The following is a 112055-nucleotide window of genomic DNA, read 5'->3' on the forward strand; positions in this document are numbered from 1 at the left end:
AAGTGGATCAGAGATCTAAAAATCTAAAATTCTTAGATGAAAGCACAAGAGTAAATCTTCATGATTTTAGACTATGACTTCTTATATACTTCTTATATAAAATAAGAAGTATATAGACTATGACTTCTTATATAAAATAAAAATTTTGATAAATTGGACTTTATCAAAATTAAAGAATTCTGAGTTTCAAGTGATAACACCAAAAAAGTGAAAAGACAACCCATAGACTGCAAGAAAACATTTGAAAGTCATATATCTGGAAAGGGACTTGTACCCAGAATATATAAAGAGCTCTTACAACTCAATAATATAAAAATAAATAACTCAATTAAAATTGGGCACATGATTTGAATAGACATTTCTCTAGTAAAGATATACAAATGGTCAGTAAGTGTATGAAAAGATTCTTAACATCATTAGTCATTAGGGAAATCAAATTATTTGCAAATCAAAATGATGAGATGCCACTGTGCATCCACTAAGATGGCTATAGTAATAAAAGAATAATAATAACAAGTGTTGGTGAAGATGTGGAGAAATTGTAACCCTCATTAATGGCTGGTAAATCAGAAAATGATGCAACCACTTTAGAAAACAGCTTAATGTCAAATATGGAGTTACCAGTTACCATAGGACCAAGCAATTCTGCTTCTAGATATATATCCAAGAGAAATGAAAACGTTTGTCCACACAAATATTGGTACACAAATATTCATAGCGGCATTATTCATAACAGACAAAAAAAGGAAACAATCCAAATGTCCATCAACTGGTGAATGGATAAACAAAATGTGGCACATCCATACAATAGAATACTTTTCAGCAATAAATAAAGCAGAATAAAGTACTGATGTATGCTACAATATAGATGAATCTCAAAAACATGCTAAGTGAAAGAAGCCAGTCATAAAAGACCAAATATTGTATAATTCTATTTATATGAAAGAATAGGAAAATCCATGGAGACAAAAAGCAGATTACTTGTTCCCTAGGGCTGGAGGATGGAGGAATGGGGAATGATTGCTTAATGGGCACAGGGTTATTTATTTATTTTTTTTTGGTGGTACGAGGGCCTCTCACTGTTGTGGCCTCTCCCGCTGCAGAGCACAGACTCCGGACGTGCAGGCTCAGCGGCCATGGCTCACGGGCCCAGCCGCTCCGCGGCATGAGGGATCTTCCTGGACCGGGGCACGAACCCGTGTCCCCTGCATTGGCAGGTGGACTCTCAACCACTGTGCCACCAGGGAAGCCCAGCACAGGGTTATTTTTGAGGGTGATAAAAAATTTTTAAGATTAGATTATGGTGAGGACTATGTAACTCTGTAAATATGATAAAAACCATTTAATTGTGCACTTTGAATGAGTGAACTTTATGGTATGTAAATATGATTGCATTTTGAAAAATTAAATAAGATGAGATAAATGCAATGTGCTATCCTGGATTGGATCCTGAAACAGAATCCTGGAACAGAAAAGGAACACAATGAAAAAATTGGTAAAGTCTGAGTAATCTTTGTACTAACATTAGGGATGATGGGTGATAATAATACAGGAATTCCGTATTAACTTTGCAACTTTCCGATAAATCTGAAATTATTCCAAAACGAAAGTAAAACAGAACCATGGCAAACCTTTAGTGCGCTTGATCTAGAGATACGGGGCAGGGAGCCAGTAGAGGAGGCACAAATAAATAGTTAGGAGTGACACATAGGATATAAACTATAAACAGTGGAGGTGTAAACCTAATACTAAGAACTATTGTGTACTACTGCTGTGCAAGGTAGGTTCCTTCACTGTCACCACCTGAAAGTTCTCTGGGCTCAGGATGACTTCCACAACGTAACACAGTTTGAGATAAGGAACAGGCCCTATTGGGGGAAACCTACAACACAAGGGTCAGCAGAAGAGACGAGAAATGTGGTTCACTGTCTTCCATTCACTGCATGGAGAGTCATGTCAGGACCTAAGCGTGTATCAGTGGGAGGCAAACGACTGCTTGGCAGAGTGATCTGGGTTCAAGTGCTTGATGTTTATAGCAGCTGCTGAGAAAGCCAGTTGCCCAGCACCTGGAAACCTGGGGTTGGGGGTGTGGGCTGTGGGAAGCTGCAGGTGCTCCTGCCAAAGGAAGGGAGCTACTGATCCAGTGGGAAGCTGATTTTGGGTGTGATCCCTCCCTCTAGGAGAAGGTGGTACAGGCATAGCCTGCTTCTTGTCCAGTCTACCCAGAGTAAGCTCTCAGGGTTACTTTTGCATGGTTGTACTTGACATGCATAACCAGTAAATTGAAAATATACACAAAATGCATGGTTTCTTAGAAAAATACAACTTAATAAAACCACTCAAGAAGAAATATAATTTTGTCTTAGATTTATAACTTGAACCAGGAGTTTTAAAATCCACCTTCCTCTCTTAACAAGAAAGAAAAGGAAGAAAGAAAGAATAAAACAGCCCATTAAGCCCAGAAGACTTTACCAGACACAAACTTCAAAGAACAGATCATTGTTTTCTGAAACAAACTGTTCCAGTGAATACAAAATGAGGGAACACTGCTCACCTCATTCTATGAAGTAAAATAATTCTGATGGCAAAATCAGATAAGGAAGGTATGAGAAAGTAATAATTAAAGGCTAATCTCACTTCCAAATATAGATGCAAAAATCCTAAATAAAATGTAGTCACATCAATCCAGAAATGCCTATTAAAAATATATCATTACCAAGTTGGAGTCATCTTAGGAATGCAAAGATGATTAAAATTAGAAAGTCTATTAAGAAGATTTATTATATTAACTGGTTAAAGCAGAGAACCATATGATCATCTCAATAAATGCAGGAAAACTTTTGACAATATTCAACCTTGTTTCACAAATATCCATAGCAAACTAGAGTAGAAAGCAAATTCCTTAGCCTGGTAAATGGTAGCTACAAAAATTATAGCAATTTTCAAAATTACACAGCAAAAATTATACATAATGGTGAAATGCTGAAGGCATTCCCTTTCAGATCAGGAACAATGGAGGTTTGTTCTATCACCACTTCTATTCAGCATTGTACTGGGGTTTTTCACTAGTGTGATAATACAAGAAAAAGAAATAAAAATTATAAAGATTGAAAAGGAAAAACTAAGAAATACAAAAGAAACTACAGACTACTAGAAATAAGGGTTTATCAAGGTTATTGAAGGCAAAACAGATATGTAAAATCAGTAACACTGCTGTTCACCAGCAACAAAAATTATAAAATGTAATTTTTAAAAAAGATAGATTTTCAAAGGCAACTCTAAAATATAAGGTACTAGGAATAAATACAACAAAAAATGCACAAGATTTTTATCACTAAAATTATAAAACTTTATTTATTAAAAAAATTTTTTTAAACTTTATTGAAGAAAATAGTAGAACACCTAAATAGATGGAAATATAAACCATATTTATTGATGGGAAGATATAATTTTGTAGCAATGGCAGTTTCTCTCCAAATCAGTCTGTTAGTATGATTATAATAAAAATTCTAACAAGATATTTTTCAGAACTTGAGAAGATGATCCTTAAATTCTTACAGAAGATTAAAGGATGAAGAATAGCCAAAACTCTTTTTTTTTTTTTGCGGTACACGGGCCTCTCACTGTTGTGGCCTCTCCCGTTGTGGAGCACAGGCTCCAGACGCGCAGGCTCGGCGGCCATGGCTCACGAGCCCAGCCGCTCTGCGGCATGTGGGATCTAATCGCACCGGGGCACGAACCCGTGTCCCCTAGCATTGGCAGGCGGACTCTCAACCACTGCGCCACCAGGGAAGCCCCAAAACTCTTTTTAAGAGGAAACACAAGAGGTGTGTGTGTGTGTGTGTGTGTGTGTAGTGGAGGAAACTCATCACTTTCTTTAAAGAACACTGTGGTATTGGTCCAGAGAGAGACAATCAAACAAATGGAATAGAACAGAATCTAGTATTAAACTCATGTATATATGATAGTGGTGGCATTTAAATTACAGGAAAAGGATAGCTCCAGTGGTGCTAAGACTAGTGACTATCCATAAGGAAAAGCTAACATTAATCCAAACCACACCTCATACACAATCTCTGGATGATTTTAAAAGCCTAAAGGTGAAAAATTATAAAATTATTGGGAAAAATATCAATGATGTTCTGGTGATATTTGTATATGGAATTATTTTCTAAACCAAACACAACAAGCACTAATCATAAAGGAAAAATGATAATTTGATTATATTAAAATTAAAAACTTGTTTTATAACAAAGCCATGAGATACAAAGTGAAAAGACAAGCCACCAACCAAGAGAAGATATTTGCTACTCATATGACCAATATAACCAGAATTTAAAAAACAAGATAAACAACCTAAGAGAAAAATGACAAAAAGTATGAATAAGCAGTATCAGGAGGAAGAACCCTGAATGTCCAGTAAATATACGAAACCATGCTCACCAACCCCTTTTTTTTAGCCATTTTTATTTCTTCATTTGTGAATTATCTAGTCATAGCCTTTGTAACTTTTTCTATTGTGTTTTGCGTATTTTCTAACTGATTTGAGGGAATTCATGTTTTTGAACTTACCATTTTGGTCTGGCTCTTCTGACCTTGTAACGTTGGCCCTGCTGTTTTAACACTGTTGTTCCTTAGAACATGTTTGTTTGTTTGTTTTTAATAACTTTTAAGATTTAAATATGATTTACATACGTTTGAAACTTTGCTCCAAATTCACAAAGATAGTGCCCTAAGTTTCCTCATAGAACCTTTAGACTTTAAAAATTTTTACATTCAGTTGTGTGATCTTGATTTATTTTTTGTGTGGTGTAAGGAATGGATTGAGGTTCATTATTTTCCCCGTATAGATAGGCAGGTGTTCCAGCACATTTTGTTGAAAAGATCTGCCATTCATCATTGAACTTCTTTGATATTTTGACCAAAATTAATTTGACTATATAAATGTGGGTTTATTTCTGAACTCTCTCTTGTTCCTTGATTCTTTATACCATACCATCTTAATTACTACAGCTTTATAGAATGTCTTGTAATTAGCTAATGTAAGTCCTCCAACTTTGTTAACTTTCGAGATTCCTCTGGTTATTCTAGGCCCTGTACATTTTCACATAAATTTTAGAATTAGTTCATCAATTTCTGCAAAATCCTACTGGTATTTTTTAGACAGGTTTATTGGGATATAACCCATATACCACACAATTCACCCATTTAAAGTTTACAAGTCAAGAGTAAAATTCAAGGATGCAATTCAAAGTATAGAATTCATGCAATGAGTTTTGGCATATTGCTTTATTAAGTTAAAAAATTGTGAAAAATATATGTAATATAAAAGTTGCCATTTTAATCACGTTTAAGTAAGCATTAAGTACATTCACAATGTAGTACAAACATCACCAATATCTAGTTCTGAAACATTTTCATCATCCCAAACAGAAATCCTGTAACCAGTGTGCGATAACTCCCCATTACCCTTCCTCCCAGCCCCTGGTAATCTCTACTTTCTGTCTCTATTAAATTTGCTTACTCTTGATATTTCATGTAAATGTAATTGTACAATGTTTGTTCTTTTGTGTTTGGCTTACTTCATTTAGTATAATGTTTCCAAGATTTGTCCATGTTATAGCATGTATCAGAACATCATTCCTTTTTTTTTTTATGGCTGAATAATCCATTGTTTGTACAGACGACATTTTGTTTACCAATTCATGTACTGATAGACATTTGGGTTATTTCCACTTTTGGTTATTGTGAATAATGCTGCAATGAATATTGGCATACAAGCGTCTGTTCAATTCCCTGCTTTCAATTCCTTTGCGTCTATGCTTGGGAGTGGAATGCTGGGTCTTATGGTAATTCTATGTTCAGTTTTCTTTTAGAAGCTGCCAAACTGTTTCCACAGCACCGGCACCATTTTACATTCCCACCAGTAATGTACAAGGGTTTCAATTTCTCCATATTCTCTCCAATCCTTGCTATGTTTTTTTTTGTTTGTTTTTCATTATAGCCGTCCTAATAGGTGTGAAGTGATATCTCATTGTTGCTTTCATTACATTTCTGTAATGACTAATGACGTTGGGTATCTTTTCACATTCTCAATGGCCATTTATATATCTTCTTTGGAGAAACGGCTATTTCTCTTTTGCCTATTTTTAAATCAGGTTGTCTGTCTTTTTGTTATTGAGTTATGCCTTCTATTTATAGTCTGGATACAAGTCCCTTATCGGGTATACGGTTTGCCAATATTTTCTCCTATTTTGTAGTTCAGCTTTTCACTTTCTTGACAATGTCTCTGATGAACAAAAGTTTTTTACTTTGATGAAGTTCAATTTATTTATTTGTTATTGGTGTTGCTGCTCATGCTTTTGGTATCATATCTACATGCTAGTATTTTTACTGGGATTACATTGAATCTTTAGATCAATTTTGGAAGAAATGACATTGTGATACTGTGATTTATAATAAGAAATATATCACATTTCTTCCATCCGGCTGTTCCTGTGGTATATCCTTTTATAATAAACTGGTAAGTGTAAGTAAAATGTTTCTCTGAGTTCTGTGAACTAATTTAGCAAGTTAATTGAACCCAAGAATGGGGTTGCAGTCAGTGAGAGGCATGGGTAACAATCTGGACTTGTGATTGGCATCTGAAGTCAGGGGAGGGTAGTCTTGCAAGACTGAGCCCTTAACCTGTGGAATTTGACGTTTTCTCTAGGTAGATAATGGCAGAATTGAATTGAATTGAGTTGAATTGTAGGAAACCCAGCTGATATGAAAGAATTGCTTTGTGCCGTGATAAACACACACGTACACACACACACACACACACACACACACACACACACACACACACACGTCGGAGGCATCCTGTCAGATCTTCTAACCCATAAACATGGTATAACTTTAAAAATTTACTTTAGGTCTTCTGTATCTTGTCTCAGACATATCTTACAGTTTTCCGTGTAGAGGGTTTATACATATTTTATTAAATTTATTCTTGATTTTTTATGCTATTTTAAATGGCACTGCTTTTCAAATTTTGTTTTCTAATTGTTTTTTGCTAGTATGTAGAAATACAACTTATTTTTCTATACTGATCTTGTCTCCTGCAAACATCCTATATTCAGCTATTAGCTCTAGTTGTCTTTGTAGAGTTCTTAGGGTTTTCTGCTGCAGACATACATCCTTTGCAAATAAAAGGTTTTACTTCTTTCTTTTCAATCTGTATACTTTTACTTCTTTTGTTGCCTTACTGCACTGGCTAGAACCTCAACTTCAATAACGAATGGAAGTGGTGTGGTTAGAACAAACATCCTTACCTGTTCCTGATCTTTGGCGGGGTGGGGGGGGGGGGCGGGGGAAACATTCATTCATACTGTTAGGTATAATGCCACCCAGTGTTACAGGCTGAATTGTGTCCCTCCAAAAGATATGTTTAAATCCTAATTCCTGGCAGCTGTGAATCTGACCTTATTTGGAAACAGGGTCTTTGCAGATATAATCAAGTTAAGATGAGGTTATACAGAGTTAGGGTGGGCCCTAAATCCAATGACTGGTATTATAATAAGGAGAGAGAGATTTGGAGACACAAGGGGAAGACAGCCACTTAAAGATAAAGGCAGACATTGGAGGGATGCTGCCATAAGCCAAGGAACACAAGGATTGCTGACAAACGTCAGAAGCTAAGAAGAGGGGGCACAACCCTGCCAGCACTTTCATTTTGGACTTCTAGCCTCCAGAACTGAGAGAATACATTTCTGTTGTTTTAAGCCAACTAGTTTGTGGTAATTTGCTACTGCCCTAGCAAACTAAAATACCTAGTTTTGTAGTAAAAGATGTTCATGAAGTTTTGGTTTTGCTTTCTTGTTGTTCTGTCTGTTTTTATGCGGAAATTCAGAGACTGAAAAATTATACTGTTGCCATTCCCATCTTCCCAGAATCTTTCTTCAAGTCAATGATTTTGTTTTATGGTTAGCACATGGTTTAGCTTGGTGAATGTTCCACGTGTACTTGCAAAGAACTTGTATTTTGTAAATGGATGTAGTTTTCTACAAATGTCAACGAGGCTGAGTTGGTTGATAGTGTTTGTTAGGTCTTTGGTCACTTGCAACCAGAAGAGTGCTAACTGGTACAATGTTCTTTATGCTCCCACTTCATTGCCACTCCCTCTAGGAAGCCTTTGTGCTATGCTCTCAACTAAAAGGACACACTCTCCCCTCTGGGATCCTGAAGCATTTTGTTTACACTTTTTGTAGAGCTTGTATTACATTCTGTTTTATAAGAAAGTAATTCAAGAACATGTCTTATCTCCATTCCTAGACTGACAATTCCTGGAGAGCAGGGTGTGTATGATTCATTCCTATGTCTGCAAGGCACCTGTCACGGTGCCTTGCACACCATAGGTACTCGCTTGTTTGCAGTGTTTTACTTCCTGCCTGGTTGTGGAGATTTTTGTCAATAGAACTCAGTTTTACAATGCAGGGACCAGCACGGGGCTATATTAGATAGATTTCACTTTTGGTGTGTGATTAAACATCTTATTTTCTAAAACATAAGATATTTTAAATAATTTTCTTTTAAAAGAAACTTCCACTCCTACCAATTCTGAATATTTAGCAGATTAAAACAAATAACTATAAGAAACTTAAAAGAAAAAGCCTTAAGTATAAGTGATGACATTTATGAACAGTCTAAAGATGTCCTTCCTGAGAATGTAATTTCCTTTCTGTCTACGTGCAATTAGAGTGAGCTGAGGAGGAATTAACTACATGTCAGAAGCAGGTACCTCTTTAACCACTCCACCACCACAACTTAACTAGTACTTGCCATGTGCCACGCACAGTGCTATGTGCTATAGATATGTTCATCTCACATACTCCTCACAACAACGCCATCTCAGTCTTAAAGACAAGGAAATAAAGATTCAAGGGGTTAAATGATTTGCCCAAGATGACCCAGAGTGTAAATTACAAGGGCAGAACTAGAATCCAGACCTGTCCATTCCAGTCCCATGCAGTTTCTACCCTCTCGCTCAGGAAGATAAGAAGGGTATGGATGGATCTGAACAAAATGTGAGCTCCCACTACGTGTCCAGGAGATTCGAACGTGCGCCATGATGAAAATACCTACAGGCTGTGCCTGTCCAGGTGAGTAAGGCAACACGCCAGGGGATTTTCATACGCTGCCACATTTAATCCCTGCAAGGAAATCAAGAGCAGGGAGTGTCACCTCATTCTCTCGGTTTACAGAGGAGAAAGTGAAGCTCAGAGAAAGTAACTAGCTTGCACAGAGCCCAGCAGGCAGGGATGGCAGAGCTAGGATCCGACTCCAGGTGTCTGCTCTCCTGCATCAGTCACTTAGTGGTAAGGACGTGGGCTCTGGAGTCAGCCTGTCTGGGCTCACGGCTCAGTTCCACCTCTCACATGCATGCTCCTTGGGCGGACAGAGCAGCATCTCTAAGCCTCAGTTTCTTCATATGTAAATGTAGTTAATAATAATAGCATATACTTCCGGGTTATTCTGAGGGTTAAATAAGATACTTTGTATGAAGTTCTTCACACAGTTCTGGGTGGTACATGAAGATTCATTCATTGTAATTTAGGAAAGAGGTAAAGACTAACGGAAAGCAAAGACTCAGCCCAGTGTCCTGGTGCTGCTGCAGAGTCAAGCAGTTATGACTTAACTGGACCCCCAGCTGGCCCTCGTTTAGGCACGTTGCTCCTTTTCCTTCTATTAACCACAGAAGATTGTGTCCACATATCGTGTAGAGGCAGAAAGCATTGAGAGAGAAGGTGATAATAGTGCCAAAGGCAAATGTCTTGGACTCATTTGAAAACTGCTCAGGCTTCTTTCAGTTACAAGTGCAAGAAGCAGGGGGAAGTGTTGGTTTGTACCACTGGGAGGGGCGGGCGTGGACCCGCCCCAGACACGGTCTGACACAGCACTCAGCAGCGTCTATCCACATCCTCTCGCTCTCTGCCCTCCGTGCTGCCGTTCCTCAGCTCTCTGCTGCCCCCATCTACCCCCTCCTATCTCAGACCTCCACACGCAGCCAAGGGAGGCAGGCTGCCCACGAGTCACTCTTATGCCACCGCAGGTTGGTAACCCTAGAGAAAAGGGATGTCTTAGTCAGCTGGAGCTGCTATTCCAAAATACCATAGCCTGGGTGGGTTACACAACAGATGTTTATTTCTCCCAGTTCTGGAGGCTGCAAGTCCAAGATCAGCAGGCAGGCTGGCTGGTTCTTGGTGGGGGTCCTCTTCCTGGTTATGTCCTCACGTGGGCTTTCTTGGTCACGGCAGAGACCCCTTGCCTTCCTTTTACAAGAGCACTGATCCTATCAGGAAGGTCTCACCCTCATGACCTAACCTAACCCTAATTACCTCCAGAAGACCCCACCTCCTAATACCATCCCACAGAGGGTAGGGTTTCAACATATGAATTTTGGGGGGACACAAACATGCAGTTCATAACATGGATACTCTCTCTCAGTGTCCAAATGTATGATCCTGGAGGAGTCCCAGGGTGGGCCCATTCTGGATCCCATGCCCACTGCTGTGGCCAGAGGGCTGGGCACTGTGACTCGGGGCCCAACCAGAACTCAGAGCAGTGAAGGGGCTGTCACTCAAAGGAATAAGAGTGTGTTCCAGAACAAGGGGAGAGGAGATTAGGGCAGAAAAATGTATTAGATGTTCTCTGGAGTGAGGGGGAATGTCCTATAGGAAGTGTCAGGTCCACCCTAATGCCCTGTGAGCTCTTCTTCTGGAATCCTCCAACTGGGACACAGCTATGAGGCATCACAGCTGGCTCTAGAACTCAGGCAAGGAAGAGGAAATGCCGCGGTCTCCGTGGAAACGGGATTAGGCGAAGGTTTCCTTTTTGAAGGTGGCATGACATTCAGTGCGGGGAGGGGACCTGCCCTAGAGGCAGCACTGGATCCTCTGTGAGAGCAGGGACAAGTGGCCAAATTAAGAAAAGGCTTATTCAGCTAGGAAAACTCCAGGCATGATGGCCTTTAAAGTTTGACCTCCTGTTAAAACAGTAATAATAACAACAACTATTACCATCACCACCACCGTTTTCGGAGCTCTTACCTTGAGCTCGACACTGTGCTGCACACATTATGTACAATTCCTGATTGGATCCTGATAACCTTCTGGGATACTGATTATGCACCACAGATGAAGGAGTCTTCCAGTTCTGCAATCCTGTGATCGTCTTTCTATACCAATCAAGTCAAAGATTCGGGATTTTATAAAACTGTGTGACAAGAGAGAGGGTCCTGAGTTGCTCTCACGCATGCCGCAATAGAATATAGGGCTCCTGTGGGTTTGCACCAACATAATGTTGAATGGTCCTGAAAACAGATGCTTACTAAAGACAGGTTACTGCTGCACTCTTGCATCTGCCATCCCTGGAAGCTGAATTTGATCAGCACAAGCTAATACCGAAGTGCAGTTCTATTGACCAGCAATTTCACCTGGGCAGGGGAGGGGTTGATGTTTCATTTCCAAGCTCCCAGAAGCACAAAGAAAGAAATCTTTCAGCATCTCCAGTGGACTGCAGCCAATTCATGTGCAAAATTCCCAAGTTGCTGAGTCTTTTTGGCTTCCTCTTGTAAGATGACTGTCAGCTACTCCAAATGGCTTCTTTTTCTATTTTTTTCATGTTTCAGATGCACTGGGCAAGTCAGCAGGTCTCATAATGGGTGTTCCATTTTTTCCTCCTTAGCCCCAAAGAATATAACACTCATGAGCTGTATAAGATGGGATATTTAGATGAATAATATATGAGTAAAGAAATAGCAGCTTATGAGTGAAAAATAACCAGGGGGAAAAGGGAAGTGTGGTGAGATTAAGTTAAAATTTTAAGGTATCTTGCTAGAAGTTATAAAGCAAATGTCACTATAAGGGGCAGCATATGTCAGAGGTCCACTCACACTATACGATGATTTTAAACCTTGTTTTAGGCGGGGCCTCCTGCCCTAATTTTAAAATAAAAAGATAGCATAGTTGGGCTTCCCTGGTGGCGCAGTGGTTGAGAATCTGCCTGCCAATGCAGGGGACACAGGTTCGAGCCCTGGTCTGGGAGGATCCCACATGCCGCGGAGCAACTAGGTCTGTGAGCCACAACTACTGAGCCTGCGCATCTGGAGCTTGTGCTCCACAACAAGAGAGGCCGCGGCAGTGAGAGGCCCGCGCACAGCGATGAAGACTGGCCTCCGCTCACTGCAACTGGAGAAAGACCTCGCACAGAAACGAAGACCCAACACAGCCAAAAATAAATAAATAAAATTTTTTAAAAAAGAAGATAGCATAGTTATCAAACAAAAGTCAAGCAATATAATAAATGACAAAGAAAAAAGTAAAACTACATCAATACACACTTAAAAATAACCATCATTGGGCTTCCCTGGTGGCGCAGTGGTTGAGAATCTGCCTGCCAATGCAGGGGACATGGGTTCGTGCCCCGGTCTGGGAAGATCCCACATGCCGCGGAGCGGCTAGGCCCGTGAACCATGGCCGCTGAGCCTGCGCGTCCGGAGTCTGTGCTCCGCAACAGCAGAGGCCACAACAGTGAGAGGCCCGCGTACCGCAAAAAAACCCCCCCAAAAAACCCCCATCATTAACTTTAAATATCATTCCTGACTTTCTTTTACACAGATACAGATTAAAAAGAATAGAGGATATTTTTATAAACATAGATGTATACTTATTTTTTCAAATTTATTTCTAATCATATTAAGTTTTTAAAAAAGCATTCAGGTAGTTTGCTTGTATTTAGGATAAGAAACTAAACTGAAGCCATTACTAAACTTTAAATATTTCTTTATCCCAAGAGGTATTTCTTTCAAGATCCATTCAAGCTTATTAAAAAAAATACCATTATATATATACTTTATAACTTTTTATTTTAGACAATATCAGTTCTCTGCTATGAAAATAAGAGATTGGCACTCTTATACCTCCCTTTCCCCACTTTCAACTTATTAGTTATATTATAAAGGTTTATAATATTTGCAATCTGTATCTACAATACAACTACAATTCCCAGTTTGGTCTTGGTTCTTTATATAAATTCAATGCTCACCACCAGTCCTTTTATTTGATTAATTTCTCCTATCAAATGGTTTCTTTAAGAAGGGCTCTCTGAGTTCTTGCATGTTTAAGAGTACTTGACATTATATTTGACAACTCGGTTGGCAATAGTATACTAATCTTCAGAAAACTAAAAATAGAATTACCATATGATCCAGCAATCCCACTCCTGGGCATATATCCAGACAAAACTATAATTCAAAAAGATACACACACCCCTATGTTCATAGCAGCACTATTCACAACAGCCAAGACATGGAAGCCACCTAAATGTCCATTGACAGATGAACGGATAAAGAAATGTGGTATATATATGCAATGGAATATTACTCAGCCATAAAAAAGAACAAAATAATGCCTTTTGCAGCAACATGGATACAACTAGAGATCATCATACTAAGTGAAGTTAGTCAGAAAGAGAAAGACAAATACCATATGATATCACTGATATGTGGAATTTAAAATACGGCACAAATGAACCTGTCTACAAAACAGAAACAGACTCACAGACACAGAGCACGGACTTGTGGTTGCCAAAGGGGAGGGAGTGTTAGGGAGGGATGGATTGGGAGTTTGGGGTTAGTAGATGCAAACTATTACATATAGAATGGATAAACAAGGTCCTACTGTATAGCACATGGAACTATATTCAATATCCTGGGATAAACCACAATATAAAAAAGAATGTATATAGGTGTATAACTGAGCCACTTTGTTGTATAGCAGAAATTAACAAAACATTGTAAATCAGCTATACGTCAATAAAAAAATAAATTAAAAAAATATACTTAAGGCACTCTTTTTTCCCACTCAGAACTTTGGAAACGTTCCTCCATTGCCTTCTGTCACTGAATCTCTGAATCTGGTGGTAAAGAAGTTTGAGACCCCTTGGTGTTTCTTCCTAACCACTGAGGAATTCTTTCTTCATTCTTTAAGTTCATTAACTTCATCAGGATACGTTTTGGTGTCAAGTGCTTTCTCTAAGATTCCGTACAACATAGTGTACTTTTTCAATCTGAAGACTCATTCCTTCATTCCAGGAAAACATTTCTGTATTATATCTTTTAGTACGTTTTTAGTTCCTTTTTTTTTTGGATACAAATTAATGTTAGAATACCTTTTTCTTTCTAAAATTGTCCTCTCAAGAATTAATCTTGGCTTTTTAAATTCTTCATTCACTTGCAGTCATCTCAAGCCTTTTCTTCTATGTTACCAATTCAGTTTTCAACCATGTTTCTTGCTATTTCTAATTCATTGACTTGTTCTGTAATAGTGTTATTTTGGCCAAGTTGTTTCCTTAGCTCTGCAATCTGCCCTTTTATCTCATTTTGTTTAATCAGCTCACATGTGAGCTCTTGTTTTACTGAATTCTTGTTCTTTTGATGCTCTTTGAGAACACAATATACCTGTAGGAACTTTTGTTTCTTAGGTTAGCTTTTCTTCCCTATTGGTCTCCTCTGTTCCCCACTCTGCTCCCTTTGCTGCCTGTAGCATATTTATGCGGTTACCAGGCCATTTAATTGAAATTTGCTCATGCTTAAGGTGGGCAAGTCTGTTCAGACCATTTATCTGCCTTGATATGGCGTTGGTATATTCTCCTTGGCGTATTTCCCATCTTATTTGACAGCTGTTTCTCTTCCTCTGTGAGCTTGTGTTCTATATACTTTCCTGCATGGATGATATTAAAAATATTTAATAACTAGCATGACACAGACACTGAATAAGCAGAAAACAAGTTGACCACAGCTCTGGGGCAGGGGTCCGAAGGCTCCTCGTTAGGCCACAGGTTATCCTTTTGGGTACCGGATTGTGGGTGGTCTGGAGTTGGGTGGTTCTCGTGAGAGGGGCTGGGGTCAAAGCAGCATGAGTCACTTCAGAGAGTGATTATTTACTGCCTGGTATAGAAGCATTTAGATATTTTAATAACCCGCACAGTCATACCAGTGCGTACCAGCCAAACCTGAGCCCTGCTTGTCTGCGTGGGGGAAGGAGGAACAGTTGTGTATACAGGCTCTTATTGGAGGGACTGGACTCTGCTCTGCCTTCTGATAGTTATGTTAAGTCCTGCACCAGTGTGAACTCCGAACGGAGAGGAGAGATTATCTACTATAGCATGGGGGAGAATACCCTCGGGATGTGGCTTTTTCTCTTAAATCAGGAATGCGCTGGTTGTTCCTGTTCCTTATTCACCCATCTCTTCCCAGCAAAATCCCCTTCCACCTACACACACACACACACACACACACACACACACACGCACCAGCCCCACTCAGAGGAAGAAAGAGATGTCTACTCATCCTGTCCAACTCTCCAATCTTCTTTCCAAAATCTGAGATTTTAATGAGAATTCTAGATTTTTCAAATTCCCTCAATAAGGGCAGGATTAGGAACTCTTCTCATTCTTGCCAGAAAAACGTGGTCTTTTTCTTTGGTGATCATCTTTTGAAGTTTAGGGCACAATGAGAAGGTCAGGCTCCTTCTTTTGTTTCATCTCTGGTGAAACTGTTTTTACTGGTTTTTAATTTAAAAATGTTTACTTTTTATTTATTTATTTATTTATGGCTGCTTTGGGTTTTCATTGCTGCGCACAAGTTTTCTCTAGTTGCGATGAGTGGGGGCTACTCTTCGTTGCGCTGCGCAGGCTTCTCATTGCAGTGGCTTCTCTTGTTGCGGAGCACGGGCTCCAGGCACGCGCGCTTCAGTAGTTGTAGCACGTGGGCTCAGTAGTTGTAGCACACGGGCGCAGTAGTTGCAGCAGGCCAGCCCTAGAGCGTGCGGGCTTCAGTAGTTGTGGCTTGTGGGCTGAGTAGTCGTGGCATGCGGGCTCCACAGCACATGGGCTTCAGTAGTTATGGTGCGCGGGCTCAGCAGTTGTGGCTCGTGGGCTCGAGTGCAGGCTCAGTAGTTGTGGCGCACGGGCTTAGTTGCTCCACAGCATGCAGGATCTTCCCAGCCCAGGGATCAAACCCGTGTTCCCTGCATTGGCAGGTGGATTCTTAACTACTGCGCCACCAGGGAAGTCCCTCCATCAGTGTTTTTGTTTGCTTGTTTTTTAAGTCCTTCTATTAATTCTAATGTACAAATGGGGCTGAGAACCATGAGCTGGACTTTGCCTTCTAATTGTTCATAATTTGATACACATAAGCACCATTAAAAAAACATTTTATTACCTGCATTAACGAAGGCAAAATACAAAAAAACCCATAAATTATTTACAATCTGAGTGTTCGGTCAGTAATTCTTGAGAAGCCAAGGAAGCAGGAAGGACTAGAAGAGATGTGTATGGCTTTGCTTCAAAATATTTTTATCTAGCTAGATAACAGTAGTAACACACCTGAAGGAACCAGGGAACACCATCAGAGGTAATGCCCAACTTCTAAGATAGTCCTGGAAACCTCCCATGGACAGGAAGGCACTGTTGGGTGCTGGGCACACTAAAGTGAAGTTTATGGTTTAGTGAGGGAGGTGGCTACACTGATAACCAAAACATGCACCAAAGAATGAGTCCAGTTCTCATGTAGTCACACTTCCCAACATCAAGTTCTAATTTACATGGTATTGTTTAGAAGTGCAGGAAGTGTTCAGAGGTGAAATTGATGGCTGGGATTTACTGCATCTGGGCAGTTTCTGAAGAGACTCAACCTGGGTTTTCAGGAAGGGGAAAGGGCAATGCAAGTCTGTAAAGCAACCTGAACCATGGCATGGAGTCATCAAGGATTTTCAGAAAGACAGTGACAGGCTGAAAACGCAGAGAATTCAGAGATCAAGGCTGCAGCCACTGGGAGTGTGCAGGCCAAGACAGGCCTTCATGACAAACTGGGAAAAGAGTGTAGAAGTGAGGGAGTTTAGGGTGTCTGAATTTCTTGCCTGAGAGATGAGAATAATGGTGATGCCACTGACTTAGAAGGCAAAGCTTAAGGGGCAACCATGTTTGGAATTCGGGTTTCAGACGCAGGTAGGACATCTAAGGATCAATGATCAGGAGGCAGATGGGTCTGGATTGGAGCTCCAAGACCACAACCCAGGTGAATGACCTGGTTATCCACACTCCATATTCCAGGTGTATCCACATTCTTGTAGAATAGTAATAAAACAGAAAACGTACCAGTATTCTCAGGTTCTGGAAGAATAGGAAGCAGTAGACATTGCCTCTCCTCAGCTGACCCCTCATTAACACAAGGCAACTTTGCTCTCCTGCCCACCAGAAATGAGGACAGATGTCCAAACATGGTCTCTTTTGAACCCACCTTGGTTCCTCCTCCAGGAAGCTTATCTTTTCACGGTTTCCAACTACTGCAGAGGGCGGAGCTGAGGGACAGCGATTGAGTCTTCACACACGCATATCTGAGCACACTGCTCCAGGTAGGTATGGGGGAAGGCAGGAGATGGCCAGCTAGTCCTTATACCGTCATCTCTGGGAGAACTGATGCTTACAATTTGCAAGAACAAAGCCATTACAAAAAGGCCCCTGGGGTTTTCTGGGGGAATTGAACCTAAGTTAGAATAAGCAGAGCCCATACAGACTGACTTCAGGTCCGGAGAGGCATTTCCATTTTACACAGTGAGAATGATGGTGGTGGTGGTTCTTCGACATATATCACTTGGGTGTTTCTGGACTTGCCCATATTCAGTGTGGAATAAAGACACACATGCTTGTCACAGGGATTATTTCAAGGAATAGAAGCCCGCTAAAAGCAGCGTAAGCAAAAAAGGTTAGGGTCTTACCGTAAAGGTACAGGGTTCTCAAGGGGAGGAATTCTAGGGCAGGAGCTAGAAGTGGGAAAGGGAAAGCCAGCCTTCAAGGAAAGTTTGCTGGTGTGTGGCAACTACACAATTCCTCGTCCTTGCTTCTCGGTGTGCCTGCACCATCCTTTCCTTTCCCACCGGCTTTCTCTTCTTCCTTCTCTTGCACGTGGCCCAACATGGCCACCCCAGCTCAGACTCCACAGGACCCTTTTGCTTAAACACCTACCACACTTCACTGGTTTCTCTCTCTTCCTTCAACCCTCCCTGTCCCAGTTCTAACTGGCCTAGCTCATGTATTTAAAGAGGTGGCTGGAGAGGAGGCCGTGTGGGCAGGGTTGCACCCCATCGCCAGCCACACGTACTATCTATCTGCAGGCATCTTAACATCCACCAACAAGTATCAGAGAGTGAAAACCTAACAAGTCCAACCCTACTTCGGCACCAAGTGATTTAGGCAAAAAAGTATCTGCTTTGAATGTAACCAAACAGCAACTCAGACGTTAAGCACAGCAAATTCATCTCTTTGTTCTGCGTTTGTGGTTTCTCTGAAAACAGAATTAAACCAGGCCAAAGAACACAGCCACCTGTGACAGGAGCTAGTCTTTCTAGTGTGCTTAGAACACCCAGGGGCAATGCCATTACAGTGGTCATTTGATGTTTCAAAATTATGTTTTGTTTAGGTTTAAATAGTTTGTTATAAAGATTCTGGAACTAGGCTGCCTCAGTTTGTAGCCTGGCTCTACTCCTCATCAGCTGCGGGACCTTAGACCAGGGGCTTCCCCAATCTGTGCCTCAGTTTTCTCATCGTAACTTGGGGTTAATAACAGTACCGGCCCCATAGAGTGATTAGGAGGACTAAGTGTATTAATATTTGTAAAGAGCTTGGAATGATGCCCAGCAAATAGTATGTGTTCCATAAATGATACTTATTACTGGCATATTCATTAAGCAAAAACCCACACAATCTTTAAGAGAAGCACTTGATAAAATACTTTAAAAATAAGTTTATTATAACTAATGAATATAAAATCTGACAGATGTTTTCAAATATTTTTGCAAAAAAAGTAAATCCCTCCCTTGCTCCCCCTCCCCACAAGATAGAGTTAGAACTTGGACAGAGTTTTACATGAAACCTAAACATGAAATTCTCATTTATCAGTTGATCCTTAAAGGCTCCAACACATTATATTCTAAGTAAAGGTCCATTAAAATTAAGGAATCAACAAACCACTGGACACTTGCTTTCTACTGTTGCTTTCTACTGTCATTATGATGCTCATTCAAAATGCTGAAGGACAAGAACAGGTAACATAGGATTGCATGTGACAGATATTCAAAGTGCATGGATCTATGAGATCACAAACAATGGAGATGAGAATACTGGGGGTAGAATTAAACACTGACTTAAAAAAGCAACCCAAGGAAATCTATGTACATTGTAGCCTTTGGCATCTGGTCTAACATCTTTCTTCTTTATAGAGACATCATTTTGTCCAATCTATTAACCAGATTAAATCAACCTTAACACATGTCTCATCTGACACAGATTGTCCACAGCCAATTTCATATGAGGTAGTTGGGCTGTTTACTGACATTCTAGTGAAAATTGTCATGACACAAAGGGATTCATGCATCAAACATGCCACAGGAGACTGGCTCATTAGCCTTCTGGGAAGCAACAGAATTACTTCTAGATCACCTGTCTTGTCACCACTGACTCCATATACACCTATAAACAGACACAGATACGCAGGAGTCTGTGGATGAGATCAGCTTTGCAAGGGGTATCAACCATTTCAGGGTGGTTTCTGTTTATAAAGTACAGGGAAGAAATACTGATCACACTTTAAAATATATAAAATAGAATGGACAGTGCTTAAAACAAGCAAGATCTGTCGTGTTCTCACATAGCTTAGCTGAAAACATTTGTTCACGCTCAAAGAGAAGTGATTGAAAAGGGTAACCGAAGAATTTTGAAAACTTTTGCTTTGCAGAGTAGTGGTATGTTTTTTCCTTTTAATTTAAAGCTATATAGAAACAGTGGAGAAGAAAGATCAATGCCTGTGTCAACCGTACCGCTGAGGATCGCTTCCAAGTGCCCTGATGCAGCAGCGCAACAAGAAATCATGCAAATGGCTTCTGTACACAGGCTACTGCCTGCGCCAGGAAAGGACTGGGGGCATTTCCAGAGGAGGTCTACTGAACAGTATGTTCATGGAATTGCTGAAAGGACCCTAACACCCTTGTAATAGATAAGCAGTCTTAAAATACTATTAGACAGCTAGTGGGTATTTTTGTCATTCTTATGAACCCCTGAGTAAGCAACTGCAGACCACAAAGGGCCGCCCAGAAGCAGAGTGTGTTTCTAAGTAAAGCACTCTATGTGCATGTCACAGGGACACGGGCTGCTGTAGACACTGAAGCTCATGTACAGAGTCCACCAGATCACAAACGGCATGGAAGTCAGCCCCTCCAAGACCAAACATGTTAGCTCAGCTAACAGAACAATGGCTTAAAATGTACTGTACTTATAAATTCTAAATCTAAAAAAATTTTTAAAGGTTGATAGTTCACCTTAAAAAAAGAAATGAAACACAAGGGCAGGGAAGCTGAAGAGTTATAAAACCCATGACTAATTATCAGAAGCAACTGATTTTAATCGATGATTCAGAAATGCACCATCATGTAACCAACTTCTTATAGGACATAGTCGTTTAGTAGAGAAAAACATAAAAAGTGTTGTTTCAGGAAGTTTCCAAAATCACATCGTCTTGTATCGCTCATGACCCTTTGACTCTTCCTACTGACTTAAATGATATTTCTTCATACATATGACTTTCACAATCAGATTAAGTTTCCTTAATAAGACACCTCTTCCTTCAGCTCTTTTACTTACTTCAAATTTAATAAAGAAGAGTATAATTTATTTATTGGTCCCTACCACATATTTTTCTTAATTAAAAACACTTTTCCGAAAATATAAAGTTGAAAGCATTAACTTTTGATTAATTAATAATCAAAAACAGGAGACTGCAAACCTTTCCAGCAGCCCTCATCTAATAACAGATCACCTTTCCTAGATGCTACACACCATGTGGTCACCTGCTTTACAGCTACACATGGGAACAGGGGTTCTTTAAGAAGCTCTTGCAGTCTGGGAGGGGAAGAGAATGCCCACTGACTGGGCACCTGACCCTGGCTAGGTCTGTGCCAGATGCTCCACATATGTGCTCGAAGCTGCTGCTGAGGAACGGAGCAGAACAGCTAAGAAAGGGGATGGATTTGGTGCTCTGATGGGGGCACTGTTCGCAATCATTAGTAACAGAAGAGGAGAGAGAAGCAGCAGGGCTCAACTATGGAGTTCAGATATCCCTCATCGTGGAATATGACATTTGGGGAGCATTTATTTTCAGAATGACACACAAATAATGATGACAAGGCACCTGAAGCCACTACTTACACATCCTAACAAACGCTGCCTTTCAAAGTCAATGCCCTGGGGACTGATGTGCTCAACATTCCAAGAGCCCCAGTTCTAGAACTACCTGAGGGGCTGGATCAAGAGGTGATGAGAAAATCATTTCTACCTCAGAGTCACAAGTTGGTTCTTCCCCAAAAGGTATCCCTCTAACTTAACATTTTTGTCAAGATTAAGTATAATGAATCAAATCTGCTTTCAAGGACAAAAAAAATTTGCCATCATTGAAAGGATTTTGTTCAGTTAGACAAATATATATTAATCCCTCCTAAGTGTAAGGGCTGGCTTCTGCTGTGGGGAGAAGTGCAGACATGATGAAATTATGTGTATGGAAGTGCCTTATAGGAGGTCGTCCAAATGCTACTTATTAGTTAGAAGACACATTACCTTTTCTTTTCCTTCAGGATCTCTCTAAAGGTTACTCTAGAAAGGGAATCCTAAAAAACGTTTGAGCAACGAACAAACATACTAGCCTTTTCCCATCTCCTCTCATTGTCAGAGAAAGAAAGCTTAGAGGTCCCAGGAATCTTAGAGGATTATGGAGAGAAAGCCTTATCTTTTCTCTTTGTCCTCGTCTTAGATAGTAAATGTCAATTAGCACACATTATGCCTTTAAATAAAATGGAGAAGCAAATACTGCAGGTCCAGGAGGAAGCTCTGACCGTGCCAAGCATCAGGCCAAGTTGAATTTGTCATCTAAGATGAAGTTCAATTTCCAGAGCTTTACGCATCTTAGGTAAACTTAGTATGCTCCAGTGAGGAAAAGACCTATCAGAAAACATTACCCCTTTCTGTAGGGTTGGAAAAGTGTTGAGTAGGTAATGCAACTTATTCAAGTTATTCAAGCTACTCTGATCTGGGTTCCCAAAGATCCCAGATAATATGAAACCCTTCTTTCCCAGAAAACTGGGTCACATACACCAAGGCAGTACCTACAGAACCGCGAAATGGCCGTGCCGAGCCGCTTTCTTTCTGTGTGTATTCAAAGCCTCGGTGGAAAATCTGAGGTATTTTCAGTGCGCCCACCTCTCTCCCAGAGACCAGACCAGCTCTCCTGAGGTGTCGGGGAGCACCACCACTTGCTCCGAACGGTCGTGCTTCACAACACTTACAATCTCCTGGCAGCATCCCCACCCAATGGCGCAATGTCTAATGTGCATTCATTCAAGGTAAAGCAAAGGCTGGTGGCTTTTTCTTTTTCCCTTTTAGGAGGCTCTGTAAGGGCAGGAAGTCTAACTTATTCCCTAGTCCTGCCATCCTGTTCACACTAGCCAGAGAAGGAGGTCCGCACTAATTACTCGTGGGAATGGGAGAAGACAACATACACACCTTAGCAGCTGCTAACAGCAAGCGCTAAGATACAAAAGAATCAACATCACTTTAGCACCCTTTTTCTCCCTAGCCTTAAAATATTTGATGTTGCTTTTCTAAAGGTTAAGCATTTTCCAGAAGTCCTTACTGAGCACAGTATCTGCTTCATTAATTTGAGCTACATAAATGCCCATTTGTTTAAAGACAGACAAAAAAAATCAATACCCCTCCCTACATTAATCTCTCACCTAAGGAGAGGGTTCTCTTTGCCCTCGGGACAGCATCACCTGTGCCCCTCAAAGGAACTCACCTTCTACCCGGGGAGCTTCCCTTCCAGCTACTTAAAGCGAGTAGCCCCTGACAGGGAAGGCAGCCATGGCCTCTCCCCGCTGCCTGCTCTTGGCAGCCTGGCCCACTGAGAGACTAGGGCCACAGTCCTGGCGTCACACTCTTCGGGAGACCGCCTACACAAGGTTGTTTTGTGAAAGGCTTAAATCCCACCTTTAAACTGTGACACAGTCCCAGAGCTTCTGAGATAAGATAAGCAGGTGCATTTAGCTTACTCTGCACCACTGGTGATAAAGCCAAGACTGATCAGAGAGCACATTCAGAACCGTGGTCCCTGAAGGCCTGCTGGCTCAATTAAGAAACCTGCTGAGTAAACTTGCTCCATTTCTCATTCTCCCTTTAACTACTTCATTTCAACGATAGCCTCTTCCTCTTTGAAAAAAAAAGGACACATCATTTAGTTCATGCAGAAGACTGGGAATTCGGTAAACTAGAATTTAATCTCGTAGCTCTTCGACCCTGTGTGCACAAGAATAACTTGGGAAGTTTATTCAAATTCAAGGTTTATTATCCTGAGTCCCAATCCCACAATTCTGGTTCTTCAGGTCAAGGTAAGGCCTGGGAATTTGCTTTTCAAACAAGCACGCCATGTGATTCTGATGCAGAGGTGGTCCAGATCACACATGGAAATCACGCGGCTCTTCTATTCAGTGGCTGTGTGACTGAGCAAATCCCTCGACCTATACACCTTACTTTTGAAGTTTAATAATAATCCCTGAATGTCACGGTTTTGCTCTGATGTCCAACTGAGATGATGCCGAGGAAAGCAGGCTGGCCAAGGGTGTGCACTGCACAGGGGTCACCTCAGGTGACCTGTCCCACCCCTCCCATACTGTCCTCCAGCTCGGGTCTGGGACATACCACTCATCTCTTCAGAGCCAGTCTCCTGGCCCATAAACAGGGATGGCACTGCTCGGTCACACCAACGTCCCGGACACACTGACTACACAGGCTCTTCTGGCCCACAGAGCCACAGAGGAGAGGATTCTTTGCAGGACGTCTAGGAATAGCAAACTCTACATTTCAATAGCTTCAACAAAGGGGCTGAGCTCCCTCTAAATTTTTAGTCTAATTCTAAATTGATTGAAACACTGGCTATGAGTTACAGTCCTTGATAAAAAAATTGCTCATTTTCAGCTTGGGTTTGGGTGGCCCATTAAAACTAAAAGCAAAACACAATACTAACAAATTCATTTGTCAAATCTGCTCTTATAACTCGCTGTTCACGTCTGTGTAACAGCTATGATTTGGTTTCCAGGAGGCCCTTTGAACTGAATATATAGCACCTTGATTTTTAAACACACAAAACATATATGCATTTAAAAAATTATACATAAAAGCACTAGGCTTTGCCTCCTCCTCTCCATCCCCCCAAGTAAGGGATTGGAGAGGACTGAAGCTGCTGCTGGAAATTAAGTAGGGCAACGAAACACTTTAGCGAACTTTATTCCCTGAAGTTAGGAGGCGGCGCTGCCCTGCAGACATCATACCACCTCGTCAGACTCCAGTCCGTGGACCTCATATAAAGTGTCCAGTATCGCCAGCTGCTTTTCCATGGCGGGGAGGTAAAGGCTGAGGTCCCTCTGCATCCCAACACTGAAAGCTGCTTTCTGGTGGTCGCCTTCCTTAATGGTTAATGCAGCCACAAAATCTTCATAGGATGGAGCTGCCCTCAGAGCTAACTGCAAAAGAATTGCCCGTGAGAAGCTGCACCACGGCTCGCTCTCTTGCACATTATACTCATGCACAAGCGCATGCGTGCACACACACTCACACACATACAGAGCTGAGGGGAGCAAGAGTGAAAAAAAAAGGCATACAGCCTTTCCGCTCATGGACTCTAAAATTACGTTTCAAGCACCAAATCACTTTAAGGCTAGAAGAAGCAAGTATGTTCTTGGGCCATCTTCAGGATGCATAATCCCATCAAGTCAGGGAATGCTGAGAGAAACAGTTTGAAAAAAGCTCCCTTCTCATTCACAGTGATCCAGCCTCTTCCGGTTGAGTGCTCAGGATGACCTGCATGCGTGCTGCTACCATAGTCTTTGTCGGCACGTGGCCAGCCTGGCAGGGCGTCTCAGCATCCTATTTGTATCTCATCTCCACGTACTTTCTTTGCGTGTCTCCTATTTCCCCCTACATGGATATTTCCTTTGTAGTTTTGAATATTTTCTAAAAAGGAAGGGGGTTAACATTTGTTGTCTGCTTGTACACTGATGCTTTAATGTATTTTATCCCAGTTAATCTTTGTAAGAACCCTGTACAATTTACATTCCTATTTGACAGAGAGACATCACACAGCTAGTGAGCGCCAGGGCCAGGATCTGAACTTAGATTCGTCTCTATGCTTTTTCAACTACACCACCAACCACACTGCTTCCCTGATGGAAGATTTCCTAAGCTCCTTATAGCTCCCCTCCCTTTGCAGGCCAACTGTTCCCTAAGCTTGCTAAAATCTATCTGGCACCTACTGGTTTGGCTCCGCTGAGTTCTCTGGAAACTTTCTGGAATCTTGAATAATCATTCTGCAGTGGCTTCCTTGAGCTTCCTTATATTGAAAGTCTTTTGAGAATCAACCCTCTCCTTTTTTGCAACTGGAAAGTGACTGGCATTATGCAGTGGTTAAAGCACAGGCGTGGGTGAGGAGACCTGGACTTGAATCCCCAATCTTTTACATATTAGCTTGAGGAATTTAAGCAAGGTGATTAAACTCCTAGAACCTCAGTTTCCTCATCTATAGAAGATGACTGATAGCACTTTCCCTATTTGAGGGATTAATGGGACATGTAGGATGTGTTTATTCCACTGCCTGGCACACAATGAATACTCAAATAATGATAGGGGTACAGGGAGAGCAGAGAATGAAGGGAAGGCAACTGTCCAAAAATATAATGTGAGAAAGTCTCCCAGAACTGAAGGATATGAGTCTCCAGATTTAAAGACCTATCCAAGTGCTCAGCAGAATGAATGATGAAGACCAAAAGGAGAACACAGTGAAACTTTAGAATGTGGGCATAAAGAACAGATCCTAAAAGCATCTAGAAGGAGGCGAGGAACAGTTTATACACAGTGGCACATTGGATTTTACAACAGTAACACTGGAAGCTGGAGGACATCAGAGGAATGCCTTCAGACTACTGAGAGAAAATTACTATTAACCTAGAATTCTACACCAGCCAAAGCAACACTCCAGGAAAAAAGGGGCAGAATAAAGATAGTTCCAGGAACTCAAAAATTGACCTCCCTTGCACCCTTTCTTAGGAAGTTACTAGAGTTTGGATACCATCAAAAAAAGGGATGGATCAAGAAATAGGAAGTCATAGGACTTGGGAAATGGAATTAGGGTGAGGTGGGGATGCAATATAGGAAAACCTGTGAAGAAAAGTCCTAGGGCAATAGCAGTACAACAAGTTAGACTGGAAGAAGAGTTTAGAAAGTACTGGAAGGGCACACTCCAAGAAAAAACATACAGGTAATCTGATACATTCGTGAGTTCAGAATGATGGTGATCTGAGATATCTGATGGTACGGGGAAAAATGTAAACCTCGTGTAAGAAAGAACGAAAAAAATCACAGAATTCTGGCTCATCATCGTAATGTTACCTTGTGATATAATTATATATAATTATATAGGGAAGGTGGAAGCAGGGGAGGTGAGGTAGTGACAGTAAGGTCTAAGAGAGCTAATTTCTAACCTATAACAGAAATCAACAGTGATTAACACTGATAAGTCCACAAAGAACAGTAAATAGTTTTAGAACTACAGAGGTATTGGAAGAAATAGTCAAAGCAGTTGAAAGTGGTAGCCTCTTTTAGTGAGTCTGAGAAGTATGGAACAAACTGCTATTTTTTGTTATAACCTTTTTGGACTCTGTGATAAAAAACAAAACAAAACTCTGTGTATATATATTTAAGTAAAAGAAAAAATTTTTAAAGTTTCTCCAGAGTGGAACCCAGGACTACAGATTTCTTAAAGACTCCTAGTGGACTGTGATGCAGCCGAGTCTATCTGGGAAACGATGACAGAACTCAACTGAAGATGAAAGCAAAACGCAGCCACAGAAAGAGGCAGAGCCTAGACTGGCCATCAGTTCCACAGACGGTAACTGTTTGAAGATAAAAGTTCACTGTTTGTCTGGTAAATAAGTCAAATTCCTTGAGTGTAAAAGCCATTTCCCTGAGCAACCAGGATTAGTTAAATGAATTTGCTCCTGATAATTTTAATTAGCACATTAGAAAACTCAATAAGCTTTCCAAAGTAGGGAAGACTTAGAGAATAACAGGAGAGACACTGAAAGGTAGCTCCTCTACTGAAAAGGCTGTTGCCAAATGCTTAACATAATCTATTTTCTTAAAAACCAGCAACTTGAAAAACTATTGGCAATAATATCAAGTCTTCAAAATGTTCTTTCTCTATAACTTTGGGTGTATTACCTCACCTCTATGTGTTTCAGGTTTCTTTGTCTATGAGCAGGGAAAATAAGAGAACCTACCTCAGAGTTATGAGATTAATAACTTTATGTAAGTAAAGCACTTAAAACAACATCTAGTGCATGGTAAGTGCTCCAATTCTAAGTTGTGGCTGTAGTTTCTTGGTATTAGACATAGCAATTCTACTTCTAGGAACCTATTTTGAGGAAATAACAGTTTTAGTCAAAAATGCATAAAAACAGATGCTGTTCTGTCTGTAAAAACAAATTTAGAAGCAGCTGAAATTTCCAACACAGAGATTTGGGCAAATACATTACGGTACCTCCATACTAGGGAAATATTATGCAGTCCCTAAAAATAAGTGGGGAAGACTACGGCTAACACTGCTGTTGGATACACAGCAAACTTGTTCCAAGAGTAAGTTCTAAGAGTTCACATCACAAGGAGAAAAATTTTTTCCTTTCTTTTTTTTGAATTGTATCTATATGAGAAGATGGATGTTAGCTGAAGCTACTGTGGTAAGCATTTCACAATGCATGTAAATCAAACCACCATGCTGTGCACCTTAAACATACAGTAATGTCTGTCAATTATTTCTCAATAAAACTAGAAAATATAAAAAAATTAAAAAGTGGAGAAAAAGAATACAAAATTATACAACCAGCTAAATGTCAAAAAAATTTATATGCATATACAGAGTAGGTATACAAAATAAAGGTAATTATACACATAAAATAAACATGTAAATATAAAAATATAAGTATCTATAAGTAGATATTTATATAAATATATGAAATGAAATAGAACCATATTGAAGAGAATATGTAAAAGTATATGAAAATAAGAGCTAAGAAGGTAAAACACAAAAATGTTAAAAATCCTTATTGTAGAGTGGTGAGATTATGGACAATTTTAATTTTTACCCTTTCTATTCTTCCATAATTAAAAAAATTATTTTACAATGAGTCTAAATTACTATATATTGGGAAAAATCCTGTAAGTTAAAATGTTCTTTTAAAGACTCATGCTTATGATAAATTTTGTGCTATAGCTTCATTCTTGTTGGCAACATCTCGGATCATCAATAATATTTCAGGATTAAACTCTGCCCTCTATTCTGAAAAAAAACAACCACCCCAAACCACATTTATGTTTCTTATAAATGGTGCAACTCAGTGTTTTCATGCTCTGTCACCTCACCAAGGGAACGCGGGTGTGAGGCACCTGTAGGCAATCACAGTATTTACTCAGGGAGACTGATGAATGCAGCAGCACCCTTTGCCTCATTTCTCACTAGCAGTTTCTCAGTTATTCTGTCTTCACTGTGGAGAGCTGTGATGTGTGGGATGGGCACCAGCCTCGGAGACAGCAGATCTGGGTTTAGACCTGGACTCTGCCACTGCCTCACTCTGGGACTGGAACAAACAGTTCTGAACTTGTACAATAGTGGGAGTTAATCCTGAGGATTACCAAAGAGAGTGAACACAGAAGTACCTGGCACAGTGCCTGATGCACAGTAAGCGTCCAACAGCCAAATGGCAACTATTATTATGTTATTAAACATGCACTGAAGGTAAGTGTGAGCAGTCAGTGGCTGCAACTGGTCTGGCTCCTATTCCAGTGAACAGTAGGACACAGAGCTAGTCATCTCTATGCTTTCCAAAATGTTTCATTTTTACTAAAATTTGATTTCTTCCACGGTAAATTCTTCCCACTTTCTTTACCTGCCTCCTAGTAAATCATGACCTGAACGGTTCTTACCTTAGGCAAATGATGTCTCCCACGCTTTAAATTAGTAAAAGACCATCATCTGCAAGGCTCTTTTTAATCCCCCGACCTTCCAAACAACACTCATACTCTATGACATTTCCTACTGTACCCCTACATGAGACTCCGCCTTGTCATGGCTGCACCTGACTAAGGCTGACCTCTCCCCAGATGAGAGAATAACAGAGTATTACTGCTGACATAAAGGGGCCATCTTCTCCTTCTATTTCACAAAGCAGGCTAAGTGATTTGTCCGGGGGACTATGATTCTCAGGTGTGTGCTCTTCCTAGGTCACGCAAGGAAGGAAGGAGCGGTAGCTAACAGGAGCCCAAACATATGAATACCAACACGTCCATAAAGAAAATAACTGGGTAAGAAGATATTTCTAGTCCTAGCCACTGGCAATCCAGGTCAGTTAATATTCAAGACAAAATTCAATTTAGGGGAAAAAAACCTGACTAAAATCTGAGAATTAACAGGATTGACTTTAACAGGCAGCAGAGGGAGCTATGGGCTTGAAACCACCACTGGTTTCCCCTCAATGGTGAGCATGTGACAGCTTCCTGCCTATCTCTACACTGACACTCTTTACTACCACATCAGAAGGCAACCACTTCTGAGACAAATCTTCTCAGGGTCACTGGAACTAGATAAGGTGAAGCACATTCTAACAGTCTTTTCTTACTTTTTATTGCCAACATTTCCATACAACAAAGACCTATAGACTTAAATGAAATAAGCAATATTTCGTTCTTATTCTCAAAAACAAACAGAAACACCACACACACAAAGCAAAACAAAACACCTTGCTGTGACCATCAGAACATTAGGAGGCAGAAGGATTACTTACCGCAAAAACCCCTCGAACTACCCAGCCATGGTGTTGCCGTAATGTTTTACCATATGCATTATCTTGAAAAGAAGAAAAACTCCATGAGGAACAATTTCATCAGAATTTGATGTGCTATTTGTATCATGTCCTTTCTAATGTATGTAGTAGCACATTCCTATTGGTATTAGAAACTGATAAAAAAAAGCTGAATTATGAGATTATGTACCCCAAAAGTCTTGAGTAGGAAAAAAGCCTACAGAGATTTTTTTTTAAAGAAAAATTGGTATTTCCACTCTTACCCTGTGTCATATCTCAACTTCAGCTTATTATCATGGTTGGAAAATTCAATACATATAAGGAAGTAAAGAGGGAGGAAAAGATACTGTAATATAGAGACTAAATACAATTTAAAATACACTATAAAAATATAAAAATGCAGTTCTTTGAAATGTTGTGTGATCCTGAGCCAGTCCCTTAGCTGACCTCTCTAACCATCTGTTTCCCCCTTTGTAAAATGAACTCTAAGGTTCTCTTCAATTCTAACATTCTATTCTGGGATGTCAAATGCTTGTCCTAGATGTCCCTATGACCCTGGATATACAGTTTTAAAGCGAGAAACCTTTAAAACTATTATGGAAAGAACAGCTTGAAGTTATTAAGGTAGATATAAAGTATATGGTGAGGCCTATTGATAAAAGTCATTCACATTCTAGACTTTAAAGATAAAAACCTATTATTTTTGTCCCAGTGAGTTTTTTAAAAGGAGATTTAAAAACTGCTATATAATAATTTTAATTACCAAAAAAAAATCTCGAGAACAAGATGACTGTATTTTATGCAAGGGATGTGTTCCTGAAGGCTTTGAATAATTCAATACATGCAAAATTCAAAACTGATTTTTCCACAGGAATAAATGTGCTCTCAGGAGGGCACAGCTCTACATCACCACAGTGCATTTTTATTTCAATGCTCCATTTTATTTTCTCAGCATCATCTCCAGTGGTCTACAGAGTCCTCACACTCCTAAATTACAGCACAGAGTATCATAGGGGTTGTTCGACCTTCTTTATCATGTTTTACCACATCTAAATTTTATTCCAAACTTATTTATTTTCATGGGCTAGTTTCAACACTAGTACAAGCACCACCATCAACCATTTAATCAATGCTTGGGCGACACTGTAATAGGATATAAAGACATTTTAAATTATAACAAGAGCAGATGTTAAAATAACAAAAAAAAAGGACACCAAATCCACAACCACAGGCTCCTATGCAGTAAAAAGCAGTGCGGTTCACAGAATACTGCCAAAGAACATCAGGTATCTGCATTTTACTGGGCAAAACAGCACTGCCATGTGGCTGTAGCTTGAACACTTTACAATTTATTCAAGCTCTCTAGCTTTGAAATGATGTAATTCTTGTCAATTTCTATTTTTAAAATTTGGGTGAGGCTTTATTAATACTTTTAGCATACCATGTATCAATTTTACATAATTCAAGTTTGCATAAAATACATTATATTCTGTATAAAAGAAGACTGTACGTTTGAATTCTAACAGCAGATTTCGCTGGCTATCTAAAGTTTTAGGAATGGGTTGAAATGCCAGCATCCAGTGTGGTGAAGCTAAAGCAGAAATTATAAAAATCAATAAATTCAAGGGCACAAGGGACTCTAGAAATAGCCTAAAGGAGAACTCGAGATTAAATTCAATCTTTTTCTTAGGAGAACAGTCTGTAGGCTAAGACAGTGTCAAAGATACAAGTCTTCAATGTAAGCCAAACTTAAAACCTATCTGATTCTCTAAGGGGACAGATGTTATCAGGGACATTTCAGATGGTATCTAAGACCTTAGTGAAGAAAGGGTTGCTAGCATACAGGTGCAGACGGGCAGGAAATACTAGGCACAGCCCCCGCAGTAAATCAGTAAGACGGTCAAATTTCTAACCGTTTAAGGAGCCATCTGGGCTGGTAAGAAGGTGTACAGTCCATGGAAAACATCCTGAGGTGAGTCACAGACGTATAGTGGGAACACTTTCTTTCTTGTGATCCGAATCCATGTAAGGTATTAAATGCCATTAGAAATCAGTAGATGATATTTAGTGCCATTACAATCTGCTCGTAGACATCTGTGATGGGAACAGCTGCTCCATTCAGCAAGAACTTAGTGCGAGTCTACCACTGCCCCTTACTAAGTGCAAGGCAGCAGGGATCACTGGGTGCTTTAAACTCAGTCCCTTGCGCTCAGGAAGTTCATGGGTTTATAAGAGAGCCAGCCTTTAACAAATCATCGTTATGCAAATTGCCGACTGCTATAACAGAGATCTCTATCCAGTGCTACAGGAAAAGAGAGATGAATCCAGCCTGGGAGCAAGTGCACAGAAAGAATTCTCCAAAGGAGTCTCAAAGGCTGGGTAGGGCAGAGAGTAGGGTGGTACCTGGGGCTGCAGACAGAGAAAGCTACATGCAGTTGTGAGAGATGGTGGCATGAAGGGGGAACAGTCCAGTAGGGCTGCAGATCACTGGGGCTGGGGCCAAACTGTGAGGACCTTTTTTATGCCGTGTCAAGGATTCTAAACTTCCCACCTGAGGCACAGTGGTAGTTTAAAATAACACTTACTGCTATTTTTCTGATTTCACAAGTAATGTTCAGGAAAATGCAAAAAGGGAAGAACTAAAGAAACCTATAATCATGCCTCCCAGAGGTAACCACAGAGGGCATTCTGGAGGTATATTCTCTTAAGTCTTTTCTCCTATACAGACAGTATTATTTTCTTCTACTAACAGTCACGATCATTCTGATTTGGAATTGTGGTAGGGAAGTAAAAGGAGATCAGTATTTCTTTACGGTATGCAGCAAACGCAGCTGACCGCTGTCCTGGTCCCTGAGCCTTCGGCTCCAGAGTTCACCTGGCAGACAAACTGCCTGTTTATAAGGGCTCTGGATCCAGTGCTACCCCAACCTCAGGGGCCTTATACCTTTCCTACACTTTGCCTGTGAAGTCAACCACTCGAAAAAGCCCAGAAACCCTTCTCCATGCTCCCTTCTATGGGACAGCAAGAAAACAAGGATGCTGTGAGTCCAAGTAAGAGGGGCAGGCTGGTCTAAGGAAGGGAGGGTGTTTGTACAGCAACACGATCTGTGTCTCCCCCCAGCCCTTCTAGAGAAGGCAGTTGTTCCCTGCTGTGCCTGCATCTTGCCAGAGAAGAGTCCCACTGGGCAAAATGTGGGCCAGTAAGTCTAATGGGAGAAGAGGGAGGCAGAGAATTTAGGCTAGGTCCTGACTCAGGCCTAGGAAGACCACCTCCACAATTGAATACCAACAAATAAAATAAAACTCATAAATGAAAAGGACTTGCCCCAAGTCTTTAGCTGACTTCTAGGGCTGCAAATATCCCTGCCATGTGAGGCTGCATTAAATTAGGATGAAGTCTAAGCATTGACCTATTTTGGTTACCCAGAGAAGATTAGATAATGAAATACATTAATCTTCACTATAATACCCATTCATTATCATAATGCATGTTCTATAATCTGGAAGTATTTTTGGCCTCTGAAAGACATAAATGATTCCCTTCTCCCAGTTCTCTGAAATCTGTCAGTTCCTTAGAAACTGAGGCAAAATTTCTAAGTAGGAAGTGTTGACAATCACCTTGCCCAATTCTCTTCCTCTTACAGATGAAAAAATAGAAGACCCAGAGAGATAGTTACCTGCCCAAGGTCACAAAGCTAAAAGCAATGAGAACTTGGGGCATTCTTGTCACATTAAACCATTTTGACAAAACTAATGTTTATTCTTTGTGATAAAACAAAATAATGAAAATGAAAAACGTGCCTTTTCCCAGCCACATCTTGAAAAAATTGGAACCTTATTCTATTCATAAAGATGCAGATTTGACTTCTTTAATGGTTAGTCAAAAACTTTCTATGAGGTATTTAGAGATTATGCCTCAACCTATCATAGCATCTGAACAAGAACTACCTTTCCATTACTGTTGGTGGATAGCTATTCTGTCCAGGAACAGAATATATGAGAGTGTTTCTCTATTGTGAATCTATAATTAGTGAGAATTTGCAAAGTTACTTTGGGTTGTAGAGAGGGCAAAGGAGAAATGCAAATCTAAGTCTTAGGAGACAGCTTGAGAAGTAGACAAGCAAAGCCAGAAAAGGTGAAATCAATCATTCACTGAGCTCAGGAAGTGACAATCATCTCAGTTCTGCAAATGAGCTAAACTAGGAAGTCCTTAGGCAAGAATCACGAACAAAGAAAGGTTTGAAAGTGAATAAGCAGTGAATAAATCTGAAAATACTGAGTGAAAAAGGAAGAATGTGTATAATGTGACACCATGTACATGAGTTTAAAACATGCAATACATTACTAGATACTGTTTGTGGACACATAAATATATAGTAGAAGTATAAAAACATTCATTATATGATGATAAACTACAAATTCTGGATGAAGATCTTCTCTGGAAGTAATGGGGTTATGAGGTAGTAGATGGTACTGTATTTACATATTTGGTCAAATGATAAATATTTGATATAATTTAAAAAAACCTACTACTAGGAAAGTACCCCCAAGTTCTTTACAGTGACTAAGCTTTGGGCAAAATGAATTGTATGGAGAAAAGCCAACTCAATAACCAGTTGACAGAGATGGAACAAGTACCCAGAGACATCCTTTGTTACCTTCAGGCACCATCGAGAAGAAAACTTGTACTGTAAGCCAATTCTGCCATTAGAAGCACATGCTGTTAAGAGTTCTGGAAAGGGCATGACTTGATTCACATTCCCTGGTACTTTCAGAATAATTAGTCAAGTAATGATTTGATGTCAAATATCTGATTATGAGTTCTAACTTCATCTCTCTCATATAGCTCTCCTTGTTTGTGAAAGCCTTTCATATTAAATGCATAAGTGAGCCTCCTCTACCTTTTTTTCCCCTCCTATTCTGTGCTACAGATCTTGGTTAGGTTAATGTTTACCTGACATTTACGGAATCATTCCGAGGTGAGGGATGTGGCAATATGCTATCCCACTGAGGGAATAGTGCAGAACACATAATATTTAGTACAATGGTGCATGAAATGGCAGAGCAACTTTTCTTCATTTCACTTACAAAGATGCTTTCCAAAGCCTCTTCTTGATGTGGCATCTGTGAATGGAGGGGCTCAGCTACAGGGTGGGCCATTAAACACATTTGCCTTGTGTACCCAACTCTTTCCTTAGAGTGATCTCTAGAGAATGTCAGAGGACACTAGAGTTCAGAGCAGCTCTTGGCATGAGACCACCCAAAATATTCCACTCTGATCATCATTATGGGGAATTCAGGTGATGGCTCAAATGCAAAAGGGGGCAGTATAAAGCCCAAGGCCTCCTTCCGATTGCTGAAAACTCATTCTAGGTCACAGAACTGCAGCAATACAATGACTATACATGCATTTTCCAGAGAGTTAATAGATGTCAAGGCTTCCGTTGTGTCATTTAGGACTGTTACATATCATCTCCCATTTTCAAAGCCACTAAGACTATCCAAAATTATGAGCAGTTACCTCAAAACCTTTCTTAAGCAGTGTTTTCAAATTTGGGAGTGTCCTTATTTTATCCCTACTAATTGTCTTGCTGTTCCTAGGTTAAGAAAAGTTTTCAGCCATTGGGTAACCAGCCAATTATCATGAAAAGGAGGCAAAATTAACTGATGCTATGGGTAACTAATTTCAGTACTTTTATTCCTGCTTATTTAATAATCACTTAGATGCAGTCAAAATTACCAAATAACCAAATGTAGCCTAGTGACAGGTGAGCTTCAACATCCCAGCTCTAGATGAACGGGTCTCACACTTGAGCATGGATTAGAATCACTTGCATGACTTGTGAACACACGCATTTGCTGGGCCCCACCTCGGGAGTTTCTGAGTCAGCAGGTGTCCGGTGGGACCCAGTAGTCTGCATTTCTAATAAGTCTCCAGGTGATGAAGATGTTGCTGTCCTTGGACCACTTTGAGAACCACTGATCTAGATCTGAGACCCTAGGGAAAGTACTTATCCTCTCTAAACCTCAGTTTACTTGCTGTAAAAGGGGAGTACTCAGAAGATTAAATAAAATGTTTATGGAGAACCTAGTGTTATGCCAACACTGGGTGCTCTATAAATGGTAGCTGTTATTACAATAACTCAAATTCAATTTCAGAATAAAAAATGCAAGCTAATTTGCCTATATGTGGCATATAAATTGCACATACCCACACTTTTACTTACATACCTAAACTATCTCATTTTAGACAAAATATCAGTTCTGCTAATAAAGCCTGTGATTTCAAAATGAGAAAAAAGCCAGCAATCCAGAAGAAATAGGCAACAAGCAGCCTGTGGGTTCTGCAGAGTTAACGTGTAAACATTTCTCATAAATCTCTCTTATTTGCTTGCACAGAACTTGTGTCTGTGTTTAGAGGGAAGGGGGCTGGTTAGGGGAGCTTCATCTCTCCACATTGCACAGCAGCAGGAAACTAGGGATCCCGGTAAGCAAAGATGATTTAAATCATGAAGACCTCTGAAATAATCCTGAGCATCAAGGATGAAAATCTCAAATTTATGGTCCCTTTTCCTTTCCACTGAAAACAGTCCAGCAGGGAAGAAAAGGAAGGAAAAGCTGAGATTGGCTGTGATTATTTCAGTTTTGAAGCAGCATTTGCCCTTCAAGTCTCCTCTCTCTTCATAAAGTCAACATCTCTAGGCCCAGCTTTCAAATCAAGTAAAAGATAGGGGAGGAAAGGGGGCAGAATTAGGGATGGGGGCAGGGCAGAAAGGGTATATCCTCAACTGTCTCTCCACCTCCAAGGGGCAAAGCTTTTCTTTTCACTTTCTGTGTCTGGTAAACAGCTGGGTTCTCCTCTATCCCAGCTCCAGCAGAGGGGTAATGAGATTAGCATTCCCCACTTGCCCTCACACAGCCAGCCATCAGAAAACAGTAGCATCCTGTGATGTGTGGAGTCCACCACGCACACAGTGCTGAATCCCATATCTTCTGCATTTCCTGCAGGTGGTGGAGTCTTCCTACCAGTGTGAAGCTTCCATACTAAGAAGTCAGCCTGGAGAGAAATTTCAGGCTTGGCAGCTGAGCTTGGTAACTTTCCATTTGTGATTTGGGACAAATAAGTCTCATTTTCTGGTAGGTTATCAACTTTGTATATGTCATGATGATGAGAATATAAACAACAATAGAAGCTAACCTCTATTAAGTGCTTATTATGTACCAAATTTCTAATCTTTTCACATGCATAAACCTATTTAATTTTTACAACAATCTTATTAGGGAAATCAAGTCATCATTCCCATTTTACAGATGAGGAAACTGAGGCACACAAAGGTTAAGTAAATTGCCTAAGGGCACCTATCCAGAAAGCCCATGATCTTAATCACGCCACAAAGTCATCAAGTTTGATAGAGACTGGTTAGGGAGTCCTAATAGTCATGGTGAATATATTTTTAATACTGAAATCAGGACACTTAGGGGAGGATATAACCGAGACAGTCCTGGAAATTCAAGGATGTATGAGAAACCCCAAAATGCAGGTAGCTCAGGGACGGTGGAGAAGACCTTCTGTGGGAGAAATGAGGACCTTACAGCTGAGGATCCCAAAATGACCCTGCTTCAGATCCTTTGTGGTCTTAGCGTGTCTTTTGATCTTTCAGAATTTCAGTTACCTAACCTGTAAAAATGGACTGATGTGAGGACTAGGTTGTCTAAATTTTTTATACCGTGTTACAGAATATCAGCTTTTATTGCTTCACGGCACATCAGCAAGTTTCTATACAGGGAGGCCTGGGAAAATCACACAGGGGCAGGATCCCTCAAGACTCATGACCCAAAGGGAGGACTAACAAAAGGAAGAACTCACCCCTGACATTGATAAAATGCTGTGTGAACACTGGCTCCTCCTCCCCAGCAGAAGTATCTAACTCATTCATTTCATTATTTATAATCATGACTGCCTAGAGCCTGACCATGTGCTTGTCTACATCATAATAATACAGGGCTTCAAAGTAATATGGAAATCTCACTCCCATCTGCTCACCTCAATGCCCATCCTGGAAGGATTTCCTAGAGACCAAGATTGAGAGTTTAGCCAGTCTGTTAGAGGCACTATGAGGATGCTTCCAAGTCTTCAATGTTTTCCAAAAGTGGTCCGATAGGTGCATTGATCCATCCATCTATCCACCCACCCACCCAATGTTTATTAAGTACCTACAATGTTCCAGTCACTGCATTAAGATGCTGGAGATGTCGGACGATCTCCTTTGACCAAGGCCTTCATCCGAATCTCAACTACCACCACAAAAATGGGGCACATAGGGCACTTGAGGAATACAAGATGATGACCAGCCCTTCATCTTACTTCAGAGCAAATCCTAGGGTTCCCCATACCCTCCCTTTTATGGTCTCCAAAACTAGCTTCCCTCTGGATATGGATTTTAGGAAACTACACAGTTATCTCAAGATTCATTTAGGAAGAACTGGCTTCTTAAAAATATTAGGTTTTCCTATTAAGATTAAAAGATGGCTCTCTATTAATTTAGCTCTTCTTTAAGATATACTGATTTTTAATAAGTTAGATCTAGACTACCAGGTCACTATCTCGAGTTCTTTTTTAACAAAGCATATAAGAAACAAACAATTAATAATAATGAAATAGAAAAATACCAAAATCAGATCTTGAAAAGCACACCCTACCTCCTCCTCCAGGAGTCTCCATTCCACATCCTATTCAATTAATCAACCAAAATGTAAATAACACTTACTCAGGGCTGTCTGGATGTCCTTTTCTCCATTTTTCACTTCTGTCAAAAATCCCTTCAAAAATTTGAGACCTCTAAAACAAAAAAGAGGAAGAAATATTATTTTCAAAGTTCACTTATGTTGAACGGGTATGAATAAATGGCAGACATCAGCTTCTTTTTCAGTAGTATCTTGGGCACAGCAATAAACAAGTCAAGTCACATGGCAGTCCTTTCTAAGTTTCTTCCCTGTGATTTCCCTTTAGCTTGCTCTAGACGCTTCTTATCTGAAATACCTACACAGTGGTTTTCAAAATGTGGTCCCAGGACCAGCAGTTTCAGCATCACCTGGGAACTTGTTAGAAATGCAAATTCTGGAGCTCCCCTCCAGACTTGCTGAATCAGAAATTGGGTTTTGGGTGGAGCAATCTGTGTTTTTTAATAAGCCCTCCAGGTGAATCTGATGCCATTACAGTTTGTGATCCACTGACTTAAAGACAAACCAATCGGCTTTACTGTCCTTTATCATTCCTATCTTATATATTCTATTAATATTAACAATGTTTATCACTATCAAGACAGAGGCAAAAAAAAGTCAATATTCTATTCTTCAGGCCTTCTAGAAAAGGCTATACATGGGTTACAGCTTTCACTCAGAAGTAGCCTCTTTTGCATAACAATTTTTTTTGGTAGGGGTAACATTTCAACTAAGCTGGATTTCAACTGCTGCCCCACCCCAGTTGCCTCACCTCTTCAGCCACAGGAGGGCTTCTGTAGCTGAGTTCCTAACCTGGGCTACATCGGCCTCCACTTCGTGCAGCACTATCTTCTGGAGTGTGGTAAACTCTTCTTTGTTGGTTATATACTTCTGATTTACTTTCTGCAGGAGAAGCAGGGAAATAACCTAAGTTAAAAGTGCTAAAGCTATCAAGCAAGTCAGTTTACTGTTGAGACCTAAGTTTGTCAACCAGGCCTCTAAGAAATTAAAATGAATTAAGGCTCTCTTACCTTTGTCCTTATGCTTTCCAAGTAATCTGTTTTATTTGTTTGAGGATTCTTATTAGGCTTAAGCTAGAATTAAATAGTTTCAGGGTTTTAAAGTACTGTTTTTAAAGTATTTTTTCCTCTGAGAAAGGTTCTTACAGCTGGCCTATACTTTTCATCCCGAGTATAAAACTCAACAATCATTTGCTTCTGAATGAGATTTCATGCAACTACTCCCTCCAAATATACAGTCTCCACGGAGACAAGCCAGTATATTCACCTTAATATTTCCAACTAGATCCATTTTAACAGGAGCAAACACTGTAGGGCCAAGTTTGTCTAGAAGAAAAGATTGAAAACATCTTTGAAAAAGCAATTTTTTCAAGTGGAAAATATTTTTTATAGTAGCAATGAATTTAACAGGCCCCCCCACCCCCCCGCCAAACTTTTATTTTTTGCTTTTAAATCATTTTCTAAACATAAGCTTCAAAGGTTCCTGGCACACTGTCATTGCTTTTTTCTACTTCACTGCTCTGAAGTGAGTAACTATAATAAGGGCCTAAGGGCAGGTGAGGATAACCTTATAAGTTTAGAATGCGCATTGTAATCCTTAGGGCTGCACTGTTCCAATACGGTAGCCAGCGGATGTGTGGCTATTGAGCTCTTGGAATGTACCGATTCCAAACTGAAATATGCCATAAGTATAAATATATACCAGATTTCAAAGACTTAGTACCAAAAAAAGAATGCCAAATATCTCAATAATGATTCTTTTATATTGATTCCATGTTCAGATGATATATTGTATATACCAAGTTAGATACAATACATTATTAAAATTAGTTTTATCTGTTTTGCTTTACAATTTTAATATTCTTGCCAGAAAATATAAAATTATATATGTAGTCTGAATATTTTTGTTGGATAAGAGCAACTAAAAATAGTAACACAAAGGGGTATAGCCAAAAAGCCAAAAGAGAAAATATAATAAAATTCTAAAAAATACTTGACTCATCCAAAAGAAAGGCAGGAACAAAGATAGGTAGCTAAAAAGCTAAAAGAGGAAATAAAACAGAATACAAAAAAATAATTGATTAATTGGGTGGAAATCAAGAAAGGAGTAAACAAGGAAGAACACATGAGACAAACAGACAATAAGTAGCAAGATGGTAGAAACAGACAGCAAGATAGCAGGCTTAAATTCATCCAAACAATGTAATTTATTACACTGAGTACAAGAAAAAAACATGATAATTTCAATAAACACAGAAAAATATATTTTATAAATTAACTCACTCATGATTGTAAAAAACAACTCAATGTACAAGTCAATTGTATCTATATGCTATTAATAAACAACTGGAAAATGAAATACTTTTCATGATAGCATAAAAAAACATAAAATTCTAAAAGTTATTCCTAACAAAAGATGTGTAAGACCTTTACACGATACAAAACGTTGTGAAAATAAAGACCTAAGTAAATGAGAGATACAGCACATTCATGGATTAGAAGACTCAATGTTGTTTAAGATGCCAATTTCCTACTAATTGGTTTACAGTTTCAATGTAATCCTAATCAAAATCCCAACAGGATTTTTTTTTTTTAGAGAAATAGTAAGAAAATCACATATGTTTATTGAAAGGTTTTCAAGATTCATTACTTCAAAAAAAAAAATCACAATGGGACACATAGAACAAGCTCTCTTTTGTGTCTTATATAATACAGTATGTCTTATTCAGAAATGCCTCTATCTATTCAAAACAATCAGTTGGTAGTACTTATGTTTTACTTACTCTCACTAAGTTTTGAGTGGTTTACTGGCTTAGTACAGAAAACCAGTACATTTATCAGAATACTGCATTTTACTATCTTACTCCTTTTTTTATTCCTAAACCATAGTCGTTTTCTGTTTCTGTGTATGTTTGGGATATATGTAATGAGATTTATTTTCATTTATACAGAGAAATATTTATGATTTCTCTGATTTTAAGGTTTAAGACTTAAGACTCCTGGCATCTTCATGATAAGAGGGATAACTTGTATTATTGGCCATAACTACTGGGTAGGATGGAATTGGAGTTACCTTGTAGCTCTTCCATCAGACTGCTATTCTATCCTGCCTCCTACTGTCATACATGCTTATCAAAGAATGTATGGTCCCAGGAATCCTACAGGAAAAAAAAATCCCCTTCAACCTCTAGTCCCAGTGTGTATATAGACTCTCCTTTCTTTGGCCAACTGGACCACGTGGAAGCCACCTGCATGCCCCCCTACTCTGTGGGCTCCATTTTGTCCTTGCTTATCCTATCCAGGAGAGTGAAGAGGAGTCATGGAAGGAGGATGGGAACTTTGATACCCTCCACACATCTTTGGAAAGGTCCACTCTAGTACACTGACCCCTGGATACGGTCTTAGTTTTTCTCTTTGATCTGTATCAGGGCTCTTCTTCCTCTCTGGGGTTGAATTAGTGGGATGGGCAGCTTTGCTTTTTCCCTTAAGGTAATGGGAAGCATGCATGGCCCATGATTCTCCCCCCCCCAACCCCGTCACACATTGTATTTTATTTTTACAAGAGATAAATAAACTGACACCAAGCATTGTAAATGGATGACCACAACAAAAGCAACAATGATTGCAATTACCAAACATGAAACACACTCATACTATGTCATAATATTGACATTCATTTTAACAGCTAAAATTTATATGGACATGCAAAGGACCTAGAATTGCCAAAACATCTTGAAAAAGAAGAACAAAACTGGAAGAATACATTATCTGATTTCAAGCCTTACACAGTAATTAAGATACTATAATACTAGGATGAGGAAAAAAAACAGATGGTTGAAACAAAAGAGAGTCCAGAAATAGACCCACACTTATAGGGTCAACTGGTTTTCAAAGTGCTGCCAAGGTAATATAAAAGGGTAAAAAGATACTTTTTCAACAAATGGTTCTTGAACAACCAGATAAGGGAAAAAAAAAAAAAAAGAAGGAATCTCAACCCTTACCTCACACCACATAAAAAACTGATTCCAAGATGGATCACAGATGTAAACTTAAAATCAAAAATAAAAAGTGTAGAAGACAACACAGAAGACTATCTTCATGACCTTGGGGATAAGCAAAGATCTTTTAGGATACTGAAAGCACTAACTATAAAAGAAGAAAACACAGATAAATTGGATTTAATGAAAATTAAAAACCCTGCTCTTCAAAAGGCATCATTAAGAAAAGAAATGAACAAGTCATAGTCTGGGGGAAAATATTCATAATGAGTACGTCTAAAATGAAATGTTATTCAGAACATACAAAGAACTCTTTCAATTCAATAATAAAAAGAAAATTAACCAACTTTTAAAAATAGGTTAAAGATTTGAACAGACTTCACAATGGAAGAGATAGCAATGGTCGATAACCATATGAAAAAGTGCTCAACATCATTAGTCACCAGAGAAATACAAATTAAAGCCACCAAACACTCACAGAAATGGCTAAAACCAAAAATACTGACACCACCAAGTGCTAGTGAGGATGTGAAGCAACCAGAATATTCATATTTTGCTATTGGAAGTACACAATGGTACAACCACTCTTCATGAAATTACATGTATAAACCCTATGAATCAGCAATTCCACCCCTAGGTGTTTACTCAATAATGAAAACATGTGCCCACAGACACAAAAACGTTCAGAGCAATTTCACTTATAATAGCCCCAAACAAGAAACTACCCAAATGTTTATCAGTAGGAGAATGAATAAACAAAATGGGGTAGAGTCACTTAATAGAATACTATTCAGCAATAGAAAGGAATGAGCGACTAATACATGTAACAACAAAGGTGAAAACATTATACTATCAAGAGTATAATAATGCAAGAGTACGTAACATGATTCCACTTATGTAAAATTTTAGAACATGCAAAACTAATCTATGGTGACAGAAATCAGTATGGTTGCCTTGGGCTGGGTGACAGGTTGTGGACTGACTGGCATAGGGAACATTCTGGGGTGATGAAAACATTCTCTGCCTTGATAGAGATGTGGATTACATAGGTAGATGCATTTGTCAAAACTCACTGAATTATAACAGTTAAGTTCTATGCAAGATATACCTTGATTTAAAAAAGAGATACAGAGTTAAGTGGATTATATAGCAAATTTCAACACATTAGCAATTCCTGGTACTACTGGCTCTATAAAAAGTAAATGTAATTTAAACTTAAATAAAGTTATATATATATCTTTTTTTAATCTGAAAAAAGTTTTAGCTGGTAAAATGTTTTTTCATAGTACCAACAGATTTGAAGATCTGTTCCTCAACGACTTTCACTTTTGCTCTTAAGTAAGATTTCTAGAAAACAGAATTCCCTTTTTTCATTACACAACTCTAAGATCAATATTAATCATAATTAGAAATGAAATGGAAATATGTAATAATGCTTAAGGTCACACAGTTTTAACTATATGTGCCTAGTGATATGAAGAGGTAGATAAGAAGGGTCATCTCACTGTACACATAGTTCAGCATATTTCTACTACAAAATAACTGCAGTGAAACAGATTCTAGAGACTATGAATTTAAGGCAAATCCAGCAATCTTACCTAATACTGGAACCACAGCATAACATGATGCTAAGAATGCTTCTGTGGGAATGCCACTGTCTTCCAGAAGTTCAATGTCACTAAAGCTAAACAATTTGGTGATACAGAGGAGGAAAGATTGAAAACACAACATTAGCATGCTCTGCAGTTCAGAGGCAGTCATGAAAACAGCTGCCCCTCTGTAGGTCAAATCATTTAACTTCATCTCACAAATATGCCCCAGTGACTGTTCTTCTATTATAACACAGTCTAATAAAATCATTTTCCAAAGACAATCCACCAAAGCAAGCTAAAACTTGTTGACAGAGTATACTCTCACAATCCAGTTCCTTCTCATCCACTGCTTCAGGCAAGGTGAACAGTAAAGCAGATGCTTGGTATGCCACATTCTCTATTCTGTTAGGATACGCCATCCCCTGAAAGGAACACCAACATTGACTTTCCAGAAGGAAAGCTCGTATCCAACTGTCAGTGATGTTAGAGAGTACAGAATACCTGGTGTTCATGGTACTAAAGAAAGTTGGGATGACTTCTTGGCCTTCTTCCCAGTGGGCTTCTGGAGAGCTGCTTGAGGAGTGGGATTCAGACTGTGCCAAGTGGCTGTCATGATTTCCCAGGTTTTCCTCTCCATCTTCCTTTATCATTTCACGTTGGACTGTAAAGCAGGAGATACCTATTACTAACCTTTTATTTATGTATTATAAGATTACTATATATATTCATTGTTGAACATTTTTAACACAGAAAAGTATACAGAAAGAAAAATCAGTGAAATACTATACATATACACACAAACAAAATTGAGTATAAATACATGTAGATTTTCATCCAGCCTGTTTTCACTGAACGGTATATCATGAATATTTTCATTATCATTCAATACTCTTCAAAACATGGTTTTAATGACCATGTAATATTGAATCATGTTTATGTGGCGGGCATTGAGGTAGTTTCTAAAATTTCAGTATTATAAATAGAGTTGAGCCTCAATATTAGTGTATTCTGTCTTTGTGGATTTGCCTACTTGCTGAAGTTTATTTGTAATACTAAAATCAACGCTCATGGCACTCTTGCAGTCATTTTGGATATGTGCAGAGTGGTGAAAAAATTTGAGTTACCTGACACGCATGTTCCCAGCTGAGGTCGAACAAGGTGACACTCTGCCTTCTTGTTTCACCTTTCATACTGTACGCAAATGTGTTTATTTAGTGCCATTTTTTTTTTTGCATTCTTGTGCATTTTGTTGTTGATTTTGCTGTTTAAAAGGACCCCCAAGTGTAGTGCTGCCTAGTGTTCCTAAGCACAAGAAGGCTGTGATGTGCCTTATGGAAAAACACGTGTTATATAAGCTTATATAAGATAAGCTTCGTGGGCTTCCCTGGTGGCGCAGTGGTTGAGAGTCCGCCTGCCGATGCAGCGGATCTGGGTTTGTGCCCCGGTCCGGGAGGATTCCACGTGCCGCGGAGCGGCTGGGCCTGTGAGCCATGGCCGCTGGGCCTAGGCCACAGCAGTGAGAGGCCCGTGTACCGCAAAAAAAAAAAAAAAAAAGAGATAAGCTTCGTTCAGGCATGAGTTATAGTGCTGTTGGCCATGGGTTCAATGTTAATGAGTCAACAATATATATAAACAAGGTATCTTTTTTTTTTTCCTTTAGGAGGAGGGACTCTTTTCTTTTTAATTTTTATTGGAGTATAGTTGATTTACAATGTTGTGTTAGTTTCAGGTGTACAGCAAAGTGAATCAGTTATACATATACATATATCCACTCTTTTTTAGATTCTTTTCCCATAGGCCATTACAGAGTACTGAGTAGAGTCCCCTGTGCTATACAGTAGTTCCTTATTAGTTACCTATTTTATATATAGTAGTATGTATATGTCAATCCCAATCTTCCAATTTATCCCTCTCCCCAACAAGGTGTCTTTAAACAGAAACACACAAAACAACAATATGTTCTGATCAGTTGATGAAAATGTGAAAAGAGGCTTGCGGGAACCTAACCATGTATTTCCCCTAGGAGCAACGGTTCAGTATTTTCTAATTCAGTGTTTGCAGTGACTTTATAGAACAAAACTACCATGAGTAATGAGAATTAACTGTAATGTCATAAAGGACATCCCTGTCCATATATATTTGTCTTTAAATCTGACTATTCCCTGAGGACAAATTCCTAGAAAAAAATTATTGGGTCAAATAAATAATAGTACTGTTTTAACAGAAATTCTCCTGTCTATTATTTACTCAAGGGATAAGACTTCAGTGATGTATGGATTGCTTGCTGCAGGTTAACAGCTATGAAAATGCATCTTTTCTTCCCCCCACTCACCAGAGGAGATGAGGAGGAAACTTTAAAAAAATTTTTATTTTCAAACTATTTAATACACACTTATAACACAATTAAAAACTCTAAGATGATTGTCATGGACTGATCTGAAGTTGGTTTTAGTAGTTAGAGCCAATGAGATTAGTAAATCGAAAAGGGCAGCACTTTCAACTACAGGTTATTACCTAAAACTTGGGAATTTGGCTTGATGAACACAGAGACGGCCAGGCGAAAGTCTGATGGTGGTTGGTGAACTCGGACATCCTCAGGCCTCACCAGAAACCAGGAGGATGGAAAACTGAACTGCCATAACTCTGCAGACTCTTAAGTCTCACATCATAGTCTATGTTCAATGGACTTTGAAATTCTGAGCAGAAGGCCCTAATACTCATACTCTCTAAAAAGTCAGCACAGACAGCTACAGCTCACTGAAGCCCATGGACATCACAGCTAAGAACAGTGAGTGGAAAACTCCTCTTCATTCTGCCTTTTCAATAGGGGGGTCAGGTGGAATGGCAGAACGTTTTCAAGTGAACTCTGTTATCTTACGAACAGCTGCCTCGGGAGCTACCTAGCACGCTGTCTTGAGGTCAGTCCCTATTAAGTGTCGCATCATGGATAATGAATCAAAGCCCCATGATCCTTTTATTCAATGGTTTGCCTCACATCTTTTTTGTTTTTACCTGTTATATTATCATCTGTATTTTCTTCACTTGATATGCTGCGATCTGTCTCTGCAGGTTTCAAACATAAGGAGCTCTTGTTTTTCATTAGGATTTCTTCATCATCATTTATTTCCATATGTAAAGATCCATTCTCACAACTGTTTAACTCTGTTTGCCTAAAATTTTTTTAAAAGGAAAAAAGCCAAGAAGTCCAATTATTTGGTCACAAATAGACTGCACAGATAGATCCTATTCTGAGGGATGGGGAAGGGTCCACAACCACAATTACCAACTCCTTTTAACACTGATTGAAAAACAGAACTGTTAAATCAAGCCAAATCTGTCACCCCACCCTCCTGCCTCAAAGGCGGGTATCCTCCTGTCCTGGGAGCAGGCCTGTCTCCAGGCTGAAGTTCAGAGACCAAAGAGCCATTCATGGCTCTTCATGCACCCTCAGCTGACTCCAACTTCCTGCTCCCCACCAGCAACAGGAAATATTCACTGAGAGCACCTGGGTTTTCAATCAGCTTTTCTACAGGTACCACATTCAACACTTTTTCTCACTTGCCTCAGCTTCTCCCTGGAAGGTTTTTTCCTCTCTCCTCACCTCTCAAATCACTGGCCACTTCCATTTGTTTGCCTAGCAGTTAACTGTCTAGAAGCCACAGCTGTGGTCAAGGAAGACAAAAAAAAAAAAAAAAAAAAAACCCAGGAGGACACAATACATCCTGAGTATCTGTTGCTCTTTAAGGTAACATAAAAGGCTATTTAACATGCAAGTGAAATAACTGATTCTGTTAAAGGGACAATCATAACATCTTATTATAAATAACTAGACTCAGCCAAATTAGAACAAAACCATTTTCTTCTAATACGAATAAAGGGAAAAGGTCCAAGCTACATGTGGACTCCAGGAAAAGCATTTGTTTTTCTAAAAAAATACCGTATTTCAACTTGGCAATTAAAAATATAGGAGTATATTGATGAAATACCTCAAAAGAAAAAAAAATCTACAAAGATGTTCCTAGTAGAAATATTTAGATCAGGAGAAAATTATTAACCAAATTGGGGAACAATCCTTGTACTAAAGAAACAAACAACTGTATATAAAGAGATGAAAATATTAAATAACAACTTGAAAGGACAAATACATGGACAATGTCAAAATACAGGAATGCTTATATGAAATAATAACTGAATAAAGACCCTAAATAATAGGAACACAACTGTGTAAACGTGTACTTTTTTTCAGTAGTTCAGATTTTGATATTATGTTCTTTTTCCAGCCTGTAAAGCTACCTAGGATTTTTATTTTTCAATGAAACAAAATAGCACTGTCTTTTCTGATAAAACCACATTTAAATCAATGCTCGGCTCCTTCACAAGAGAGGAGGTTCCAATACTCAGTACAACAGAGAAATGAAAAGTTATTAGCTGTGGTGGGTGAGATCCATATCCTGGGGAAATGCAAACATCTTCCCTAGTAGTCAGTGCTGAATGAAAGATTTGCAGTGCTTCAGGGTCACCTCTGGTATCATCTCAAACCATGAGAAAAACCACCACATGATTTCTTTTCTTTTCTTTTTAAAATTTATTTATTATTTTTGGCTGTGTTGGGTCATTGTTGCTGCACATGGGCTTTCTCTAGTTGCAGTGAGCAGGGGCTACTCTTTGTAGCTGTGCATGGGCTTCTCAATGCGGTGGCTTCTCTTGTTGCGGAGCACGGGCTCTAGAGCACGTGGGCTTCAGTAGATGCGGCGCGTGGGCTCTAGAGCACAGGCTCAGTAGTTGTGGCACACGGGCTTAGTTGCTCCGCGGCAAGTGGGATCTTCCCGGACTAGGGCTCGAACCCGTGTCCCCTGCATTGGCGGGCGGATTCTCAACCACTGCACCACCAGGGAAGCCCACCATGTAATTTCTTAAAAAAAAAAAAAACAAGGAATACCAATATCCTTATTTTTATATTTTTAGAAAGAAGAAAAAACAAAAAATGTTACTGTACCTTTCCAATGAATTATGAATTGGTACAATAGGATGTTTCATCTTTAAAAGAAGCAAAGAAAAGAAAATTCACATGTTAAACTCCCAACAGAATATATTTAGAGTTTTATCACATATGAAAGTGGTAAATATGATCATAACACACACTGCCCCACTCAAGAGGAATAATTTTAGGTCTTCCCAAAAGAAAGGAGTCATTGATCCCAACCAGTCTCAAATAAGGATACCCAAATTTCTAAGAAAAAGGAAGATGGTCTTTTGAAGGGCCTAATTACCATATTTATACCCTTGGTGGTTAGCTTTCCTGTAATTACTATTACACTCATTAAATATTATTAAATACCAAACTATGATACAGCATTGTATCAAACACTGGAAGCATAAAGGTAAACAGTATGGGGTTCTTGCCCTTAAGGTACTTTCAATATAGAATAAGGCTAAAATAGGGGTATGCGTAGAGGAGGAACTCTTAGCCCAACTAAGGGATTCAGGGAAAGAGAGATTAAATTTTAAAGGATGAATAAGAGCTAAGCAGGGAAAGACAGGTGAGAAGGGCATTCTTGGTACTGGGAAATGGCCCAAAGAAGTGGGGGAGCTTACAAGCAGTTAATACGTTCAAGCCAGGTTATGAAAAAGAAAGAGGTTGGTGATGTGGGAAGGGGCTAAGACGTTTTGACTTTAAGCTGTAGGCAATGAGGGAGCCACTAAAAGTTTTAGGTGAAGTGGCCCAATTTACACTGCATGAACAGAAACACTGTAGGCTGCCTGGAAGAGTCGAGTTGAAGGCAACTAGTTAGAAGGCTATCACCAATCTCAACAAGACTCCCTGGACAAGGAGGCTGGAGACAAGAAACTAGCTACATCAGAGAGAGACATGTTCAGGTGGTAAAACTGCCAACACTAACTGACTGGATACGAGGGACTAAGGGCATATATAATAGTGGACATAAAAGAAAGTCCACTACAAAAATGTCTTTATCAAGTTGCCAAAGGGTGATGGAGAACTTATCTCAGTATATCACTTTCTTAGCTTTTCATCATGCCCTACTGCAGCCAAGCTGACCTGGTCTGTTACCTTGTTGGACTTGAGCATGGCCAGCTGGGGTGATCCTGGGGGAGTGCGATAGAGCAGCTCAGAAGTGAAGGCTGCGTTTGCGATCTGCATGCATTCTTCCAACGTCTTCAGAAAAGTATTGCAGGTTGATTTCAGCAGAGTTCCCACATCAATTCCCTCCTACAAAACAACCAGGGTGAAGACTCCTTTACCTTGCCAAAAAGGAAAAAGCCCAGTTGTGGAATGTCCTTAGAGGTTTTATCCAGCTAATGACGGGTGATAACAATAATCGTGTACCCGTCTATTTTGCTGGACAAATATGGGTATCAGTTATAAAAGAAAAAGACTGAGCAAGTCCAACTTACCTATTAATCATACTCAAGCCTAACCCTCCATCTGCCCTTCATGCTCACCCACCACTCCAACTGAAGGCAACGACTTCTCTCAACTCAACAACACTATATGACAGCAGTATGTCAGGTGCTAGGCGCTGAGCCCTTGTGGAGTTTGCGGTCTCTAAGGGGTGGCAGACACCAAACAGAATTACATGGACTGAAGACCAGGGGAATCAATGGAAAAATGTCTCCCACTGTCTGAGTAAAAATGAAGTTCTAGAATAGAAGCATTAGAAACCACAAATCACAGTACAGATGAGTCTTTCAGTACAGATGAGTCTAAGAGGTTTCAGCAACTGGAATTATTCTGAATATCTAATCATTTTTTTCTCCAAGTTATTTCACTTGCTCAGGTTGTTTTTCCTCTGGATATTGATATTGATAAGTTGTTCAGGAAACGGAGGCTACCCCCTGACTAGAGAGTTTGGTAACCACATCTTAGTGGCATTAGAGTTACCAGATTGGGCCCAAGATGGAGTCACTCATGCTAAGTCTCACAACAGCAAACCAAAAACTTATCCAAGTTTCTATGCTGGGCTCACCCAGAAAAGGCAGGCCTAGGTCAACCAATCAGTGCTTGCCTGCTCAGCACAAGTTAGTGTACTGACCTGGCTCTAAGACTTCCCTTTGCTCCATATAAGAAAAGTAACCCTGCTTTAACCATTCAGCGAATGCCCAGTATAACTTCCTTGTTCCTGCTCACTTTGGTCCATAAAGATCTCTAGCCTGGTATAGCTCTTCACAGCTCCTTTCTACCTGCTAGACTGGACGCTGCCCGATTTATGAATTGCTGAATAAAGCTAATAAGATCTTTAAATTTTACTCAGTTGAATTTTGTTCTTTCGCCATAGCCTCTGTATTTTCCTCAATTTTGTATTTCTAACAAGCTAGATGTTACTGGTCGTGAACCACTATTTTTCAGACACCAATTACAATGTGTGGTTTTTTTCCACACTACCAAGAAATTCCTGGACACCAGCCGGGTGTCTTACAATTCTGACACAATTTACCTGGAAATAGTGTCAGATCTCACAGGTTAAGCGCTCAGTCCTACAAGATTGCTCCCCACCCCCACTTCAGACACCAATGGCAAGTTCAGGGTGTCACTTGTGCTACTGACTGACCCACTCTAGACTGAAGATTCCAACAACCCCCTCCTTGTGTTTAATTACTTTGCCAGAGCAGCTCACAGAACTAAAAGAAACATTTAACTTATTAGACTGCCAGCATATTATAAAAGCATATAACTCAGGAACAGCCAGATGGAAGAGATGCATAGGGCAAGGCATGTGGGAAGGGGCTTGGCGCTTCCATGCTCCCTGAGTATGCCACTCTCCCCAGTCAACACATATTCACCAACTCGGGAGCTCTCCAAACCCCATGCTGTGGGTTATGGAAGCTTCGTTAAATGGGCACGATTGATTAAATCATTGGCCAAGGGTGACTGAAGTCAATCTTCAGTCCCTCTCCCCTCCCAGGAGGGGAGGGGGTAGGAATGAAAGTTCCAACCCTCTAATCACTTGCTTGGGTCTACAGTCAACCAGAGCCTCTATCCTTAGTATTTTCCAATTAACATAACAAAGACACTTTTTATCACCTGGAAATTCCAAGGGTTATTTTTTGGAGCTCTGTGCCAAAAACTAGACAAAGACCAAACATATATTTCTTATTATAAATCACAATATCATAACCACAGTTTCATAAGCAAGTTCCCAAGTCACTTACTATAAACACTTCCTAGAATTAAACATTGCTGTGTTCATTTTTTCCCTTCCTACTAGAACAGGGCTTCTCTACCTTGGCATCACTGGCATTTGGGGCTGGCTTACTGGAGCAGGGGATATAGGGGGAGTGGCTCTCCTATCCATTGCAGATATTAAGCAGCGTCCGGCCTCTACCCCTTAGATGCCAACAGCACTCCCCCAGTAGTGACAACCAAAAGTGTCTCAGACGTTGCCCAATGTCTCCTGAGGAGCAAAACTGCTCTGGGTTGAGAATCAATGCTCTAGTCTCTAACATCCCAAAAGCAGGACTGAAGTGTTTTGGTACCCCTCTCGTCTCCCTCCCGCAGCACATTATCTTGTACACGATAGGCAGTTGCTGAATGAGTAAGAGAGACCCCCAAAAAGTGAGTGAAAGTGAGTTAAACCACCTTTATTAGAAAAACTTAGAGCACATATATTACTAGTAGCATAGTGATACACTACCTAAGAAAAGTAATTTAAAATCATTAATTATAATCTACAGATTCTTCATTTTGTGGGCACTGTTTTTCAGATAACTTCTCTGAGAGCAGAGCAGAGACCCCTCTCTGGTTAATGTGAACCATTCAATACATAGCTTAACACCAGATAGATCTTTTAATATATGTTTTAGAATGAGTAAATAACAATTTCATTAATAAATGATAAAAATCGCAATCCTTGCTGATGATGGAGAGAAATAAAGCTGTGTCTCTATCTTTGAAAGCACTAGTCTCTACTCAAGCAGAACATCTATTACAGTGAAATAAAATCCTGTTACAGTCTCATCAGAGGTGACAGACACATATTACTGACAGACATGATGCTGTCACCTTAGGAGCCACATGCGTAGTATAGAAATGGCTCTGCCAGACAGCTAAGGCTATATTTTAGAAAGTTATGCAAACTGGGGAGACACATATTTTAGTACATCAGTACTAAAGTTAAAAGTTCCAAAATTATCAATTAATTAATCCTGAATTCATCCCAGGAAGGAAAACTATATGCTTCCATATGCTGAAATGCACACACTTCTTCTCTTTGTTGAAGTCTGTCACTTTTTTTCTCTGAAAAACAGTAAATTCCAAGGTAGGGATTATGTGAGAATAAGCAGCACCTGTAAGCAACATCTGGGGCTACTTGTCACGTGGCTAAGAAGAATGGTATTTTACCTCAGAATTGGACACACCAGTTGCGGTCACTTCTTTTGTTTTATCTACTTGCTGAACAAGAAGATCACAGTAGAGTCTTAGTTCCGACATTTTAGTTTTCAAGTTATCAGTGTTTTCAGCAAACTCTAAATAACAAAATGATGAAAACGTAATTTAATTCCCAGAATAAATAACTGATATACTAGTTAGCATACTATACAGATAAGTGAAATATAATCTATGCCTAAAGTCAGACGTTTATAGTATGGGTTACAGATATGACATATTTGAAGTTATGGGAGCAAGAAAAAGAGAAAAAGGAGATTTCTAGTCTTCTGAAGTAATCTACATTATTTCTTGAGCCAACATATTTAATGATCACCAGTACAGGAAGAAGGAGACAGTATACCTCTGATCCACTTGTGTCAGAACTGGGAACAGTCAAGGGTTCAGGGTTTTGGTCTCAGTTCTGCCACAGTTTTCCTATCTGTAAAATGGGGTCACAGCTATCTATCCAGTGCTCAAAACTGGGAAACAGTGTTCTGTAACATGCAATTACCACTAATAAGACAGCTTGTGAATTCAGAGGACTGGTCCAGCATGCTGCCTGGCAAGGCGAACGGCACCCTCTGCACACCTGCTGCTCCTTCATTAGCACGGCACTCCAGCCATCCTGGCGCAGAGGGCTCGGCTACAATCGTAACTGCCTCTGCTTGCTTCTCCGTGAAAAAGCTGCACATTACCACCTGATCTGAGTCAGAGCTGACAGTGTCTAGCATTTGCTCTCGACTTAGCATTGAAAAACAACCAACAAATAGGTCATTTTACTGTGTCTACTTGAAGAGTTAAGCACATCTGCCATATGTGTCATGAGAAAGGTCCCCTGAAACACTTGTTCCCAGAGGCCCCTCTCTCCCACCAATCTTTTCAGGTGTACATTCGAGGCTGGGGGGCTGGGAAGGCAGAGCTCAGGCAGTAAGCCCTGGCACTCGTGACCCAGGCAAAATAGAAAGTTATGCCGTGGTTCTCAGGAGACCTAATGATGTTGAGTCAACGAGCATTAAGCAGCAGCAACCTGACAATTAAGTATCCATCTACCCCAGGAACAGGGCGGGGAAAGCGGGCTGTTACTGCAGGAAATACCAGATCCAAGGCTTCTCTGGCTCAGCTACTCTTTACCAAAAGTCAACTTTGTGCCAGACGAGGTACCTCATGGTAATCCTTCTAAGATAGGTAATTACCTCTTTTCAAAATATAAGGAAACTGAAGATTAGAGAGGTTAAGTGACCTATGTCAAGGTCACAAAGCCATGATTTGAACCCAGTTGTATCTGGCTCTAAAACCTGCATTCTTTCTACTATGACATGCTAAGAAAGAAGAGTCAGGTATAGACTGTTTAAGGTCCACTGAGATATACAGCACTTGCATGATATAAAAAGCTGGCTATGGGGGCTTCCCTGGGGGCGCAGTGGTTGAGAATCTGCCTGCCAAAGCAGGGGACACTGGTTCGAGCCCTGGTCTGGGAAGATCCCACATGCCGCGGAGCAACTAGGCCCGTGAGCCATGGCCGCTGGAGCCTGCGCGTCCAGAGCCTGTGCTCCGCAACAAGAGAGGCAGCGATAGTGAGAGGCCGGCACACCGCGATGAAGAGTGGCCGCAACTAGAGAAAGCCCTCACACAGAAACGAAGACCCAACACAGCCAAAAATAAATAAATAAAATACTGAATACATAACTACTTTAAAAAAAAGAAAAAAACCTGGCTATGGCTAGGTGGTCAGAAGCAAGATAACAAATATGGGAACCCAGAGATGCCACTAGGTGATTCCCAGGGTTCCCAGTCCAGAGGACAATCAATACTTGCCTTTTTCTTTCTGGGTCCTACTGTCTGTCAGGCAAGCCTTGGCTGACCCCAAGGCTACCAGCCACCGTTGTCTCTCAGCCACACTTCTGGCCTTCAGGTAGAAATATTGTTCCCCAGGGATTATCAGGTCCATGCGTGTGTTATCTACAGAATGAACTGGGAGCAAGACATAGAGAGGTCAGAAACCCAGAAAAGCCCTATCTGGGTAGCCTCCACTCCACCCAAATTCTTGAGCTTAACTGGCGTGCCAGTCACTGAGAGCTTCTTCCAAGAGAGGATGTCAGCCCTTACTACTTCTCCTGGTTTATTTATCTCTTCCTAGAGGTCTCTGCTAATGGAGAGGGAAAACTCTGCAATTGGCTCCAAGGTCTCACCAGGACTTTGGCCTAAAAAAGAATCACTTAAATCTCCTTAGGATCATTTATAAGAGGAGAGAGGAAAAATCTCTCTTCTGGTGTGTGTGTGTGTAAAGTATGCTGCTCTGCGGCCAAAAAGGCTTGATGCAAACAAGTAAGGATGTGCTCTTTATCTCCTTGGGTTATTGAAAAGCAATCAAGAACACAATAGTTTTCCTTTCTACTTTCCTTCACGAGTCTTATCAAAAATGTGAGAATTCCCTTAGAACACTTTAGGAGAAGAAACAAGCAAGCCACACTCTCCTTCACCCCCCAAGCCCCATGCCCCAAATTCCCTTCTAGTCGGTTTCTGAGCCACATCCTCTCAGCATGTCTCAAGATTCTCAAAACCAAGAAGAAAAGGCTATTTGTAGGTCTGTCAGGTGTTTGCTTGTTTAGTTTTGAGCATGGTGGTGGTGGTGAGAAGGTGTGTATGCGTCGTGATTTAAACACAGAAGTGTTTGATGTTGCAATAAAAAGACAAATAAGCTTAGCAAACTGCCACAAGCCCGAGGTGAGCAGGTGACCAAGGAATGAGCACTACATGTGTGGTTACTAAGCACATTGCTCTCATTTATTCTGACTACCTCTAAACCAAGCTCCTTGTAAAAACTCGCTGCAGTTTTAGGTCTTACTTGTAAGACTTTTTCTGGGGGACGTAACATTATATATCTTTATACTATGGGAGCAGCAAAGAAAGGCACACAGAAGCCAGTGGTTTTTTTTATTTTGGGGGAGAAACAGAAAGAAAAATAAAACCTGCAAGTGTCTTGGCTTCTCACCTTGAATTTCACACACCGCCATCTGAATGCTCCCTTTGCAACCTTTCCAAGCATCTTCAGGAGAATCATAATAAGATAATATTCCCCCACAGAGAAGGAACCACCGAGGCTGCCAACCTGAAAACAGAAGCAAGAGCATGGTCTCAATGACTGCTTCCCAGGACATAGGAATAGGACCTAACAAAGGATGCTGGATTCTAGCTCCAAGGAACTTACATTCTGGGGGAAAATTCTAAGGGAAAGAAATAAGTTAGAAAAGATCTGTATGTTTGATCTCATTTTTGCATAGAAGTCTGGAAGGATCAGCAATAAATATGGTGATGATTCTCTAGGTAATGGGATTACTTATGATTTTTATTCCTTTTTCCCCCTAATACAGTACTAGTAATCTTTGATTTTTACTTTTTCTAAGATAAAAGATTATTATTTTCCAAAGATTATTGTTAACATACTTGCTCTCCTCCCCTCTGGTTAAGGAAAATTATTTCAAACCTAGAAATGAGATAAAAGATTATGCTGCCCTTTCAACATCATACGTAGTGCTGTCTAATAAGCCTGCCTAGGGTCATATGTTCCCTAAGGAAAGATAACTTTAAACTTACTATTTGGTATTGATCCACTGAAATGGAATAATCTTAAAACATTCAAGGGCTTAACTACTTTTACTTCACAGTATTTCAGGGGACGAACCATATTCAGTGGAAACACACGTCTTATCTAGTCCTCTTACACAACCTATGTTCTAGTCAAACCAAACTTACTTGCTGTGTGCCTGCCTCAGGGCTTTTGCTCAAACTGGATCTTCCTAAAATGTCATCCCTGACTACCTCTGCATAAGCCTTGTCAGTCTCCTCATCAGATGTATTTTTTCCTTCTCTGAAATGCCATAGGCTTTTAAGGATACATTTTCTCACTAGACTCTTCTACAGCTGAGACAGCTGGAGCGAAGGCTGGTAGGCGCTTTGCGCAGAGCCCCAAGGGCTGGCTCAGGTACATACCTGATGGGCCCTTGGGAATTGATCCACACCAGCTAAATACGTAAGTCACCAACTGATGTCACAGTAGTATTTTTAGGGAACCACTAACTGAAACCGCCCACCCTGGCCAGGCAGAATAATAACTGCTTGCATGAGTTATCTCACAACAGGAGGTCTCAATAAGAAACACGGAACTGACCAGCTACCACCAGCTGGCAGAAATCGGGAGGGGCCAAAAGGAGGGAGGAGATGCCAGCCATAATATGTCCTGCCGATGTCCCAGAAACCCTGACGCTGGAAACCACCTTGACTGAGAGATGCGTGCGTCACCAGGAATTGGACCAAATATGGGCACAAGCAAGATGACTGGCCAGAGACAACCCGGCAAGCTAACCCCATTACTATAAAACCTGAGATGTGAGCTACGTGGCAGAGCAGTTCTCCTGGGTTTCCTTTGCCCGCTGCTCTCCCCCCAGGGGGCCCCTTCCCAATAAAGTCTTTTGCTTTGTCAGCATGTGTGTCTCCTCGGACAATTCATTCCCGGGTGTTAGACAAGAGCCCACTCTTGGGCCCTGGAAGGGGTTCCCCTTCTGGTAACAGCATCAATTTATTACGTTATAACAGAAGATTAGTACGCTGCCTGGAGCACCCATAGCCTAAGATCATAGTTCGGGGAAACTTACATTTTTAATCAGGAGGCTGAATGGTCAGCACTAAATCTAAGCTCAGGCACAGGAGTTAGGTGGCAAGCGAGATGTTTCACTCATCATTTATTTCATCAGGGTCTGCTTTCTAGGAACCAGAACACTCAGGCCTGCTCAGGTACCACATCTCTCACTTCCTTAAACAAAACTGGATAAAGACCAATTCTCAATATCCACCCTCATACCAGTCACTGAAATACCCTTCCCTATAAGCCTTCTCAATCAAAGATGAGTAATGTATTCTACAACTATGGCTTATGTTCCTCTTATTCCATCTTATACTGGGGACTTCCTTCCCAACGATGAACCTAGACCCTTTACTGGACATCAGGAGCCCCACGGCCTTATCTCAACACCCCCACAAGTTGATTACTGGCTAGAAAACCTCTTGGGGTGAACTTGAACATTTTATTTCAGAAGGTGATGCTTCCTGACCTTGGCTTCAAATTTTACGGAAACACAAACCCGAGGGCTACTATTCTTGGCACAAACATTACAATCCAGGAAATCAAACTGATCATCAGATTGTCTTGTTGAGTAGCTAATCAACACTCCTGGAGTCAGATATTATTAGTGATATTTTAGCCCTTTGCAAGAGAGTCATTATTTATACCTTATGCCATCTCCCCTCACTGAAACAGAAGAATCAATTCCTAAGAATCTGAGAAACGGAAAGGCCTTTGAAATCACCTAGTCCAACCAGCTCATTTTACAGAGAAGGAAACCAATCCCAGGTAGATTAAGTGACCTATCTAAAGTCACACAGGAAGTACACAACAGAGTTGGGAAGAAAACTATGTCTTTCTAACACTGTCCCTCCTGGCATAACAACCCCCAAACCTTGACTCCCCATTGCTAGAAAGCTATCCTGGTATAGAACAGTAGCATCTTCTCCCTTACAGCTCAACTCCCATGATTATGTTTGGTGTGAACACTCTCCAAATCCACTATGACTCTCAAGTAGAGGGAGTTCAGCATACCCTCAATCATCATATTTTATAATTTAGGACCCCATCTGTATTAGTCTTGGTTCTCCAAAGAAACAGAACCAATAATATGTATGTATATCTATATATAATTTATTATAAGGAATTTTCTCACGCAATTATAGAGGCTGCAAAATTCCAAGATCTGCAGTCAGCAAGCTAGAGAATCAGGAGAGCCAATTTGTAATTCCAGTCCAAAAGTCATCAGGCTTGAGACCCAAGAAGAGCCAGTGTTTCACTGAGACTGAGAAAACCGGAAAAGATCGATATCCCAGCTCAACAATCAAGCAGGAGGAGCTACCCCTTACTCAGCCTTTTTGTTCTACTTAGGTCTCCGACTGACTGGATGAGATCCACTCACACTAGGGAAAGCGATTTACTTTACTCAGTCTATCAGTTCAAATGTTAATCTCATCCAGAAACACCCTCAGACACACCCAGAATGATGTTAGGTCAAATGTCTGGGCACCCCATGGCCCAGGCAAGTTGACACAAAAAATTAACCATCACATACCATTAATTTGAAGATAAACTAAAATATTTGCATGTGATGTGACCGACAAGGCTTAATTTCCAAAATACACAAATAGCTCATACAACTCAATAACAAAAAACAAACAACCCAATCAAAAAATGGGCAGAAGACCTAAACAGTCATTTCTCCAAAGACGACATACAGATGACCAATAGGCACATGAAAAGATGCTCAATATCACTAATTATGAGAGAAATGCAAATCAAAACTACCATGAGGTGTCACCTCACACCAGTCAGAATGGCCATCATTAAAAAGTCTACAAATAATAAATGCTGGAGAGGGTGTGGAGAAAAGGGAACCCTGCTACACTGATGGTGGGAATGTAAATTGGTGCAGCCACTATGGAAAACAGTATGGGGGTTTCTTAAAAAACTAAAAACAGAGTTACTGTATGATCCAGCAATCCCACTCCTGGGCATATATCTGGAAAAGACTCTAATTCAAAAAGCTACATGCACCCCTATGTTCACAGCAGCACTATTTACAATAGCCAAGACATGGAAGCAACCTAAATGTCCATCGACTGATGAATGGATAAAGAAGATGTGGTGTGTGTACACACACACACACACACACACACACACACACACACACACACACACAAAGGAATACTCAGCCATAAAAAAGAATGAAAAAATTCCATTTACAGCTACACGGATGGACCTAGAGATTATCATACTAAGTGAAGTAAATCAGACAGAGAAAGACAAATATCATATGATATCACTTATGTGTGAAATCTAAAATAAGATACGAATGAACTTACAAAACAGTAATAGACATAGAAAACAAACTTATGGTTATCAAAGGGTTATCAAAGGGGGAGGGATAAATTAGGAGTTTGGGATTAGCAGATGCAAATTACCGTATAGAAAATAGATAGGGCTTCCCTGGTGGTGCAGTGGTTGAGAGTCCGCCTGCCGATGCAGGGGACACGGGTTCGTGCCCCGGTCTGGGAGGATCCCACATGCCGCGGAGCGGCTGGGCCCGTGAGCCATGGCCGCTGAGCCTGCGCGTCCGGAGCCTGTGCTCCACAACGGGAGAGGCCACAGCAGTGAGAGGCCCGCGTACCGCAAAAAAAAAAAAAAAAAAAAAGAAAATAGATAAACAACAAGGTCCTAATGTATAGCACAGGGAATTGTATTCAATATCTCTTCTAACAACCTATAATGGAAAAGAATATGAAAAAGAAAAAATATATATATATAACTAAGTCACTTTGCTGTATACCAGAAACTAACACATTGTAAATCAATTATACTTCAACTAAAAAAAAACCAAAAAATAACCTGCCCATTAAGCAATGACATGATACTCATTCTCAGATGCTTCATGACTTCAGAGCTGTTGGAATGTGAAAAAAAATGCCTAAAAATTGAAAAAAATGTGGTACAAACTAGGTTTATCTTACAGGAATCTGAAAAATGTTAAATAACCCAAACACACACACACACACACACACACACACACACAGCACAGCTGCAATATATTTTAAAAGTAGCTTGTAAATGATAATAGTAACTGAAATAATACCTTCTCTGTAATAGGTTCTGTATTTACCTAGGAAAAGTTATAATGACACTAGAAGAGTTTCAATTATTTTATTCTGTAGTTTGTAACTATAAAAACTATGACCAAGAAAAACTTTTCCTTAAAGCATAAAGTTCCTAGAATTTCAGAAGGCATGTTAAGAGACCACAGACGTCTCATTCCCATTATCTGAGATTTAATGGCAGAGCAATGGAGAGTCCAGAGTAATGTAGAGACACACTGCTCTTTCACAATGTACACTCCTGGGAAGCTCAGATACAGCTCAGGAATGATGCATGAATTGCATGAGAAAAGAGGCATGCATGATGAAGAGGCCATTAATGCACTTCCTGTTTTAAATTAATCTGCTGTTACCTCGGTTTGGGTGATGGCTAATTTCATGTATGAACTTGACTGGCCTACCAGATGCTCAGATAGCTGGTAAACCATTATTTCCGGATGTGTCTGTGAGGGGGTCTCTGGGAGATATTAGCATTTGGATCAGCAGACAGTAAAGATTGCCATCAACAATGCGGGTGGACATCATCCAATCTAATGAGGGCCTGAGTAGAACAGAAAGGCAGAGGAAGGGTGAATCTCCTCTCTGTGCCTGAGCTGCAACATCCATCTTCTCCTGCCCTGGACACTGATGCTCCTCATTCTTGGGCTTTTAGACTCAGACCAGGACTTGAACCATCCACCACCCTCGATTCTCAGGCCTGTAAACTCAGACTGAATTGTGTTATCAGCCTTCCTGGTTCTCCAGCTTGCTGAGAAAAGACTGTAGGACTTCACAGTCTCCGTAACTGCATGAGCCAATTCCTATCATAAATCTCCTCATATGTATATATATGGTTCTGTTTCTCTGGAGAACCCTAATACACTTGAAAATGATAAAATATTCAAGGTAACCAAAGAGCAGATGAAAACTGGGGGTCTATACCAGTCCCTGATCCATTCAATTACCATCAGACTATCTTCCTGTCCAACCCTACTCCCTTTTTTTTGCCATCCCTTACTAGACATGGAAAGTGGTGTCAGCCAAACTCCCTGCTTAGAAGATTAGACAAGAAACTTCCATGAGCAGGGAAAAGTTTTAGCTCATATAAGCTACTGCTGCCAGGGATGGGCTAGGGGGTTAAAGTATTTAAATGCCAATTTCACATATTTTGTATTATCTTGGATTATTTCACTATAGAAGGTACAGTGGACATTTATTTTTGGCAACCCAGCATCCACCTCCCACATTTCTGTTCCTGAAAACCTCCTTCTGCACACTCTATCCATGTAGTTTGGGTTGGGCTGACTAGCCCCAGGGTGGGCCTATGATTCAGGCTTAAATGGAGCTTCACATCCCCTTTCCTCAATGATATGTTCCAAGACAGGCAAGGGACCCAACCAGAAATAATTCTGGGACTTTTGCTGGGACTGGCGAAAGGTGGAGAGAAATGGAGACTGTCTCTCTTTTTTCTTTGGTCTCAAAGATGTTTACCTGGAGCTGCTGGAAGTCATTTTGCCATCACATGGACCTAAACATGATCGACACATACAAGGAAAGCGGGTGGGAGGATCTGAGGGAGGCAGGGAAAGGAAGCAAATCTAGATGACATTTTTTGAACACTTCGATCAGACTGTGTAATACCTATAGATAAGATACCCTCTGGACTTTTTAGTTACATGGACTAATAGATGTCCATTTTTCACTTCAACCCTGAGTTGGATTTTTCTTTAATATTTCTAAGGTATCACATGATTATCTCACTAAATGTATAAAAAGCATTTGACAGAATCTAATACCCTTTCATAATAAAAACTCTTAACAAACTAGGTATAGAAGGGAACTTCTTCAACCTGATAAAGGCATCTACAAAAACCCCACAGCTAACATCACACCCAATGACAAAAGACTGGATGTTTTTCCCCTGAGATCAGGAGTAAGATAAAGATGCTTGCTTTCACCACTTCTATTTAACACTGTATTGGAGGTCCTAGCCAGGGCAATTAGACTACAAAAGGCATCCAGAGAGGAAGGGAAGAAGCAAATCTACCTCTTCACAGACATGCTCCTGTATATTAAAAAAAAAAAAAAAAAAAAGGAATCCACTTAAAAAACTATTAGAATAAATGAGTTCAGCAAAGTTGCAAGATATAAGACCAATACATGCAGAAGACCTTCAAGATGGCAAAGGAGTAAGATGTGCAGATCACCTTCCTCCTCACAAATACATCAAAAATACATCTACATCTGGAACAGCTCCTACAGAACACCTACTGAACGCTGGCAGAAGACCTCAGACCTCCCAAAAGGCAAGAAACTCTGCATGTACCTGGGTAGGGCAAAAGGAAAAATAGACACAAAAGAAAAGACATGTGACCTGCATGTCTGCGAGGGAGCTGTGAAGGAGGAAAACTTTCCACACACTAGGAGTCCCCCTCACTGGTGGAGACAAGGGGTGGCGGGGTGGGGGAGGCTTTGGAGCCACGGAGGAGAGTGCAGTAACAGGGGTGCAGAGGGCAAAGCAGAGAGATTCCCGCACAGAGGATCGGTGCCGACCAGCACTCACCAGCCTGAGAGTCTTGTCTTCTCACCTGCCGGGGTGGCTGGGGGCTGGGAGCTGAGGCTCGGGCTTTGGAGGTCGGATACCAGGGAGAGGACTGGGGCTGGCTGCGTGAACACAGCCTGAAGGGGGCTAGTGTGCCACAGCTAGCCGGCAGGGAGTCCAGGAAAAAGTCTCAAACTGCCTAAGAGTAAAGAGACCACTGTTTCGGGGTGCGCGAGGAGAGGGGATTCAGAGCACCGCCTAAATGAGCTCAAGAGATGGGCGCTAGCCGCGTCTATCAGTGCGGACCCCAGAGACGGGCATGAGACACTAAGGCTGCTGCTGCAGCCACCAAGAAGCCTGTGTGGAAGCACAAGTCGCTATCCGCACCTCCGTTCCCGGGAGCCTGTGCAGCCCACCACTGCCAGGGTCCTGTGACCCAGGTACAACTTCTCCGGGAGAACACATGGCATGTCTCAGGTTGGTGCAACGTCACGCTGGCCTCTGCCGCCACATGGTCGCCCCGCATTCCGTACCCTGCCCTCCACCCTGAGTGAGGCAGAGGCCCCTAATCAGCTGCTCCTTTAACCCCCTGCTGTCTGAGGGAAGAACAGACACACTTAGAAGACCTACACGCAGAGGCGTGTCCAAAACCAAAGCTGAACCCCGGGAGCTGTGCGAACAAAGAAGAGAAAGGGAAATCTCTCCCAGCAGCCTCGGGAGCAGTGGATTAAATCTCCACAATCAACTTGATGTACCCTGCATCTGTGGAATACCTGAATAGACAACGAATCATCCCAAATTGAGGAGGTGGACTTTGGGAGCAGCTGTAGACTTTGGGTTTGCTTTCTGCATCTAATTTGTTTCTGGCTTTATGTTTATCTTACTTTAGTATTTAGAGACTATCATCATTAGTAGATTTGTTTATTGATTTGGTTTCTCTCTTTCTTTTTTATATATGTATTTTTCTTTTTCTCTTTTTGTGAGTGTGTATGTGCATGCTTCTTTGTGTGATTCTGTCTGTATAGATGTGCTTTTACCATTAGTCCCAGGGTTCTGTCTGTCCATTTGCTTTTAGTATAGTTTTTAGCACTTGTTATCACTGGTGGATTTGTTTATTGGTTTGGCTGCTCTCTTATTTTTTTTAATTACTTTTTAAAATTTTAATCATTAAAAAAATTTTTGACTTTAATAACTTTATTTATTTATTTTTCTTTTTTTTTCTCCCTTTTCTTCTGAGCCATGTGGCTGACAGAGTCTTGGTGCTACAGCAGGGTGTCAGGCCTGAGCCTCTGAGGTGGGAGAGCCAAGTTCAGGACACTGGTCCCCCAGAGACCTCCCGGGCCCTCATAATATCAATCGGCGAAAGCTCACCCACAGACCTCCGTCTCAACACTAAGACCCAGCTCCAGTCAATGACCAGCAATCTCCACTGCAGGACACCCCATGCCAAACAACTAGCAAGACAGGAACACAACCCCACCCATTGGCAGAGAGGCTGCCTAAAATCATACTAAGTTCACAGAAACCCAAAAACACACCACCAGATGTGGTCCTGCCCACGAGAAAGACAAGTACTAGCCTCATCCACCAGAACACAGGCACAAGTCCCACCCACCTGGAAGCCTACACAATGCACTGAACCAACCTTACCCACTGCAGGCAGACACCAAAAACAATGGGAACTACGAACCTGCAGCCTGCGAAAAGGAGACCCCAAACACAGTAAGTTAAGCAAAATGAGAAGACAGAGAAATACACAGCAGATGAAGGAGCAAGGTGAAAACCCACCAGACCAAATGAAGAGGAAATAGGCAGTCTACCTGAAAAAGAATTCAGAGTAATGATAGTAAAGATGATCCAAAATCTTGGAAATAGAATGGAGAAAATACAAGAAACATTTAACAAGGACCTAGAAGAACGAAAGAGCAAACAAACAATGATGAACAACACAATAACTGAAATTTAAAATGCTCTACAAGGAATCAATAGCAGAATAACTGAGGCAGAGAACGGATAAGTGACGTGGAAGATAAAATAGTGGAAATAACTACCGCAGAGCAGAATAAAAAAGAATTAAAAGAATTGAGGACAGGGGCTTCCCTGGTGGCATAGTGGTTGAGAGTCCACCTGCCGATGCAGGGGACATGGGTTCGTGCCCCGGTCCAGGAAGATTCCACATGCTGCGGAGCGGCTAGGTGCATGAGCCATGGCTGCTGAGCCTGTGCGTCCGTAGCCTGTGCTCCGCAACGGGAGGGGCCACAACAGTGAGAGGCCCGTGTACCGCAAAAAAAAAAAAAAAAAAAAAAAGAATTGAGGACAGTCTCAGAGACCTCTGGGACAACATTAAATGCACCAGCATTCGAATTATAGGGGTCCCAGAAGAAGAAGAGAAAAAGAAAGGTACTGAGAAAATATTTTAAGAGATTATAGTTGAAAATTTCCCTAATATGGGAAAGGAACTGGTTAATCAAGTCCAGGAAGCACAGAGAGTCCCATGCAGGATAAATCCAAGGAGAAACAAGCCAAGACACATATTAATCAAACTATCAAAAATTAAATACAAAGAAAAAATATTAAAAGCAGCAAGGGAAAAACAACAAATAACATACAAGGGAATCCCCATAAGGTTAACAGCTGATCGTTCAGCAGAAACTCTGCAAGCCAGAAGGGAGTGGCAGGACATATTTAAAGTGATGAAAGGGAAAGACCTACAACCAAGATTACTCTACCCAGCAAGGATCTCATTCAGATTTGATGGAGAAATTAATATCTTTACAGACAAGCAAAAGCTAACAGAATTCAGCATCACAGACCAGCTTTACAACAAATGCTAAAGGAACTTCTCCAGGCAGGAAACACAAGGAAAAGACCTACAATAACAAACCCAAAACAATTAAGAAAATGGTAATTGGAACATACATATCGATAGTTACCTGAAATGTAAATGGATTAAATGCTCCAACCAAAAGACATAGACTGGCTGAATGGATACAAAAACAAGACCTGTATATATGCTGTCTACAAGAGACCAACTTCAGACCCAGGGACACATACAGACTGAAAGTGAGGGAATGGAAAAAGATATTCCATGCAAATGGAAATCAAAAGAAAGCTGGAGTAGAAATTCTTATATCAGACAAAATAGACTTTAAAATAAATACTGTTACAAGAGACAAAGAAGGACATTACATAATGATCAAGGGATCAATCCAAGAAGAAGATATAAGAATTGTAAATATTTATGCACCTAACACAGAAGCACCTCAATATATAGGACAAATGCTAACAGCCATTAAAGAGGAAACCAACAGTAACACACTAATAGAAGGGGACTTTAACAGCCCACTTTCACCAATGGACAGATCATCCAAAATGAAAATAAATAAGGAAATAAGCTTTAAATGACACATTAAAGAAGATGGACTTAACTGATATTTATAGGACATCCCATCCAAAAACAACAGAATACATTTTCTTCTCAAGTGCTCATGGAACATTTGCCAGGACAGATCATATCTTGGATCACAAATCAAGCTTTGGTAAACTTACGAAAACCGAAATCACATCAAGTATCTTTTCCGACCACAATGCTATGAGACTAGACATCAATTACAGGAAAAAAACTGTAAAAAATACAAACACATGGAGGCTAAACAATACATTACTTAATAACCAAGAAATCACTGAAGAAATCAAAGAGGAAATAAAAAAATACCTAAAAACAAATGATAATGAGAACATGATGGCCCAAAACCTATGGGCTGCAGCAAAAGCAGTTCTAAGAGGGAAGTTTATAGCAATACAATCCTACCTCAAAAAACAAGAAACATCTTAAATAAACAACCTAACCTTACACCTAAACCAATTAGAGAAAGAAAAAAAAAGAAATCCAAAGTTAGCAGAAGGAAAGCAATCATAAATATCAGATCAGAAATAAATGAAAAAGAAATGAAGGAAATGATAGCAAAGATCAATAAAATTAAAAGCTGGTTCTTTAAGAAGATAAAAAAAATTGATAAACCATTAGCCAGATTCATCAAGTAAAAAGGGAGACGACTCAATAGAATTAGAAATGAAAAAGGAGAAGTAACAACTGACACTGCAGAAATACAAAGGATCATGAGAGATTACTACAAGCAACTACATGCCAATAAAATGGACAACCTGGAAGAAATGGAAAAATTCTTAGAAAAGCACAACCTTCCGAGACTGAACCAGGAAGAAATAGAAAATAGGAACAGACCAATCACAGCACTGAAATTGAAACTGTGATTAAAAATCTTCCAACAAACAAAAGCCCAGGACCAGATGGCTTCACAGGCGAATTCTATCAAACATTTAGAGAACAGCTAACACCTACCCTTCTCAAACTTCCAAAATACAGCAGAGGGAGGAACACTCCCAAACTCATTCTACAAGGCCACCATCACCCTGATACCAAAACCAGACAAAGATGTCACAAAAAAAGAAAACTACAGGCCAATATCACTGATGAACACATGCAAAAATCCTCAACAAAATACTAGCAAACAGAATCCAACAGCACATTAAAAGGATCAAGTGGGGTTTATCCCAGGAATACAAGGATTCTTCAATATATTCAATTCAATCAATGTGTTAAACCATATTAACAAATTGAAGGATAAAAATCATATGATAATCTCAATAGATGCAGAAAAAGCTTTTGACAAAATTCAACACGTATGTATGATAAAAAACCTAGATAGTAGGAACAGAGGGAACTTACCTCAACATAATAAAGGCCATATGACAAACCCATAGCCAACATACTTCTCAATGGTGAAAAACTGAAACCATTTCCACTAAGATCAGGAACAAGACAAGGTTGCCCACTTTCACCACTATTATTCGATAAAGTTTTGGAAGTCTTAGCCACAGCAATCAGAGAATAAAAAGAAATAAAAGGAATCCAAATCAGAAAAGAAGAAGTAAAACTGTCACTGTTTGCAGATGACATGATACTATACGTACAGAATCCTAAAGATGCTACCAGAAAATTACTAGAGCTAAACAATGAATTTGGTAAAGTAGCGGGATACACAATTAATGCACAGAAATCTCTTGCATTCCTATACACTAATGATGAAAAATCTGAAACAGAAATTAAAGAAACACTCTCTTTTACCACTGCAACAAAAGGAATTAAATACCTAGGAATAAACCTACCTAAGGAGACAAAAGATCTGTATGCGGAAAACTATAAGACACTGATGAAAGAAATTAAAGATGATACAAACAGATGGAGAGATATACCATGTTCTTGGATTGGAAGAATCAACATTGTGAGAATGACTATACTACCCAAAGCAATCTAAGATTCAATGCAATCCCTATCAAACTACCACTGGCATTTTTCACAGAACTAGAACAAAAAATTTCACAATTTGTATGGAAATGCAAAAGAGCCCGAATAGCCAAAGCAATATTGAGAAAGAAAAACGGAGCTGGAGGAATCAGGCTCCCTGACTTCGGACTATATTACAAAGTTACAGTAATCAGACAATATGGTACTGGCACAAAAACAGAAATATAGATCAATGGAACAGGATAGAAAGCACAGAGGTAAACCCAGACACATATAGTCACCTTATCTTTGATAAAAGAGGCAAGAATATACAATGGAGAAAAGACAGCCTCTTCAATAAGTGGTGCTGGGAAAACTGGACAGCTACATGTAAAAGAATGAAATTAGAACACTCCCTAACACCATACACAAAAATAAACTCAAAATGGATTAAAGACCTAAATGTAAGGCCAGACACTATCAAACTCTTAGAGGAAAACATAGGCAGAACACTCTATGACATAAATCACAGCAAGATCCTTTTTGACCCACCTCCTAGAGAAAGGGAAATAAAAGCAAAAATAAATAAATTGGGCCTAATGAAACTTAAAAGGTTTTGCACAGCAAAGGAAACCATAAACAAGACGAAAAGACAACCCTCAAAATGGGAGAAAATATTTGCAAATGAAGCAAGTGACAAAGGATTAATCTCCAAATATTCAAGCAGCTCATGCAGCTCAATATCAAAAAAACAAACTACCCAAACCAAAAATGGTCAGAAGACCTAAATAGACATTTCTCCAAAGAAGATATACAGAGTGCCAGCAAACACATGAAAGGATGCTCAACATCACTAATCATTAGAGAAATGCAAATCAAAACTGCAATGATGTATCACTTCACACCAGTCAGAATGGCCATCATCAAAAAGTCTACAAAGAATAAATGCTGGAGAGGGTGTGGAGAAAAGGGAAACCTCTTGCACTGTTGTTGGGAATGTAAATTGACACAGCCACTATGGAGAACAGTATGGAGGTTCCTTAAAAAACTAAAAATAGAACTACCATATGACCCACCAATCCCACTACTGGGCATATACCCTGAGAAAACCATAATTCAAAGAGTCATGTCCCACAATGTTCATTGCAGCACTATTTACAATAGCCAGGACATGGAAGCAACCTAAGTGTCCACTGACAGATGAATGGATAAAGAATGGCACATATATACAATGCAATATTACTGAGTCATAAAAAGAAACGAAATTGAGTTATTTGTAGTGAGGTGGATGGACCTAGAGTCTGTCATACAGAGTGAAGTAAGTCAGAAAGAGAAAAACAAATACTGTATGCTAACACATATATATGGAATCTAAAAAAAATAGTCTGAAAAACCTAGGGGCAGGACAGGAATAAACGCGCAAACGTGGAGAGTGGACTTGAGGACATGGGGAGGTGGAAGTGTGGGCTGGGACGAGGTGAGAGAGTGGCATGGACATATATATTACCAAATGTAGAATGGATGGCTGGTGGGAAGCAGCTGCTTAGCACAGGGAGATCAGCTCAGTGCTTTGTGACCACCTAGAGGGCTGGGATGGGGAGGCTGGGAGGGAGACGCAAGAGGGAGGGGATACGGGGATACGTGTATATGTATGGCTGATTCACTTTGTTATACAGCAGAAGCTAACGCACCATTGTAGAGCAATTATACTGTAATAAAGATATTGGGGAGAAAAAAAGACCAATATACACATATCAATTGTACTTCTATATTGTTGCAATGAACAATCTGAAAATGAAATTAAGAATATAATTTCAGGACTTCCCGTGTGGCACAGTGGTTAAGAATCCGCCTGCCAATGCAGGGGACACGGGTTTGATCCCTGGTCTGGGAAGATCCCACATGCCGTGGAGCAACTAAGCCCATGCGCCACAACTACTGAGCCTGTGCTCTAGAGCCAGCGAGCCACAACTATTGAGCCTGCAAGCCACAATTACTGAAGCCTGCGTGCCTAGAGCCCGTGCTCCACAACAATAGAAGCCACCACAATAAGAAGCCCACACACTACAATGAAGAGTAGCCCCTGCTCTGCAAAACTAGAGAAAGCCCACGCACAGCAATGAAGACCCAACACAGCCCAAAATAAATACAATTTTAAAAAGAAAATAATTTCATTTACAATATCAAAAAGAACATAACAGGAATAAACTTAATAAAAGAAGTGTAAAACTTATACTCTGATAACTACAAAACATTATTCAAAGAAATTAAAGATTTGAAGATCATTATTCTGAAACTGTTAACAGCTTGCTTTTTTCTCACGTAGTGCAAATGTCTTTTTATACTTAATTGACAGCGATTGTTTGCAAGTCATTTACATACTGTTGAACAGTATGTATTTTTTCAATAAGCACAATTTTCTTTAAAAAATGCACTTATATTTGGATCTAAAATGGCATAGCTCATGTTGGTTTTGCACTATATTTTCTTCCTTTTTTATTTCACAACAGTCACCATTTTAAAATCAAAATTTCTAAATAGAGATGCCCTTATTTCTTTAAAGATCCAAACCAAACAAAGTGATTACTTGTGAGTCATACTCATGTCTGACTGTAGCTTTCCTTATTTTTTACTCAGCAGTCTTGTGACAAGTAGCTCATCCAAACACATCACTTAAAAAAATTAAAAAACTATTCCATTTAAAAGACACTTAAATTTTTTAGTATTTATTTTAAAATTTATGCATAGTGAAATTTCTTCTTTGGTTAACAGTTCTGTGCTTTGATAAATTCATAGTTGTCTAACTACCATAATAATCAAGATACAGAAAAACTCCATTATCCTCCCCTTAAAATTCCTTTGTGCTACCCCTTTGTAGCCAAGCCCTCCCCCAACACTTTACCTCTGGCCAACCACCGTTATGTTTTCAATTTAAGTTGAAAATATTTTCTAATTTTCTTGGAGACTTCTTCTTTGACCCACAGGTTATTTAAAAGTGTACTGTTTAATTTCCTAATGTTTGGGGATTTCCTACATCTTCCTCTTATTGATTTCTAGTTTACTTTTTGTAAAGACACAGAACATTCTTTTAAATTTGGTAAGGTTTCTACTATGCCCGGAATATGGTCAATTTTAGTGACTATTCCATGTGCATTTGAAAAAATGCAGTATTCTGCTGTTGTGAGACTCTTCTATATTGTTAATTAGGTCAAGTTGGTTGACAGTGTTCTGATCTTCTATATCTTTGTGTGATCTACTGTCTACTTGTTCTATGGATTACTCAAAGAAGAATGCTGAAGTTTCCAAGTTTAATTGTGGATCTATTTCTCCTTTCAGTTCTATCAGTTTTTGCTTCATATATGTTGACAATATGCTTTTAGTTAGATACACATTTAGGACTCATGTCTTTTTGATGAACTGATCCTTTTATAATTATGCAATGTCTTCTTTATCCTTTGCAATTTTCCCTGTTCTGAGGTCTACTTTGTCTATGTTAATATAGTCAATTCACCTTTCTTTTGATTAGTGTTTGCATGGTATACCTTTTCCTATTTTTTTAAAACTTTTTAAGAAGACTTAAAATTTTTAGAGCAATTATAGGTTTAAAACAAAATTGAGAGGGAGGCAGAAATTCCCAACATGTCCCCTGCCTCCACATGTGCATAGCCTTCCCCATTATCAACATCACTCACTGCAACGGTACATTTTTTTACCATTTACATTGACACACCATAATTTACCTTAGTCCATAGTTTACCTCAGTGTTCATCCTTGGTGTTGTACATTCTATGGATGTGGAAAAATGTATGATAATATATACCCATCTTATTCATCTCCCACAACAATCACCCCCATCCCCCCGGCAACCACTTATCTGTTTACTGTCTCCATAGTTTTGCCTTTTCCAGAATGTCACGTAATTGGAATCATTCAGTATGTAGCCTTTTCAGATTCTCTTCTTTCACTTAGTAATATTTAAGGTTCATACAGGTCTTTTCATGGCTCAATAGCTCATGTCTTTTAAGTGTTTAATAATATTCCATTTTCTGGATGTACCACAGTTTGTTTATACATTCACCTACTAAAAGATATCTTGCTTGCTTCCAAGTTTTGGCAACTATGAATAAAGCTGCTATAAAGATCTTTGTGCAGGTTTTTGTGTGAACGTAAGTTTTTGTGTAGACCTAAGTTTTTGGTTCCTTTGGATAAATACCAAGGAGTGAATTCACTGAATCATATGGTAGGAGTATGTTTAGTTTTGTAAGAAACCACCAAACTGTTCTAAAGTGGCCATCACCACTTTGCATTCCCATCAGCAATGTTTGAGAGCTCCTGTTGCTTCACACCCTTGTCAGCATTTGGTGTTGTCAGTGTTCTGGATTTTGTCCATTCTAACAGGTGTGTAGTGGTAGCTCATCGTTGCTTTAATTTGCATTTTCTTGATGACATATGATGTGGAGCTAGTTTTCCTATGCTTATTTGCCATCTGTATATCTTTTTGGTGAGGTGTCTGTTAGGGTCTTTCACCCATTTTTAGATTGAGTTCTTTGTTCTCTTATTGTTGAGTTTTAAGAGTTTTTTGTGTATTTTGGGTAACAGTCCTTTTATCCAATGTCTTTTACAAATACTTTCTCTTAGTCTGTTATTTGTCTTCTAATTCTCTTGATATTGTCTTTCACAGAGCAAAAGTTTTTAACTTTAATGAAGTCCAGCTTATCAATTATTTATTTCATGGACTGTGTCTTTGGGATTTTATTGAAAAAGGCATCAAAATACCCAAGGTCATCTAGATTTTCTCCAACACTATCTTCTAAGAGTTTCATAGTTTTGCATTTTACAATTAGATCTGTGATCCATTTTGAATTAATTTTGGTGAAGTGTGTAAGGTCTGTGTCTAGATTCATTTTTTTGCATATAAAAGTCCAATTGTTCCAGTACCATTTGTTGAAGACACTATCTTTGCTCCATTGTACTGCCTTTGCTCCTTTGTCAAAGATCAGTTGATTGTATTTATGCGGGTGTACTTCAGGGCTTTCTACTTTGTTACATGGATCTATTTGTCTATTATTTCACCAGTACCACACAATACTGACTACTGTAGCTTTATAGTAAGTCTTGAAGTCAGGTAGCGTCAGTCTTTCAACTTTGTTCTTCTCCTTCAATACCGTGTTGGCTATTCTGGGTCTTTTACCCGCCCCCAACCCTCCAAATAAACTTTAGAATCAGTTTGTTGACATCCATAAAATAACTTTCTGGGATTTTTCACTGGGATTGCATTGAATTTATAGATCAAGTTGGTAAGAACTGAAATCTTGACAACATTATTTCTATTCATGAACATGGAATATCTCTCCATTTATTTAAAGTTTCTTTGATTTCATTCACCAGTTTCGTAGTTTTCCTCATACAGATCTTGCCTATATGTTGTTAGATTTATACCTAAGTCTTTTATTTTTAGGGGTGCTAATGTGAAGATATTGTGTTTTGAATTTCAAATTCTGCTTGTTCATTGTCAGTATACAGGAAAGCAATTGACTTTTGCACAGTAACTTTGTATCCTGCAACCTTGCTATAATCACTTATTAGTACCAGTTTTTTCGTCAGTTCTTTCAGATTTTCTACATAGGCGATCATATCATTGGTGAACAAAGACAGTTTTATGTCTTCCTTCAGAATCTGTATACTTTTTTGTTTGTTTGTTTGTTTGGCCATTCCGTACAGCATGCAGGATCTTAGTTCCCTGACCAGGGACCTAACCTGTGCCCCTTGCATTGGGAGTGTGGAGTCTTAACCACTGGACCGCCAGGGAAGTCCTCCGAATCTGTGTAGTTTTAATTTCCTTTTCTTGCCTTACTGTATTAGAAAGGACTTCCAGTATGAGGTTAAAAAGGAGTGATGAGGGAGGACATCCTTCCTTTGTACCTGATCTTAGTGGAAAAGTTTCTAGGTTCTCACCATTAAGTATGATGTCAGCTGTAGGTTTTTTGTAGCTAGTCTTTATCAAGTTGAGAAAGTTCTCCTCTATCCCTATTTTACTGAGTTTTTATCATGAGTGGGTGATTTGCCAAATGCCTTTTCTGCATCTATTAATACGATCGTGTGGTTCTTCTTTTTTAGTCTGTTGATGTGATAGATTGATTTTTAAATTTGAACCAGCCTTGCATATCCTGGATCAATTCTAATTGGTCATGGTGTACAATTCTTTTTATATTTTTTGGACTCAGTTTGCTAATATTTTGCTGAGAATTTTTACATCTGTTCATATATACTTTTACTTTCAATCTCTCTTGATCTCTTCTCATAGACAGCATATAGTTCGGTCTTCTTTTTTTCCCCTGACCATCTGTATCTTTTACTTCATCTGTTTAGACCACTTACACTTAATAGATATAGATATAGATATCAATATGGCTGGAATTAGGGACAATATTTTATTATTTTTTATTGTTTCCTGGTTTTTTTTGGGGGGGGTGCAGGGTTACTTTGTTCCTCCCTTTTCTGCCTTCTTTCAGGTTGTACGAATCCATTTTAATTTATCTATTGGAGTTTTTGCTGTATCTCTTGGTATTTTTTCATTAGTTGCTCTAGGGCTTATGAAATACATATCTAACTTTCAGCCTATTTAGTATTGTTTTATCATTTCAAGTAAAACATACAAACCTAAAACCATATAAGTCCTTTCAGCCTTCCAACTTTATTATAGTTATCATATATATTACATATACATCCAGTGAACACTATATCCCCAATGACAATGTTACAGTTTTTGCTTCCAATAGTCATACACATTTTAAAGAATTAAAAGGAGAAAAAGTCTATTATATTTACCAAGATATTTATCATTTCTGTTGCTCTTCCTTTAATCCTGATGTTCTAACTTCCCCCATTACCACTTCCCCTCAGCTTAAAGAAATGCCTTATTACAATTTTCCTTCATCTAAGGATATTTTTATTTTGCCGTAACCCTTGAATACTATTTCATTGGATATAGAATGCTGTGTTGACAATTCCTTTCTTTCAGCACTTTAAAGATGTTGTTCCACTTTCTTCTAGCCTCTATGCTTTCTGAAAAGAAATCCCAGATATTGAAATTGTTGTTTCCCTATATGTATTGTGTCTTTCTACTCTTGCTGCTTTTAAGATTTTTTTTTTAGCTTTCGGCAGTTTCATTATGTTGTGTGTGGGTATGTCTTTCTTTGAGTTTATACTGCTTGGAGTTTGCTGAGCTTCTTGAATCTGTACATTTGTAGCTTTTACCTAATTTGGGAAATTTTCAGTTACTATTTTTTCAAACCACTTTTCTTCACCAATTTCTTTTCCCTTTCCCCTTCTCCTTTCTCCAGTGCCAGAATGTTAGACCTTTTGTTATTGTCCCACAAGTCCCTGAGTTTTTATTCATTTTTTCCCAATCTTTTTTCTCTCTGTTCTTCAGACTAGATACTTTCTATTGATTTATTCAAGTTCACTGATTCTTTCCTGTGTCATCTGCATTTGCATTCTACTAAGCCAATCTACCGAATGATTAAAAATTTTTTTCAGATATTGTACTTTTCAGTTCAAAAATGTCCTTTTAGCCCTATTTTTTCATAAATTTATTTATTTTATTATTTTATTTTATTTTTTTTGGATGCATTGGGTCTTCGTAGCTGTGCGCGGGCTTTTCTCTGGTTGTGGCGAGCAGGCTTCTCATTGCTGTGGTTTCTCCTGTTGCGCAGCATGGGCTCTAGGCATGCGGGCTTCCATAGCTGTGGCATGTGGGCTCAGTAGTTGTGGGTCATGGGCTCTAGAGCACAGGCTCAGTAGTTGTGGCGCACAGGCTTAGTTGCTCCGCGGCACGTGGGATCCTCCTGGACCAGGGTTCGAACCCATGTCCCCTGCACTGGCAGGCAGATTCTCAAACACTGTGCCACCAGGGAAGCCACCTTTTAGTCCTTTTGAATAGTTTATATTTCTCTGCCAAGAATCTCTGCCTTTCTGTTTGTTTCAAGAGTGTTGATCTTTATCATGTTGATCATTCAAGTTTTGTCTTCCCTCCCCAGTCTGCCTGTTGTTATACTTTTCAGAGTCCTCAAGCACTTGCTTTTAGTACTTTGTTCTGAGCTTTTAATTGTAATCAGTGGGAGAGAGGCTACAGTGGGCTTACTCTATGTTGGCCCCAAAACAACATTCAAATAGAACAAGTAGTGGGATGCCCACTTAGTGAAACCTCATGTTAGTCAGCCTCATGTTAGGGTACATCATTCTTCCTGTAAACCCATCAGAGCCTTTTCAGAACTTTTGCTGATTAGGTGTTATGAGAAACCAGAAGTTTACAATCTTACTGTTAAACAGAAAAAGAAAATACAGATAAAAATAAAACATTTACACACCGTGAACTTTAAAAAATCCATAATGAAATGTTGCCATGTACAAATGCAGAAAAACATGAGAAGGAGCTATTTAAATCCATTACATGGGACTTCCCTGGCAGTCCAGTAGTTAAGACTCCACGCTTCCACTGCAGGGGGCATGGGTTTGATCCATGGCTGGGGAACTAAGATCCCTCATGCCATGCAGTGTGGTCAAAAAATAAAAAAAATTTTTAAAATCCATTACAGGGCTTCCCCGGTGGCACAGTGGTTGAGAGTCTGCCTGCCGATGCAGGGGACACGGGTTCGTGCCCCGGTCTGGGAAGATCCCACATGCCGCGGAGCGGCTGGGCCCGTGAGCCATGGCCGCTGAGCCTGTGCATCCGGAGCCTGTGCTCTGGAACGGGAGAGGCCACAACAGTGAGAGGCCGCGTACTGCAAAAAAAAAAAAAAAAAAAAAATCCATTACAGAAACTTAGGCCAAAAGAAAAGAAAAAAGTGAAGGAAAGGTGCTATTTCATCAGCCATAAGAAGAAAAAACTAGTGACTATAATTAAGCAGGTATAGAACAAGAGAAGCAAAAGGGTTGATTAAGTCCCTAACTTCTTTTGGCTTTAGTTTCCTTTTCTACAAAATTAAAGCATGAGTTTAACAGTCTCTAGTAGTCTCCTTCAGCTTTCAAAACCTGTAAACCTCTATCTTAATACAGACAAACAGGAAACAATTCTTTCTTATAATCATGAGAAAATAACTAATGTCAAGAATACAAAGGAAGATTAAATTTCTTGATAGGATTGACAATCTTTCTCAAGTGGTGAGTCAAGACTTAATTTATTCACCACTAATTATGGTTGCTGTGTTCATAATCCATATAATTATATGATGATTATACCTCACATATTATGAATGTTATATCTATATGTTAAAGGTGAAAAAAATCTACCATTTTAAAATTGAAACAAAGCTCAGTTATTGACCTTTGATCTCCATGGCCTTGGTACTGTCCACTGTCCAGCCCTGGGTGTTCAGCTATACTCTACCTCATCAGAGCCCTCCATCATGACTAAGCTTCCCTTGGGGAGCTCCAGACAGGACAGCAGATAACAAAGCTTTGGGTTTCTTTGTCAGGTCAGTCAGTAAGAGTTTTGCTACAGCTGGGGAGGAAAGAAGAAGACGCACCCCTAATAGTAACAGATAATAACCAAGCATTAGCTAAATTATAGGCTCCTTAATTTACCATTAATTAGCTTAGAAAGCTTTTTTTTTTGAGCACTTATAATTTTCCAGGAATGGAGATTTAGAAAAAAGAAAATGCCAGCCCTCAAAGAGTGACAGTCTTCTGGAGAGTCAGGCATGCAGATGGTGAGGAGACTATAACTGCAATATATGATACCAAATTCTCTTTAAAATCTTCTGTTAGTCACCTCTTTTGTGTGAGCTTTGGGCTACCAAACCAGATATTTGTTTTATTTATTTGTTCTAGGCAATGCCCTCTAATATGTCCCACCATCACCTTACTCAAAAAATTAGTCAGGAAACTTTGCTTAAAGTTCAGACTCATAACATCCAGATGTGCCATCCTTTTTTAACATCTTTGAGTATAATTGCTTAACAATGGTGTGTTAGTTTCTGCTTTATAACAAAGTGAATCAGTTATACATATACATATGTCCACATATCTCTTCCCTCTTACGTCTCCCTCTCTCCCACCCTCCCACCCCTCTAGGTGGTCACAAAGCACTGAGCTGATCTCCCTGTGCCGTGCGGCTGCTTCCCACTAGCTATCTATTTTACATTTGGTAGTGTATATATGACCATGCCACTCTCTCACTTCGTCCCAGCTTACTGTTCCCCCTCCCCTTGTCCTCAAGTCCATTCTCTAGTAGGTCTGCATCTTTATTCCCATCTTGCCCCTAGGTTCTTCATGACCATGTTTTTATTTTTTTTTAGATTCCATATATATGTGTTAGCATACAGTATTTGTTTTTCTCTTTCTGATTTACTTCACTCTGTATGGCAGACTCTAGGTCCATCCACCTCACTACAAATAACTCAATTTCGTTTCCTTTTATGGCAGAGTAATATTCCATTGTATACTATGTGCCACATCTTCTTTATCCATTCATCTGTCGATGGACATTTAGGCTGCTTCCATGTCCTGGCTATTGTAAATAGTGCTGCAATGAACATTGTGGGACATGACTCTTTTTGAATTATGGTTTTCTCAGGGTATATGCCCAGTAGTGGGATTGCTGGGTCATATGGTAGTTCTATTTTTAGTTTTTTAAGGAACCTCCATACTGTTCTCCATAGTGGCTGTATCAATTTACATTCCCAACAACAGTGCAAGAGGGTTCCCTTTTCTCCACACCCTCTCCAGCATTTATTCTTTGTAGACTTTTTGATGATGGCCATTCTGACTGGTGTGAAGTGATACATCATTGCAGTTTTGATTTGCATTTCTCTAATGATTAGTGATGTTGAGCATCCTTTCATGTGTTTGCTGGCACTCTGTATATCTTCTTTGGAGAAATGTCTATTTAGGTCTTCCGCCCATTTTTGGATTGGGTTGTTTTCATTTTTGTTATTAAGCTGCATGAGCTGCCTGTAAATTTTGGAGATTAATCCTTTGTCACTTGCTTCATTTGCAAATATTTTCTCCCATTCTGAGGGTTGTCTTTTCATCTTGTTTATGGTTTCCTTTGCTGTGCAAAAGCTTTGAAGTTTCATTAGGCCCAATTTGTTTATTTTTGTTTTTATTTCCCTTTCTCTAGGAGGTGGGTCAAAAAGGATCTTGCTGTGATTTATGTCATAGAGTGTTCTGCCTATGTTTTCCTCTAAGAGTTTGATAGTGTCTGGCCTTACATTTAGGTTTCTAATCCATTTTGAGTTTATTTTTGTGTATGGTGTTAGGGAGTGTTCTAATTTCATTCTTTTACATGTAGCTGTCCAGTTTTCCCAGCACCACTTATTGAAGAGGCTGTCTTTTCTCCATTGTATATTCTTGCCTCTTTTATCAAAGATAAGGTGACCATATGTGCATGGGTTTATCTCTGTGCTTTCTATCCTGTTCCATTGATCTATATTTCTGTTTTAGTGCCAGTACCATACTGTCCTGATTACTGTAGCTTTGTAGTATAATCTGAAGTAAGGGAGCCTGATTCCTCCAGCTCTGTTTTTCTTTCTCAAGATTGCTTTGGCTATTCGGGGTCTTTAGTGTTTCCATACAAATTGTGAAATTTTTTGTTCTAGTTCTGTGAAAAATGCCAGTGGTAGTTTGATAGGGATTGCATTGAATCTTAGATTGCTTTGGGTAGTATAGTCATTCTCACAATGTTGATTCTTCCAATCTAAAAACATGGTATATCTCTCCATCTACTTGTATCATCTTTAATTTCTTTCATCAGTGTCTTATAGTTTTCCGCATATAGGTCTTTTGTCTCCTTAGGTAGGTTTATTCCTTGTATCTTATTCTTTTTGTTGCAATGGTAAATGGGAGTGTTTTCTTAATTTCTATTTCAGATTTTTCATCATTAGTGTATAGGAATGCAAGAGATTTCTGTGCATTAATTTTGTATCCTGCTACTTTACCAAATTCACTGATTAGCTCTAGTAGTTCCCTGGTAGCATCTTTAGGATTCTCTACGTATAGTATCATGTCATCTGCAAACAGTGACAGCTTTACTTCTTGTTTTCCAATTTGGATTCCTTTTATTTCTTTTTCTTCTCTGATTGCTGTGGCTAAAACTTCCAAAACTATGTTGAAGAAGAGTGGTGAGAGTGGGCAATCTTGTCTTGTTCTTGATCTTAGTGGAAATGCTTTCAGTTTTTCACCATTGAGGACGATGTTGGCTGTGGGTTTGTCATACATGGCCTTTATTATGTTGAGGTAAGTTCCCTCTGTGCCTACTTTCTGGAGGGTTTTTATCATAAATGGGTGGTGAATTTTGTCGAAGGCTTTCTCTGCATCTATTGAGATGATCATATGGTTTTTCTCCTTCAATTTGTTAATACGGTGTATCACGTTGATTGATTGGCATATATTGAAGAATCCTTGCATTCCTGGGATAAACCCCACTTGATCATGGTGTATGATCCTTTTAATGTGCTGTTGGATTCTGTTTGCTAGTATTTTGTTGAGGATTTTTGCATCTATGTTCATCAGTAATATTGGCCGGTACTTTTCTTTCTTTGTGACATCTCTGTTTGGTTTTGGTATCAGGGTGATGGTGGCCTTGTAGAATGAGTTTGGGAGTGTTCCTCCCTCTGCTATATTTTGGAAGAGTTTGAGAATGATAGGTGCTAGCTCATCTCTAAATGTTTGATAGAAATCGCCTGTGAAGCCATCTGGTCCTGGGCTTTTGTTTGTTGGAAGATTTTTAATCAGTTTCAATTTCAGTGCTTGTGATTGGTCTGTTTATATTTTCTATTTCTTCCTGGTTCAGTCTCAGAATGTTGTGCTTTTGTAAGAATTTGTCCTTTTTTTCCAGGGTGTCCATTTATTGGCACATAGTTGCCTGTAGTAATTTCTCATGATCCTTTGTATTTCTGCAGGGTCAGTTGTTACTTTTCCTTTTTCATTTCTAATTCTATTGATTTGAATCTTTTCCGGTTTTTTTATTGATGAGTGCGCCTAATGGTTTATCAATTTTGTTTATCTTCTCAAAGAACCAGCTTTTAGTTTTATTGATCTTTGCTATCGTTTTCTTCATTTCTTTTTCATTTATTTCTGATCTGATCTTTACGATTTCTTTCCTTCTGCTAACTTTGGGGTTTTTTTGTTCTTTCTCTAATTGCTTTAGGTGTAAGGTTAGGCTGTTTATTTGAGATGTTTCTTGTTTCTTAAGGTAGGATTGTATTGCTATAAACTTCCCTCTTAGAACTGCTTTTGCTGCATCCCATAGGTTTTGGCTTGTCATGTTTTCATGGTCATTTGTTTCTAGGTGCTTTCTGATTTCCTCTTTGACTTCTTCAGTGATCTCATCGTTATTAAGTAGTGTATTGTTTAGCCTCCATGTGTTTGTATATTTTACAGACTTTTTTCCTGTAATTGATGTCTAGTCTCATAGCGTTGTGGTCAGAAAAGATACTTGATACGATTTCAATTTTCTTACACTTACCAAGGCTTGATTTGTGACCCAAGATATGATCTATCTTGGAGAATGTTCCATGAGTACTTGAGAAGAAAGTGTATTCTGTTGTTTTTGGATGGAATGTCCTATAAATATCAATTAAGTCTGTCTTGTTTAATGTATCATTTAAAGCTTCTGTTTCCTTATTTATTTTCATTTTGGATGATCGGTCCATTGGCGAAAGTGGGGTGTTAAAGTCCCCTACTATGAATGTGTTACTGTCGATTTCCCCTTTTATGGCTGTTAGTATTTGCCTTATGTATTGAGGTGCTCCTATGTTGGGTGCATAAATATTTACAGTTGTTATATCTTCTTCTTCGATTGATCCCTTGATCATTATGTAGTGTCCTTCTTTGTCTCTTGTAATAGTCTTTGTTTTAAAATCTATTTTGTCTGATATGAGAATTGCATTGCTACTCCAGCTTACTTTTGATTTCCATTTGCATGGAATATCTTTTTCCATTCCCTCACTTTCAGTCTGTATGTGTCCCTAGGTCTGAAGTGGGTGTCTCTTAGACAGCATATATACGGGTCTTGTTTTTGTATCCATTCAGCCAGTCTATGTCTTTTGGTTGGAGCATTTAATCCATTTACATTTCAGGTAATTATTGATATGTATGTTCCTGTCACCATTTTCTTAATTGTTTTGGGTTTGTTATTGTAGGTCTTTTCTTTCTCTTGTGTTTCCTGCCTAGAGAAGTTCCTTTAGCATTTGTTGTAAAGCTGGTTTGGTGGTGCTGAATTCTCTTAGTTTTTGCTTGTCTGTAAAGGTTTTAATTTCTCCATCAAATCTGAATGAGATCCTTGCTGGGTAGAGTAATCTTGGTTGTAGGTCTTTCCCTTTCATCACTTTAAATATGTCCTGCCACTCCCTTCTGGCTTGCAGAGTTTCTGCTGAAAGATCAGCTGTTAACCTTATGGGGATTCCCTTGTATGTTATTTGTTGTTTTTCCCTTGCTGCTTTTAATATTTTTTCTTTGTATTTAATTTTTGATAGTTTGATTAATATGTCTTGGCATGTTTCTCCTTGGATTTATCATGTATGGGACTCTCTGTGCTTCCTGGACTTGATTACCTATTTCCTTTCCCATATTAGGGAAGTTTTCAACTATAATCTCTTAAAATATTTTCTCAGTACCTTTCTTTTTCTCTTCTTCTTCTGGGACCCCTATAACTCAAATGTTGGTGCATTTAATGTTGTCCCAGAGGTCTCTGAGACTGTCCTCAATTCTTTTCATTCTTTTTTCTTTATTCTGCTCTGCAGTAGTTATTTCCAGTATTTTATTTTCCAGGTCACTTATCCGTTCTTCTGCCTCAGTTATTCTGCTATTGATCCCTTCTTGAGAAATTTTTAGTTCATTTATTGTATTGTTCATCATTGTTTGTTTGCTCTTTCGTTCTTCTAGGTCCTTGTTAAACGTTTCTTGTATTTTCTCCATTCTATTTCCAAGATTTTGGATCATCTTTACTATCATTATTCTGAATTCTTTCTCAGGTAGACAGCCTCTTTCCTCTTCATTTGTTAGGTCTGGTGGGTTTTCACCTTGTTCCTTCATCTGCTGTGTGTTTCTCTGTCTTCTCATTTTGCTTAACTTACTGTTTTTGGAGTCTCCTTTTTGCAGGCTGCAGGTTCGTAGTTCCCGTTGTTTTTGGTGTCTGCCCCAGTGAGTAAGGTTGGTTCAGTGCATTGTGTAGGCTTCCTGCAGGAGGGGACCAGTGCCTGTGTTCTGGTGGATGAGGCTGGATCTTGTCTTTCTGATGGGCAGGTCCACATCTGGTGGTGTGTTTTGGGGTGTCTGACCTTATTATGATTTTAGGCAGCCTCTCTGCTAATGGGTGGGGCTGTATTCCTGTCTTGCTAGTTGTCTGGCATAGGGTGTCCAGCAGTGTAGCTTGCTGGTCGTTGAGTGGAGCTGGGTCTTGGCTTTGAGATAGAGATCTCTGGGAGGTTTTTGCCGTTTGATATTACGTGGAGCTGGGAGGTCTCTGGTGAACCAATGTCCTGAACTTGGCTCTCCCACATCAGAGGCACAGCCCTTATGCCTGGGGGGAGCACCAAGAGCCTGTCATCCACACGGCTCAGAATAAAAGGGAGAACAAAAGAAAGAAAGAATGAAAAAGATAAAATAAAATGAAATAAAATAAAAGAATGTTATTAAAATAAAAAAAAATTAAAAATTGTTTTTAAATAATTAAAAAGAAAGAAAGAAAGAAGAAAGCAACCAAACCAAAAAACAAATCCACCAATGATAACAAGAGCTAAAAACTATACTAAAAAAAAAAGGACAGACAGAACCCTAGGACAAATGGTAAAAGCAAAGCTATACAGACAAAATCACACACAGAAGCATATACATACACACTCACAAAAAGAGAAAAATGGAGAAAAAATATGTCTTTGCTCCCAAAGTCCACTTCCTCAATTTGGGATGATTCATTGTCTATTCAGGTATTCCAGAGATGCAGGGTACATCAAGTTGATTGTGGAGATTTAATCCGCTGCTCCTGAGGCTGCTGGGAGAGATTTCCCTTTCTCTTCTTTGTTTGCACAGCTCCTGGGGTTCAGCTTTGGATTTGGCCCCCCCTCTGAGTGTAGGTCGCCTGAGGGTGTCTGTTCTTCGCTCAGAGAGCACAGGGTTAAAGTAGCAGCTTATTAGGGGGCTCTGGCTCACTCAGGCCGCAGGGAGAGAGGGGTATGGAGTGCGGGGCGAGCCTGCGGTAGCACAGGCCGGCATGACGTTGCACCAGCCTGAGGCGCGCTGTGCATTCTCCTGGGGAAGTTGTGCCTGGATCACGGGACCCTGGCAGTGGCCGGCTGCACAGGCTCCCGGGAGGGGAGGTGTGGAGAGTGACCTGTGCTCGCACACAGGCTTCTTGGTGGCTGCAGCAGCAGCCTTAGCGCCTCATGCCCGTCTCTGGGGTCCGCACTGTTAGCTGTGCCTCCCGCCCGTCTCTGGAGCTCGTTTAGGTGGTGCTCTGAATCCCCTCTCCTCGCACACCCTGGAACAATGGTCTCGTGCCTCTTAGGCAGGTCCAGACTGTTTCCCGGACTCCCTCCTGGTTAGCTGCGGCGCACTAGCCCCCTTCAGGCTGTGTTCACACAGCCAACCCCAGTCCTCTCCCTGGGGTCTGACCTCCAAAGCCCGAGCCTCAGCTCCCAGCTCCCAGCCCCCACCCACCCTGGCAGCTTAGCAGACAAGCCTCTCAGGCGGGTGAGTGCTGGTCGCAGATGTGCCATCTTGAGCATGTCATTTAAGTCCTTTGGGCATTATTTTCCAGTTTATAAACTGGAGAGAGAGATGAACTAAACTGAGTATCCAAGGTTTAATATGTCATCTTCCTTCAGACTACACTGTCTCTCTTAACAAACCCAGCATTCTCTTATCATCTTAGCTCCAAGCCTGAGGGTCACTTCTGCCCTATTCCTCCAGGTCAATCCTTAAATCCTACCCAATCACCCTCATTTCTACTTCCGGCTTCAAATGTTCCACGGTGCCCACACCAGGGCATGAAGTCATGGAAAGGACATGGGGTCAGGCAGACCTGGCTCAGGACTTATTTGCAGTATTGTTCTAAGTGAAGTGTTTAGCACGTGACCTTGGTTTATTCATCTGTGAAATGGGGAACAATGCCTCCCCTCTTGCCTTCCCACATCATCTTGCCCTTGTATTTCAACCTTCCCTCTTCCCTTATCATGTTTCAGATGGCCGAATCTTCCTGAAGTACTGTTTCTACCTGTCCTTTCCTCCTATTTAGAAACCCCTAGAGATTCCCTACAATACCAACTTGAAACTCTCAGGCTTGGCTTGGTTTAATAATCTAATCCCATCCTAACAACACCCCAGTATAACCTCCTGCTCCCAGAAAAGAACCCTCCTTTTTAGTCCTGCTGGTTTCTTCATTGAGGGTTCCTTCTGTTCCCTCACACCTTACTCTTTCTGTCCAGGCCAATCCCACCCACCCTTTGGTCCCTCCTTTTCCATGAAGTCTTCCCTGACCACTCCTGAAAAAGGATTCTCTACATTTTTCTTGACAAAGGTATGCCTGTCTCCTCAAGTTTTACACCTTCCTCACTTTCTTACTTTCTTCTCTTAATTTTTGGCCGCTTATACTGGCCTCAGAAGTTGAACGGCTGGACTCCATCCAAGTTGTAAATACTGGCCAGCAGAGGCAGAAAAGCAACAGGACATCTGTGGTGTCAACCTGGATGACCAAAGACTAACATTACTGGTCAGGGGTGCCCCAAATTTGCCTTTAAAATTCCAGTAAAGACACCCGAGGGTGATAGGTAACATCTAACTACACCTAGGGACCAGCTATATGCAATGTGGTCCCTCTAAGCCTTGTCAAGCCAGTCTCAGAATAACCACATAGAAGCTTCAAGGTCAAAATCACAAATTTATCTGGAAGGGCATTTTTGTAGTTGAGAAAGATGTTCACTAGACTATGACCTCCTTGAGAACAAGGATCATGTTGTACTCAAAACAGTATTCCCAACAACCCACATAGGGTCTGATAAGAAGTTGATAAGCAGTGTTTTTTAATCATTTATTCTCAGTAAATGAAAGATTGATTGACTGGGGGCTATTAGACCATGTTAAAAGTAGATTGCTGAAACCATTTCTCTGATATCTAATGATCAAAACAGAGCCATCCTTGTCTTGGACTATATAGGAACAATTCTACCTGAAGGACATGGAATAGATTCTCAAGCAAATGGTATTTTGCTTCCTCTGATGTGATAGGAATACTGAGAACGGTCAGCCCTCTCTCTGGCTAACTCTGTATTATCCATTTCTCCTTCTCTCCTGGTACTTTTATACCCTCCAAGGCCAACTTGAAAATGGATCTGGGGAGAAAAATGCCCAACCATCATGGTAATTTTTGGACTCACCTTCCCTATTGTCTCATTCATCTGTCTTGCATACAAAAATAGCTCCACTGCTGGTTTTTTTGGTCTCAAATCTATTCCTAACGGAATTTAACTAGCTTTTTTGCTCAATTCTAAATAAGATGAAGGTAATCGTAACAGGAAGTGGTGAGGATTAAACACTGAGAGTACAGTCTGAGAACAATGGTACCCAGGCTTCTTCCATCCACAGACCACTTCAATCACATAATACTCCATGGATCACTCCTAGTATCTCCAGTCACATCACACATCAGAATCAAGGGGAAGATGGGTATTTCTTTTGATGCAGTGGCAATGAGGCAATGGTTTCACATCTCTTATGTTCCTTAACAAATTATTAATTAATTTTTGCTGGGAGCAAAAGTACATACCAGTGGTACACAGAATTACATGATCTGTAATCACCATTCATCCACAAGGATGACTGTCATAGGACTGTAGAGTCACTTCCAAAATTCTGATGGGTTATTTGCATCTTTTCCTTTATTATTTATACCCCTCCAACTTCCAAAAGGACGATTTAAGGAATTCAGGATACATATACTCTCACAAACCACAAGGAGCCACAATTCACACAGAGGCAGTACAAACTGATTTTTTCCCTGGTATCATTAACCAGGAAAACCTAACCTGAAGTGAATTATGTACAAGGCACATTCATATATGCGATCCATTTCACCTTTATAACAAACCTAGTATGGCTATTATTCTTGCTGTCACAAAACTGAGGCTCAGGGAGATTAAGTAAGAGCTAAACTACAAAAAAATTTTAGAAAAAAAAATAGGACCTAGGGTTAGGCAAAGGTTTAAGATTTGACACTAAATGCACAAGCAATAAGAGAAAAAAACTGATAAACTAGACGTCAAAATTTAAAACTTTTGTGCTGCAAATGACACCATAAGAAAGTGAAAGACAATCTACAGAACAGGAAAATATATTTGCAAATAATATATGATAAGGAACTTGTATCTAGAATAAAGAGCCCTAACAATTCCATAATGAAAAAATAACCCAATTAACAAATGGGCAAAGGATGTAAATAGACATTTCTCCAAAGAAGATGTACAAATGGCTAAATAAACGTATGAAATGATGATCAACATCATTAGTCATTAGGGAAATATAAACCACACTGAGCTACCACTTCACACTCACGAGGATAGATATAATAAAAGAGACAGACAATAACAAATGTTGGCGAGGCTGTGAAGAAACAGGAAACTTCTTTCATTACTAACAATAATGTAAAATGGTGTAGCCACTTTGGAAAAGTTTAGCAGTTCCCCAAACTGTTAAAGAGTTACCACATGACCCCACAATTCTACTCCTAGGTTTATATTCAAGAGAAATGAAAACACGTCCACACAGAAACGTGACACAAATGTTCACAGCACCATTACTCATAATAACCAAAAGAATGGAGCAACCCAAATGTTCATCAGTTGATGAACAATCAAAATGATATATACATACAATAGAAAATTATTTGTTAATAAAAAGGAATGAAGTACTGATACATGCTACAACACTGATGAATCCAAAAAAACATCACAGTAGGTAAAAGAAGCCAGTCACAAAAGACCACATAATGTATGACTCCATTTATATGAAATGTCTGGAATAGGCAAATTTATACAGACAAATTAGTGGTTGTCAAGGGCAAGAGTGGGTGGGGGGAATGGTTGATAATGGGTATTTCTTTTTAGGATAATGCAAATGTTTTAAAATTGATTGTGGTGATGGTTATACACTGTAAATATATTAAAAACCATTGACTAATATACTTTAATTTTTTTTGTGTGTTTTTTTTTTTGCGGTACGTGGGCCTCTCACTGTTGTGGCCTCTCCCGTCGTGGAGCACAGGCTCCGGACGCGCAGGCTTAGTGGCCAAGGCTCACGTGCCCAGCCGCTCCACGGCATGTGGGATCTTCCCGGACCGGGGCACGAACCCGTGTCCCCTGCATCGGCAGGCGGACTCTCAACCACTGTGCCACCAGGGAAGCCCTTGACTAGTATATTTTATTTAAATGGGTGAAATTCATGAGAGGTTAATTCATATCTCAGTAAAGATGTTAAAAAAAAAAAAAAAAGGTTGACTAGTGGTTGTGAGACCATGAGAATCTTGCTCTGAATCACTCACATTCCAGATGGCCTCTTGGCACTGTTTACACAGTACAAACATATATGAACAAGCATCACCTTCTTCCACCTGGGGGGGTAAGCAAAATTATAGCACCTCCTTAGACAACCATCTGGTGAGCATGATGCAAGCTTTTGTTATTTTTGGAATGCAGTGCTGCAATGTGCTTGTGTTTTACTGCACTGGAAGGGCCCAAGAAGCCTGCAACCGGCTAGAGCTCATGGCAGAAGCCCTCCTGTGTGCTGAGTGGGCAGGAAAGGGACCTAAAACTGAAAGTAGAAAGCTCAGAGCACAGCTCAGAAAATTTCATTGTGACAAAACATATGCACAACACCAGGCAAAGTCCTCCGTACTCCTGAATTCCTCCCCACCTCCCACCCCCAAATAAAGTCTGCTATTCTAGGTCGACATACTTTAAATATAGGCACATTATGAATCAGCTAGAATTATATAACGATCAAGCAGGAAGGACCTTTACAAGTATTATGTAATGAATGGAAAACAGACACTGGAGCCACTTACTAACTGTGCAACCTTGGGCTAGTTCCTTCCTCCACCTTTCTGTGCCTCAATGTCTTCATCTGGAAAATGGGAATAATAAAGGCAACTGCTTCCTAAAATTACTGCAAAGATTAAATGAGTTAATCCATGTAAAATATTTAGAATAGTGCCGAGAACATTAGAAGTGTTAAGTATTTTTTTTTGGTTTTGTTTTTTTACTATTCTTACAATTATTAATGGGTACATCTCATCACTTTTATGGAGGAAGATACTCAAGCTCAGAATGATAAAGTGACTGCAGCTGGCAGTGGCAGCCGGCACTAGACTTTAGGACTCTTTGACTCAACTAGTGTTCTAGTATAGAGCATTAACGTATAACCAAGCAGGTATAATACCCCTTGACTAACTTTTAGGGCTTGAAAGATACAAATAACAAACTTACAGTGCCTAGCGTTATGTCTCATACAATGCAGGTGTTTGTAAAATGTTTAATCCACCCCCTTTCCATTCCGGGCTTAATCTTCTAATATGTGAAGAGAGGGCTGGACACTAAATCCCAGAATATCCAATGTTCTACTGCACAAAAGGAAGGATGGCTCAGCATGTTGAAGAAAATACACAGAAGCTCTTTTTCTTTTTCCTTTTCCTCTGATGGAGCACAGGGTACCTGAGTTTGCCTAATAGATTAGGGAAAAGAGACTTTTCTTCCTTTCTCTTTCTGTATTTTAGCAGCACACTCATGCGAGCAATTTAGATGCTGCTATTCTCAGGGCTTGATGGATGTTTCCAACTTTCAGTAATTGATACCTAACAGTTTAACTCAAGAGGCAAGAGAAGCTCACAAAATAACTACAGTATTTGGCAAAATACAATAAATGTAACCAAAATGAGCTTTTAAACAATCTCACCATTTCTCTCTTACACACACGCAAACACATGCACGTGCATGCACAATCACTCCACAGTGTTTAAACCAGGCTATGGGGTCCTGCAATTTCAGGCCTGCCCTCCATCCCTGCAGTCTTGTTGGAGCCTCTTCTCAGCTCTCCAGCCATGTGGGTCTTCTTTCCTTTCCTTACACTTACCAGTTTTTTTCCTGCTTTAGGGCCTTCACACTGACATTCCCCGAGCCTAAAAAGTTTTTCCTTATAGCCTCCCACTGCACTTCTGCTATGGCCTCACCACCTACCCAGCTTCTGTTTATCCTTCAGGCTCTGCTTAAATCTTTTCCTCAGTGAAGCCTTACCCAGCGACACAGACTAGCCTCTCTCATCCTCTCCCCTCAAATCACACACACTTGGAACTTGCTTCCAACCATGTATCCAATGAATGTCTGTCTCCCCCACCAGACTGTAAGCTCAAGAAAGGCAGGAGCAGTGTTTGTCTTGTTTTTGCCCTGTGCCTAGCACAGAGCCCAGCACACCAGTAGCTGGTGAATGAAATTAACAACATCCACCAAGGATTCAAAGGATCAGCTGATAAACTGTTTCCCTAACCTCTCCAGTCAAATTTGGACATAAGGCATCCCATATCAAGCTGTGGACATGACGGAAATAAACTACACAAACGGGTCATGTACTCCCTTCGGAGAAAAATTCAAAATGAACAAAAACTTAGACTGATATTACATGTATTTTTAAATTACTATGTGCAAAACCATAAGAAAAAAGATGTTACTTTTAAAAACAAGCTTCAGGAGAAGAAAATTAGTGATGTCTTCGTCAAAGCTTGTCATTAACACTCACACTATGCTCTTTTGGGGAGACTAACTTGCATAAAAGGGTGGAAGAAACAAAAATGCATTTGCTCCTCCTAGACTATTACCGTTCCTTTCCAAAGTAAATGTATCTCCTAAGGAAAGAGAATGTGCTGAACCGTAATTCTAAGTATACCCAGTGTGATGGGCTTCTATGAACAGTTTGTCCACAGAGAGGTGGCTTGTGGGCCATGGGAACAAGCAGCATGATGTAAGGACAGTCATCTCTGGCAATGGCTCCAGCCCCCCTTTTCTTTAGGGCTTCCACTATGGCATCACTCACAAAATTAACTTCTCTTACTTGGGGCAGAAAAAAGTAGACTCTTTTCCAACAGAACAGATGGTACAGGCACCACATGATAAAGATTCCAAAAGATCCTTCTAGAGAAATTTTGCTTTATTGAAGGATACATAAAAACAGTAAGGGGAAAGAAAGATATTTCATGACCAGGAAGTAGGTACAGTACCAAGAGACTAAACCTTCTATATAAAGGAGGAGGAGAAGAAGAAAGAAGAGGCAAAAAAAAAAAAAAAAGGAGCAGGGGAGATGGAACAAAAGAAGGAAGAGTGTTGAGGATGAAAGAAAACAAGTTAAAAGGTGTGTGTGATGGAAAGGGGGGAAAGACCAAGACCAGCGACTAAATTTCATTCAAGGGCATAAGATTATACATCTTAGAGCTTAGAGATACCTCAAAAGCAAATTACTTGATCAAGCACCCTCCCTTTAGGTTAAGAGAACTTAGCCTCTGACATTCACCAGAGTCCAGCCATGAGGCATCCACATCAAATACAATCTCTTGACATCAAATGAAGGTCCTTGAAGCAAAGGGCAAGTCTTCTAAAACACCCCTCCTCACTCAGTTTCTACTAATGATCACAAGAAAAATAAACAGAACTCATTTGCAACCACACTATGCATAGGGAAGAGATTCTGGGTATACCCAACAGGTGCACTTCTGGCTGTGCTCTAGAACCTCATCAATCACTATGCCAACTGCTCCTCCCAGACACAAATGTCCTTAAAACACCCCCAGAGGATCACACTACAACCTTAAAAAAAACTGTCCTATGGTCCCCTAGGATGGGAAAATACATCTCTGCCACTCTAAGAGACACTGGGAATGTTTCTCATTTCAAATACATTGCTATTAAAATTTTAAGTGCCCACCTCATTTTCCATAATAAAAAGTTTAATTTCAAAAAAGTGCCTAGCACAGTTTCCAGAACACAGAAGGCTTTTATTTATATACTCATTTATGAAAATGCTCGTCCTGAATCATATTCGCAGCTGAAAAATAGTTATGACCTTCTCAAAACATGAAGTACTTCCACAAATTGGAAAGGGGGTGGGATACTATTTTTAAGCCATTCTGCTCAGCGGGACAAGAAAAGAGTTGCTAATGCTTGCGTTCTAGTTTACGGTAATTTCTGAGTCTGTAAAACAAAAAGAAATGCCCAGTGAGAAAACCAAAAACCTTGTGCATACTTTGGAACTGAGACGCAACTCTGATACCTTGGTCTGCACTCGGATGACTCTGCAGGTGACAAAGGGAAAGTGCTTGCTCTGGGGACTTTGTTTGAAAAAGGACCTTTCACCTCCGGGATTCCAGGTTACTGCTGGCATTTATTTGAAACCTTCTGAGACCAGCTCCTTCGCCAGAATTCGAGACTCCCAGAGGACCCCACTGCGGGAATCAGCGCCTCCCTCCCGCTGCCACCGAGGGCATCGTGCCTTTCAAGTCACCCCACATCTCAGGATTTCTTAGCTTTCCTCGAAGTGAGGAAAGCTACGGCCCTCACCCAGCCCCTACAGGGGGCTGTGTCTGTATAGCACGGGAGACATAGAACTGCTGTGGGGAAACATTCCCGGTCCGCGCAGGCCTCTCTGGTCTCAGGAGGGACCGTGACCCCGACCCCCTGAAGGCGCGTCCCGACGCCACCCTCCCGCGGCTCAGACAAAGGACCAGAACCCTGGCACGCCTCCCACTCACCGCTCAGATAGTTGGTCCACTTGTACAGCACCCCCTCCATGGCGCCCGCGGCCACCTTGCCCTCGCCTGCCGGCCCCCTCACTGCCCCAGGCCCCAGGAGGCGAGGAGCACCGGCAGCAGGGCCATTGCCCGGCGCTGCCGAGCCGGCCACTCCCGGCGCCTAGGCCCGGTGCGGGGACACCCTGCGGGCCTCACATCCCGGGCCCGGGGGCGGGGTCACTGTGACGGCCTCCGCACGTGAGGACGCAGCCGGCCGGTGGCCCGGCGCGGCGGGCCCGGCGCGCTGTCCTCAAGGAGGTCAAGGCACTGGGTGGGTCCGAGGGGCGGCTGAAGCCACCCAAACGTCCCGAGTGAAGGAGCTGGTTGCTGGCGGCGCCACGACGCTCTACCTGAGTCCTCGACCCACGGAGCTCGGGGCCCGCTCGCGCATGCTCAGTGCACCGCTTGCGCGTCTGTTCCCAAAATCCACCCCGGGGTTTAGAGGCGCCGGCGCCATGGCTGATGTAGTGAGAGAGGCCCGCGGGGAAAATGAGTCCTGGGAGGCAGGCTTGGGACTAAAGGCAGGGTGAGAAGGGAGGAGGAAGGCCTCTGGGACAACGGTGCAACACAGTCCTGACTCAATGGTGCCGTAGATGGGTTCCATCACCAGACGTTTGGGAGCCACCGTGGCCCCTTAGGGTGCCCCCTGGATTCTAGTCTTCAGAATTCAATTCTTATTCCAAGGCTAATTAATCCTACGCACTTAAAGACTATTGAGGTACCCAACAATAAGGCGTACGGAGATGATGGGAATTTCACGATAATATACTGTGGGTGGCCAGCGAGCGTAAACAGATGTTGTCTAAACTGTAAAACCTCGCTACAGGAAGTGTGGTCCGCGCACGGCAGCACTGACATCACCTAGGAGCTTCTCGGAATTGTAGGATCTCGCCACAAGCCCAGGACCTCCCGAATCGAACTTTGCATTTTAACAAGATCTCTTGGGGGATTCCTATGCATATGAAAGTGTGAGAAAGGACTGTGCTAAGGATATTTGACTAGGGAAAATGTTAACTATAGATTTCAGTGGTAAAAGCAGGTTACGAAACACAGTATACAATAGAATCCTAATTGTTTTAGGCATATGTCACAAAACCATGCACCAAAATGTTAAGATGATTATTTCTGGATGGTGGCGTTACAAGAGATCTTTTTCCTTTCTTTCTTTTTCTTTAGTGTAAGGTTACCAGATTTAGCAAATAAAAACACAGAACAATGAATTCGTTGTTTACCTTTAATTCAAATTTAATTCGGCTCCTTTATTTTAACTGGAAACTCTAGTGCTTTCCAGTTTCTTCCAAATCGACAATGAACATGTATTGCTTTTGAAATTATGCGAAAAATGTAAAATTAAAAATTTTAAAGAAAGATGAGCCTGTGTAACTCGTAACTGTGATTACTACTTCTTGAAAGCGGAGGTCTGCACGTCCTTATCCTTGATAGAGGCTATTACTGACCCTCTACACTAAGGTCCTCTAAAATTATTAGCAGCCATAATGTTATGCGGCGTTGTAGAATGAATCAGAAGATGGTTTGATGGCGGAGCTCAGTTGCTTTTGGGGCTGAACAACCTTAAGCAGGACGCTTAACCTCTCCTAGCCAAAATATACTTATCTTTTAATGGGATATAAGAATCTGCCTTACCGGCAGTGTAGAGAGGCTCACGAAGAACGGGAAAGCACTTTGTGAAACCTAAACCACTGTTAAAGTCTTTATCGTTCATATCCTAAGTTAAATAATAAGCAATTACTATTGGGGGGCCTCTCACCAACTGTGAGGGTAAACGAGTCTTTCCTGAGACCTTGGACTTCACACCCTGGCCGGGTTCTTTACAGCTGTGAATCTGTCGAAGTTTCCGCTTAGCTCCGCGTTCCACCCTTCTCTCAAAGTCCGAGGTTGTGGAATTCTGTAATCCTCCGGGTTCCAGGACCTCACCGGGTGGTTCGCCTCTGCGCTACCGCCCTGCTCGGCCGGGTGGTAAATTACATTGTTGTAGAGTCATTGGCTTGAGAGGCTCCTGAGGGACAGCACCGCAAGCCAACGGGAGCTCGCGCTTTCCAGGGGGCAGTGTTGTAAGAGCCAGTCAAGGGCCGGGTTTGGGTTTAACTCTTTAGCGGAGAGCTCGCAGTGCGTGGGAAAGTTGTCGGTGGTGAATGTGCCACGTCTGCTAGGAAGGGGGAGTCATGAACTTGCCAGAGGCTGTTGTCTTTAAGTCTTCAACTACATCCTTAACTCTATGAGGTCGGGGGGCCCTTTTTGTGTTTTTGTAGCAACTTGTTTCCCGCCCTGGTAACATGAGGCTTTTCTTGTGGAACGCGGTCCTGACGCTTTTAGTCACTTCTTTGAGTGGGGCTCTGATCCCTGAACCAGAAGTGAAGATTGAAGTGCTCCAGAAGCCGTTTATCTGCCATCGCAAGACCAAAGGAGGGGATTTGATGTTGGTCCACTATGAAGGCTACTTAGAAAAGGACGGCTCCTTATTTCACTCCACGTGAGTAATTATACCCTGCAGGTAAAATAGTAAAGAACCCACCCACATATGCCAGCTCTTGGGCAGGAACAGTGGCGTGTACCAGCTTTATCCCTCTTGAAAAAAACTGAAAAATCTAATTTCTTAGTTTGGAGAAAGGAAATTGTTTAAAGCCAATCTTATATAACAAGGACTTTGAAGGTCTTATCGGAAACATGTGGTCAGGATAAAGCAGTAATTTTTTTAATTATAAAAATTAGAACTAGAATTTCTGAAATGCTGTAGAAATATCTAGGTGTATAATTAGGTAATAAGTAGAAAAGCCTTAAAGGAATTCTCATTTCTCAAACTTTGTTCCTGAGGGAAACTAACTCAATTCCATTTTTATTTTGGTGTAGGTGAAATTTACTTAAACTTTTCATAGCAACTTCATGAGCAGAATATACAATCATTTATTTGCTTGTTGTAGGTTATGTTAATGCTAGTCCATTGACCTAACTTTCTGATAGGTGCCACTTTGGTCAAGGCACAGGACCACGATTTGTTTCATTATTTGTTTCTTTCTAGAAATTCAAAGACTTCATTGATGGGTGTGGGTGTGGTTATGGAAGATTAATTCAATACCTACAGTGAAGGATTTTCAGGTGGTTACACTATCACTATTTCTGTTTTATAAAGAAAGAAATTGCACATGGAAAACTTTTACAAGTTTAATGATTTCCAATTAGGCATTGATTCTCCAATTCCATTCCAAAAGTATTTACTGAACATTTCTTTATGTTAGGCCCTTTGTTTGTCACTAGGGAGATTTTAAAATGTGGCTTCTCTCCATCCTCATCCATTCATTCATCTATTCATCAATCAAATCCTTAATGAGTCAGGCCCTGGGGATGCAAAGATGACTAAGAGTGGGTCTTCTCCTCTAGAAGAACACTGTCTACAGCAGGGAGGAAGACAACTCATGATGTAAAGTACAGAATGTTCAAAGTGCTCACAAAGCATAATGGACTCTGGACATAATCATGCTCTGAGAGATGGGGAAAGAGAATGACTTCCCAGAGATCATAATTGAGATGGGCCTTAAAAGATGGGTGGAGGTTTCTTGGTGGAGAATGAGGACGGGAGGACATCCCAGGTAGGGGGAATGTCGTGAACTAAAGCAGTGAAGCTTCGTGGCCCTTCCTAGACCTCGTTTTCTGATAAACTACCTTCACTGGGCATTCCGATCTGGTCTGTCATGAGGTTTTGAAGTCAGTGGCACTCTTCTCTGAACTCCGTTAGCCTTTGCAAAAAGTTCCAAGATGAGGGCATGCCATAGAATTCTCAACAGCCCTATCTTTTTTTATCAACAAGGCCGGTGCCACAGTGGACAGTAAACAATATTATGATTTGCATTTGAAACTTCCAATTACATTTTTTATTTTTAGTCTGATCTTTTTTAGACCCAGCCTGCTTTCTTTCAGGTCTCAGAACCAAAAGCCTGTGTGGACCCTGGTGGTAACCGCTTGACATTATTTAGCACTTTGCTACTAAAGTTCTAGTACCTGAAGAGGGGAATATTGTCATGCAGCCTCCATGTAAATGGCCCAGACCTGCTAACTCTCAGTATTATAAAGAAGTACCATCAAATGATCAGTTTATAAAGCATGTTCATTATTTCGAGACCCGTAGCCTATGTGGTAAATAGCCTAAGTCCTTTACCACGACAAGAAATGTGCCAAAACTGTAGGCAGTGCTGCGTGGTAGATTCTTTCTTCTTTCTTTATTCTTTTCTAGCCTTCCCCTATTTTCTATGGTTGCCATTTTGCTGCTTTGATCGTGGGGGAAATTAAGGAAAAGAAGTGAGGGCCTTTACCTAGATTTAGTAACCATGGTACCCGTGAAGCCTAGTAGAGTGACTTCCGTTTCTCAAGTACAAGATATCCTTGAATGGGACACTTTCCTTATTGCACTAAGAGGGAGCTAACTGGGGCTCAGACACTACTCAGCCCACAAGCCCCTCCAGTAGCTCAGCAGGTTGGTTTTCTTAGGCTGGACTCTCTCCAACTCATAAGCCAGGATATCTTGACCATTTCCTTCTTCCCCAGTCCTTGAGGGGCCACTTCTCCAGACTTCCTTGCGTAGCCCCACAATAAACGCCTGGGGAGAGAACTAGGCCAAGGTCTGAGTGGGAATTCAGGGTTGAAGAGCAGCCTCTTGCACCTATCAGAGCCATCAGCAGGCTATACATCAGGAAAGGTTATAGGCAGGATATAAGACACTGCGCTCCTGACTCCACTGTGCATGTGGGCATGGACCCGTGAGCATTGGCAGTAAATTCTTAGCTTCTCATTCTCCTTCCCAAACTCATCCATTTTCCATTATTTTATCCCTTTTCTGCATCCTAGTGGCCTTCCTGGGACAGCATCATTTTGTGATTAAGACTTTGAACTTTGGAGTTGGGTCAGATACTGGCACACTCCTCTGTACAATGGGGTAATAATGGTACTTATCTCATATTATCATCGTTAGACTTAAAAGAAGCAAAGCATTTAGGATAATACCTGTATACAGTAAATGCTGAGAGTTTTTATTATTATTCCCTCTGCCAGCTCTAGCAACTTCAGCTATGTGAAATTTGCATCAAGAAAGGTGGGAAGTGAAGTGAATTACTATAGAGTTTGACATGTGCATGTGTGCTATTTTCATTAATTTCCAAACTAATAAAATTAATCAGTCATGGGTGGCAATGTTACACCACGGCAATAAAAAAGTAATGATAAAGTTACTAAGGAGTTCTAATGTGTTTTCTTTCTACTGTAGTCACAAACATAACAATGGTCAGCCAATTTGGTTTACCCTGGGCATCCTGGAGGCTCTCAAAGGTTGGGACCAGGGCTTGAAGGGAATGTGTGTAGGAGAGAAGAGAAAGCTCATCATTCCTCCTGCCTTGGGCTATGGCAAAGAAGGAAAAGGTAATAACAATTCTACATTTTTACTACAGCATTAGAATTCTTCTCTGGATTAGGGATAGAAGTTACTAACTACTATGTATTTTTTTCTAGAAGTAAATAGAGGACTTGGATATCTTAGGAAAATATAATTGTCTTGATTAGCATTTGAGATGGCCAATTAAGGCCATAATAGGTAAATGGTCAACTGAGCTAATAAGGAAAATCGTTCTGTAATCTCAACTCTATTATTAATATTGCTCACCAATATGGCGGGTTTTGTTTGTTTGTTTGGGGCCACACCACCTGACATGTGGGATCTTAGTTCCCCAACCAGGGATCGAACCCATGCTCTCTGCAGTGGAAGCACAGAGTCTTAACTACTAGACCGTCAGGGAAGCCCCTGGTGGGTTTTTTTTTAATGGTGGTATTATTTCCATAACATGATGTTTACCATTTTAACCATTTTTAAGTGTACAGTTCAGTGGCATTAAGTACATTCACATTGTTGTGCCAGCGTCACCACTATCCATCTCTAAGACTTTTTTATCCTCCCCAGTTGAAACTTACCAATTTGTTTTCACAATGCAAAAAGAAAGACTACTCAACGTAATTGTTTTGATGAGTCAAACATTTGAAATATAGATTATTAAGGCATTAAATGCAGTTTTAGATGTGGGCTGTGTGTGACTCACAAATGAAGTCTCCCACGACAGAGCTCTTATGGGAGTTAATTTTCATCTTTGTTTTAAAGTTGTTTTATAAAGTTTTTGATAATTTATTTAAATGAATAATGGAGTGACATGAAATGAGTTTAATAAAGCAGAAGCAAGTGGGCTAGTTGGTCCAGGGAGCCTTTGTGCCAACTGTTCTAGGGCAGCCAATAACACCTGTTGTTTAGGTGGGAACCCATGCAGTTTTCCAAAGGGCTATTTACAAGAAGCCTGAAGATGTTTACATGCATGTATCCTGTAATTCCTTTATTAGAATCTTACCTAAGGGAATAGTCTGGTATTGGGAGAAAGGTTCATAAACAGGGATGTCCATCACTTGTTATTTCTAATAGCAAAAAGAATGGAACCATCTTAAGTGTATAATGAAAAGGGTGTATCTAGATAAAATATGGCCCAGTTATTTTTAAATGGCATTTTAAAGATTTTAAAAATTACATCTAAAATATGTGTGATATAATGTTATAAAGGTAGAAAATGAAGATATATATATTATGATAGTAAGTATTAGGAAAAAATATATACACATACAAAGTGAATCACAAGGAAATAAATAAGAATGTTAATAACGGACAGTGATTCTGGGAGTTATTTTTATTTCTGGTTCTGTCTCTTCCACATTCCCTACAATGGGCACATATTATATAATGAGAAAGAAAAAAAATTTTAAGAAGTTATCAGAACTAGACAGAAAACCACTCTGACGGAGTAGAAACACAGACTTCACAGCATCCTGAAGTCCAAGCTTAACCATTTACAAGGTGGGGATTATGATTTCCTAGCCCCAGTGTACTGGGAAGAAAATAGGTGTCATATGTGAAGTATTACATATTCTAAATGGATCTTGCTATGTAAATCTTATGCATAGAATAGGATTTACTAACAAAATTCAATTCTTATTTTAATAATGATCCTTTTAGAGAAGTCAAGTATCTAGAAAATGTTTCTCTGATGTTTAAACATTTATTTCACTTTCCTGTATCTTTGTCTCACCTTTAATATTTATGTATATAGTATGAGTCCATTTCTCTTTCTCCATACTCTATTTGACTTGATTTTATTTTATAACAAGTAGAGATCTGAATCTGAGTCATTTCCTTCAAACAGAATACCATGAAACTAATTCTGCTAATACGTATTTAAACACTAATTTTGTAGTTTTTTAGTACCATGTTTGCATGCCTCCTTTTGGAAAGCTACCAGTTTTATCGATGACCTCTAGTGCATGCCCTTCTCTGTCTAGATCTGGAACGGTAAGCTTCGGCACACAGTGTAAGTTTTGTTCTTTTGGTGCTTACAGATGCTCTTTAATGGGATGAGGGGGTGGGGCACTGAGAAATATTTGTAATGTTTACCCGGACCTGTATGTTAAATATAGTTATAAAGAAACACATTGAAAAAAAATTGTCCATGTTTCCCAGAAGTTTTTTGTTTGTTTTGGTTTGGCTTTTTTTTAAGGTCCCTGGGGCTTTAACAAAGCTCTTTTCACTTTAAAAAATTTTTATCTCCCTTCTCAGAAATTTGCTTTAATGTCTCCCCTCCCATGGAACTTCCTTAACATGTGTTAAATTTGCTTCCAGATGAGAAAACTGAGGCTTAAAGAGGGGCAGATGTGAGCCTCAATCCCAGTGTGAAACCAGAGCTCGTTCAGTTATATACTGCCTCCCAGTGGTGGAAATGGCAGTACTATATGTATTTCTAGGCCAGGACTTTTTGACCCAAAAGTTAGTAAATCATTTGTACTATAATTAACTCTGAATTATCTAAAGCCCATTAAGTCATTCTTGACTATAATATGTAACCTCTTAATTATATTTGAAATTTAATACTCAGACCATGAGGCATATCTGTGTGTGTGTGCAAAACAATTTTTAATTGCAAAGCCAAAAACACATTGTTTTTGATCTAATAGTTTGGATTGTTCCTTATTTATTTTGTTTGAATAAACTATAAGTAATTTCTATATATGGGACAATCTTAGAAAGGCTCTTTATTTAATTCAATTAAAACAGTATTTTGTTCAGTACCACAAGTTTTCTATCATCAAAACTTTGGAATCTATTTAATAAAACTTAACCCCTCTCTCTCTTCATGTCAGGTAAAATTCCTCCAGAGAGTACACTGATATTCAACATCGATCTCCTAGAGATTCGAAATGGACCAAGGTCCCATGAATCATTCCAAGAAATGGATCTTAATGATGACTGGAAACTCTCTAAAGATGAGGTGATCTTTCCTTTTTCTTTCTTCCTTTCTTCCTTTCTCTCTTTCCTTCTCTCTCTCCCCCTCTTCCTTTTTTCCTCCCTTCCTCCCTTCCTTTCTTTTAGCTCACTTTTTAAGAAATATATTTTAAAATAAAATTTATTTTTATTTGTGTAAAGTGTTATTTATAAGTTTTCTTAAACACTGATGCTTTGAAAATTGACTTTTTTTCATAGGAAATCATTGTTTTGGAGAGAAATATATTGAGACTTTTCATTCTTTTGCTTTTTTTCTCCTTAATGCTTAGGGTTCAGTGTATGTTGCTCTCGCCCTGAGTTTTTGAAGATCTATTTTGCCAAGACAATTCTCGTTTTGGAGCTACGATATAAGAAACATAGATGCCCTGCAAAATATCTCACGTGGACAGTTTCTGTTTAAAACTTTAGACTGGCTGTTAAATGAGTTGCATAGTGATTTTCTAGCAGTTAGCATCAGCAAGCCGATCACATGCTCAGTTTTGCTCAGGTTAGGAGACCCCAGTCTGGATTTTCCACAGTAGGAGACCTTTCCTAGCCCGCACAGGGTCCTGGTGTTGAGTAAGGAGAAAGGAAGAAGACTTCTCTCTATAATTTATTTAGGTGTTTGCAGCCGTTGCTACACATACCTGTCTTAGTCTGGCTTCTGTGGGGAAAGAAGTGGAGGTAGATATCTAGCCCTATGTTTTTTGTCTACCCATATTCTCCATTCTGGCTTGGCTGATCAGAAATCAAGTCCCTTTTTATGCTTTCATCAATTTCATTCTAATGGCTAGGAAATGACTGTCTTTTTTTAAAAATACAAATTTATTTATTTGTTTATTTTTGGCTGTGTTGGGTCTTTGTTGCTGCGCGCGGGCTTTCTCTAGTTGCAGCAAGGGGGGCGGGCTACTCTTCGTTGCAGTGCATGGGCTTCTCATTGCAGTGGCTTCTCTTGCTGTGGAGCACGGGCTCTAGGCATGTGGGCTTCAGTAGTTGTGGCTCGTGAGCTCTAGAGCGCAGGCTCAGTAGTTGTGGTGCACGGGCTTAGTTGCTCTGCAGCATGTGGGATCTTGCCAGACTGGGGATCAAACCCGTGTCCCCTGCACTGGCAGGCGAATTCTTATCCAGTGCGCCACCAGGGAAGTCCCAATGATTAAGTGTTAAGACATGTTGTTATAAACCGCAGGGTCATGATCCACAGCTACTAAATTCATAACAACTCAGAGTGTTATCAGTCATGGACTTTTTTCTATCGAAGATAAATTTGAATTCCCTTTCATTAAAAAAATCTTGAATAAAAAACATTCACATGGTTCAAAAAAATCAATTCAGGGCTCCCCTGGTGGCGCAGTGGTTGAGAGTCCGCCTGCTGATGCAGGGGACACAGGTTCGTGCCCCAGTCCGGGAAGATCCCACATGCCGTGCAGCGGTTGGGCCCATGAGCCATGGCCACTGAGTCTGCGCGTCCGGAGCCTGTGCTCCGCAACAGGAGAGGCCACAACAGTGAGAGGCCCGCGTACCCAAAAAAAAAAAAAAAAAAAAAAAAAAAATTCAATATAAAAAGATTTATTAAGAAGTCATTCTCCCACCCACATCCTCTTCTACCATGTGACCTCCCCCTTCATATCCAGTTTTACTAGTTTCTAACAAACCCTTCCAGTGTTTCTTTATGCAAATACTAGCAAGCATGAATATATATTCTTATTTCCCCCTTGCTTACACAAGAAGTAGCATACTATACATACTGTTTGACATCTCACTTTATTTACACAATATACCCTGGAGACGTGCTCTACATTAGTCCATAGAGTTTCATTATTACTGCCCCCCGCCCCCTTTTTTTTTTTTTGCGGTATGTGGGCCTCTCACTGTTGTGGCCTCTCCTGCTGCGGAGCACAGGCTCTGGACGCGCAGGCTCAGTGGCCGTGGCTCACGGGCCCAGCCGCTCTGCAGCATGTGGGATCTTCCCAGACCGGGGCACGAACCCGTGTCCCCTGCATCGGCAGCCGGATTCTCAACCACTGCGCCACCAGGGAAGCAGCCCCCGCCCCCGCTTTTTAACAACGGCATTAAATCCCCTTAATCTTAAAAATAAATACACACTATATGTTTGCATGTTGGTGGTAGGGGGAGGAGAGAAGATTTGAAAGTGCTGATCTAACAGAGGAATAATAGGGATATGATTCAAAATGAAAATATAGGTTGAATTGCATTATGGTGAATCTAGTAGGTAACTGAGGGCAATATTTTGTTTATATATTTAAATATCTGTATAAAAATGGAAACTTTTAGTCTTAAATACTCATCAGGCTGGATTTTGCTTTAATTTCTGAGATCGGAAGGTCATGTGGCGTGATTACAGCCAGTCCACAGCAGGTACTATTCCCAGACGCCTACTTAAAATTTAAAAAGGCCATCATTTAATCTGATTTTAAGAGAAATATCTGGAATTCTGACCCTTCTTAGAAAACAAGATCTGGATAATTTGGTGGATTGAAAGATAGCAGTCTTTCAAATGCTTGGCTTTATTTAGACTCGGATTAAGAACACGTAATATAAAAAAAAAAAAAGAACATGTAATATGCTTTCACTGTGTGTTTTTCCCATGATATAAGCCATATCTTTGCCTCTGAGCAATATTTTGTGTCTCTACTGTAGCACTATAGCAACAGCTTTTAAGGGGAAAAATTCCTTATAATTCTTTTACTATCATTAGAAATATATCCTAAGGTAGTTGTTTAGTAGTTGTTATATATAACTAAATGCACTATCCGTCCAGTCTATGATACTGATTGGCTCGATGTGGGTGTCCTATGAATTAGAATTATTAATGTGACCCATTATTTTGTAGGTTAAAGTATATTTAAAGAAGGAGTTTGAAAAGCATGGTGCAGTGGTGAATGAAAGTCATCATGATGTTTTGGTGGAGGATATTTTTGATAAAGAAGATGAAGACAAAGATGGATTTATATCTGCCAGAGAATTTACATATAAACATGATGAATTATAGACACACGGCTGCCCATTTTATATAGCATCCATCCTTAAAAGAGAGGGTAACCATCTTGAAAGAAAGTCTTATTTGTTAACTATGTTCTGTTCATGCTTTGGTTTTTATTTTTATATATTTTTCTGAATATTATTAGAAGAACCCCTTAGGGCTTCTAAGCACCCATTTCTTTCTGGTAGGTTATTAGGAAGAAAAAATTGATTTGTCTTTGAATAGAAGACTTCTGGACCATTTTCCACTTTTACATATGAAGCCTTATGTTTTACCTGCTTACTTGTAATTTTAAAATATTGCCACTGGGTGCACGCCCAACATAAGATCAGGTTATAGCACAAATCAGCACCCTCTGTTTCTTCTTCCCTCTGTTTTCTCCAAGTTAGATGCTGATATTTGAAAAGCCTTTTGCAATAGCCCAAGGCTTATTATTTTCATGTTGTAATGAAACAAGTGTGTCTGTAAGTGCCTTTGAGTCTCTGCTTGAGGAAAAGGGGAAAATGGTTGTTGAGCTCTATGTTTAAGAGTTACTGCTTTACTGAGGAGATGTGCAAAGCTGCAATGAGTAAAGTTCATAATTTATAAATATGTTTACATTGAAATATTCTGCCTGGGATTTAAGCTACAATAAGGTTAAGTTCCTAGTGATGAATGACCTATTGTGATTAATAGAACAAATTATTTATGTGTTTATTTCTTCCTAATAAAATGTGTCAAAGTATTGTAGAGGAGGTAAAGAGTTGTATTGAGTCAGTGTTTACTTTTTAAGGCTGGAAGATCACCCTTCCTGGTTCTTTAATTAACAAAGACTATAACTAATGTATTATACTATAGTAACATTGTCTTATAAGAGAGATGAGTAATACAATAAAAATTTTCCTATTTCTGACTCATCAAAAAAATGAGGCAGACCCACAGCAGCTACTACTGAATACAGGTCTATCCTGGATCAAAAAGTTGATGATTTTATAATTTTATCTTAAATTGGAATTTTTCCTTAATACTTTAAAAAAGTGCCCAGATCTCCATTTGCTAAGAAGAATCCTTTATAAGTTTACAAAGTGATCTCAAGTGCATCATTGTCTGATTCTCATTAGTCTGAAGCCTATGGAAAAAAGAGGATAGATCTTAATGTACCTATTTTATAGATGAGGGAATTGTCATTAAGAGAGACTGACTGTTGTGCCCAAGGTCAACAACTAACTTATAGAACCAGATTTCTGTCCCCAAGTTAAGTATGTTTCTACTGCCCTCTACTTTTGAAAAAGTAAAAATTTTCTTTGAATTCATTGGGCCTAATTCCCTCTTCAGTTTGCTCTCCTAGCAGTCAACTCTGTTTTTTGTCTCTGGGTCCTTATCCTTTGAAGATAGTTAACTGGCTGTTTATGGTGCTTTTGAATTCCCATGATCCAGAAATGGCTCTGGTTTCATTGAATAATCTTGGGGTGAACACTGAATTGCCTCAAAAAACCTAGGGGTGAGAGGGTCCAGGTGTGTGTCTTAGTCCTTTCATTCCTGTTTACCTCTAGGTTTTTGTTGTTTTTTTTAATACTTATGAACAATTACTACATCATATATAGACTACTTTCACCAATTATATATTGACATTTTCGTCACTAAAACATAAAGTTCTTGAGAAGAACATAAATAACACCTTTGTCTGATGAAATCACCTATATTTAGAAAAGTCTTAAGTTGTCACTGCTGTTTTCCTCAACCTGGAGGTGTTATAAGCCACAATACAGAAAGCTTTGGTCTGTATTATTGGGAGAAAGAAAGTAGCTTGTCCTGGGGTGCTATTTTGTATAAACATTACTGATGATGCTGTCTGTGGTAGAACAAGTAAAGTAAAAAGAATTTTGGTTATTCAGATAGCATGTTTCTTTATCTTGTGTGAATTTGGATCAATTCCCCCCTAAATAGTTAGACACAAGTATGAAATGACAATATATAAATAGGTTATGGTTGTTTTTATGTTACCTGCCTTTTTAGTTTAGCTGCATCTCTGCACCTTTTCATTCGTAAGAATAATCAGACATGAACTGTGACTTCACTTGTATATAATTTGACTCAGTAATACTGCTAAGATGTGTCATATTTAAATTTATACAACTCTGTTGTGGTATTCTTTTCAAAATAAAGTTTATTTGGGAAATAATTGGTTTTGTGAAAAATTCTTCAAGTCTCAATTTCCTCAGCAGCTTTATTGATTTTCTTAACTGTTACTCTAGGTTTTATGTTGAAATTAAGTGAGGAAAATGGACAGGTAATGAGAGGACAGGGGTATGGTGACATTTTGAATGTGTCTCTGGTTATTCACTCTGTTTAGATATATGTGTAAGGAAAGCTGTGGTGTGGTTTAAATTGTTTTGAAATAAGCATCAAACCTTGAACATTGAGGGCAATAGTTAATGGTGAATTTTTTGGTAGTGGAGAGGTGTATGTGGTGTTTTGCTTTGTTTGGGTGGTAATTATTATTGTTTTGGTTTAGGAGTTTATTGTGTGTCACAGGTGGACATTATGACGATTAATGCCTACTGAGTAAATTAGTGCTATAAAATACCTTATGTAATTAAGTGAAATTCTGGGTTGCCATAAAAATAACAGGAAAGAATGATTTCTGATTCAGATGGGTGACTAGCCATTTGAATCTTTCCTTGTGGAAATGAATTTGTACCTCTTATCTTATTTGATATACGATATTGCTTACACCTGTAATGCTATTTAGATATCAGTATGCTGTCTCTCCACTGAATTGAGGATATGGGTGATTTCCCAGTGTTGTTTGGAAACTACAAGAGAAGAAGGAACTTGGTGAAATGTTATGGGAAAAAATAACACGTTCTCACCTCTTGTTAAAAAAGCAAATTGTCTGATTGAACCTAGAGATTATCATACTGAGACAGAGAAAGACAAATATTATATGATATCATTTATAAGTGGAATCTAAAAATAATAAGGATGAATCTACATACAAAACAGAAACAGCCTCACAGACATAGAAAACAAACTTGTGGTTACTAAAGGGGAAGGCAGGGAGGGATAAATTAGGAGTATGGGATTAACAGATACACACCACTACATATAAAACAGATAAACAAGGATTTATTGTATAGCGCAGGGAACTATATTCACTATCTTGTAATAACCCTATAATGAAAAATAAAGAATCAGAAAATATATATAACTAAATCACTTAGCTGTACACCTGAAACTAACACAATATTCTAAATCTATACTTCAATTAAAAAACAAAAGCAAATTGTCATTATAATAATAACTCTGGGAAAAAATAACAAGGGACTTATTTTCCAGAGATGCAAAACACTTGGGCGTAAGAGTTTTGTTTTGTTTTGGTTTTGTTTCTTACCCACTTTAGTTTGAATTGAAATCTAAAATGTCAATCATGAATATAAATTAATATGCCCATTTGAAAACATTAAAATTATAGTACTTCTATTTCTTAATATCTATAGCATTCTTTTTAGTAGGATTTGCATATTCCCTTTTAGGACAATGAAACCCATACATTCTTACATATGGGTTTGGAGTCTTTATGTGAAGGTAAATTCTTTTCTCTCTTTAAAATATTATTTTGCCTCTGCTTTCAGCTTTGCCTCTGCAACCTCCCTCTCCTTGCTCCAGACTAATAGGAGAAAGAGACCTTAACAAACATTGGATTCATAGCTCAGTCTTCTTCAAATACAGTGAGAGGCATGCTTTGGTTCCTAAAGGCTACAGAAATGTAGTAGTGATTCAAATTTCGTGTACACTACAATCATGTGGGATATGTGTTAAAACTGCAGATTCCTAACCCTTTCCCCAGAAATTCTGATTAATTTGTGGATTGGGCTCATGAATCTGCATTTTAACCCACTTGATAGATGATACCGATGCAGGTGGTCTAAAAACCTTAAATTGAGAGACAATTAACTTCACTAATTCTCTGCCCTTGAATATACAGTCTCCTATGTTTTTCTCTTCTACGAATATTCTTTTCTGCATTCTGGAAAACATTGGGCATTGGGACAACTAATTGTGCCTAAAAATGAATATACAGTTAAAGGATAAGTTGTGTGTAGAAACCATTTTCCCCAGGGCTAGAAATTTTTTATGACTATGAATTCTTACAGCAGAAAGTTAGATGGTCAGTAAATCTATTTTGTGAACATCTTCTCTATGAGAAACGAGAAAAGAGCTCCAGACTTTCCCCCAATTATTCTTCTATATTATTTTTTCAGAATTATCTACAACCCACCCCTTTAGAAGAATATACAGTTGAGATTTAGAAAAAATGAAACTATTCTCTTAAAAATATAGAGATGTATATATGTGTGTATATATATATATATATATATATATAGGGCAAACTATATACTGTATATAAACTATAAACTGTATGTATAAAGTATGTGTATGTATATAGTATATGTGTGTGTGTGTGTGTGTGTGTGTGTGTGTAGTTTTGTACCAAACATAGCCATTGAAATGCTCTCTCTAGTACATGATTTCCTCTCTCTGGAAACTTCTTTACTGCGGAAGAAGTCAAACTTCCTTTTTGTCAATTTGGGGTCTGTCATCCTCTACTTTGCTCAATTTTCTGTGTTTCACTTATAATTTAGGTAAAATTTCCTAGTAGTTCTCCACGTAAAACCAACAATAATCTTTTTTTTTTATCCCTTTAGCTTGAGGGTTGCCAAGGGGTTAAGTGGCTCCTTTTGATATGCACAGATTATTTTTAGGGAAAGGATAAAAACTGTTGGAAGATTCCCAGAGATCTGCAACACGCAGCATGGTGTCTGTGGATTCCTTTGTTTACCAGTTCTTTGTGTCCCTGGACTGCTAATAAAGCCTCTGGCATAAAATGGATGCCTTTAGTGAGTATGAGTCAGCCAATAATTTACAAAGCCAATCTAAGTGCCTGTGAGCTAGACTACCGTCCATTTTATTTTATGATCTAAAAGCAAATGACATGAGATGTTAGCTGAGGTCTTATTTTAAAAATCCAGAGTAAAGTGAATGCTGTTCCCTTGGTCCCTAATAACAGGTAAATTATATTCCACTTGGGGATTTCTGGGAATTTACAAGTCCTTTTATTAATTTAGAATTCCAGGCGGCAGTAGGATAAAGATAATTTCCTCTTCGGTAAACAGTTACAGTAAAAACAATTCCATGCACAATGTAAATTGAGGTATTGAGGGATAGTTTTCATTATTATAAAGAATGAAGGAAGGGTAGGGAGATCCTTTGGGGTTTAGTTCCAATTTCTTATAGCATTTTCTCATTCATTTGTTGGACTTACTCTGTCGGAGTGCATTTTGTGTTAATATAACTCTGAGTTTAATTTTTACCTCTGGGTAGGAGAGTAGGACATTATAACATTCAACCATGTATTGTTGGTTCTTTGCCCTTGTGATCACGTCTCCTGGAATTGTTGTGCAGCTGTTTTGTGCAGTATATGTTCTCTTTGAGACATCCTAGATTTTTAAAAGTTGGTTCTTAAGTTAATAGCTAAATTTAATAAAATGGGTAATTATAATTGTGTAGAATAACCAAGAAGAGGAGTAGTACAAGTACGGGAGATTTGCCCTAAAATAAGAGACAGCATTTTACTTGTGGGAAAATAGGGAAGAACTTAAAGAGGATCTTGCAATGAAATCCTCATTTGAATGGCCAGATTTCCTCCCAGCAGAATTGTTCTCTCCAAGTTTTTCCTTGCACTATTTTGGCTACATTTTATAATATATAATCTTTTACAAAATGTCATGCCACGTACAGTAGTATTCCAGGTTTTCTGTTTTGTTTTGTTTTTTTTTTTTTGCGGTACGCGGGCCTCTCACTGTTGTGGCCTCTCCTGCTGTGGAGCACAGGGTCCGGATGTGCAGGCTCAGTGGCCATGTCTCACGGGCCCAGCCGCTCTGGGGCATGTGGGATCTTCCTGGACCGGGGCACGAACCCGTGTCCCCTGCATCGGCAGGCGGACCCTCAACCACTGCGCCACCAGGGAAGCGCAGGTTTTCTGTTTCGAATCATAGTCTTTAAAGAAAATTAAAAACAGCCTACTAAAGTTAATTGATTCTCACATTAAGACTGAACAGTAAATCAACTCTACGCCCTGGAATTTTTTTCAAACATTTTACTACTATGGCAATAATTCTTTAAAACTATTAACTCTTATCATTCACCTATCTCCCCTGAACTGGGCAATGTTGTTTGGTTTTCAAAAAAATTTTTTTTGACGTGGGGTATTTTTTTTCATTTTTTATAAGAATTAATTTATAGTACACTGATTTTTTTTTTACAGTTCAATAAATCTTAGGACATTCACAGACTTATGCATACATTACCACAATTTTAGAACATTTTCATCATCCCCAAAAGAAACCCCCATACCCATTGGCAGTTACTGCCCACTTTCCCCGCATCCCCTAAGCTACCAGTCTATACTCTCTATGTATTTGGCTATTCTGGAAATGTTCTAATAATTTTTAAAGCTCAATCCTTTCTTTATATTCAGGGTAAAGAAAAATCAATGATCTGATAAAT

At 39.8% G+C, this 112055-nt stretch overlaps 2 protein-coding genes across 3 annotated transcripts; one reads left to right on the forward strand and one right to left on the reverse strand.

Moving 5' to 3' along the window:
* Positions 1 to 22339: 22339 nt before the first annotated feature.
* On the reverse strand, positions 22340 to 94336 carry PLEKHA8 (pleckstrin homology domain containing A8). Its single transcript, XM_082661956.1, has 14 exons — positions 94117 to 94336; positions 56753 to 56869; positions 55576 to 55731; positions 53734 to 53858; positions 50446 to 50604; positions 49372 to 49412; positions 47388 to 47545; positions 44877 to 45036; positions 44382 to 44467; positions 40053 to 40111; positions 39538 to 39668; positions 38813 to 38883; positions 30027 to 30088; positions 22340 to 24659 (listed from the first exon to the last, which is right to left on the reverse strand). The coding sequence occupies exons 1-14, from the start codon at positions 94154 to 94156 to the stop codon at positions 24462 to 24464; spliced, it is 1563 nt and encodes a 520-aa protein (XP_082518082.1). The 5' UTR covers positions 94157 to 94336; the 3' UTR covers positions 22340 to 24461.
* A 1967-nt stretch (positions 94337 to 96303) lies between these two features.
* Positions 96304 to 107625, forward strand: FKBP14 (FKBP prolyl isomerase 14). Of its 2 annotated transcripts, none has more exons than XM_082661912.1 (4): positions 96304 to 96646; positions 99428 to 99579; positions 102385 to 102512; positions 105357 to 107625. In XM_082661912.1, the coding sequence occupies exons 1-4, from the start codon at positions 96450 to 96452 to the stop codon at positions 105513 to 105515; spliced, it is 636 nt and encodes a 211-aa protein (XP_082518038.1). In that variant the 5' UTR covers positions 96304 to 96449; the 3' UTR covers positions 105516 to 107625. The 2 variants fall into 2 exon arrangements, with proteins under 2 accessions (XP_082518038.1, XP_082518039.1); XM_082661913.1 differs by lacking the exon at positions 96304 to 96646 and adding an exon at positions 99115 to 99256.
* The last annotated feature ends 4430 nt before the right edge of the window (positions 107626 to 112055 follow it).

Source organism: Grampus griseus (assembly GCF_964374135.1).
Source record: "Grampus griseus genome assembly, chromosome: 9".
Taxonomy (NCBI): domain Eukaryota; kingdom Metazoa; phylum Chordata; class Mammalia; order Artiodactyla; family Delphinidae; genus Grampus; species Grampus griseus.

Excerpts from the sequence above, each read along its gene's own strand:
- FKBP14 (XM_082661912.1), top strand. The coding sequence starts at position 96,450 with ATGAGGCTTTTCTTGTGGAACGCGGTCCTGACGCTTTTAGTCACTTCT. Across the intron at positions 96,647-99,427 it reads GGCTCCTTATTTCACTCCAC|TCACAAACATAACAATGGTC; the intron begins GTGAGTAATTAT and ends TTTCTACTGTAG. Across the intron at positions 102,513-105,356 it reads GGAAACTCTCTAAAGATGAG|GTTAAAGTATATTTAAAGAA; the intron begins GTGATCTTTCCT and ends ATTATTTTGTAG.
- PLEKHA8 (XM_082661956.1), bottom strand. The coding sequence starts at position 94,156 with ATGGAGGGGGTGCTGTACAAGTGGACCAACTATCTGAGCG. Across the intron at positions 44,468-44,876 it reads TTTAGTACCATGAACACCAG|CTTTAGTGACATTGAACTTC; the intron begins GTATTCTGTACT and ends CAAATTGTTTAG. Across the intron at positions 39,669-40,052 it reads ATCTAGTTGGAAATATTAAG|AAAGTAAATCAGAAGTATAT; the intron begins GTGAATATACTG and ends CTTCTCCTGCAG.